Genomic DNA, 139,966 nt, shown 5'->3' with positions numbered 1-139,966 from the left:
GTTTGGTGTAGCGTATACGCCTGATGAGCCTATAATAAGGCTAAACACGTCATGTCGCAAAGCTTTTGTCTAAATGACTTATACTCATTGTACAAGAATGGATTATTTTTCTGGGATCCTGTATACACTCAAGGGATAACATAGGGACTGTATTATCCCAGGGTCAGATTCCAGTTGGGGACTCATCCGGTTAGGGGCGTGGCTCCAAGTTGAGGCTTTAGGTCAGTGGTGCGAACCTATGGCATGGGTGGCACTCAGACCCCTTTCTGTGGGCACTCAGACCATTGACCCCAGGACAGAGTTCACCAAACACTGAATCTTCCTGCAGTCCCAGGCAACTGAAGACATGCTTCTCTCAACGCTATATCGAAGCGACTCTTTATTGGCTGTTTGGAACTGCGGTAAAAGTTAGAAGTTGTTGACAGAACTGAATTATCTTTGGAGGTCGTTCTGCTGGACCCACTGTTCTTCCTGTACAGAGAGATCCTGGAGAGAAGCTACAATGATCGTCTGAATTTGCCCTCCTTCTTTCAACTGTATTGGTGGCCTCAGGCAGCAGATACGATTTACAGATGTGGAAGAACAGGTAGCAATAAGTTACTGCCATGGTGGCACTCATGGTAAATAAGTGGATTTTAGTTGCAGTTTGGGCGCTCTGTCTCTAAAAGGTTCGCCATCACAGCTTTAGGGTATTCTAGGGACACATCTTATTTAGGGTCAAATAAGGGTAAGACACTGTGATCTCTCCGTGACCCTTTCCATTAGGACCTATATATATTAGCCTCCCCTTACCTATTAGTTATACATACTTTGCACATATTTCTCGTTTAACCATTTACACATCAACGTCACTACTGACGGTTCCTCTGTGCCAATTCTGAACTCCAGGGCCTGAGATGTTATAAGGTAGGAAACCATTGTTGGGGCTACTTTGGTGAATTTTGTCATGGGCAGCCTTAGAATTTTGTGCATGGAATTAAGGGTTAAGCAAATTAGGAATAGTATTGTTCCTACCTACACTATATAAGAGTGGTGCTACTTAGGATAGACTTATCATTACTGTGTTGTGCCAAATATGCTTGGACACACGTGTGTCTATAATTCATCATATGTGTCTTTTCAAATACATGTGTTGGTTCTAGGCATCCATTTAAGAGTTTAAACCTGGTCAATTTAAAGAGATATTCCCACAAAGACAAGATTCTCAAATATACTCAGGATAACAAAATAACACATTCTCTAGTTCAGTTATTATCAAAAATGCAGCATTTCACAGATATAGGTCCAACCTGTCTCTCTGAGTCCTGGTGTATTGAAAATAGAGGCTTCCGAGCATGAAGCTCGAGTTTCAAAAAAATCCCATTCGGTGCCCGTTTCTGGAGTTTTTTACACTTTTTTATTTTTAGTGTTAAAAACAATTAAAATAAACTGTGATAAAATGACAATGAAATGGTTGTGGGAACTGCGTACGTCATCAGTCCTGGTATACACAATTTTGGTTGCCCCAGGATCCGACCATGACATTTTCTGACTTTGGGTCAAGCATAAAAGATTCTTCTCATAATTATCTTTGACTGTTTGCTTGTTGTAGAATCTCTGCCCCTCCCCCGGCCCCCTGCATTCCAAAACAAGCTCACACACAGACGCTCATAGGCACTTCCTGACGGCAAGCAGCAGTGTGAGAAGACTAAATCTACAAGCTACAGACAGATATGGTCTTTATAGCAGGCAATGGAGCTTACTTGTGTGTTATAGTTGTTGTAAATGTTGCAGTGCTAATAGTGTGTCATTGTGTGTTATATCCATCTCATCTTCTTCTATTTTTCAGATATTTGTAGAATGTTCAGAAGCTAAATAAAAGTGTAGATAAACCTGGACGCTGACAATCTAATCACATTATCAGCACATAACATCTCACAGCACAGAGGAATCATGAAGCGTCTCCTCAGCTAGTGCCCTCCCTCACTCTGGAATTTTACACTGATAATAGGAGCTAAATATATTAGAATATATCCCAATGGTGATTTGGGTGCCATTTCGTACTCAAACCTAACTGGTTGATATTTGGCTATATCCAAAGGCATTGTTCAAATGATAAACAAATGGTGAAACAGGGCCACCAGGTTGGCTACCTCCTGGTATGAGTAGAAGGTCAGGAGAAGTCAACGCAAAGCTTCAGCTTCAGGAAAAGAATGGTCATGAACAAGCGGAGCTCAAGGGAAGCAAAGTTCTTGAGAATTCAAGGATCAGGTCAAAGGTATGATGCGGGCCCCTCTCTGTCAATTACAAAAAATCTTTAGAATTTATTTAGATTCATTCTTAACCATATGCTAATCTGTAGGAAGATCACTAATGATCCTTACTTATGGCAACTCCAATATTCCCATGGAACGGACGGGTATGAAGAACAATCAATAAAGTCAAACCATTGGGTAACAATTTGCTTTATATAAGTAATAATACTAAGAAATTTGAAAGAGAATATGAAATTAGAGATGTTATGCGCAGTCCAAAATATTTTAATGGACACAGCCACGGATTGACAACTCTTCTGAAAAGTCATGGAAATCTTCACAGAGTTTAAAATATTCCGCACTCTGGCATTCCCGTTGTTTGGGCCACATCTCGATCCAAGTGTCACTGGTTATGATGTAGGAATATCTGTAGGGGAAGCCACAGAACAAATTATAATTATTAGAGTGACTAAAACACAGTTATTGGGGCACATTTACTAAGGGCCATGCGCCAGTTTTTGGTCGGACTTTGCAAACTGCTTGCACATGTATTTAGGAAGATTCTGCGCCACATTTGTGTCACAGTCAACTGTTTTGTGGAGCAGGTGCACTAGTCTTCATGCGACACAAATTTCTGCACTAAAGGGGGCGTTCCAGTGCTCAGTCGGACCGTGCTCCAGATTTAACATGCAAAGTCCGATAGAAATGTGTCGCACGAATTTGAATGTATTGTAATGTTTGTAACACCTGTGCTCAGGCTTCAACGCATCCACTGTCAATGAAGTCAGGCTGAGAATGCGCTCTTTAGTTGGATTTTGTTTCATTCTGTCCTTACGAGTCTGAAAACTGCTTTACTCCTTCCATGGCTTTCTTTTTTTTTTTTTTTTTTTGAATCAGGTATTTTTATTGAACATTTTTTATATAACAACACACCCAACGAGTACAACCTGGAGGAGAGTATGTACATATCATTACAATAAGCTCTGGTTTTATACAATAATACAAACTCAAATTATCCATGGCTTTCTTAATTGATTTCCACCACATCTGTCTGTCTCCTGAGGATTGTGTTCTGGGTCACAAACAGTTAAATCAGCAGTGATGGACAGAATCTTTCATCTTCATATTTCATCCTTTTTGCCCTGTCCTATTTGGATGCTGGTTGGGGTTCTGGCCCAATCATCTACTTGAGCATGACTAAATTTACAGATAAGTCTTATTTGGAGCTAGCTGGTATTTATCTTGAATTCTGTGTTTTGGATTCCATGACCCTTTGCCTGTTTTTTGATTATCCGTTAGCCTATTAATTCTGTACTACATTTGTGCTCTTTGTACGGACCCTTATTTTGTTGACTACTCTTCTATGTTTATAATATCCAGTATTGGAAATTGATCTCACAGTGACAGTATTTAATACTCCATTCCATGTACTGAGAAGTGGGAAAAAAAATTCCAAATACAGTGAAATTTTTGAAAAAGCGCACTTGCGCCGTTTTCTGGTGGGCATGGATTTTGCGGCTTTCACTGTACGCCCCAAATGACATGTCTACTTCATTCTTTGGATCAGTATGTTCACGGGAAACCAAATTTGTAAAGGTTTTATAATGTTTTCATATATTTACAAAAATTAAAACCTCCTGTACACATTTTTTTTATTTTTGTTTTTGTTTCATTCATCTTTATTAGGTTTTTCAATTTAAACCCATATATGAACAGTAATGCAATAAAGTCGGAATTACATGTTACAATAGTGTCAAGTAGCACTCTATTTATCCTCAATAAATGCTTTAGTAATACTTTGTCTTTGAGTCATTTCGTCTGTATGAAAACATGCTACTCTGAATATAATGGGGCAGATTTACTTACCCGGTCCATTCGCGATCCAGCAGCGCGTTCTCTGCGCTGGATTCGGGTCCGGCCGGGATTCATTAAGGCAGTTCCTCCGCTGTCCACCAGGTGGAGCTGCTGCACTGAAAAGCATCGGAACGCACTGGAGTTCACCGAGCCGGGCTGAGTTGAGGTAAGTGCAAGCTCCGCGACAGATTTTTTTTTTAAATGCGGCAGTTTTTCCGAATCCGTCGGGATTTTGTTCGGCCACGCCCCACGATTTCCGTCGCGTGCATGCCAGCGCCGATGCGCCACAATCCGATCGCGTGCAATTGGGGCAATTCAGGGGAAATCGGGAGTTAACATACAAATTCCCAATCCCTTATATACCTTACATTGTTATTGTCTCACAAGACGGGTGTGAAGTCCATGGCTCCCAAATGCATGATATTGGCTGGTGTTTTAATAAGCCATAAGCCAAACACTTCTCGTAATTGAATATAGTGTTGATTTCCCTTATGTACTCCGTTATTTTTGGAGGCTCCTCCTCTTTCCAGTGTCGGGTGATAATTATCCTTGCAATTGTAAATAGTTTACATAGTAGGATTCTTGCCGGAAAGGGGTATTCTGTTATCCCTGTGTGGAGAAGGGCTTGCGTTGCATTAGGTGTAGGCAGATGCGAGAACATTTGTGTTAGAACCTTATTTACCCCCTCCCAAAATCTTTGTATCTTAGGGCAACCCCACATTATATGGTAGAGAGAACCGTTCCCTCCGCATGATCTCCAGCAGTAGGAGGAGGAGCCAGAATTTTCTGTAATTGATCGGTTGTAAGCTACCAAAGTAATAATGTTTTAAGAAAATTTTCCACGTGTGATGTGCATTTGAGTGCTACATGAGATATCTAGATAGCCTTTTCCCATTCTAGATCTTCATATACTCTATTGAGATTAGATTCCCAATCCTGCATTGATCGTATTTTCTGGAAAATATTGCATTCAGATGCTAGGTTATAAATTGGTTTTAATCCCTTCGTTTCAGCGGATAATAATGTATGTATTTTGGGATTGTATCTCATCTCTTGTTTCAGTATATTCTCCACTGTGTGTTTTGCCCTGAGATAGAGAAATATATCTCTGCTTGGAAGTTCAAATTTCCTCTGTAAAGTTGGGAATGGTATCATTACTTGGTTATTTGTTAGCTGGGATAATACAAAGATACCCCTGTTCCTCCACTGTCTCATTGGGGCAGATTTACTTACCCGGTCCGTTCGCGATCCAGTGGTGGATTCGGGTCCGGCCGGGATTCACTAAGGTAATTCCTCCGCCGTCCACTAGGTTGCGCTGCTGCACTGAAGTTCCCCGGAGGCGCGCTGGAATGCCCTGAAATTCACCGGCCTATACCTGGTGAAGGTAAGTATAATTTTAATAATACATTTTTTTTCTTAAGTGCGGCGGTTTTTCCGAATCCGTCGGGTTTTAGTTCGGCCACGCCCCCCGATTTCCGTCGCTTGCATGCCAGCGCCGATGCGCCACAATCCGATCGCGTGCGCCAAAATCCCGGGGCAATTCAGGTACAATCGGCGCAAATCGGATATATTCGGGTAACACGTCGGGAAAACGTGAATCGGGCCCTTAGTAAATGACCCCCATTGTGTGTCTTCCAATGCTAATTTCTATCACATCAATGGGTAAGTTTACAGCTTCGGGAGAGACTTTTGATGGTGCTCTGGCATGCAGCTCCTTCCAACAGTCTGTTATTGCTTTAGTTGGGGGGGCAACCTGGTAAGTAGGGGCTATTTTCCATGTGAGGGCTAATAGTTGGCTTCTAAGAGTGAAATGTCCCGAGAGAGCCTGTTCTGCTTGAACCCATCTCTTCTTTCCACCATGCCCTGGCCCTAGATAGCACTGCGGCCTGGTAATATGCCCTAAGATCTGGTGTGCCTGTTCCTCCTGCTAATTTGTGTTTGTTTAGGGTTGTTCTGGCTATCCTTGGCTTATGGTCTTTCCATATGCACTGGAATAATATCTTGTGAGCTTGGTTGAAAAAGCTAGAGGGTATTGGGATGGGAAGAGTGTGGTACAGGTATAGCAACCTTGGAAGAAGCAACATCTTAAATGCCGCTCTTCTCCCTATCCAGGCAGTTTCTGTTTTTTGGATGCGGAGTGCTTCCGATCTGATCTGGGATAGGAGATGGATAGAATTATATTTAAATAGATGTCGTACCGAAGATGTGACTTGAAGACCTAGATATTGGATGCTATTTTCCTGCCAATCGAATATATATTCACCTTGCAATTTATTAACAAGCTTTTTGTCCATATTTAATGGTAATGCCTGCGTTTTCGCGGTATTTAATTTGTAGTATGAGATTTTACTGAATGAGTTAAAGATGGACATTACAGATTTAATTGAGGATATTGGGTCCGTCAAAGATAATATAATGTCGTCTGCATACATAGAAATGGTGTGGGTCTGTCCTCCTAGCACTATTCCTTTTATTTGTGGGGTGTTCTTAATTGGTATAGCCAAGGGCTCTAGTGATAGGATAAATATTAGCGGAGATAGCGAACACCATTGACGGGTGCCATTAGTTATATGGAAAGGGTCCAACAGATTTCCATTAACGAAAACCCTCGCTGAGGGGCTAGAATACAGAGCACGTATTCCCTGTAATATGGTACCCTTAAACCCCATTGCTTCTAGTGTCGAGAAGGCATACGACCAGTAAATTCGGTCGAACGCCTTCTCGGCGTCTAACGCCATCAGCAGGGAAGGCACTCTCTCCCTCTCTAAATGATGCACTATGTTCACAATGCGCCTTGTGTTATCCGCCCCTTGTCTTCCTTTTATGCATCCCGCTTGGTCGTGGTTGATCAGGCTAGGCAGAAAAGGCATCTACATTTAATAACGAGATGGAATGGAAATTTCGGGGCATATCTGGGGTTTCTCCCCGGCTTAGGAAGAGTCACAATCAACGCCTGTTGATTTTCCGCAGGGAGGGACCCACTAGACATGGCTTCTGATAGGAACTCTGTCATTAACTTAATTAAAGTATTTGCAAAGGCTTTATAACACTCCCCTGTTAGGCCGTCTGGACCAGGTGCCTTATTTGCGGGGGAAGTTCTGATGGCTCCGAGTACCTCACTTTCTGCTAGAGGAGAGTTTAGGATGTTCAATTGGGCTTGAGTTAAGTTTCCTAGTTTTATGCTTTGGAGGAAGTCTTGGATTTCTTGGACCTGAGGTTGGTACGTGGAGGGGTCATTCTTCAGATGCATAAAAATCTTTAAATTTGTTAGCTATATCTATTGGGTGAGTTATTTTCCCCCCTAGGTCTGGATTTTTTAGATATGCTATTTTGGATTTAGCATGCTTTGCTTTGAGCTGTGAGGCCAATAGTTTTCCTGCTTTGTGAATAGAACCACGCTTTGGTACCACGCTTTGGTTTTTTGTCATTTTTTCTCATATTCATGAAGAAGCAGAGAGCGCAGATGGTCTCTTTTTGTCCTAAGCTCCGATATCAGGGTTTCAGAGGGAGACTTTTTGTTTTGATCCTCTACTCTTTGTATGTCAGCAAGTATAGTGTTAATTTGGGACTCCCTTTTCTTTTTGGCGATATGCCCTAGTTTTATCCTTATGGCCCTAATAAACATTTTATGCGCATTCCACAATGTAGCCCTAGATTGATTTTCTGGTGGGTTTTGTATAAAGAATTTTTTTTTAATTCTGTTTCCAGGACCTTTTTGTTTTCAGGATTATTTAACAGTCTAGGACTGCAATGCAATAAGTAGGTTGTGGGGTATATTGAGTGCCCTTCCAGAGATAGAGTAATGGGGACGTGGTCCGACCACGTGATTGTTCCTATGCTCTAAATAGGGCTTCCCTATCTATAATAAACATATTGATGCGTGAATAAGTTATGGACAGTCGAGTGATATGTATAGTCGCGTTCTATACTGTGGTGTGCCCTCCACACGTCGAAGAGTTCGTTGGCTCCCCTTTCTTTCTCAAGACCTAAGTGTTGCTTTTGCTTGGGGGGGGGGGGGAGCAATCCAGAACCGGGTCACTAGTCGCATTCAAATCTCCTCCAATTATTAGTGTACCCTTTTTGTGTTTATTTACTATTCTCATTAGCTTACGTGCAAATCGGATTTGTTTGTTATTTGGTGTGTATGCCGATAAAAGGGTGTATGGGACATTATTAACTAGACAGTTGAGAATAATGGGGCAGATTTACTTACCCGGCCCATTCGCGATCCAGCGGCGCGTTCTCTGCGCTGGATTCGGGTCTTCCGGTGATTCACTAAGGTAGTTCCTCCGCCGTCCACCAGATGTTGCTGCTGCGCTGAAATTCCCCAAGGCCCGCCAGAATGCCCTGAAATTCACTGGCCTATACCTGGTGAAGGTAAGTGCAAGTTTCGCGACACATTTTTTTTTTTAATGCGGTGGTTTTTCCAAATCCGGCGGGTTTTCGTTCGGCCATGCCCCCCGATTTTCGTTGCGTGCATGCCAGCGCCGATGCGCCAAAATCCGATCGTTGTCAACTACAGCTTATGGTAGGCTGAGCAATTAGGCAGGGATAGCTAGAAAGGAGGTTTTAGACATAAGGCTCATTGTTCTTGTCTGTCCTTCCAGTTTATCCACTGCATTACAATTATAATTTTTCTATATAATACAATTTTTGAAAATGGAAATTTTATACTGCCAAATGATTGTATTTTTTTTGTGCTTATTTTTGTTAAACTATGAAAAAAATCTGTGGAAGAGTTAAATTTGTTTTAGTAGTTTTCATATTAATTTATTTTAATCTTCATTTAAAAAAGATTAAAAAAATAATTTTAATGTTTATCAAAATTTATTTGTAAATTTGTGTTTATTTTTTTTAATTTTTTTTACTAAAATCCCCTGGGAATAATTATATAACACCACAAAGTGCATTGCCTTGTCTGTGCAGTCTTCTGTGCAGTTGTTAAGGGCATATATATATATATATATATATATATATATATATATATATATATATATATATATATATTATTATTTTTATTTTTTTTTTTTCTTGGTCATGAATCCTAATTATCATATTCATAACTTATTATTTTTACAGCAACTTACCTAGACCCAGTCATCCATAGGTCTTTGATCACTCCCCAGATCAGATAGTCTTGGCCTATCTTCAGGTTTAAGGCTTTATTACATTTGGCGTGACTGATAAAATGGCGCTCCTGATCGAGAACATCTATATCCGTACCTGGGAAAGTTGGAAAATAATATATTATATATATATTATTATTTTGCATATAATATTAATTTCATAAAAGAAAATGAAAATACAAAATAATATATAAATATTTGTAAATATAAATCAAATGTAACTTACCGATTTTAATAACTGTGATAATTTTCATAACATAAATATAATAGTTATCTCCCTTCTGAATGGAGGTGAGTGTGGTCTTAAAAACTGTAATAAATGTTAAATAAATCAATAAGATTTGATGACCTTCTCGTGACATGCCGCAGCTGAATCTGAAATAAAACATCTATCAACTTTGAAAGCAGTTTTGTTAAAAGAAATCCTCTATTACTATTGGTAAGTAGCTTTTATGCAGAACTATTTGGGTTAGTTATCATTGGTTTTCCTGGGCTTTCTTGGCATAAAAAAGTCAAAGGTCATGGGCAAAAGTTTTGAGAATGACAGAAAGTCTCCTGCATCAGGTTTTATAATGGCAATTTGCATAAACTCCAGAATGTTATAAAGAGTGATCACCTTAATAGCAATTCATTGCAAAGTTAATATTTGTCTAGAAAATGAACTTTTTCCCCAAAAACACATTTCAACTTCATTGCAGGCGCCTTAAAAGGAGCAGCTAACATGGTGTCAGTGATGTCTATAGTAACACAGGTGTGGATGCTGATGAGGGCTGGAGATAAATCTGTCATGATTAAGTACAAATCACACCACTGGACACTTTACAAGGAGACTGGTGCTTGGCATCATTGTTTCTCTTCTGTTAACCATGGATATCTCTAAAGAAACGCGTGCAGTCATCATTGTACTGCACAAAACTGGCCGAACAGGGAAGAGTATCGCAGCGAGAAAGATTGCACCTCAGTCACCAATCTATCACATCATCAAGGAATTCAAGGAGAGAGATTCCATTGTTGCATAACAGGCTCCAGGGCTCCCAAGAAGGACCAGTAAGTGCCAGGACCATCTCTTAAAAGTGTTTCAGCTTGGGGAATCGGCTAACAGCAGGCAGCTGTGAGTGTATCTGCATGCACTGTGAGACTGCGGAGACTCTTGGAGCAAGGCCAGGTGTCCAGGAGGGCAGCAAAGAAGACACTTCTCTCCAGAAAAAACATCAGGGACAGACTGATATTCTGCAAAAGGTACAGGGAGTGGACTGCTGAGGACTGGGGAAAGTCATTTTCTCTGATGAATCCCCTTTCCGATTGTTTGGAACATCTGGAAATCAGCTTGTTGGGAGAAGACAAGGTGAGTGATACGACCAGTCTTGTCTCCTGCCACCTGTAAAGCCTCCTGCAACCATTCATGTGTGGGGCGGCTTGTCATCCAAGGGAATCGGCTTTCTCACAATCTTGCCTAAAAACACATCCATGTATAAAGAATGGGACCAGAATGTCCTCCAGGAGCAACTTCTCCCAACCGTCCAAAAGCAGTTTGGTGATCAACAATGCCTTTTCCAGCATGATGGAGCACCTTGCCATAAAGCAAAATGTGATAGCTAAATGGCTCAGGGAACAAGACATAGAGATTTTGGCCCATGGCCTGGAAACTTCCCAGATCTTAATCCCATTGAGAACTTGTGGTCAATCATCAAGAGACGGACAAACAAAAACCAACAAATTGCAGCATTGATTGTGCAAGAATGGACGGCTATCAGTCAGGATTTGGTCCAGAAGGTGAGTGAGAGCTGCCAGGGAGAATTGCAGAGGTCCTGAAGAAGAAGGGTCCACACTGCAAATACTGACTTGCTGCATTAACTCCTTCTAACTGCCAGTAAAAGGTTTTGTTACTCATAATATGACTGCACTTGTATTTCTGTATGTGATAAAAACATCTGACAAACCAGAGGGCAACAGATCATGTGACAATATAATATTTGTGTCATTCTCAAAACCTATGAGCATGACTGTATAAGTAGTCCTATTGAAGTTTCTGGATACTTTTCACTGCTAAAAAGTCTCACAGGACTATTTACACCTCTTCATTAATCTGGTGTAAACATAGAACTACTGGAGCACGACGCAAAGCCATATTCATGACTTGGGACTTTTGCAGAAAGTTTCATAAAAAGTCTCCTAGTCACTCCAGTCCACTGCTGGTCTATGTGATGAGACTTTTTATGCATTTTGAGACTTTTTTGGGACTTTTTGAAAAAAAATCCCAATTTTAAAGTAGACCATAAGAACATTTATTAAAGGGCCAAAGCTACTTGAATCTGATGGGCAGCAAAGCTCCAAAATAGACAAATAACTGTCCCAAGGATCTGTCTTATGTGTCTGTTGAAGAGAATTTCCGATGTGTGGAGTATACATGCAAAGCTCCAAAATAGACATAGAACAATCCCAAGGATCCGTCTAATGACAAATAACCCCATATGTGTCTGTTGAAGAGAATTTCCCATGTGTGGTCATGTGTGGTCTATTCATTCATACTGTCTTATAAATCAAGTCTAGGTAGAAGTTAAACCCAAGGCCCTGTATGTCTTAATGACTCAATGAGGGGAATTGATCTCCTCATTTTTTGGTTTATTGTACTACTTTTTGAGGCCGTCTTGTCAAAGTCTCAACTGAGACAAAAAAGTCTACAGAATTAGTAAAAGTAACCAGACAACCGGGTGATAAATCTCCAGAAATGGTCCTCAGCCATAGCAGATTGCAGCATCTATTTAAGATTTTGCACCGGGGCCGAGGACTTTTGAGTTCAAGAGGTTATCAAGGAATTTGTGGCCTATCCTCAGACTATTATTTATTATTAGGATAAAAGTTATCTCACCGTAATCCACACTGGTTTCACAAGCTTTCTGTAGACGAATAAGAGCAGTCACTTCATCCAGTTTTTGTTGCAATAAACAATTAGCTGAAAAAAAAGTTCAAAAGCGACCATAAAAAAACTCAATATGAATTTGAATTAATCAAAATCCAGATACGTCAGCTCTACCATATGGTAAAACCGTTAATTTCATACATTATTCCATCCAATTACCTTCTGCACAGCGACACACATCTCCGGTACAGATCTTCCCCAGGAGTTTGCTGTCCTCCGACACGTGGTAGAATTTGGTACAACGGTTTTCTGTTGGGTAGAAGAATCGTTACAAAAAGTGTCATAATCATCGTAGAGGTCGACTGATGATTACATGGGCTTAAAAAATTGTACCATATTAACGGGGTTTTGTCATCAGTCTCTTTTTGCAAGTAAAGATACCCCACCATTCAACTGCCCAACTCCAACAGGAAGTTGTGGGCGGCTGAAGAAGAGCAGAGTCTGTATTTTTTGGTTGCTTGTCTCTCTGATAATGGGAATATTTTAAATACCATAATACTTGTAAATCATTTTTTTTTGTCAGTAATGAGGTGAATCTGGATCTATTTATGAATCAAATCTAACAAAATACTCTTCCAAGTCTCTCATCGAAGTGACCATAAGATCACACCCTTAGGTAAAACATCCATGAAGTTAAGCCGTAGAATAAGAGCATAATTAAAAAAATTAAAAAAAAATGTATTATAAAAATCTTAACAAAAAGTTTCTTAAAATCTTTTAATTTTAATTTTGCAAGATTTTATAAAATTACTAAGATGAGGGACCAAAGAAGCCTTTTCCATGCTTTAACTACAGGATAAGTGGTAGCTAGAGAGGGTATTGTGAGTCGGCTCTTACCTGGGGTGTAATAGTCATACACTGTGACCGATCCAGGCTGGATAAGTCCTACTTCAAAGTACTGGTGAAGGTTGAATTTCACACAGTCCTCCTCCTTATGGGAAATCTATGAGGAATAACATGAGGGAATTTGTTTATGTACCCAGTGTATGTGGGTCCCATATTTTGGGCCTGAACTTACAGCAGTTTCCCAATGTAACAGCTTTGATATTCATTTAAAAAGACATAGGGAGACAAGAAAGGGTTGAGGTCATCCTTTTTCCTGCAATGCTGTGATTGCCAGTTATGGGACCGTTCCTTTCATACATTTGGGCCCTAACACCCATTAACTCTGCCCACTCCCACCACTGACTCCCCCCACTGCTACACTAGGCATTCAACTCTATCTGCATCATCACTGTTCCCCTACTGCAGCTATCATTCCATCCGCCGACACCACCGCACACAGCAGCAGCAGAGGAAGAAGAGAAGAGGAGATCTGCTAGTGAAAGGTGAAAGGTTTTTACCTGTTTTTTATTTTATTTTTTTTTTATTACCTAAAACAAGGAAAGGAGTAGGAGAGGGCCACAAGATGAGGGGGCACAATAGGAATGGCAGATGCGAGAGACACAATATGAGGGAGGTTGATGGAGTCAAAATATGAAGGGGAGATTGTGGTCCACAATATGAAGGAAAGATGGGGAACCACAATATGATAGGGAGGTTAGAGAGGGACACAATATGAGGGGGAGCATAGAGGGGGGCATAATATAAGGGGTGATGAGAGGCCACAAGATGTGGGGGAGAATAGAGTGGCCACTCAGTCCGACCCTGCATTTGCTGATGTCAGGTTCGCTAGGGAGATTGCTGGGACTTCTGGTTCTTCTGGTGGTGCCAGCAGCGTTCTCCGTACCCCGGCGCGTATCCGCGCAAACTCCACCTCTCGTCCTGGGCAGCGGCTGCTAAGATCTCGCGCTGTCTAGGAGGGGCTGGGACTTTGAACCTCTGCTTGGTGCCTGGTTATTCTGCACCGTGAGGGGTTAATTCCCAGGAACTGTCCAGCTCCTATCAGATTCTGGAGGTGGAGTTCTGGCTGCATAAATTGCAGCTTCACAAGTCTCCAGTGCCAGTGTTTGAAAATCCTTTCTCCACCTGGTTGCTGCTCGTTTGTATTGCTCAGTATCTGTATCTATATTGTTGTTAACTCGGCTAGTTTAGGACTTTGACTCTTGCTTACTGATTCTGCTTTTGACGTTCCCTCTAGTTGTGACTCCGGCTTGTTTACGATTCTTTTATGTTCTATGTTTGTCAGTCTGTTTGTATTTTCCCTTATCCACACTTACTCAGTATATTCCGAGTCTTCAAGTAGTCGCCCCACGGTTTAGCGTGGGGGGGCTATAGGAAGGGACAGAGGTTGGGGTAAGCTCAGGGCACACTATCCCCTGTCTTTTGTGTACCCTATCCTAACAGAAACACTGGCCTCACATAGGTCTGCATCCTGTATCCGACCTGCTACATTCTCTCCTTCCATGGAGCCTTTGTCAGCTGTGGTCGCTCAGGTCCAGACCCTAACTCAGCTTGTTCAGGATCTAGCTTCCCGTCTCCAAATTCAGGAATCTATGCAGGTTCCACGGCAGACATCACCGCAGGATCCACTGCCACCCACGCCTGAACCTAAGGTTCCTCTCCCTGACGTGTTTTTTGGTGACCGTAAGAAATTTTTTTCATTTCGGGAGGGCTGTAAACTTTACTTTTCTTTACGCCCTCGTTCATCGGGCACAGAGATTCAAAGGGTGGGCGTGGTAATTTCCCTGTTGCGTGGGGATCCGCAAAATTGGGCTTTTTCTCTCCCACCTGACTCTCCATCCCGTTCTTCTCTTGACGCTTTTTTTTCTGCTTTAGGCCAGATTTATGACGAACCTGACCGTCGAGCACTTGCAGTTTCCCACCTTAGATCTCTGTGTCAGGGAAAACGGACAGCAGAAGATTATTGTGCCCAGTTCAGACAGTATGTGACTGACTCGCAATGGAATGACTGCGCCCTAAAAGACCAATTTATGTCCGGACTGTCAGACCGAGTACAGGACTTAGTCTTAGCTTATGCCGAGCCTCAGACATTAGATGATGCTATGACTCTGGTCATCCGAGTTGATCGTCGCCTAAGATCCAGGCGATCACCTCGGGTGTCCTCGGACTGTCAGCCAGCGGCCAGTCCGTCTCCAGGTAGTCCAGAATTGGAATCCATGGAGCTGGATAGCATCTCTCCTGCACAGCGGAAGCAACATCGAATAAAACGCCATCTTTGTTTCTACTGTGGAAGTCCTGATCATCAGATCAACACCTGTTCCAAGAGGCAGCAGCAGGAAAACTTCCGCTCCTAAGCAGTAGTCGGGGGGACTGCTTAGGAGCTCAGGTACTCCCTATTGTGTCTAGAATGTATTTACCTTGTACGGTTAAGTTTCAGTCTGTTTCCTGCACTGGTCGCGCCTTTTTGGATTCAGGTGCTGCGACTAATTTAATCGATTATAATTTTGTCTCTCAGTTTTGCATGTCATTGATTCCATTGTCCACTCCTATCCAGATGTCGGGTGCGGATTTGACCCCTCTACAGGCAGGGTTGATCAAATTCCGAACCCCGCAGATAAAGCTTATGGTAGGAGCTATGCATGAAGAATGGTGTTCTTTCCTAGTTATGGAAAACCTGTCTGAAAATGTCATTCTTGGTCTACCCTGGCTCCGGATCCATAATCCGGTAATTAATTGGGAAACTCTGGAGCTGGTTCATTGGGGTCCTCTCTGTAAGGAACACCTGACCAGAGTTTCACTATGTACAGTAGTGACGGAAGATCAAAGTCTTCCAGGTTTTCTCTCTGACTACTCAGATGTGTTTTCAAAACCCTTGTCCCAAGTCCTTCCTCCTCACAGGGAGTTTGATTGTAAAATTGACCTTCTTCCTGATGCTAGATTGCCAAAGGGTCGTATATATAACTTGTCGGTGCCAGAACGGGAGGCACTGAAGAGTTATATTGAGGAGAGTTTGGCAATCGGACATATTCGTCCCTCTGAGTCGCCCACTGGGGCCGGGTTCTTTTTTGTTGAGAAAAAAGATGGTGGTTTACGGCCGTGTATTGATTATCGAGAATTAAATAAGATAACGGTAAAAAACTCAGGTCCCCTCCCCTTGATCCCGGATCTCTTAAATCAGGTTTCTGGGGCCCAAGTTTTCTCTAAATTAGATCTCAGAGGGGCTTATAACCTGATTCGGGTCCGAGAAGGGGATGAGTGGAAAACCGCATTTAATACACCTTTGGGGCACTTTGAATACCTGGTTATGCCCTTTGGTTTGAGTAATGCCCCAGCGGTTTTTCAAGGCTTTATGAACTCCATCTTTCATGATTACATCGGTGTGTTTATGGTGGTGTATCTAGACGATATTTTGATTTTTTCTCCTGATATGGTTTCTCACCAGCAACATCTCCGCCAAGTACTTACCAGGTTGCGCAAAAACCACCTCTTCGCTAAGCTGGAAAAGTGTGTTTTTTGCGTCCAGAAGGTTTCCTTCTTAGGTTATGTTGTGACTCCCTCTGATGTACAGATGGATCCGAGTAAGGTTCAGGCGCTCACGGACTGGGTTCGGCCTACCAATCTTAAGGCCCTACAACGATTTTTAGGTTTCGCTAACTATTATCGGAACTTTATAAAGAACTTTTCTGTGATCGCCAAACCCCTCACGGATCTAACCCGTAAGGGTGCTGATCCAAACAACTGGTCCCCTGCCGCTTGCTCAGCGTTTGAAACTTTAAAAGCGGCATTCTCGTCAGCCCCAGTTTTGGTTCAACCTGACCTCTCTCTACCGTTTGTTGTGGAGGTTGATGCCTCCGAGGTAGGAGTAGGTGCAGTGTTGTCTCAGGGGTCCTCCACTCTCACCAGACTGAGGCCCTGTGCATATTTCTCTAGAAAGTTTTCCTCTTGTGAGAGGAATTATGATATTGGTAATCGAGAGCTCCTTGCCATTAAGTGGGCATTTGAAGTCTGGCGACACTTTTTGGAAGGAGCTCTTCATCCGATAACTGCTCACAGATCATAAGAACTTAGTATATTTGGATACTGCTAAGCGTTTGAACTCACGTCAGGCTAGGTGGGCCTTGTTTTTCTCTCGCTTTAATTTTGTGGTCACCTACCGACCTGGGTCAAAAAATGTGAAGGCTGATGCCTTGTCCCGTAGCTTCGGGACTCCTGAGCTTCCAGCGACTACGGACAGTAATATTTTGTCTCCAGGTGTTGTGTTGGCAGCTGTCTCCTCCCACCTCTCCTCTCAAATTTTAGCAGGACAAAAATCTGCACCCAAAGACCTTCCGGAAGGCAAATTATTTGTTCCTCTTTCTTGTCGTTTGAGAGTGTTGGAGGAGACGCATTGCTCGGTATTGGCAGGTCATCCGGGAATGCGGAGTACCTTGGATCTCTTAAAGAGAAGTTACTGGTGGCCTCACATGACTAATAATGTGCACGCATTTGTCCAAGCCTGTCAGGTCTGTGCGCGAGGAAAGACTCCCAGGAGACGTCCTGAGGGGCCTCTTCTTCCGCTTCCAGTTCCCACCAGGCCATGGTCTAAAGTGTCAATGGATTTTGTCACTGATCTGCCAGCATCTCAAGGCTATACAGTGATTTGGGTGGTAGTGGACCGTTTCTCCAAGATGGGACACTTTGTTCCATTAAAAAAGTTACCTTCAGCTGAAGAATTGGCTGATTTGTTTATACAGAATATTGTACGCCTCCATGGTATACCAGATGATATTGTGTCTGATAGGGGCGTACAATTTGTTTCCAAATTTTGGCGAGCATTTTGTTCTAGACTGGAAGTTAATCTGTCGTTCTCCTCAGCGTTTCATCCTGAGTCTAATGGTCAGTCCGAGAGAATGAATCAGGAAATGATTCAATATCTGCGACTCTTTGTCTCGGACAGTCAGGACCAGTGGGTGAAATTCCTTCCGTTGGCAGAATTTGCTATTAATAACCACTGTAGTTCGTCCACACAGGTATCTCCGTTTTTCTGCAATTATGGTTTTCATCCTCGTTTCTCTTTTTCATCTGTGCCTGTCTCTAATATTCCTCGAGCGGAAGCTATTGCATCCAAGTTGCGCTCGCTCTGGTCACAAGTTCGGGAGAATATTCGGAGGGCACAAAATTCTATGGTCCAACAGACTGAAAGAAGGCGCACTAACTCTGATTCGTTTGTGGTGGGGGATAAAGTGTGGTTATCCACGAAAAACCTTAAATTGAAGGTCCCCTCTTTGAAGTTTGCGCCCAGGTTTGTGGGTCCGTTTGTTGTTACTCATATGGTTAACCCGGTTTCCTTTAAGATTACACTTCCAGCAGGGTGGCGGGTCCATAACACCTTCCATAAGAGTCTTTTGAAGCGGTATGTTGAGCCTGTTTTGCCTCTTCCTGACCCTCCTTCTCCATCTATTGTGGAGGGGAATCTGGAATTTGAAGTGGAAAAAGTGGTGAATTCCAGATGGGTAGGTAACTCCCTGCAGTACCTGGTCCATTGGAAGGGTTTTGGTCCTGAGGATAGGTCTTGGGTTCCGGCTAGAGATGTTCATGCTCCACGGTTGCTCAGGTTGTTTCATCAGGCCAACCCTCAGAAGCCATCTTTAAGATCTAGGGGTCCGAAGGCCCCCCGTCAGGGGGGGGTACTGTCAGGTTCGCTAGGGAGATTGCTGGGACTTCTGGTTCTTCTGGTGGTGCCAGCAGCGTTCTCCGTACCCCGGCGCGTATCCGCGCAAACTCCACCTCTCGTCCTGGGCAGCGGCTGCTAAGATCTCGCGCTGTCTAGGAGGGGCTGGGACTTTGAACCTCTGCTTGGTGCCTGGTTATTCTGCACCGTGAGGGGTTAATTCCCAGGAACTGTCCAGCTCCTATCAGATTCTGGAGGTGGAGTTCTGGCTGCATAAATTGCAGCTTCACAAGTCTCCAGTGCCAGTGTTTGAAAATCCTTTCTCCACCTGGTTGCTGCTCGTTTGTATTGCTCAGTATCTGTATCTATATTGTTGTTAACTCGGCTAGTTTTGGACTTTGACTCTTGCTTACTGATTCTGCTTTTGACGTTCCCTCTAGTTGTGACTCCGGCTTGTTTACGATTCTTTTATGTTCTATGTTTGTCAGTCTGTTTGTATTTTCCCTTATCCACACTTACTCAGTATATTCCGAGTCTTCAAGTAGTCGCCCCACGGTTTAGCGTGGGGGGGCTATAGGAAGGGACAGAGGTTGGGGTAAGCTCAGGGCACACTATCCCCTGTCTTTTGTGTACCCTATCCTAACAGCTGAATTCTCTTTCCATATGACCTCATGATCTAATGACTAATTCTTACCCGGTCAATGTACAGAATCAATGTCCCTTTATCAAATGCTCCTTTGTTGATCTCGAAGTTGGAGATATATCGGTCCACTCCTTTCTTAAGCTGTAAATAAAGGAAATGTTCTCTTCTTAATAATGTTAATCACCTTAATGTAATAGGTTTAACATTAAAGGGAACCTGTCACCAGGGACCTCATTTTCACTAAAGACAGGTTACAGAAGCTTTCTGCTTTCTCTAAGTATTTGCATTACAATTTAATTCTGTGTTATAACTTAACTTGCACCCTGACAGAATCATCTGTGAAGTCCCAGGGGTTGGGTTTTGGTTTGAATGCATCTCAAAAAACAACACATGACTTGACTTTGCTGCAGACTGCTCAGCTCTTGACCCCCACCTTTGTGCTCCTATATAGCTCCTCCCCCACTGATGTCAGGCTGTGAGCACTGTGAAGGAGCAGGAGGGAGGAGCTGTACAGGAGCACAAAGGTGGAGTTTTAAAGCTGAGGACTCTGCAGCACAGACAAGTCACGTGTTGTTTTTTGAGATTTATCCAAACCAAAGCCCAACCCCGGGGACTACACAGAGGATTCTGTCAGGAAGCAGGTAAGTTAAATCACACTATTATATTGTAATGCAAACAATTAGAGGGAGAATATTTTCACTGCAGGTGTCATGGGCTTCAAATCCTATCTTTAGTGAAAATGAGTTTCTTGGTGAAAGTTCTCTTTAATTTATGGATTAGGACATATGTGTTCATTGGGGGCTCACTACAGGACTTCCTACCATAGCGACTCTATTTGAACTCAAGAGTTATACATTTGTAGTCATCCATCTAACCCATTATTTGAAATAAGTCTGATCCAATCGAGTCCGAGGTCAGATTCCATTTATTCTAAATACAAAGTGTCTTGATTGGACTAAAAAGGTTAGATTGACACTTTGCGGTGATCTAGAACTGTGCAAACTGCATACAAATTATGTAAAAGAATAATCCATGAATAAGTAATGATTGCTCATCCTAAGAATAGGAAATTAATAGTTGATTGTGGGGGGGGGGATCAGCTACACACAACATGCACACATCAGCAGGACTTAGAGCCAGAAGTAGTTGTGTTCATGTAGCAGCCAGTCACTGTAACTATAGCAGCAGATGCCATTCTGGTCATCTTTCTGCTATTCTGACCTGGATGATGGTTTGAGTGATTGGTATGGTACGAGCATTATTTTCAAAAATCAAATTGAAAGTGAAGGGGTTAATCCTCACTGCACATAGCTGTGTAAACCAACACAAGGACATTAGATGTGAGCTCATAGGCCTACACTTTACAGGCTGGAATGTGGATCTCTGTAGGAGGTAGCTTTGCAGCCTGCTTCTTTACCAACTAATCAGAATTTCTTAATAAAGTATTCTTAAAAAATGTTTTTAAAACACACACGACCGTTACACTTTAATGTTTTTGACCTGATTGAACCTTACCCTATTAAGGTCATTTATATCTGGTGCAAAACCAGTCATCATAGAGATATCCAGGATGGACATGGTGGCGTCATGGTTCTGAAGAAATCTGCAAACGCATAAATGGAAAATGTTAATCCGGCCAATATGCAAATTACTTACACCTCAAATCAATGTATTCCATTGATCATCCACAGTGATCCAACCCTTTAAGTCAAGGTCCAATAAGCATTACGATAACTTTGCATCCAGGAAACCATAAACTTAAAATGTATTTCTTCTATAGACCTGATTATCTACTTGGTGGATCATTATTGTTGTCCAGGATTCCACCCCAATCCACCGGTGAAATGTAGCCTGATGAAGTCATCAAGACTAAGACACTATTGCTGTGGCTGATAGATGAGCGTCCTCGATATGGATTATTACTTGTATTCATTGTAATCCTGAGAGCCCTAACAAAATGATCAAAGGTTCAACCTTGAGGAAATTACTACGATAATCGATGGACGTCATTCCTCCATATTTGTAGTCCTTCAGTAGGGTACATACAGCACTGTAACATGTTGTCCATCTCTATCTTCACATGTACTGAGATAATATATAGTACCTTAGGTACAATTCATATATACTGATATAATATAGCAAGGCCCAGGTCTTTATCCATCCCGGAATAGTCCTGGCACCATGACCGGAGGGTCCTTGCCAAGACTCAAAGACCAATAAGGTAATGAGGTAAAGAGTCCAAACAGAACGGGACTTATTTACTAAGGGTCACAGATCGCACTTCTGTCCGACTGTTCATCTTTTTCGGGGATTGCACGGCTTGGACAAGTATGTAACATGGGTCTGCACTGGGATTCTGTCACATACAATCGGATTATGATGCGACTGCGCTGCTTCCATGCGACAGAAATCTGGGGGCGGCCATCGGATGATCCGACTGATTCGGACTGAGCGCAGGATTTAACTTTTAAATTGTGTCACAAGCCCAAGCACATACATGCACCAGGAAGAAGAAGGTGAACTCCATCGGACTTGAGCGGGGAAGCGACACATGCAGGATATCGGGCGCACAATCTCAGTGAATCGCGGAAGAGTGCATTATGGTCAGACAATGCACTTTTGGGAACTCCAGCGGCCGGGTAAGTAAATGTTCCCCAGTGTCTGATTTTTTGCTCTTCACAAAATCATTGCTAACCTTATCCATGTATGTAGCGGCACACACCAGACTGACACTCACATGACCAGTATTTGCAAATGATGACACATACCTTGTACAAATGGTGATGGAAACTGTAGACTTGGCCTCAGCAGGTTTTTTCACTGTGTATGAAATTGGGAATATGAATGATATCTTCTATCATTTCAGTCAATAACTGCTTAAAACGCGGAATCTGACAAGTTTCTAGGGATATAATATTTAAAGGGCATCGACCACAAGGATGAACGATTGTCAACCAAGCACACTGACATACAAAGTCAAAATATTAATGTTTACATAGTCTTAGGTACATTCACACCAACGTATGGGGGGCATATATACGGCCGATGTATATACAACGTATATACATCCCCCATACACTGTACAGGAGAGGTACAGAGCAGCACACATGCGGCACTGTACCATTCTGTAGTCCAGAAAAGATGGGACCTATCTCTGACGGAATACGGCGCCGTGCACCATATATTCCTATGAAGAGGGCTGGGGGTGAGCAGCGCGACCAGCGGCGACATCGTGTGAATGTAGACTGGTTTCTTCCCAAATACTGCCTTACATTTTATAGAAAAAACAGTGGTTGTTATAGATCATCCACCACCTGGATGAAGGATTGTAAACCCAGCACACTGACATACTGGTGTATGCCCTCGCTATTATTCTCAAAGGAATGGGAAGGATCCTAGCTTGGCAGGTTTTTACAAATTACTCAAGTTGGGGCTAACCTTACCTTGATTCATTTATACTTTTTATATGAAATTTAGGAATAAAAGTTAAATTTTATCTACTTGAATATGGTAAAATGGGCCGAAGGATAGCCCCCTGTTCAGTAATGCCTTCACTGATAGGATCTCTCTCTTATTTCATTGACATCTATGGAGCCCAAAGCTGCTCAGGCTCATTTACATCATCAGTGCCCAAACTTCAACCCAAAACCCCCCTTATTTATCGTGAGGTGCCAATCAAAAATTAAAGCAGTAACTTATTGCTCCCTGTTCAACAACCTTCAATCAGATTGGCCTCCTGAGGACACCAACACAGTAGAAAGACGGAAAATGTTCATCATTTTAGCTTCTTTCCATTGTCCCTCTGTACACAGACAATCGTGGGGCCAGCAGCAGTTCCTCCAAAGATAATTTGTCCCTGTCTATTCATTCTCCCTCTTCCTACAGTCCCAAGTAGCGAAGTAAGTATCAAAATACGACTGAAAGCAGCATCTTTTAAGTTGCTTGGAACTGCAGGAAGATTCTTTGAGTCCTGTCTGGTGTGCTGGGGCGATGGCCCGGGTGCCCACAGCAGGGGCTCTGAGTGCCACCTCTGGCACCAGTGCCATAGGTTTGCCACCACTGATCTATAACAACCACTGTTTTTTCTATAAAATATAAGGCAGTATTTGGAAAGAAACCAGTCTTAGGCTACATTCACACGATGTATGCCCGCCGTACCATAGTACGGCGTGTATACATCGGCGCCAGGGAGAGGAGCAGGGGATGAGAGCTGCTCACCCCCGCCCCTCTCCATAGGAATACACAGCACCTATCTACCCATCTATCCGGTCGAAAGATAGGACATTAAAAATTAGATAGACTATCTAAAAATTAGCAATTTGTCTTTGAGCAACATTATTCATCGTCTCTGACATAAAATGCTGGACACAATCAAGGCCCCGTACACATAAGCGAGTGTGATACATCCAAGCAGTGAGCCGGCTATAACGACCAGCTCCAACACAGCTGTAACTGATATGCTGAGGTCAGTTCCAGTTGCTCAATATTTAGTGTGACGAGTTGGACGTATATCTTTCCCTTCTGAACATCAGGGCTTCTAAATGTGTAACCAAAAAAGGCGATAATCTTACCCGAATGGTTTTCTGCTATTGTCACAGACAGATCAAAATTGTTGCATTCTTTCTCCTTTTCTGTCTCCACAACATGATACACAGAAAGTACCTAGGGATCAAATAAAATTAAAATTATTAAAAGGATTTTCCAAGATTTTTGATAGGTCGTCAAAAGAGCCAATGGACAGACGAGGCAGCACTTGGTACAGTGGTCATTCTTGTCATTACATTTCGATTCCATTGTCTTGAGGGGACTGAGAGAAAGACGAAGTGCTTAAAAGGAATCTGTCAGCAAAAATTTACCTAATCAACCACTACCAGTATGTTGTCAAGCAGCTGAATACCTTCCAAATCGTGTTTCTTTCACGATCCAGTGCAGTGGCATCACTGAAAAAATCTACTTTGTAGTGAGATGTAAATTGATTGTATAAAGTCAAGGAGGCAAAAATTTTAACACTGAAGTCAAGCTCTCTTTTCCTCAGAAAGTTCCTTCACTGTAATTGATGGTCCTGCATCCAGAGACATCACTAACCAGATCTCCTGAAGTCCGATGAAATAATGTCAAACACAGAGGAGGAGACATTCGGAACTCCCTACCTTGACTTCAGCGCTAAACTCTCCGCCTCCTTGACTTCACACAACATATTTAATCTCACTTCAAAGTTGATTTTCTGGATGATGCCACCACACTGGGACATGAAAGAAACTAGAAGGTGTTACACTGCTTGACAATATTCTGATTGTGGTTTTTAAGGTCAATTGCTGATGACAGGTTCTGTTTAATTAGTCTTCTGATATACAAATACGTTTTCTAGGATGAGATAAGGAAAGGCTGTTCTTTAAGGAATGCATATACTGGTTTGGCTTTAATCACACATCATGCCTTTAGGTTTTCTAAAAAAAATCACGCTTGGTGTTAAGGAGTCTGCCTAACAAGGTAGCTAAGAGACAATGTTTACCTTATTCTTATTTTGGAAAACATAAGGCTACCTCCACTTACATGCAGAGGCGGCCTTAATTGGCAAAGTCTCTGTAAGGAGAGCTCTTCCTACCCCACCCTCTTCTGATATAACCATGATACAGGGAATCTTTGTTTGCATTAAAAAGTTTTTGAACAGAGATGAATCAAGAATGTGGCAGCTTATAAGGGGCAAACCCTTTTAACATTAGGAAATACACTCCTCCCTTACCGTCAAAGTGCCCTGACCCTTTCCTTTTGCAGTGACTATAAATTCTCCAATTCCAGATGTCTGCAATGAAATAGATAGATACAATCATGAGAATGTAGAGGATATTTTCTTCCTGGCCTCAGTGATAATTCTGTGACTACTGAGCCCATCACATCCCTGGATCTTCACCTTCTCTGATCGGGCCAGCAAGGCATTATTCAGGCTGAGACGATGAGTTATGGACTGGGATCTCCCAGGAAGAGTGAAGGAGACATCCATGTCCAAGTCTTTGTATGTTGGAACATCAATCAGATACTGAGTAAGGGCTTCAAACTGCATCATCGTAGACTAGAATAGAAGAGTTAGACAATAATGAAAATGTGATTTCACAGAAATTAAGACAATAGAACAGAGAAGCAGCATGTTGTCTGAAGAAGGTTCATCATCCAAGGATGTTTTGGGACAGAGAGAAGACGCTGAACAACTTAAAAATATGTAAATAATAATAACTTTGGCATCAAAGTTTCTGCTGCAAAATACAGTATATATCTTCAAGTATCTCCACAAAGCAGTAGAATTATATATTCACTTTTTAATTTATTTCGACCAACCCTCCTGTTCATCTAGCTCCAAAATCCCCTGGTTGTTATTAGTACAATGTACATAAAATATCACACATCTCATATGAGAAGATTATAAAACTTATTGGTTTTCTCTCCTGAACAGTGTTTTTGCCTGTGCGCCACCGGCATTTACAGGGTTAGCACCCAATGGTGCCGATTCCTAGTGTTACTTCCAGGGGTGAGAGAAAACACCAAACTCATACTCGCACTTCTGTCCAAAGTCCATATTCAGGAGCCAGAATATTGTGGATCGGGTTTGCTCATCCCTATTAGGGACCTTTCTTTTGTGTATAAGTATGCTCGCCCTTGTAGCGTGTAGGATCTTATGAGCAGGGACCTGTCTTGTGTACATTGTGTAATTGTGCTGGTTGACAGACCTCTTCTTCCCTTTCTTTGGTTGCTCTTTTGATTTGATTGTAACTTTTATCTTACTTTTCATTACTTCCTCACTAAGTCTGCCAGAATTGGTATGTTTAACATGTTGTATATAAACTGTATAGATCCAAAAAGTTTACAGTACAATAAAGTGACCCATGGTATGGTAGATCAAGAATGGCTTCCATCATGGCTCGTAGTCCTCCAGTGGCAAGAAAAGAGAGGTACAGAATAGTTAGAAGATGACTTGGTCTACCATTATCTTAGCTTATGACAGTGAGGGACCCAAGCTAACATTGACTAGGTCAATCGAAGGACATACCTGTGTTGAGGCATACACTTCTCCATAGTATCTCTTTTCGGTTATCATTTTCACTATACGTGCTGCGCTCTCAAACTCCCTCAAATTAAGAAGGGTAAGAAGAACATAGGAGTAGGCCTCAAGTGCTAATAACCGGGAATAACTGAAACCTGAAAAAACATTAAAATCTATCATTATAATCTGTGATAGCATCTACAACAAATTAATATACTGTAAGTATAAAGAGCTTGTAATGAAATACATTGATATGATATGATCAATTGTAGATTTTAAAGGAAAAGTTAATTAAAAAGTTCCCTACCTGCAGATTCAGACATTAGTTTCTTGGAGTTCTCCAGTTTTCCAGCCTTAGCCAGTGCATAGGAAGTGATGGCTATGGAATAGGGATTCTTCAGGGATTGATATTTCTTATTCACATATTCTGTGGCTTTTTCTATGCTTCTTTTTAGATCCTGTATCCAATGAAATTGAAATCGTAAAATTTCTGTATAATACAGTATATGCAGGTTGTACAGATGGTACCTTTAGTTTGCTTAAAATATTTTTTTTTTTGCTCCCTGTTATTCATTGGGGCACATTTATCTTGTACGCCTGAAAATGAGCTTATTTCTCCACTTACACCACCTCTATGCTAAGTCGGGTGTGAAGGGGGTCGTGGTCGGCGTTGCAGACATTCCTGCGCCACACCTGAGTACTAATTATAGCCTACACATATTAAGGGGGAGGCGATGGCGCAATTCCATGCCAGACTTGGCCTTGAACTGTCCTGCTGGTGTGGAGCATTGCATTGGTGCATTATCAGGAGGCAAGGGGGCAACATCATTCTTGGCGCCAAGGTATGATAGATGGGCTTGTTACTATTAGACTTATGCATATGTGACTTGTGTACAATGTCAATTGTAGTTTTTCAGGTTCCTTGTGTTTTAGCAACTACATCTTGTCACGGGTTCCGTCTCCTAGGGCACACGCACCGTTGTTCGAAGATTTAAATGGGCCAGCGCACTGCTAATTGGTGCCAGCTATTTCCAGGAATTCTATAAAAGCCAGCCTCTCCCAGCATTCACCGCTGGATATTTGTGCTATATGCCTCAGAGATAGCTTGTTTCGTTGCCCAGTGCCTGTCTGCTGATTTACCATTGTGACCCTGTTTCCGTTCCTGACTTTAAATCACTGCTGCCCGTCCTGACCTCCTGCTTTTTTGATGACTCTGATCCTATGCTGCCTGTCTTGACCTCCTGTCTGTCCCCAACCAAGATTCTGCCTCACGACTTTGTACCATGCCTTGGCCACCACCGCTGGCAAAGTCGTGCCTGTGGAACGACCTGGTTGAACCCTGCTGCAGCATGTCCATCCCGCTCTGCTCAGGCTCTCATAAAAACCAGGTGCCACTTAGACTCCGCTCCCAGGTGTCAGCTTACGCCATTGCTCGCAGTTGTACAGAGGATCCACTACCACCAAACCTGACACATCTATTGTAGCAGTGCTAATATCTACCCATTCCACAAAACCAGCAGTGAGCAATATGGTCATATTGTAATACAGCCACGGTGTTACCCTAAAAAGTGGGTCAATGTCTTGTCACAAGCATATTGCTGCAGAAACATTCTCCATATAGATCGATATATGCTACTCGACCTTCCTTATTGAATAGTAATTGTTAATTAGACTTTTAGTTGATTACAAATTATGGAGTGAACATGGTCAAAAAGAATTCACATGACACATACGTGCTAGGGGTAACTGCTTCCTATCGTTACTGTAGACCTGAAGAAGATGTCAATTAGGGATGAGTTGACCCATTATGGTTTGGGTTCGGCAGCATTCTCACCCCCACTAGTAACACCAGTGCTAGAACCGATGCTAAGGAGACGGTGGCGCGGACAGTAGCATTAAAAGAATTAACAATACCGAGTTAATGGTGGGATGCGAGATGGTAACCGAACACCAAACCCAAACTCGTTTGGCACAAACCCAATCTGCTCGTTACTAATGTTAATTCTTCCTGAATAAAGAGTTCAATAATTGTTCATTTATTCTTGACTTTGGATCCTGACTGTTTAGATGGTGTCTCTCATGACCAAAATGTTTCTCTTTTTTTTTACTACACTTTTTGAAAAACTTTTTTAGAAGATACTACCTGCCGCATGCATTGCTTCCGTTCTCATACCCACAACTGATTAAAGCTAAAGTGGTTTTCCCACAAAAGAAAATTCTCAAATCTCAACCCATTAGTGATGTTTACACAATAAAGATCATTTTAACCCCTTACTTTACAATGTTACTCAGTTTTATTGCTGTTTTAGCTCCTATAACTGGGCATTATAATCCATCTAGTTCTGTGGGGCGACAATGTGGTTAGATTGCCAGGGTACAGGTGTATATACACTTTCATCTGGCTTCTGACATTGTACTAACATACATAGAAAGATGAGACAGATGAGAGATGATGAGATGCATGAGATTTCTATCACACAGAGGCATGACATGTGCCTGCCTCTCCCTTCCCCCGGATCTGCTTGTAGTTTGCATATTCTCTTTCCTCGCCATGTGCAGTTTGTTGGCAGGATGTCAGTGAGTGTCTGTGTATCAGTCTGAGCTCCGTGCATGGGGCGGGGCTAGAGGCACAGAGCAGAAAGAAAACAGAAACAGAAATCTCAGCTGCACAGAGTCCCACTGGAATTCAAAATGGGGGCCCGAGCTTAAGTCAAAAGTTACAGGGTCGGGTCTAGGGGCAACTGAAATTGTGTACAGTAGGACTGATAGAGAGAGGTTGGACTTACATCTGTGAAATGCTGTTATTTTTGTTAATAACAGGGACTTAGAGAATGTGTTATTTTGTTATCCTGAGGACATATAAGAAACTTGTCTTTGTGGGAGGAATACCCCTTTAAGGCTGTATTGAAGTGTAGAAGAGGTAAGTAGAGTTATTGTGAATGAAAATAACTTACAGTAACTTTTTTCTCACAATGTTCTTTACTTTCCAGCAGGGCAATGAGGACAAAGGAGGTGAGACTGGAATCCAGCTCCGCAGAACCTGTAGTTATACCACCCTATATACAAAAAGATAACATTCTTACTAAACATAAACCAAAAAACATTAAAAAATATCACTTCAATCCTGGACATGTGTTATGAGGTGGTATTATTAATAAAACTGAAGTCTTAAAAAATAATTCACATCAATTTTATCATAGTTGTAAAAATGGCGACATCTACTCCAATACAGATTTGTTGAATTAGCACTGGGCTCCCTTGTTGATCAGCAGGGGCGTAACATTAAGGGTTGCAGAGGTTGCGATCGCACCTGGGCCCAAGAGGTTTAGGGGGCCCTTATGATGTCACTTTCCCATATGAGAAGACTATTACTATAAACCATATATAATAGTCGGGGCCCGGCACAGACTTTGCACTGGGGCCCATCAGCTTCTAGTTACGCCACTGTTGATCAGCAGTGTCCATGGTTCCTTATGTTTCATAGATCCATATCACGTGCCTATAGTTTAATTATTACCGTCCATTTGTGAGGTTCTTGTACTTACCACCATCTCCTGGTGATAGACGGGTGCATCCTCTCTAAAATCACCGCCCGAATTTTGCTTATTTTTAATCAGCCACTTCACTGGATCACATATTAGATTTTGGTCAATGTGAATCAGACTTGAAGACATGGAAAATACTTTGACCACGTAAGCAGTGAACCTAAAAAGAAATATGATCCGTGTTGGTAGGTTTCCTTTAAATGCCGGTGGCAATTTTGCTGGTGGCATTTAAAGGGTAACACCTGCCATCGGTGCCAACTCCGATTGCCATTTTTACCACTAGGGGTGAACTTGGCTAAACCTGAACCTTAACAGTTTCACTTATCCTTATTCATGGGTTACAGCTCTGACATTTTATCAGTATGATCCAGACAGAGACAGGGCAGATCCAGCGAGACAGGGCAGATCCAGAGAGATAGGGCAGATCCAGCTCTTCACCAGCCATTGGCTGTAGACACAATGAATAAATCCAGGGGCCTGGAGCATTTCAGTGATGAGGGCTAAATCTAGTCCATATCCTTGGTATTGTTATCCATAAAAGAGACTGGTCTGTCCTTTTGGTTTATTAAATCTTTTGTCAACACTTTTAATATTGTAAGTTGGTAAATAGCCCTGATTGGAGCTTTTGCTCAAAAACAATCTTTCTTGTTGATTTTTTTTTTTTCCATTTTCCCTCGCCTTTTAATTGCTTTTATTTTTTTTTTTGCTGGTTTTGCTGCACATTTTTTCAAATTTTTTTGGAAATATTTAAAATATTCCCATAAAAGATACAGTACAAATGTTTATTTACAAAGCCCAAATTCTGTGAAAAAAAAAAATTAGAAATTCTCATGAAAAAATTATTTATCTAACTTCTTGTGGATGTTTTCAGTTTTGGCTATTTTATTGGACGTGTTTTTGGTTTAGCGGCCATGCAGCCAAACCAGCAAATTCACACCCTTCCCTAATAGCTATAGCTGTGATTGGCCAGGGGTTTCCCCATGGGTTCATACACATGGTTTGGGTTCCACGACCCTGTGCATGAGCAGACCATTTCTTCTGTCATTGGCACTCACACCCTCACACCCTAATGACACATGGCCTGTTGTGTGCATAGTCAAAATTACACATTGGGGGGGGGGGGGGGTGTTATCAAGGCATTTACTAAAGGCTTGGCGTAAAAGCCTTAAAATAGTAACAATTTCTCGTGAACGGCAAGGAATTACGACTATTTCCCCCCTTACGCCACTTTCACAACAAGGTTATAGTGAAATTCTACACCAGACAGGACCTGATGTAGAATTCACTGGCTGCACACTGACCACTGGATATTTCAGGACCCCTACGCCTCTAGAATTTCTGTATTTAGGAGATGCCTCTATAAAGGAAGGTGCTGTAGATGTATTGGGGGGACTGTATATTATGGGAACAACTGCATATGTGTTACAGAGATGCTCATGCTGTATAAATATTGGGGTGCTCTATTATACCTCTCATTATTTTCAGCCCCCCTAATAAGTCAATAGCACCCCTTTATTTACCACCTCCAAATAAATATACAGTATAAATCCTTATACACCATTATATTTAGAAATTGTACCCTTCAATTAATTGTTGAAATTCCCCCCTCCCACTTTTAAATTTATATATAGCCCCATGTGCAGTTCCCCACCCATACAGCGACTCCAGGCCATAATATAATGCTTCCTAAATACGTAAATCCATGTTCATCTACTACTGGTACGCTTCCGAGCTGCCTGCATCGGTAAGAGACCGCAGACAGAGGGCTCTCTGATGCACCTATCTATAAATTGATGGTATTTTAAAAGGTTGTTTGACCCCCCCCTAGGGTTTGTGACCCACAGGTTGAGAGCCACTACTCTACATACATACAATCTTTTGGAAGGGGCACGGGTTAGATCAAGTGCTTGCGCACCAGCGCGTAATAATCCTTTTTTTTGTGTTTTACTACATTGAATCAGAAGAAAGGTTCAGTAGTAACACGCAATCAGAAGGCTCTTAGGTGCCATAACACCGGATTAACTCCTTTGATTGCCTTAAAGAAGAGCCAATTTCTATCTTTTACTGGAAAATATGAAAATAAACCTTCTACATGGTAGGGTCACATAGTCAAAAACATTAGAAAATTAAAGCAATTAAAGCAAGAGTTAGAGGGTGAATCCAGTGCAATATCTTGTACTGTACCATGTGCTGGAAGGTCTGTGGAGCCAGGCAGCATACGAACCGTCATTTTTTGCAACTGCTAATGCTAGATTTACACCTGTTTAAAAAAGAACAAAAAACATCAACATAGGTCATCTTTCTGGAGGTTAACAAGGTAGCTCTGGGTTAACTTTTGACATTTTTGGTTTATAAAAAAAATGTAACAATCTAATGGATAACCAACAGAAACATAAAACAGGGAATATCTTACCATCTCTGATGTGCCCAATGGCCTGGTCCCTACGTTTTACTCCTATCCTTTCCCACTGGTGGCTTTGATCCAGGAAATGAACGGCTATCATAGTTGCTGTCATCCTCATCAAGATTTGCTCTCCACATCCATGAGGGGCATTGATCAAGTGGTTGAGATTGACACCATCAATCGATTTCTCCACCATTTCACTTACTGGACTTCCTGGTTACAAGGGGGAAGGAGTCAAAAGATCAAGCAAGGAACATCCTCATAATTTCATCACAAATGTTCTTCATGGTGAATAAATGTTGGGGATATAAAAGGAAGATTTCTGGAATCACCTTGGATGGTAACTATAGTGTTGATTGGTGCATCCGGGACCCTATTTTTGGCATCTACCGCTGTGACCCGTTCTTGTTGTACTCCTCCTGTTTAAGAAATAAAAATAAGTACGGATTCCATTTTATATATTCACATCTAGAAATCCCAAATAAAGGGTTTTCATCTATAAAAATTTTTTAAAAATTGTTTGATGAGTCTAATACAATATATTGACCTTTAGCTTCTGGATCCAAAACGACGGATGTGAGAGTCTGTACAAGACGTCTTCCTTCCGGCTGTTGATGAAAAACGGGAAAGTGGTGAGAAATTGATGGATACAACAAGTTGTGTGGATGCTGTGACTCGGACTGTGCCCCATTATGTGTTACTCAAAGCTTCATCCATGTGTCAGTCCATATGGAATCTGAGGAGGATGAATATTATTGGGCTTATTCTGCGCTGAGTAATATCTAGAGGACAAGATCTCAATGTAACATCTTTCACCAGCCATATGGCATGGACCATCATATCAAGGCCATACGCCAATTCTCACCTCAGTTTGATACTTACCACAACCCTCACTTTCTTCTTTATACCATCTGATACATATTCCCCAGCTGCCTTCACCTCAATGTCATATTCCCCCAATTTTAAGGGCACAATGACAAAGGGTACAGCCACTGATGAGGTAGGTTTCATAACTACTTCTTGACTATGCTTCTTCTTGGCCGTGGAGAGACTGCAGAACTCTTCATTGTAGGTCCAGTCTACACGAACCTGAATCAAAGACAACAATCACCTTGTGGTAAAAGTAAGAAGTGACAGTGTTTCAGGTTAGATGATCTGTTTTGACAAGTTCTAGAACTTACCTTAAACTCATTTTTGCCGTAGTTGTAGAGAATGGCTCGTATCTCTGCTTGCTCATTTCTCACCACAGAATATGGAAGCCTCAGATCAATGAAGAAGTCCTTCTTTACTTGAATATTGTGAGGTTTAGACACACAGATACCTGCCAGGAGAAGTCATGAGAGAATGTCAGATTATATATAATTGAACCAACTGCTTCAGGAACTCACAGAGGTGCAAGTCGGGAACACCCAGCATTGGCGCACTCCACAGCCGGGGCGGCCCTTTCACTTACTTGGTGTGGAGATGGTGTAAGAGAAGGAATAGTCACTATTCCTGGCTGTGCAGAAGGAAATCTGATTACTTCCCCCCACCCCAACCCATGAAATGTATTTTCTCATACTATAACACAACTTCACATACATAACTGCTTTGTAAATTAATTATCCTTCATATAAACTCATGGAATAAATTATAGTAACTAATTTTATCATATACACTGCACCTCTTTGACCTGATTTTGAGCCCCCTTTAAGGCCAGGTTCACACGCAGAGTTTATGTTTCAGTTCCGTTTTGAAATGCAATTTATATCCAAGATGGCCGCCATCTTCGACTACAAGTCCCACGATCCTTTAGTTCTCAGTAACTCCTCCTCCGTCTTTTGCTCTGCTCCCATTGATGATGTAACAGACGTTCCTGCTCTGTTGCCATAGTAATAATGTGTAACTCCCATCCCTGCATATTACATCACTGAGATGACGTCTCATTTCAACAACCAACTGATTACAGCCAAAAATAGTGATCATCACATGACCTGCGTGACCGGTGCCATCTTCTGCCCTGTGTCTGCTCCACAGGGACACGGTCACAGAACTGATTAAAGAGCCAGTAGCTTTTAATTCTCTATTGTGTATGCCCAAAAATTTTTTCTGCTAAAGGGAGCAAAATTTTAAATAACAACTTATTACATTTTCGCTTATATTTTAATGACTCATTTGAATATGAATTATGCTTACTGCTGGAATACCCCTTTAATGAAAGTCCAAACAGCACAAAAAGAAGTACATTGGTAGCTGCACACCTAATAGGGCCTGGCTCCAGGTCCTCAGTAATATAAAATTGGAAAAAGGCAGAACTCCAAAATGTTCAAGTGAAAAAAGTTAGTGGTCCTCTTTATACCCCAAGATAATGGGGCTCATTTACTAAGGGCCCGAATCGCAGATTTTCGTCGGGTTTCCCGAAAATTACCGTTTTGCGTCGAATTTCCCTGGGTTTTTGGTGCACGCAATCGGATTGTGTCGCATTGGCGCCAGGTTGCATCCCGACGGATTCAGAAAAACCATGATATTTTTTTTAAAAATGTGTCGCATGGAATAGGATGGTGAACTCCGGCGGACCTCGGCGCACCAGGACATCGGGCGCAGTGGATCGCCGGAAGACCCAAATCCTCGTCGGAGAACGTGCCCCTGGTTCGCGACAGGACCGGGTAAGTAAAAGAGCCCCAGTGTACAGTGACGTATTGTGCTCTGTGTGAGCCTTTTTCAATCCTTGTCCCTGTGCATTATGTTATGGAATAAAGAGGACCACTAACTTTTTTCGCTTGAACATTTTGGAGTGCTGCCTTTTTCCAATTTTATATATATTTATATTTATATATCCATATCTATATATCTATCTTTATATCTCTCTGTCCTCATCTGAATCTCTTTGTTTTATCTGACTCTCTCTTTGTATCTCTCTGTCTTTGTCTCTTCTTGTCTGTTTCTTTCTATATGTCTGTCTCTGTCTGTCTCTGTCTGTCTCTGTCTGTCTCTGTCCATCACTGTCTGTCTCTCTCCATCACTGTCTGTCTGTCTGTCTCTCTCTGTTTCTCTCTGTCTCTCTCTCCGCCCTTGTCTGTTTCTCACTGTCTCTCTCTCTGTCTCTTTGTCTTTCTCTGCTTTTATTTCTATCCATACTGCCTCATACACAACTTGCCTTATACTTATTGCCTATAATATCCAATCACAGCTCAGAGCTCATATTAATGACCTGTGGCAAAATAACAACCAATCATGGCTCAGCTTCCATCTGCTACAGCAGCAGCAGACAATGGCTCCTGTATATGTTGGTTAATAGGTGGATTTTGGAAAGTGCAGGGTAAAAATTTCATATCAAAACCGAGTCTATGACGTTCCCTGAGTCACAGAGAGCGGCTGTGCAAAATATGGCTACTAAACGCGATGGTGCAGATTCCTTTATTGGACACACACAAAAACATGCACACATACACTCAGATTTATATATTCATAGTATAATAGTTTATATGGTTGAAAAAAGACAAATGTCCATCAAGTTCAACCAAGGACCATATTAGATGTGCATAATCCTTTGATCATTTCTACTGTATAGTGTGTGTATGTCAATACATGTATATTCAAACATCCAGACACCAAACACGCTGCGCTACACATTTACACATCACACACATTTAAAACAAAGACATTTACATTTTTGCAGTCATCCTACAGTGCCTGATTAGTAACTTAGAGAACCTGCACCCCCCACCCTACTCCCAATGCTGAGCTGCTCCTTGTATCCAGAGAAGAAAGAGTGTGAGGGAAACTCAACTTCAGCAACTTCCCTGAAGATCCAGCGCTGGGAAACTGCCCCATTTTCCTCTACTCCAGCAGCAGCAGGTACATGATTGGCACAGACACTCTTTGGGGATAGGGGTCCCTGGAAAATTCCCCAGTCTGACCCCATTATGCCAGCTGACCCCAGGACTAGAGGGTAGGACCTACCTACTGCACACAGGAAGAAGTCTGAGGATCCTCCAAAACTGTCAACATCAAGGGAATGTTAGGATTTCAGAAAGAGCCCCTTCTCCTGAACTGGCCCATGACAAGAGTCCCATTATTATCCTCAATGGTGGCCCTGGTACAATCCTCAGAGTGGCCTTCAGTGCTGTCTGGTCAATCCCGACTTCCACCAATGAACCAGTTTCAAAACACTCCTAATGTAATAGTGGTCTCAAACTACAATATTGGTCAACACCAGACCCAACCTCATTCTTTGCCTGAAGGAGTTGAAGCCTTTCCAGATTAATGCAATTTAAATCAGTTGTGCCATGTAACCGAATAAAGGCATACATCGATTGACTTTCCATTCAATAGGTTGTGAAGCCTTGTCCTTCTAAATGGATAGATCAACCAGTGACTATACCTACAACTCCATCTTTGAGGGTTAGTAGGAGATGGATAAGAGAGTGGAAATCCTAGAGAACTAGAGAACAGCTCAACCTCAGGCTCCCTGGGGACAAGTAACAAGGTCCCTTCACAGGACTGACCTCCCTATTAGGCCTCATACTCATGACATGTGTGCAATACAAGCCACAAACAGGGGAAATTTTGTGGCCTGTATTGCACAGGAGAACATTGCAGGATGCACCGTCTCTTGGCACCTGGGACCATGTACAATAGACCTCTATGAAGCTATGAGCTAGTTGTGGGCTAGAAAAGATTCCCCAAGTATAGTCATATCTGTGAGGCCTTAGGTATATTGCTAGTCAACTAGTCCTTTCAGGAGGCGACCGATTCTGCTTGGCGCGGCTGATCTTTATCCAGGTGCCCACATGTCTGTTTTTTTTTTTTTTTTATAACCCATATACACTTTACATGAGGATAAAAGTAGTAATGTACCTTTATTGTCCGATAAGCTTACAGCCAAAACCTCCCACGTGGTGATCGAATCTTTTAGGAAAAAGGAAATAGACTTTGTCGAAATTCTGTGGAAAAGACAAAAGAGACTCATAGAGTAAAAGCCTAAACTTATCTTATAACACTAGGTAGTGAAATGCAAGTGAAGACTTAGGCTCCTAATACACTAGCGGGCGGCACACTCACAGCATGCGCTGTGCTGGAACGTCCGGCCCGAGCAAGGACAACCGGAAAGGAACTGACATGTTCAGATTTGGTTGCTCAGTGTTCAGGCTAAGAGAGAGATAATCCTAAACTTGTGGCTTGGCACAGACATGAATATTGCCATCCCTAATTCTTAAGATAGCCTATTAATATAGTAACTAATCTTGGCAGCCATTTAAATGACTCAACCATATGCTAATTACACTCACCCTTTATCATCTGGTCTTTCATTCATGGTCTCTATTTTCCAGAGCCAACTTTCCTGAAATTGTGTTCTGGATACAATTTCAGAATCCTCAATGTAATCAGAGTCATCATCAACTAAAAAAAATAAATAAAACATATAAATCCCATAAAAAAATTAAAACATGCTCAGGTTCTACATTATGCCTGAAGACCTTCAATCATATATTTGCATCAGCTGACACAGGCCTAGAAATATAAGGAGATGCTTAGATTTAAATAGATACTGTACCCAATTGTTCAGGAGTATTTGATAGCAGCAGTTCTGTGATAACGGGGCTCATTCACTAAGGGTCCGCAGAGGGCACTTTCGTCGGGTTTCCCGACAATCTCCGATTAGTGGCGCATTTAACAGAGGTTTTTGGTGCAAGCGATCGGATTTTGCCGCATCGGCGCCGGCTTTCACGCGACACAAATCGGGGGGCGGGCCATCGGATGATCCGACGGATTCGGACAATACGCAGGATTAAACATCGTAAATTGTGTCATAAGACACGCACTCACATACACCGGGAACAAGAAGGTGAACTCCGGGGACCTCAGCGGGGAAGCAACAGATGCATTTTTTACTTAACCTATATGAGCACTGTCTAGGGGCAAGTTAAAAAAAAAAAAATTGCTTAAAGAGGAGTCCAATGACTATGGAGGGTAATGGTACTTCTTCATTGCTTCATTTGATTAAGTGAACGTGAGGAAGAACATCTTGGCCTCACTGCTCTAGGCTGTAGGGGCTACCTATATACTGGGGATATGTGCAGGGGTTACTGATATACAGGGGGTATGTGCAGTGGCTACCTATATTTTGAAGACATGTGTAGGGGCTACTTATATACTGGGACTTGTGCGGGACATATACTGGGAATGTATGCAGGGGTTACCTATATAATGGGGACCTGTAGGGGCTCCCTTTACACTGCAGGCATGTGCAACAGTTTCCTATACAATGGAGACATGTGCAGGGGCTACAGATATACTGGAGCCTTGTGCAGAGTCTACCCATATATTGGGGACATGTTCAGGGGCTAAATATTTACTGGGAATATTCCAGGGGTTACTTATATACTGGGGGCATGTGCAGATGCCAGCTATATACTGGGGACATGTGAAGGGGCTTCTTATATACTGGGAATATGTGCAGGGGTACCTATATATTTGGGACATGTGTAGGGGCTCCCTTTATACTGGGGACATTTGCATTGGCTTTCTATATACTGGAGACATGTGTAGGGGCTACCGATATACTGGAGACATGTGCAGGGGCTACCTATATACTGGAGCCATGTTCAGGGGCTACCTAAATATGGGGACATTTACAGGGGCTACCTTTATACTGGAAATATGTGCAGGGGTTACTTATATACTGGGGGCATGTGCAGTAGCTATTTATATACTGGAGACATCTGCAGTAGCTATCTACATACTGTGGGCATGTGGTGAGAATGGGGCAGATTTACTTACCCGATCCATGCGCGATCCAGCGGCGCCTTCTCTACGGAGGATTCGGGTCCAGCCGGGATTCACTAAGGTAGTTCCTCCGACGTCCACCAAGTGGCGATGCTGCGCTGAAGTTCCCCGAGGCCCGCCAAAATGCACTCAAGTTCACCGGACTATTCCTGGTGAAGGTAAGCGCGAGTCTCGCAACACTTTTTTTTTTTAAATGCGGCGGTTTTTCAGAATCCATCGGGTTTTCGTTCGTCCACGCCCCCTGATTTCTGTCGCGTGCATGCCAGCGTCGATGCGCCACAATCCGATCGTGTGCGCCAAAATCCTGGGGCAATTCAGGGGAAATCGGCGCAAATTGGAAATATTCGGGTAACACGTCGGGAAAACGCGAATCAGGCCCTTAGTAAATGACCCCCAATATCTTTATACTGGTGGCAGGGCTGGAGTACCTGGCAAAGTGTAGGGGCCAAGAATTGCTGGCAGGGACCACACGGCTAAATCTCAGTCCCTGTGATTACCTATTTGCTGGGGGCATGTGCTGGGGCTATATATAGGAGAATGAATATATGAAGCACTTATATGTTAGGTGGCAAAATAAAATCTTGTCAGTCAGTGGCCCCAAAATTCCTAGTGGAAGCCCTGGTGCCAACACATGCAAACAAAGAATCACAGAGAGTTTGCACATAGCACAAATGTAAGTATCAACAATGCTGAATCCCTTGAACAACATTTAGGGATTATAAAGGTGGTTAGGGTACATGGGCAACATATGTTCTGTTCTTCACGAATGACCTTCCATACATATATAAGTTTCTCTTTCCTAATGAATACAGTGAACAGGGTCCTGATTCTGACATTTTCCATCTCCTTACATCTAGAATATTGTTGATTTTTTCTCCGAGCATGTGCAACTTCCCTTTGCATTGTAATGGTGTTGCAGCAGTCCAGGAAAGCATCAACACATTTCTGTCCATCCATAATATAGCGAGACCGACGTTCACAACTATAATCCACTGGGCTCTCCAGCATACCGTCCTCACAACATTTCTTCTCCGAACTGGTGTATTGTGATGCTGGAAGGATGAAGAAGAAAGACCATTGTGAAGTCTCTATTCCAAAACACATCCTAGAATTTAGGTAGACTTGTCAATTTCTTACCTTTTTTGGCCATTTCTTGATTCACTATGTTGAAGGAACGTCGTCTACGCTTTAGTTTTGGTTGACATAACGGCTCTGAAGGGAATTTTGAAGTTTTCATAAGAAAATTACATTTTTGATGATACTTGATGACCAATCTCCATCCAGGGCTTGTGCCATAGATGGACAACACTTTAACAATTACAATTGATCACCTGATCTCTCAGAAGTTGTTAAATCGAAGTTTGTCTGTAGGGCAAGGCCGGCATCATTAAACACCCCCGGTGTATCGGCACCACTTCCCGGTGTGCAGCCAATGTCGTATCTTTCCACCAATTCCCAGACCTTTACAGAAGGAGAAAACTCTGTGAAAACTGTAAATGAAACACATATTTTCCTTATAGATATATTTTTCTTCATGTCTATTCTTTCACCTTGCCCTGGGTGATCTTCAGTTTACTGTTGATCGCATAGACACCTCTATCCACAGCCACCAGTCCCACAGTAGCCTTATGATCTGCTTGTAGCTTCAGCCTCATGTTGGCTTCAGGTTGCTGAATTGTGTTGTCTTTGTCCTTTTCTCCTGATATCCGCAGCTGTATGAAACATCCGAGCATTAACATCATTTATCTCCAGAATGTATCCACCAAACTTAGCCAAAACTAGGAGACATCTTCTGAGATTCGCTTATTTTTGGGTAGAGTCTCTAAAACCTATAGTAATTGTGTATAACCAAAACTGATGTTGGCTTGGTGGGGACAGAATTACCATGAAGAAACAAAGTTGTAGTTTGGTTCTTATGCTCAGCAAAGGTGGCCATTGGATTCAAAATTTTTGCAATTTTGCATTAGCGCAGGCATGTGGGTTTATTTTTGCAACATAAGATTTTGTTATTAGAAACTGCCCTATAATTTTATTCAAGTTCAAGTTTTTTTAACAGACCATTTTTGTGTATATGTCATTTGCTATGAATATTTTTTTTTTTACTGTATTTTCTTGTCCTGGTTACAGCAATACCACATTTTTCTTTATTTTTTTGCTACAGAATTTGAATTCATTATATAAAATCTAACAAATGATATACTGTATTTAAAACATATGCACTTATAGAGCGATATCTTGGCTTTTAGAGATTTCTCCTAGCAACAGCAACAGTTAAGTGGTTCCCCATTAACTAGGATTGGAGATTGAATGCCATCACTGACAAGCTAAAATGCAATTTTAATAAATAATATGACTTATCTCTGAAGTAATCTTAACACAAGGTTTAATCACCAGAGGAGACAGGGCTTTTTTTTACAATGAACAAGATAAAAAATTGTTTTTCTTTTTTACTATGAGAAGTGTCAATCTGTGGAATAGCCTGCCTCAGGTGCTGGTCACAGTAGGAACAGCAGAGAGCTTCCTTTGTTGAACTTGATGGACATGTGTCTTGTTTCAACCATATTAACTATGTAACACAAAATAGAGGATCCCTCCTTAAAGGTAAAAAATTTCAATAAAAAATCTTAACAAGTTTTGTAATAGGTAGCTTATATGACTATAGATTTGGCTTTAGATGTAGAAAACATTAAAATAGTTAACGAATTACTGTAAATTCAAGCAGACTATTACATCAACTTAGACGTTTGTGATTGGTTACGTTGAATTGGTAAAAGCCTAATTTAGACAGATAAAATAATCTATAACAATTCCCTAGATAGATATCCTAACGATAACTATTCTTACCGTTCCCATACAAGTATCTTCCACATCAATCCAAAGTGAGTCAGCTATAATCGCCTGGCCTGATCCTGCTTTCACGCTGTAGTATGCCAAAATGCGGAATGACGGGATAAATTCCTCCGTTATATGCAAAGACATAGTCACCAGAGTCTGGCCTCTTGCCCTCTCCTGTGTCCCCACCTTCATTATTCGACCTTTGTTCATTATCTATAAAAAAAATGTATCAATACAGTACTCAAGGACAAAGATATAAATCTAGGACATTTCTTCATTACATTGTGGAAATGAAAAGTTGTGTGGTTAATACAAGTCACCAGTCATGCTATAATTACTCATTAGTAGTGATAAGTGGACCCGAACCACAATGTTCTGGTCCACACCAAACATTATGGGTTTGGGTCCATGAAACCAGACTTCAGACAGAAGCTTGGGTTCGGTTCCAGCATTTGGTTCACAGCCCCCATACACCATGGACACTCACACCTGTTAACTCTTTCAATGGGGTTTTGAGTGGGCATCCCGATTTGGTTCTCGGACCTGAACCCAGGCTGAACTTTCAGATCCGGGTTTGTCTGAAGGGGTCCACTCATCCCTACTCATTATTGATTTTCAGTAGTCTGCGTAATACAGCACATGGACCACAGTGACCTAAAAATATCAATGAGATCTAATTTTCCATGGTTGTCTATAACCAGAGAATCTTGATTTGTTTTCTTCTGGATCATACATAAGATGATAAAATACTGGCTTCTTCATTATTCTTTATAGTGCAAGCCAAAATCAATAGATTTTGAGATGTAGAACAATTTCTTTGCTATCCTCTTCAGTATCAGCCCATTCATCCTAGGTCTTGATTATGCAGAACTTTCTCTGTCTCTCCTTGCACCTCAAACTGTGTCATACAATCCTCTGCAACGCCCTCCCCCACATTCTGCTCTACCAGCACTTGTTGCTCATCAGAAAAGCTATTAACCACTAGTACTCACATACCACGAACTGTAAACTTTATGTAATCGTCTCACTACTGGTTTCTACTACTTATTACATGCTGCATTCTTCTCCATGTGATGAAAGTTGCCTTACTAATCACTGTAAAGTTTCTGTATATACCTTGTGCAGTAAATCAGTGGATTTACTTGTAGGAATTTCAATGGATTTACTGCTAAATTGCTTACTGGTAAAACAAAAGGCATCATGGAAACTATGGGCAGCTTTTATTTGACTCATCCTCAGGGCAGATACAGTAAGAGTTTATTCTCCTCCCACTTCACTGCAGCTGAGGAACATTTTTGACAAGTGGCTTCAGAACATAACAGAACATATTCTCTTGAAAGACAAGGGTGAGCAGCACAAGAACATATTAAAACAGGTAATCACATGAGACAATTTGGTTAAAATCCTTATAACATCATAGTTACGCTTTAAGGAGTTGACATATTTCGAGAATAGAGGATATATAGGTTTCAACTGATTTAGAAAATTCACTTTCAATCATTTTATCATTACATTTCATGTTAATAGCCCAAATGAAGCATCTTCTCTCGGGAGGACCCTGCATGTCCATTCATTATGTGGACATCATATTGGATTTCAGCTGTAGAGATTTTCATTTTGCCTGTGACCTTGAAGAGGAGCAGCCCCCATCATGTCCCAGATTTCAACCAATGCTAGTTGATTTCAACACAGGAATACCATGTCGTCATGGGTGCCCTTGTGACCTATGTCTGCCTCACTCACCTCAATAGGTTCCAGCGGTGTCTCCTGCAGCTCGGTGCGCCCGTCCCCACCTCCTAGGGCATGCCTGCCGGCTCTGTAAAATTTAGAGGGCCAGTACGCTGCTAAATGGTACTTGCCAGTCTCTGACCTACTAAATGGCCAGCCTCTTCCTAAGACCCCTGCGGGATCTTTGTGACTTGTGCATTTGAGAAAGCTTTGTTCCTGATGCCCTGTGCTCGTGTTCTGAATTCCCGTTGTGTCCCTGGTTCCATTCCTAACTACGATACTTTGCTGCCTGCTCTGACCTTCCGCTTCATCCCCGAATCTGATCCTGTGCTGCCCGTCCTGACCTCCTGCCAGTCCCATGTAACAACAAGTCCATCCTGATTTGCGTCGGCCTCTGGTGAAAACCAGCTTCCACTAAGACTTCGCTCCCAGGTGTCGGTTTACGTCATTGTCCGTGGCGGTCCAGTGGGTCCACTACCCCACACATGTGTTTATCTTATACAAATACTATGACTACTGCCCATAACAGGGAACCTCTTGACAAATGTTTCTCTTGACATGAACTAAGTGATGTCATGTGATGTCATGTGATCCCAAGTGATCCCATACATTTATCTCAAGTAAAATAGATAACTTCTGATATTATAAAATGAACAATGTTTAGGTTAAGATCTGAAAAAAACACCAGTTACCACATAGTTGAAGTGATCGATTTGATTTTGGACACTGGAGTCGGTGTTCCTGATATTAAAGTTGATAACTGTATTGTCTCCTATTTTTAACTCCGCTCCACTGGCACTGAGATGAAGGTAGTTGCCACCAACAGATACATAGGCAGAGGCCACCATGGTGGCAGAAGCTTGTTGGTCCCTGGTTAATGCATCTTCTTTCGTTGAAACCTGGAAGTAAAGAGGAGGCAATAGATGAGTGAAGTAGTTAAATAAGGGTAACAGTCTAACATTCAGTATTCATTCAGATTTTTCATTCATTCAGTGTTTAAACCTATGCTATACAAAAGCATGACCCTAATCAACCATTGACTCAAAATGGCATCTGATCATGGTCTGGCACCATTCAGTGTAATGGAAAACTCAATAGAAGTGTCGGACGCAGGTGGAAAAAGCTCCTAAATGAACGTAAATATACATTATAGCCTAAAAGTACTTCCAATACCATCTACAATTTCCTCTGTAAACATATGTTGTACAAAAGAAAAAACGTCATTTTTTCGGGAGGTCACCTTTGTCTCCAGGCGATTTATCCCTGAGGCAGTATTGAGTGTCAGCTGAATAGTTCCATCTTCCTGAGTTACTCCTTTTACATCTCCCGGTTCTGCCACAACATGGATCCCATGAGCGGGAGTCCCATCAGGATTACTGACAAATACCTAAAATGGATTAAAACAAAATAAAGATTTTTATACCTTTCTAACCAGGGGTTATCCTCGATACTTGTGTGAGATCAAGGGGTACAAAGTCTTCAGTCTTTCTCAAGCCTTAGTGTCAGCTTCTTTCCCTATCACTTGTACCTCTATTTCTTTAAAAGGAATATTATATTTTTAGATTAGATTTTTGATGTAGGACTATTGAAACATAAAAAAGCTTGAATTTGTCAGATATGATGGATGTATCATTATTATATATTATGACTGGGGCTGGGCAGACCCAATTGGGCTTGGTGGGTTTGAGGAGCCCTGAAAGAAGGTGCGACTGGCATTTGGAAGCCCAATGGGGGTTAGCCCAAGCCCAAACTTCATGATGGGTTATTATTAATCCTCTGAATTCCTTCCATAGAACTAAAGAGGGCTCTTGTGACCAGTTTTAAGAACGATTCGGTTCGAAACACTTGTATTGGGTATAAATCCCCATAGAGTGGGCTTATCTACCCATCGCATTAGGCTGTGCTACGCTCTATCACTATATGGGGCTTTTCTTTGGAAATTACAATATTAATAAGTTATGCATTAATTTCCCATTGTTTTAAGCAAAAGAATAACCTGATAATAATAGAGAAATTCCGGCACTTACCATAAGGTTAAAGGGCAAACCTGGCTTGAAGTACTGGGATGTTTTTGTTAAGTGGATTTTGTATGGAGAGGTCACAATAAAAATGTTATCCAGCTCAGATTCCACCAAGTCACTGCCTGGAGAAGAGATCAGCAATGATAGAATGTTAAGATGTAATAGCAGTCCTACATATAACATTAGTCCTACATGTAACATCAGTCCTACATATGTATACAGTCCTACATGTAACATTAGTCCTACATATAACATCAGTCCTACATGTAACTACTTACTTACCTATGTCTTTGCCGATACTGCATAGGTCACCACGGAGGTCAGCGATCTGGTTCAGCAGTGATCCGCTCTTGGATGGTATGTCACATGACAACACCGGAAATGTTACTGTTGCACTGCTTGACCTCAGAGATCTGACACGTTCTTTTTACTTTTTTAACTAAGTTTTCACATTGTTTTAGTTGGTCAGTCCTAGAAATGTCAGTATTTGGGTCGATTGGGTAAGAGGAGCATTTGTGGACTTGGGTTCTTTTAGATTGGAGAATTTATTAGACACAATACTGTAGATGGGATGAGCAGCATGTAACTTTCCATGAAGGCGGAGGTGGTACTGGGTGGGATCGGTAGAGCGTTATCATTCATGACACTAGGTCATGATGAAGGTGGATGAGTCGGGTTATTTGAACCATACATGGTGATGTTAATAGGATAAGATGAACTAACACAGATTTTTTTCTAGAAATGTTAGTCCTTGGTGACACAGTATGACTATCACCTACCTGAATCTGTAATGACAGTGACAGACACATACAGGCTCCATTGTAACATGTCCTTCTCCTCCTGGAAATACTTCACCAAGTCTTGTCTTTTCAATACAGCAAAACCTTCACCATTGGCGATCTGGCTCAGAATAGAGAGTGGTCAGTGGTCATACATGGGTGCCCACTGGATGTCAGGGGTGAACCTACTAAATTGAGAACTACTCCACACCTTCCACTCTGACAGACCTCATCCTTTAACCCATTCATATACGAGACGGTTGTGCAATAATTTATAGATCGTAAGTCTATGACCGGTAGTGGATGTGACCCCTCTCCATAATCTCCATTAGAGATCTGCTCTGTGTGATGGGCACTTCCCCCGGGTAAACTGTACAACCAGTATACAACTAGGATGACTGAATGGCTGCCATAGAGTTGTACATATTGTCCTGGATTGGTATCTTCTAGTTGGTTTTACTAATGTACGTGACCCTCTATGGCAGTGGTTCTCAACCTTTCTAATGCTGTGACCCCGCAATACAGTTCCTCATGTTACGGCGACCCCAAACCATGCGATTTGCAGTAAAAACGCTATAAAATTGAGGCTCCGATGGCTTTAGGCGACCCCCGGTTTTGGTTGAGAACCACTGCTCTATGGGTTGCTGATCTGTAACCCTGTAAGAGTAACCATATGTAGCATTACACCGATGCATCAACAGTTTTTCACCCGAAGGACCACCATAGACCATTTTACATACTATATCTTCCTGTCCTTGACCTTACCAAGGCTCTGACCACTCCTAAACTGGATGAGACAAAGCCTTCAAAGGAAATCTACCATCAAAATCCAAGACAATAAACCAGGGACACGCACTCATAGTCTTCTTATATGTGCTATCCATGGCCCCCTTGCTTCTAAAATCAAAATTATGCTAATAAACCAGAAGGCTTCTGAGGGCTTTTCCAGAGCCCCTGTGTGCAACAGCTTCACAGGTTGTTACCCTGTCTTCCCCTCCCCCTCATCCCCCTCAGCATAGGGGAGGGAAGTGCTCCTGTACAGTATAATAGCCTGTAAAGCTACAAAATGGAGGGACGCTGGAGTCCACAGTCCTCCAGGCTCCTAAGTATAATTTTAAAAGTTGATTTTGAAAAAGGAGGAGGCCATGGATGACAAATATAAGAAGATCCAGGTGCCATGACTGTAATCTACTTATATTTCTTATTCATGGCCTCTTTCCTTCTAAAATCCATTTTTTAATTGTGCTAATAAGCCAGAAAGGCTCTGGGTGTGTTATCAGCAGTTTTCTGTGTTGCAGATTTAAAGGCTGTTACATTGTGCAGGAGCACTTTCCTCTTCCACTCTGTAGAGATTAGAAAAAGTGCAGAGGGAGGATGAGACTGAGATGTGCTGCTGCACTGTGTAACAACCAGTGAAGCCAGAGGATAGAGAGCTTCTGTGACATGCTCATTAGCATAATTGTAAAAGTTGATTTTAGAAGGAAGGAGGCCATGGACAACAAATATTAGACAATTACCACAGTCCCGGTGCCTGTATCTATGTGTAATGTCCCTGGTTCATCAGGATGGTTTTTGATGGTGGATTTCCATTAAGGATAATGGCAAATATCAAAATAACAGATTGATCCAGCACCAAAACGCTCCAGTTATTTCAAAGGTTTTGTCTTCAGACACTTTATTAGAGAAATTCCAATCAATCCATAAAACATATCCAGCACAAGTACAGGGTCGAGATAACATCATCTTCCATGGCTATGATTAGGAGCGCGGTTGTGCTTGAAACGCGTAGGTGATATGATGTTACCTGACCCTGTACCTCCGCTGGATATATTTTATGGATTTATTGGAATATCTCTAATAAAGTCTCTGAAGACAAAATTTTTGAAATAACCGGAGCGTGTTGGTGCTGGATAAGTCTGTTATTATGGGTCCGAGGAGGGATCTACAGCTCACACTGCGACAGTAACTGCCCCCGAAATCCTGGTGAGCGGCTAAATATTTGTGATGGGAAACCTATTCATACAGCACATTATACTCTGATAATAAAATATCCTTACGTCTCTTCTACTTAAAGTATCCGGGAGACTTTTCTTCTCATCATCTCTCTTGATTCCAAAGAGCGCGAAGGCCTTGCCATTAACCGGCTCACCATAGAGATAACTAGGGAGAGGTGTGATACTGCTTTACCACCAGTCCCATTAGAATAGTCTCCATAGCTGCTCTCCATAGCTGCCACTTACTTTGCCTCTATGTCCACCCTTAGTTCTTCATCTTTAATGTGGAAAAATTTCTTAGCTGCAGTTAGTTTTATTTCAAAGCTCGGTAGAACTGCAAATAAATGTAAAAGGTGGAATTAGATCAGAACAATTTGCAATGGCTAAGCTGAAGCTTCCTATACAGTAGTGGATTATAATAGAGGCGGATTGGGCAGCAGCCTGGGGCCCAAGCCTTTGAGGGGGCCCATGGCCACTCAAACTACCCACCAAATTTTAGACTGAGAAGGATCTTCACCCATGAAATCCTTGTACATCTCTTTAGTCTCTCAGTACACATGTACCATAGAGCCACTTCAGGACATTTGAAGGCCCTCCAAAGGTCCTGAAACTGCAGATTGAAAGCAGCAGAAGGATGAACACATCCTCCATTTCCCCAAAAAACTGATTCTAGTACCAGATGTAGGAAGTGTATCCAGACTTGTAGGGTCTATAATATTCATACAGCCCCGGGCCCATGGTAGTCTTAACCCGCCATTGTTGCTATACCATGTCTAACCACATGGTGCACCATTTAGGGCTGACTCCTCTATAAAAGCAGAAAGAAAAAAAAGAACTTTTCCCATGAAGACTATTATGTTAAATTATAACAGAACAGGTTTTTACAGGGTATTTTTTGCACTTTATTGCTCTTGAATGAGAAATTAAGAAAAATTAAAACATGTAAAAAAACATTTTCAATCATTTTTTTGTGATTTTATCTTTTATAATAACACCTGGTTTACAGAGTCTGGAAGTAAGAAGGCCTTCAGAATGCCCTCAAATGTTTGTGAAATTGCCTTAACAGGCCCTTATAGGACGCAAGCCACTTTTCGACGCCTCCTGTTTTTTTTTCACTATTTTTGTGAGGTTTTTGTGAGCTCTATAATTGAATAATAGCAAATGTAAGTTGGAGCGAATACAATCTTAAAATTTGCTTCACTTTTATCTCATTAATTAAAACTAGAACATACAGAGATGGTGACAAAACCAACATGTTTCCACCGGTGTCAACACCAGTTTTAAATAATGAAATAAAAGTGAAGTAAGTTTCATGATTATATTTTCTCCCACAGCAGTGGATCGATTTTACACTGAATCAGACTCTCGCCATTGGCACAAAAAGGTCACTGCAAACCCCTTCTAAACTTTTGCCTACAGTTGCTGTGGAATGAAGTTTATTTGCACCTAAGTTGCACTAAAACTGTGAATTTTTTATACAAATACAACTGGATTTTGAAAATATATCATACAGAACCCCGAAAAGTTATGCTGCAGCTAGCTATGCTAAGCAAGTAAAAAAGTCACAAATTATGTGGCAAATATGCAAATGCAACCAGAAAAGTTGCAAATATTATAGAAAATCAAATGAAAAGCCTAAGATAAATGACCCCTGAGTTCACATACACTGAGTTCCTGCCGGCAGCAGCGTGAGGAGTGTAAAGCTACTGGCAGATAAGTTCTTTATCTGGGGAGGGAGATGGAGGTACAGCAGATCTAGCAGTTTGTTATGTCATTGGGGGTCATTTACTAAGGGCCCGATTCGCGTTTTCCCGACGTTTTACCCGAATATTTCCGATTTGCGCCGATTGTGCCTGAATTTCCCCGGGATTTTGGCGCAAGCGATTGGTTTGTGGCGCATCGGCGCCCACATGCGCGCGACGGAAATCGGGCGGCGTGGCCGAACGAAAACCCGACGGATTCGGAAAAACCGCCACATTTAAAAACCGAAAATGTGTCGCTTGGGAAGCGCTTACCTTAACCTGGTCCAGCTCGGTGTATTCCGGCACGTTCAGATGATTTTCAGCGCAGCAGCGCCACCTGGTGGACGGCGGAGGAACTACCTTCATAAATCCCGCCCGAACCCGAATCCTGTGCAGAGAACGCGCCGCTGGATCGCGAATGGGCCGGGTAAGTAAATCTGCCCTATTGTGTGTTATATGCATCTCATGGATCTCATCATTTGTCTCATCTCTCTTTCTATGTTTCAGATACTAGTACAATGTTCAGAAAGTAAATAAAAAGTGTATATAAACCTTGCACACTCATAATCTAACCACATTTTCAGCTCAAGGAATCATGAAGTGTCCACTTAGAGAGTCCCCACCCACCCTTTGGAATTTTGCACTGATCAGCCTAGAGAGTCATAGGAACTAAAACAGCAATAAAACTTAGTAAAATGATATATTAACGGGTTAATAATGATCTTAAAATCACTAGGGGGTTGAAATTTGAGAATTTTATTTCATAGGAAAACCCCTTTAATGGGGTAACTTACCACGAACATTTAGACACTAACATGTGGATACAGATTTTTGAAGTATTGGATGGCTATTGGTTAGGAGAAATTGACTCAAAATTCTCTCAAAATTAAGGGCTGGTTCTTCATCCCACCTCCATGGGGCTTCTAGAGAACATGGACATCGCTTTTTCAAAAAAATGTTGATTGCTCTAACAGTTTCTAGAAGAAAGTGAGCTAGACCCTATCATCTCGTTTGTTCTGTTCTTACCATATTCCTTTACTTCGAATTGTGTGGTATAATTCTGGATCAAAGCATCTTCAAACTTTGCTGATATGGTCCATACTCCAAAACTGTAAAGTAGAGGCCAGAACTAGTGACAATCCTCATTATCAATATTATCATCATTTGCCCCATGGTAATAATATGATGCCCATCAGATGCCCCCCCCCCCCCCTATATAAGTTGTTTCTCACCTTACAAGGTCGGGCAGTGTATACGTTAAGGAAATGATTCCAGATTGCTGAATGATATCCTTTTTGACCATGACTTTGTCGGGAGTCTTTGAAGAAATGAGAAGATTTTTATTACTTCTGTGGTCTACTATGGTCTACTATGGTCAACTATGGTGACTATGAAGAGCGGTCAGAATAATAATGTAGAATTAAAAGATACTTTAAGGAGAAAACCAAACGAATACTCAGATATCTCGATTGGATATATCTAAGAAGTTGAGAAGCTTCAGATCTTTCACCACCACTGGCTTCCAAGCTCATGGAGAACATGGTCTGGACATCATCCTCTCACATATGCAGGTCTTCTAGCTACATCACTTGAGCATCCAGGTCTACATATAGACTAATCCTACTTTGGTGGACCCAACGGTATTAATCCAAATCAGCATGGGTGAGAATGGGTCTCCAAGTTATGACCATGGCTAGTCTAGAACGCCATAATCATCCTTGACCTTCATTGTATAGTTAATTGTAATAGACAATACAATATTAGAGGTCTGCTCCATTTAACTTTTTGAAAATTCCAAAACCAACCAATATGTAAGACCTCCATTTATTAAATATTTATACGATATCCTGTTACTGTGCTAGAGACATCTTTGATGAAGATGCTCCTCAAACCCATAAGGAGGCAGTCAGAAAGCTGGGATGTTTTTTGCTGCCTTTTCTTCTCGAGCCCTTATATTTTTTTGCTTCTTTCGACATAGACAGTAGGAGGCTGACTTTTTATTTAACCAATATCCAAAGTACAAAGGCGCCTATGAGTAGACAAGTCAACAAGCAGTTGCTGCTGGTGTTTGGTGTATTCTGCCCTTAAATACGCTAAAAATAGAGTAAATAAGTTAAAATTTAGAATATTGCCAGCACAAACTGTTCAGACAATTACTTCTGTGTCCTGAACAGAATATTCTATATACTGTAATGGACAATTATACTGTAAGTAGCTTTTATCTTAGATATAAAGCTGAGTGTATGTGTGTATGTATGTCCACTAATGGAATCTGCACCATCATGTTTATAATCACCAAATTTTGCACAGACCCTCTCTGGACTCAGGGAACAAAATTTTTTGAAAGTACACTTATTAGCCACCATATACAAGAGACATAGGGGCAGATTTACTTACCCAGACCGAGGCCGGCTGAGTGAAGGTAAGTACAAGCTCCGCGACACATTTTCCGCTTTTAAATGTGGCGGTTTTTCCGAATACGTCGTGTTTTCGTTCGGCCACGCCCCCCCCCCTCCATTTCCGTCGCGTGCATGCCGGTGCCGATGCGCCACAATCTGATCGCATGCGCCAAAATCCTGGGGCAATTCAGGGGAAATCGGCGCAAATCGGAAATATTCAGGTAACACGTCGGGAAAACGCGAATCGGGCCCTTAGTAAATGACCCCCTATTGTCTGCTGCTGCTGTGGCAGTTGGAAGCTGAGACGTGATTGGTTGCTGTTTTGCCACAGGTCAGTAATATGAGCTCTGAGCTTTGATTGGTCACTATAGGCAATGAGTAGAAGACAACTTATGAGTGAGGTAAAATAGATAGAGGCAGGGATACGGAATAGAGAGAGACAGTCATTGACAGACCCTGACATTCAATGACAGAGACCAACAGAAACTGACAGAGACAGTCAGTTACAGAGACTGACAGTGAAAGAGACAGTTAGTGACAGATAACTGTAAAATATTTTTTGTTAATCCATTCTATTTTGTTACAGCGAAGAGCAGTTAGCTATGCCAGGGGCTAATTTCAAAAGAAAAATCCTGTCTTACCCAGAATTCGATGATCACCGACCTGGTCTGTGGTTTTAGATCTAGACTTGTAGTAAAAAGTCTGTAAAAAACTTAAACAAAGTAAAAAAAAAATTATACCAAAGACATGAATTTTGGTTTATGAAAAAGTCAATCTTTGATTAATTCCTTGACATTTACAGAAACACCCAACATTTGTTAACCCCTCCTCTTCTTTCTCCATATATACTTTCATGTGGTTATATGAATACAGTTGTATCTGAAGGTTAGACCATGATTTAAAGCTACATAGACATAGCTCAAAATGCTTAGGTGTGTCTATCCCCCCTCCCTTTGGAAATAAATAAAGCAACATTTTTATCTACTTACTGGAGAGCTGGAGAACTTTTCATGGGATTTAATGCCTATGATCAGTCATTGCTGATGTGGTCAACCTCTCCTCTCCTTTCTCCCCTTCTCTGTGTACCCTTAACTTACCAAGAGGATGTGGCTACATGTGTTGAGCTGTTCACTATAATTTTTCTTTTTGTGTGTAGATAATATTAACCTCAGGTCAGCTCATCTTTTAACAATTTTGCTAAAATTTGTAGTCTTGTATAGAGTTCTTGAGAAGCAATAGCATTTCTGGTCCTTGTGTCACTTGTAATTTTAATGTTCTAGCAGATTTACCCTCAGCAGATCTGTGAACACCTAGCTGCTGTGACTCTTTGCTCCTGCTGACCCAATGTACAGAACGTTTCAGTGAGATTTTGTCTGTCTAGAGAAGTTAGCTGTGACAGTCCCTCACCTTTCACATTATATTTATAATACAGATATCCTCTAGTTCTACAGAAGATCTACAGGCCCCGTAAGGCACCGGACCGTTGTAGTCATCCATGCATCAATATAGCTACATACCAGGCCGATCCAGGTTTAATCTTCTTTTTAACTTCTACAGTACTGTGCTGCCTTTGTAAATGTATAATAAATACTCATTTTGATGCCCCCCCCCCTTACCCCTGTGTTTCTTACGCCTAACATATGACTAATGACTATGAATTGGTGCATGGACTAGACCAGCTTTTAGCTGCTCTTTTTTTTACGCCACAAAACGAGTCAGAAAATGGAAGCGCCATAAAACTGTTGGATTCATAAGTGGCGCCACAATTTTGCACCCAAAAATAGTCGAGACTGAAGGAAAACATCAATATTGTGGTCGCCGTCACTTCTTAATTTCAGGAGCAAGAGGCACAGAAAGGGAAAAAAACGCTGCCAGTTTTTTGTTTGAAAGGCAATAATAAGTGACCACCCCCCTTATGTGCAATTTGAAAAATCCGGCAAGTGTCCCACGCCCACCACACCTTTCCCTTTCTGGGAACTCAGAGGGTAGCAAAAACTCCATTTGTGAAGCTGTGTACCTCTGAAAAGTCTTTAAAAAAATGGCCCTCATTAGTTGTATTAAATGGCACTCGTAGTGCAGGATGTCAATGTACCTAAAGATCCCGGGGTGTAGACGGGTTTGTCGGTCTGTATGAAGATGTGTCCACTTTGATAAGACACCAGGACAACTTTCTCCAGGGTGCAAACTGAAGACTTTACAGAGACGTATACAAACTGCTTCTTATTTGGGTCTTTTTCCAAATTTTTTGAGGAAATCTGAAGGAAACAAAAACATTATCATACAAAACGTTGCATTGATTTGGTCACACTGGTGCAGATGATAAGGAAGTTGTTCATTATGGACTCTAAAGGACAAAGCAGGAATTCACTGATTTCAAAGAGAAGTAATATTTCGTTTTTTTCCTAATATGGTATTTTGGTGCAGTTTCTTTGTCAGCAGAAAAATGCACATCATCAAACTTTTCAAAAAGTTGATTGTATTAGGTCAATAACCATCATAGGACTGAATACTCTGGCGTGCAGTGAGACTCACACCCCATATTCCACCAGCGATCGGCCACTCTCCTGCCTCACTACAGTGGCGCAGCCCTTCTAACCGGCTCAACCAATACTTAAGGCATTTTTTCCAAGACCACAGGACTAGGTCTATTAGATCCCACCCCAGCCGAGCATATGTGAGTCTCTACATTGCATCCAGTGTATGTTGCCTTTTGGACCTGAGGAAGGGGACAATTCGTCCTCGAAACGTGTCGTCCATAAAAATAAAGCCCTCGTCCGACAAGCCGGCTACTGCGCATGCGCAGTAGCTTCGGCCTCGGAGCTGGGGCTGCTCAGCCGTGGGCTTGCGTTCTGCGCATGTGCAGAACGCCATCATGACGGACGCGGGCGCGCAGCTACGAGGAGCTGCGCGCCGCACACAACAGGGTAGGAGGAGTAATGTGGCTACTGGGGCGTGGAGTAGCCACGCCGTGTAGCCTCGTGCCCGGCTACTCCACGCCCCAGTAGCTACATAACTAAATTTACATATTAGTTCAATAAAGTTTCCCAAAAGTTAGCGGGGACGTGAGGATTAGCTCTAAAAAGAGCTATCCTCACGTCCCTTACATCCACCTACCACCCGATCTACCTTTATAGGTAGAATCGTGGTGGTAGGTTCCCTTTAACACACATCTTGGACTTTACTGTTACATTTTAGCTCTAGGGGCAGCGCGCACCTATATACCTGTGTTTTTTGCACCTACTTTTCAATTGTTCCTTACACCGCCAGTGTCCCACTGCGGTTCACGGGAGACGCTGCAGCCCGCCAGATTCACTACTAACCTATTCCACCAGTTCATCTGAACACCATCAATTTTCCCATAATCTCTAGCATCAGGCGCCACGTGTTCAATCCTTTAAACTACATCATGGGATTGGTCATCCACTTCCCTAAGTGGAGCTCCTCACATTTCTTTACATATTAAAATCATTATTGAGATACTTTTGACCAGTTAATAAATGTTGGATCATGGGGTCATCGCCTCAGACTAGATCGCTGTTCAGTATCTAAGGCCTTAGCTTTGACAATAACTCAAGAAAGGTGGTAACTCCACTACCAAAGAAGGATTTCTTACGTGACATCTATGAGATTGATATCTAAGAGGAGGGAACTTCTAGGACACATTGACAGAGAAATGAGAGATGAAGTCACGTAAAAAGAGCGGAAGTCACAAAGGTCCACATTAATCACTCAGGTAAGGATATGTAGGCCATAGAGAACCTAAAAAACTGTGTATTTTAAGATTTAAATCAAACTATCTCACCTAGAAGAGAAACAAAGGAAGAACCAGAGAGTCATTATTGGTCAAAAGTAAAGTGTCCAGTTAGTAGAGTAAATTATACTGTATATCCTTTTATGGTAAAGATGACACATAAGCAAAGTTATTTGTTGGTTCATAGATACTAAAAATCTGGTATTTTTCAGGAACCAAATCTAATCCAAAACTTTTTTGATTAGGTAGCTACTGTTGTCTTACAGGGGGTGGGGTTATCAGCCTATTTCCAGGACAATTGTAACAACATGAATTTGGGCTGATTTCATTTCGACAATTTGACAAAGCTTCTTGGATATGAATCTTGTATGATTTACTCTTTTCTAGTAAAGATAACTCATGGCTGGTGGTCTCCATCTGGAACCACAAGTTACTTTTGTACAATGGCAGGATGAGTTTATGGCACTCCCACACAGAGACTGGATCTTACCGTAATCTTAACATCTCCAAAGAACTTGTTATTTCGATTCACAGAAACTTTGCTGGAAGCTAAAAGATATGTCCTCCTCGGAAAGTCCTGGACTGTGATGGCAGCATCAAACTCAGCCTTCCGTCCATCTACTATTATGGTCTCTTCAGTTTCTACACGGAGCACATTGGGTGTTATCAGGAGGCATCTGGGGGAAGTAAAATAGGTCCGCAGAGAAGAAGAAAGTTTATTTGTTGTATAAGATAAGATATAAGCCACTTAGCTTATACATGAGTACATTAAAACATTCATATGGAACAAAAGGAGTGAGATCCCTGCTCGCAAGAGCTTACAGTCTATGAGGAAGAGTGGGGTGACACAAGAGGTAAAAAGCTTATATAATGGTCCAGCCATTCTTCAAAAGGGAATATAACAAAATGTAATATAATAAATAGAAGTGCTGTCGCTTGACCCAGTCATCAGCCGTCATCTTATATACAAAGTCCAGGGTGAAAGGGACTCCAGAGAAGCCTGGTGCCTGCTGGTTGCTGGATAACAGATGAGAGGAGGACACAGGATGGGTTAGTAAAAAAAAAAAGAGAGTTGAAAGTTCATGCAGTTAAAGAGTGTTATAGGCTTGCCTAAAGAGATGGATAGGTGTTAGTCTGATAGTCCGGAGCAGAGCATTCCATAGAATGGGTGCAGCTCGAGAGAGGGAGGTTTGAACTAGGGTAGCGGTTAATCTAAGATCACTGGTGGATCTAAAAGCATGGGTTGGGCAATAGACTGAGATGAGAGAAGACATATAGGGAGGTGCAGCACTATGCAGAGCTTTGTGGATGAGGGTTATTATTTTAAACTGTATTTGAAAGGAGACTGGCAGCCATTGCAGTGACTGGCATGTACTGGAGACATCCGTGAAGCATTAAATTTGAAAGATGAGCCTGGCTGCTGCATTAAGAATATATTTGAGAGGAGAGAGTTTGGCAAGTGGAAGACCGGTTAGCAGAGAGTTACAGTAGGCTAGATGAGATCGAATAAGAGCAACAGTTAGCATTTTACAGGTTTCAAATGTGAGAAATGGGCGGATTCTAGAGTTGTTTGTGAGATGCATGCAGCAAGAGCGAGCAAGAGATTGAATGTGTGGCTCAAAGGAGAGGTCGGAGTCCAGCACAACCCCAAGACAATGGGCCTGCTGTTTCGAGGTTCTGGTGACCCCACAGACTGATATGGAGAGGTTAGGAAAGGCTCTGTTAGTGGATGGTGGAAAGACAAGAAGTTCGGTCTTAGAAAGATTAAGTTTCAGGAAGAGAGAGGACATGATAGTAGAGACAGCAGACAGACAATCACTAGTGTTCTGGATTAGGCCACGGCTGAGGTTATGTGCCGAACCCCAACAGAGAGAGGAATAGAAGAGAAATATCCAGAAAAGGAGACACTGAAAGTGCGGTCAGAGACCAAGAGAGTGCAGTGTCCTTCAGTCCAATGGAGCGAAGCATCCTGAGGAGGAGCTGGTGGTCCACACGCTGCCGATAGATCCAGGAGAATAAGAAGGGAATAGTCACCTTTGGATTTTGCAGTGAGGAGATCGTTGGAGACTTTAGAATGAGCAGTTTCAGTGGAGTGCATAGAGCAGAAAACAGATTGTAGGGGGTTAAGGAGCGAGTTAGCTGAGAAAAAATGGGAAAGTCCAGAATAGTCCAGGCATTCCAGGAGTTTGGAGATGAAAGGGAGGTTAGAAACTGGTCGGTAGTTAGCAGCACTAAATGGGTCCAGAGAAGGGGTGACAACAGCATGCTTGAAAGAAGAGGGGTAGACACCAGAAGAAAGAGAGAGGTTGAAGATTTTAGTGAGGTGACTGCTGGGGAGAGGGACTGTACCAGATGTGAGGGGATAGGGTCACTTATGCAGGTGGTGGGGCGAGCAGAGGAAAGGAGCCTGGACAGTTCTTCCTCTGTGACTGGCTCAACCCAGCTCTCCTAGAGAGCACATCTTTTCGGCCCAGCTCCTGACACAGGAGCAACTCTACACTAAGTGACCAGAGACAGCGTGTGACTCACACCTCTAGTGAGTTCACACAGAACACCAAGGATTAAAGCTGCAGCTTCCAGCATTGGACACAGCTACATCCCAGCCTGCATCTACAACCAGGCTGATGACCAAACTCCTGAGGTTCACTCTCCAAGATCACTCCCATTAATCCGGCATCTGTACAGAATCGTTTGGCACGTTGCCTGCTGTTGGTTCGAATAAAGAACTGTAAGTTATTTTTGCACAACGTTGCCTCCGTCTGGTCCCTGTTACAGCTGTCAACATCAAGGGCGCCCTCATCTATCATCCAGGGACTCATACTACAGACACTAAGGGGTTGCCCCAGGGAGAACCAGTACATCAGCCTCTCCCTCCATATTTCTTGCACAAACCACCTGCTGGAGACCTGCCAGGCCGTAGGACAGCCCTCCAGTCCCCATACCAAGCACCATGACAACAATGTGCCTAGGCCGCAACCGCCAGCCACTCCGGTATTCTGAGCCCCGGCTGCCTCCACGCCCCAAGAAAAGGCTAGGCCCCGGTGGGGGGTGTTGCACATGTTTCGGTGATAGCCTGCAGGAAGGACTTAGAAAGAATCAGCTCGTGAGTGGACTCAAGTTTATTGCACACAGAGCGGGCATTCCAGGGGGCACATTTGAAAGGAGTTGTAAGATGAGAAGGGGAGAAAGTAGTGGGGATGCATTGGATATTGAGGAGGTTAGTAGGGTTCCTATGAGGGGTGGAAAATTTTGAGCTAAAAGAAGGAGGACCAGGGTCTGGAGAGATACAACCTACTGCAAGCAGGAAGAGAATAGACAAAGAGAGAAGATGATCAAGCGATTTGTGAGGTGATCTCGGCTTCACAGCAGAACCAGATGGAGTATGGGGTTAGATAAAGGATAGAGAACATGAGAGGAGTACAGTGATGAAGGAAGTATTGGACGAAAGGAAAGGAGAAAAACAGGTAGCATTAGTACAACGCCATTAAAGGATCTAACTACTGGAAAAGTAAACCTGATCCAACTCACCATGGAAAGGTCCCAAGCATATATGAAGTAAAAGTTTCTTTACTTAACAAAGTATAGCAAACAATCATGTTCTGACTGCTTGCAGATTTATTTATATAGTGTCTGCGCCAGTTGTGTGCCGTTGCTGCACTGTGTCCGACAAGACAGAAAAAAATGTGCACCTAAAAGGGCATTCCAGTACACAGTTGAATTGTGCACCACAATACTGTCCGACGTGCACCACAATTCTATAGCATGAAGAAAGTGCACCAGAAAAAAATGGGGCATCTGCCGGAGTAGAGCAGGGGACACCAGATTTATGAAGGCATACATACATTTCATGACTCTGTCGCACACTGCACCCTCTACAGGCAAATTGCATGTAGTACAGTTTGCACTGGTTTTGATAAATCTGGGCCATAGATTATTTGCTGTGCTATTGACGGGGCGATTAAATAAAGAAGCTTTTACTTCCATATATTTTCTTAGGACCCTTCCATTGTTAGCTGAGTCAAGTTTAATTTGCAGATACAGTATGCCATAGAGATAACAGAGACATGTAGCACACCATAAAAGCATCACTACCAAAAAATTGCAGAAAAGTAAATCAATTTACCAGACCCATTGGGGCTCATTTCCTAAGGGTCCAAACGCCCGAATATTTCCGATTTGCACTGAATTGCCCCAGGATTTTGGCGAATGCGAACGGATTGTGTCGCATTGGCGCCGGCTTTCACGTGACAGAAATTGGGGGGCATGGCCATTGGACAACCCGACGGATTCGGAAAAAACACGAAATTTAAAAAAGAATTTGTGTCACAAGATCAGCAATTACATGCACCGGGACGAAGAAGGTGAACTCCAGCGGACCTCGGCGCAGCAGCGACACCTGCTGGATATTGGGCGCAAGACCTTAGTGAATCCCGGCAGACCCGAATCAGCATCGGACAACGCGTCGCGGGATCGCGACTGGACCGGGTAAGTAAATGTGCTCCATAATGGTCCAGATTTATTAAAACGAGTGCAGTTCTGTACTATGTGCAGTTCGCCTCTCTAATGTACAGGGAGCATCAGATTAGTAAATCCTGGTGCACGTTTTTCATTAATCTGGTGCCCCCTGCTAAGTGTGCACCATCTTTTTTTGTTGCACCATTAACATACAGCATCCAACACAATTCTGTTTTAAATGCGTCACAAACTCCAACTAAGCAGTAACAGCCCTTTTAGGGGCACATTTTTTTGTGTTGCCAGACACAGTTCACAAAACTGGCGCAGGCACTTTACAAATACATGTACAAGCAGCTTTCATGTTCTTTTCAGTGCAAAGTCAGACAGAAAACTGACGCATGTAGATTTTGGGTTTACATAGTAATTAACATTCAAAATATCTGTAAATGCAGTAGATATATACACAGGGATATCAGGTTCTACTCACGGTGGTTGTGCGTAAGATCCAACAAGTCCATAGATGAGAATAAAACACAGAGCATGGATCCTCATGGTGCTGGCTGGGTTATCTTCTGCCTGACAGATATTGAAGGGTAATATATAAATATATATATCGGGTCAGACTCCAATGTAAATGCCTCTGTAATCATTAGCAGGAGAGATTTAGGGGCTGAGATATGAAGGTTATTGGCTGTCGGACAGGGACACAAATACCAATTGCACAATCAACACTGACTCCAAATTACACAGTTTCAGCATCAACGATGATTGCATAAATGAGAGTAAAAGAGAACACAACAGTACATAATAAATACAAAAAAAAAATTGTAAAAATATGACATGCAAAATAAAAACTACGACGAATACAAGATCTCTAGTGCCTCACGTCCAGGTCCTCCTCCAGTGGTCTTTCCAATCGTTGACCTGCTGGTGATCTTTCTATAACAGGGGTGCACAAACTTTATTGGTCCAGAGGCCACATTGTCATTCAAGGGGTAAAACTAGAAATTAGCACCATAGAAGTACACAAACACTGAATGCCACCCCAGAAACAAAGTACGGCATGCAAACTATAACTAACACAGATCCTAGACCCTATCGAGAGCAGATAATAACAACACTGGAGACCCCAGAGGAGACAATAATAATGGAGACATCAGAGAAGATATTTATAATAGAGGAGACCCCAGAACAGGCAATAATAATTGGAGACCGCGGAGCAGACAAATACCAATAACACTCCAGAGCAATCAGATAAAAAGTAAAACTTTTGAAGATAAAATGATAACAGAGACCCTAGAAAATGGAGACCACAGAGCAGACAATAATACTAGAGACACCAGAGCAGACAAAAAAAGGAGAACAAAATAATCACCTTTGTTGCTCCTTTTCTACTTCAAGTTCCTCTTTCTGGCTCCTGACATTGTATGCGCTAGGGTCAGGAGCAGAGCTGTGCATGGAGCAGGACAGGGGTGCCCCCTGCACACTACACAGGCAAACTGCATCTAGTACAAAGTGCACAGTTTTTGATAAACGTGAGCCAGCACATACACACCATATAGACATACATAAAGCATACAAAGCTATGCATCATGTACACAGAAATACAGCATATACACAGCCAAAACCCCAGATTCTGGGGCCCCCTGACACTGCTGGCCCTAAAGCAGCTTCTATGGCTGCTACCTATGTAGTTACGCCCCTGGTGCAGGAGATGACCAAGGAGGGGTGACTACAGTACACCTGACCAGTTTGGAAGGGTCATCTCTTGCGTTGCATGGATGGACCGGGTAACACTGATACTCAGATGGATTCATAGCTGTCAGGCCTTCTACACCAATGACCACAGTGAATAACAGTCATGGAAGAGCTTGGTTTCTAATGCTGTCTGTATATATTGGGGGTCATTTACTAAGGGCCCGATTTGCGTTTTCCCGTCGTGTTACCCGATTATTTCCAATTTGCGGCGATTTCCCCTGAATTGCCCGGGATTTTGGCGCACGCGATTGGATTGTGGCGCATCGGCGCCGGCATGCACGCAACAGAAATCGGGGGCGTGGCCGAACGAAAACCCGACGGATTAGGAAAAACCGCCGCATTTAAAAAAAAAATCTGTCGCGGAGCTTGCACTTACCTTCACTCAGCCCGGCTCGGTGAACTCCAGTGTGTTCCGATGCTTTTCAGCGCAGCAGCGCCACCTGGTGGACGGCGGAGGAACTACCTTAATGAATCTCGGCCGGACCCGAATCCAGCGCAGAGAACGAGCCGCTGGATCGCGAATGGACCGGGTAAGTAAATCTGCCCCATTGTCTCTGGGGGTGAGACCCTGTCCGTGTATACTGTCTCTGGAGGTGAGTCCCGGTCTGTATATACTGGGGCTCTTTTACTAAGGGCTCCGCGGCCACTTTTTCGGCGGGTTTCCCGAATTTTTCCATTTTGTGCCGAATTCAAACGAGTTTTTGGTGCACGCGATCGGATTTTGGCAGATTGCGCCAGCTTTAGAAATCGGGGGCATGGCCACCGGACAACCCGACGGATTCGGAAAAACCGCAGAATTTAAAAAACAAAATGTGTCGCAAGATCAAGCACTTACATGCACAGGGAAGAAGAAGGTGAACTCCGGTGGACCTCAGCGCAGCAGTGACACCTACTGGATATCACATGTATGACCTTAGTGAATCCCGGCAGAACCCGAATCAGTGTCGGAGAATGCAGCACGGGATCGCAACTGGACCAGGTAAGTAAATGAGCCCCATTGTGTCTGCGGGTGGGTCTCTGCCTGTAATTGCTATCTATGGGGGTCTAGCTGTATAGAATATTTATATATTAATTAGGGTGGGTCCGTTATATATCATAAATTTTGGGTGCTGTACACACTTTCATCTATTCTGGGTTGTCTATATAGGATGTTTTATTTGGCGGTTGTGTTGCTAGTTGTATACCTAATTGCATGGAGCTGAAGACATCTGTCGGTGAATTCAGCAGTGATAGGTCCCGGCAGGGAGAAGTCATAATGAAGTCCTCTAGATGCCACCAATGTTGGTGTCACTGACTGATATTAGTGTGTGAGACAGCGTCATCCTGTGTATTGTCGGTCAGGACAGGTGTCGGACAGGTGGCACTGGGTGGGGATGTTCTCGAATATTAGTTTTGTTGTCAGCATTTTCTGATCAGTTGGTAGATGTGCCGTTCTCCTCAGTTATATATATTGTTATTCCACTGTTCATATTACTGCATTGTGTTCTGCCTCCATTCTTGTTATATGTGACATATATTGGTGCTATGTTGCCACCTGTTGGACAGGGTGTACATGCGCCCTCTGCTTATGTTGATAAAGTTTTTTCTAAGTGGGTGTGTTTTTGGAGCCCTATTTCCTGGTTACTTCCTGTGGTAGCCATTTTAGGTTGTCTGTAACTGGGAACAGATATGTTTTTGCAACTGAAGCAACAATTTCAACAGCAGCAAAAGGTGTCATCAACTAAATCAAGAGCAGCTACTACATCATCAACAATCTCAGAGTGAGCACAATACTGTATCGGTGACTACATCTGTATCAGAGGTAAATAAACCAGGTCTTACTGCATCTTATCTCCTGCATCTGAGTTCTGGTCCTGTCTGCTCCATTCTGGATCCAAAGATAGAAAAGTTTCCCAGTCACTATCTACCAGTCAGTTACACCTTCATTTGCCTCGTGTGGGGACAGAACAGTAGATGCTTTTTATAGATACTCCTGCAGTTTTGGTGGACCTAATATAGCAGGGGATTTGGAGTAGTCTGTTGGGTGGGGGTGGGGTATTGTTTAAATTTCCGCCTCAGGCAACAAAAAGGCAAGATTCTGCCCTGAAAGCATGTGTGCCATGCTCTTTGATTGCTCTACAAATATGGAAACCTAAGTAAGGTAACAACTAAAATTTAAAAAAAAATTAAGTTAAAAAAAAACTGAATAAAACCTAAAAATATTTAGTAAAAGTTTCAAAGAAACTAAAGATACATGTATACAACCTCTTGTAGCTGAGGAACTGTGCCAAATCCTGAGATCTTCAGAGCCTTCGGAGGTTTCCAATAAAGATCTTCCGACAAAAATTCTTCAAGTCTTTTAGCTTCCTGGAACTTATATTATGGAACAGTCTCACGCTTACAGGCTACCTGCATACAAGCGTTAAAAAAAAATGGTGCAAAAACTGTTCCCGAGTGTTAACCTTTAAAATGCTGATGGCATAGTCAATGGTGGCTTGAAACCGGCAATGTGTGCACGCCACCATTATCCCTGGGATCATCGCTACATGTGACATGCCAGCATTGTTGTGGTTAATACTAAATGCCAAACCCAAAGTTTGGCTAAAGTTTGGGATCGAGGACCTGAACCCTCAATGCTCACCACACACCCGAAAATTGGAGTTCGGGTCTGCTCAGGACTAGGGCATGCTCTACATTTTAACTGATTCTTCCACCAGTCACTTTAAATAATGGTTACGGGATGATCATCTGCCTCTAGGTCCGTGGTGAAGTGTTTCTAAAACAATCTAAGGAGACTGTAACACTACGGATCCAATTCAGCCAAAGTAGAAGTCACAGGACAGTTATAACACAAACCAGGCGCCAAATCATACAAAACAAGCGAAACTTCAGCAATTCTCACACACGATGAAAGCAGAATACAGCTATCAGGCATACAGCGTTATTCCCACAAAGCACTGCACCGGGGGCCAATCAATATTCTCTCCTGATGAAGAAATATAGGGTCTGTTACGGTGGTTTGAGGACACAGTCCATTGGCCTGAGCTGATCTGGCAGAAAGTAGAAATGAAATAGAAATGTAAATAAACCCAAACAAACAAATGCAGCGAGCAAATCCAATGGTGACCTTGTAAACTTAGTAACCTTTCTGGGGTCTTCCACTTTAACAAAGAAATACGGTTTCAGTAAAATTTTACGATGAGATTTTATGATGAGGAACTTGTACAAATTTGTGTTTATTGGGGCAGATTTACTTACCCGGTCCATTCGCGATCAAGCAGCGCGTTCTCTGCGCTGGATTTGGGTCCGGCCGGGATTCATTAAGGTAGTTCCTCCGCCGTCCACCAGGTGGCGCTGCTGCGCTAAAAAGCATCGGAACGCACTGGAGTTCACCGGGCCGGGCTGAGTGAAGGTAAGTGCGAGCTCCACGACAGAATTTTGGTTTTAAATGCGCCGGTTTTTCCGAATCCGTCGGGTTTTCGTTCGGCCACGCCCCCCGATTTCCGTCGCGTGCATGCCGGCGCCGAAACGCCACAATCCAAAAACCCGGGGCAGTTCAGGGGAAATCGACGCAAATCGGAAATATTCGGGTAACACGTCAGGAAAACGTGAATCGCGAATGACCCCCAATGTGTCTCCTAACATCATTTTACGTATTGCAAATAATTTCCACCGATGTAATGAGGACAAGGTCGGCTGATTTTACCATCTTCTACATCTCATATAATACACACATGTATAAACATCACACAAAAAAAAAAAATGTGTCTTTCCCAAAAGAAAAATGGTAAAACGCTACACTCTGCAGTTTTACTAAATTTTCAATGTGAGGCATTAGTAATAATATTGTGAACACAGACCAAGACAACCAGAACAAAAAAGCAGGCAACTGCGTCCCCTGTGCACACAACACACCTCAGGCAGGTATTGGGACCGTGACGATGATATGAGCATACTTCAAAATTTAGTTTGTGACTCTCTCAATTTTTTGTTATCCCATAACGCGTTTGAGTTTAATGGTAAGTGGTTCCTATAGGGTAGTAGGAACGGCTATGGGGACTCCCGTTGCCTGCACCCTAGCAGCTGTTTTTGAGGAGAAATACGTCTTTATGGTTGACAACCCATATACCAGATCCATCAAATCTTTTTTTAGGTATGTGGATGATGTCTTCTTAATATGGGCCAGTTCTGAACCAGAATTTGATAGTTTTGTCGCATAATTTAATAGATATAATATGAATATGAAATTTACATCTAAATTTAGTCAGACGTTATGGTGGTGATTGGGAAGGATGGGTTGTCAACCGAGGGCTATAGGAAACAGGCAGCTACTAATTCGATTCTGCAGTACAAAAGTTTCCATCCCTCCCACACGAAAGAGGGCATCCCCTACGGTCAGATGTTGCGATTACGAAGAATAAATAGTGAAGAGGGGACCTTTCACTCTCAGGCTGATGACTTGGAGGTCCGGTTGAGAGCTAAAGGTTATCCCTTCCCCCCCCACATGTTTTACAAAAAGCTTGTTCAAAAGTAATCAAAATAAAATGATCCGACCTGTTGCACAGACAAAAAAAAACAACTAATCTCGAGTGGATATGAAAAAAAAAAAAGGAGGTTTACATTTAGATTTACCGTATATACTCGAGTATTAGCCGACCTGAGTATAAGCCAAGGCCCCTAATTTTACCACAAAATACTGGGAAAACCTATTGACTCGAGTATAAGCCGAGGGTGGGAAATGCATTGGTCACAGCCTCCCCAGTATATAGCCAGCCCCTGCCCCAGTGTATATAGCCAGCCAGCCCCTGCCCCAGTGTATATAGCCTGCCAGCCCCTGCCCCTGTGTATATAGCCTGCCAGCCCCTGCCCCAGTGTATATAGCCAGCCCCTGCCCCAGTGTATATAGCCAGCCAGCCCCTGCCCCAGTGTATATAGCCTGCCAGCCCCTGCCCCAGTGTATATAGCCAGCAGCCCCTGCCCCAGTGTATATAGCCTGCCAGCCCCTGCCCCAGTGTATATAGCCAGCAGCCCCCCCAGTGTATATAGCCTGCCGCCGCTGCCGGACAGATCGCACAAAAGATATACAGGGGTCGCCGGAAAGGTGAGTCTAGATATATTTATTTTTTTGACTCGAGTATAAGCCGAGTTTGGGTTTTTCAGCACATTTTTTGTGCTGAAAAACTAGGCTTATACTCAAGTATATAAGGTAGGTATAGTCCTCAAGAAAACGCTATTCGCTCTGTAATATTAAATAATTGGCATCTACTAACTATGGATCCTGAGTTGTAGAATGTAGTGGATACCAGACCATTAATTTCATTTAGACGTAGGAAAACGTAGCAAAAAATTAGTACATAGCAGGTTTGGGGCAAAGTACATGGCTGGATTGTTACATTCCCTATGGTAATTTTAAATGCGTACAGAGTAATAATTTCAGCTTCAATCTTGGTACTTGGTAAGATAATTACTATGGGTAAAGTGGGCCACACGGTTAAGCAGTTTATTAATTGCAAGTCACAATGGGGCACATTTACTTACCCGGCCCATTCGCGATCCAGCGGCGCATTCTCTGCACAGGATTCGGGTCCGGCTGGGATTTAAGATGGTAGTTCCTCCGCCGTCCACCAGGTGGCGCTGCAACGCCGAAAATAATCTTAACGCCCCGGAATGCACCATCCCATAGAAGGTGAAGGTGAGCGCTCCCCAAGCGACACATTTTCGGTTTTTAAATGCGGCGGTTTTTCCGAATACGTCGGGTTTTCGTTCGGCCACGCCCCCCCCCGATTTCTGTCGCGCGCATGCCGGCCCCGATGCGCCATAATCAGATCGCGTGCGCCAAAAACCCGGGGCAATTCATGTACAAGCGGCGCAAATCGGAAATATTCGGGTAACACGTCGGGAAAACGCGAATCGGGCCCTTAGTAAATGACCCCCAATATGTTCAATGTCCGTGTCCTAGATTTTATATAGGGAAAGCGATCTGCCATCTTCATACCCGCTTTCAGGAACATCTCAATTCCATTAGAACTGGCTACGGCTCTCTACGTCTCATTGAACATGTTAGAATGGCACATTCCGGCCGTATGGATGCCTTGCGGTTTGCAGGCATTGAAAGGGTTGATGTTAACTAGAGATGAGCGAGCACTAAAATGCTCGAGTGCTCGTTATTCGAGACGAACTTTTCCAGATGCTCGAGTGCTCGTCTCGAATAACGAGCCCCATTGAAGTCAATGGGAGACTCGAGCATTTTTCAAAGGGACCATGGTTCGGGAATAAAATGTGTTAATTTATTGAAAAAGAATGTCTTCTGATAAGTTAGCAGATGTATGCAAACATCTGCAATCTATTCTTCACTGTTCCGCGCGTATATTATCTCCCTACAAGTTAGCAGATGTGAAGAACAGTGAAGAATAGATTGCAGATGTTCGGCACATCTGCTTACTTGTCGGGAGATACGCTGTCTCCGTGCCACGCTGTCTCCATGCCCCGCTGTCTCCGTGCCACGCTGTCTCCATGCCCCGCTGTCTCCGTGCCCCGCTGTCTCCGTGCCCCGCTGTCTCCGTGCCCCGCTGTCTCTGTGCCCCGCTGTCTCCGTGCCCCGATGTCTCCGTGCCCCGATGTCTCCGTGCCCCGATGTCTCCGTGCCGCTCCGTGCCGCTCCCCGATGTCTCCGTGCCCCGCTGTCTCCGTGCCCCGCTGTCTCCGTGCCCCGCTGTCTCCGTGCCCCGCTGTCTCTGTGCCCTGATGTCTCCATGCCCCACTGTCTCCGTGCCCTGATGTCTCCGTGCCGCTCCGTGCCGCTCCCCGATGTCTCCGTGCAACGATGTCTCCGTGCGGCTCCCCGCCGCTCCCCGATGTCTCCGTGCCCCGATGTCTCCGTGCCCCGATGTCTCCGTGCCGCTCCGTGCCGCTGCCTGATGTCTCCATGCTGCCGCTGCCCCATGTCTCCGTGCTGCCGCTGCCCCATGTCTTCGTGCTGCTCCCCGGTGTCTCTGTGCTGCTCCCCGGTGTCTCTGTGCTGGTCCTCGTTGTCTCTGTCCTGCTCACCGTGTTCTGCAATGTATTCTTCACACATATATATTGTTCTTCACATACTATTTTGTTCGCACCGTTCCGCGCGTATCTTCCGACAAGTAAGCAGATGTGCCGAACATCTGTAATCTATTCTTCACTGTGTTTTTCACTGTGTTTTTCACTTAAATGATCCTGTGTTCACTGTGTTCACTGTTTTTATTCTATTCTTCATTGTTCTTCACTGTGTTTTTTTAATTAAATGCTCGATCTCGAGCAGGGGAAATACTCGTCCGAGCAACGAGCAGTTTCGAGTACCTTAATACTCGAACGAGCATCAAGCTCGGACGAGTATACTCGCTCATCTCTAATGTTAACCCATCAGGCGGAGATAGAAATAAAGAGCTACTCAGTTGTGAGGCTAGATGGATCATGAGCACTAAGGCAATGGATCCAGTAGGACTGAATGACTGAATGACTGCAATGAATTAAATGTGTTTTTGTAAAATTGTTTCAAAGTAATGTTACAACTCTAATGTCTCTTCCAGAAAGAATTGTAAAAATAACGACTTGCAGTGTTACATTGTTTTTATACATGTGTTGAAGGTTTGTTTATAGTATCCATGGTTGCTGAGCCGGAACACGCTTAAAGCGTGGTTCCAGCCTACTGCATGATGTCACAAACCTGAGAAAGCCCTTGTAGCATGAAACGGTCCGTCGTTCGTGGCGTGACCGTCTCTGCCTGTCTTTGTCGGCTACAATAAAAGTCTGCATTTTTCGGTGAGTGACCCGTTTCACTTCTCTTTTTGCCTTGGATTAGTAATAATATTACTTTTTTCTCTCACATCACCCACAAAGTTTCCGGGATCTCCCACTTCCGTCTTCAAAACATGTCAAGTATGGCAGATTATTTGCACCAATGTATAACAACACTAGTGAGCGGACCTGTACCGCAGTGTTTTGGTTTGTACCGAAAATTGCAGGTTTGGGTCCACAGAACATAAACCTTGACTTCCATCAGAAGTGCTGGTTGTTGTTATTGTTGCTTCCGGTCATGTCACGGGGTGCGACAAAAGCCACCCACAGCATGTAAAGGATAACACCCGCAATCGTTGGCAACACCAATCACGCTTGTTATCTGTGGGTGAACAGACCGATTTAAAGAGTTTACATCCAGAGTTGGTGCAAGCACCAATCACATGTGTTCAGATTCCGGTTTGAGTCCACGAACCAAGACTGTGTGACTATGTTATGTGTGCCTGAACTGGAACCCAGAACTTCTGCTTGATCCAGAAGCCTGCAGCTGAGACTGTATCTTGTACCAGACGAAAGCACTGCATTTGCTGAAAGTTTTTGGGACATTATGTGTTGGTAATAGAAAATGGATATATATGCAGCTTTCATACATTGGCTATAACTGAACATATATTGCACAGAACTGTGATAATACATACTTAGTCCACCATTGTTTAGTCCAGTATAATTTCAGAATATAAATACATTTATCTATAATATGTATCAGTTGTCCTCTGTATGTGTTTTTCCATACATGTTGTCAGTACCTGTCCAGCAAACCGCGCAACCACAACCAGGCTTGGCGCTAGCTGTCAGACTAGGTAAGTGGTGGCGAACTCACCTTGCGGGCTAAGGCCCTGCCTTAAGCAGATAAATCGCCCTGATAAGGGTAACCCCACTATCAGGAACCTAACTGACGCTCCCCAAGCGACCCTACAAGGAAAACCTACTACGTCTGGCAGCTGCTGGATGGTGGAGCGGACAGGTAACAGGAATACTGAGATAGACCAGTGTTTACACTAGTGCACAGAATACTAACACAGGTGGTTTGTCCCTCAGTATCGTTTACCTCATTGTGTTATTCTGCTTTCCCTGTCTCAGACCTGTGTTAGTATTCTGTGCACCAGTGTAAACACTGGTCTATCTCAGTATTCCTGTTACCTGTCCACTCCACCATCCAGCAGCTGCCAGACGTAGTAGGTTTTCCTTGTAGGGTCGCTTGGGGAGCGTCAGTTAGGTTCCTGATAGTGGGGTTACCCTTATCAGGGCGGTTTATCTGCTTAAGGCAGGGCCTTAGCCCGCAGGGTGAGTTCGCCACCACTGTGTCTGTTGTTTGTCCCTCAGTATCGTTTACCTCATTGTGTTATTCTGCTTTCCCTGTCTCAGACCTGTGTTAGTATTCTAACAGGTGGGTTATACACAGGTCAGATCAAGATCAGGCGGGTATATACAGGTCAGGTCCAGATACAGGGAGACAAGTGGAGATCAAGATCAAGATGGCTGTAAAGGTACAGAATTGGATATAAAACACAGAATACCAAACAAGATAGCAAGAGCAAGGAAGCTATCTTGGATATAAGAGACAACATGGCAACATTTATGAGAAATTATCTTCACACAGGAATGTTATTTTTAATAATATCCAATTGAAGAAATGTTTACATATGGCAGATGAATTAAATTAAATGTGATCACCCAGATGGGAATACTCCTTTAAAGCTGGGCCTGAATATAGCCTAAACCCCATTCCTGATCCTTTTCCCCTTTTCTATGGTGTCTGTATATTTATCGGTCTTTCACACTGTTCATTTTACTTCTGGTCTCAGAGTAGGGATTGTCGATCAGTAGTCCGTTACCACTAGGGTTCTGCAAAGTTATAGGGTAGGGAATTGGTTTTGTCTGTGAGTTCAGGGCCTTCACCCCTCTCGTCATCTCGTCCATTGATGTTTTTTTGAATAATTTTTTCATTTGTAATTTTATCCTGTTAACTAATTGGTTTAAAGCAGATCCAATAGGAATATCCCCAGTAATCCTATTTGAAGCCATTAAGATATCTACCAGGTACGAAGAAATGAGGAATGATACATAACATGAGACAGTTTTCTTTATTTAGTAATAGCAAGTACATTCAAAGAGAACATGAAAGTAAAGATGGAAACCTGCAATAATTTAGCTGACACAACCACGAATCTCCAACTCTACTGCAAACATGGAGAAATCTTCACAGAGCTGGAAATGTTCATCATCCTGGCATTCCCGTTCTGTTGGCCACATCTCAATCCAAGTGTCCCGGGAGATGATGTAGGAATATCTGTGGAGGAATAAACAGGTTAAATGATCAAGATTGCATAATATCTAAGCATAGACAGTACTCTTGTATTCTTATATTTTACTATAAACATGTTGAGTTATTCCAGTGCAATGAGCACGAGAGAAGATTGTGATAAAAATGTCCTTTCAGTTCACCTTGAAGAAATTAAGAAAAGTTTAACTTTGCCTGTTAACAGTCTGACTTTGTATGCATTTTACACAAGTTAAAAAAGTTATAAAATACAAAAAATTGTCAATAAATAAACAATATCATAAACAGATTGGAGGTTATTTAGCATTAGGAAGTCTTCTCGGGGCAGTTCTATGAGCTCTGATGTTGTGGCTTTCCCAAAAGTTCACAAAAGCCTGGGAGGGACTAGAGGGATTTTGCAACCTGACATAAACTAAAGCCTTCTCAACCCTTTCATTTATAGGGACACCTTGATATCTTTTTACCCAAATCTCCACCTGTCCTTTCCCCCTTTGACTTTTATATACCGAATGTTCTTACAATTGAACTTTGGAAATTGGTTGACAATTAAATATATCCCCTAAACAAAGTCAGCACTTCTTACTTTATTTTACATTAAGAGTTTACTTGCAATAACCCATAGTGTTTTGAAACGTAGATTCTGTTTATTAGTATTGTATTGGTATAGACCTGTAGGAAGGGTTAATGAGCACGGAGAGACATTTCTGACTGTATATCTCTAACTAAACAGAAGATAGAAGCTAATTTTCCACAGCGATAGTATAAATTGTTTTGGAGGAGAAAAAGCCTGACTGCTCTCTGGAAAGTTGTTTACCTCTTTAGAAACTTGCTGCAATAGAACATTATGGGGACTCAATGTAAGTCTTTGGATCAATGCTTTGTCATTGTTTGTGCTGCAATGTATCTACTCCTCCCCTAATTAAAGTTATATAAAGAGAACTGTCCCAGTTCCCAGTGTCTTGCAGTTGGGGAACAGAGCTTGGAGAAGAAGACTGCCAGAACACCCACAAGAAGAAAATGAGACTGGGATACTCTGCCATTGATGCTGGGCTCCTAGTCTGTGACCAAGGTACCAGCCGCCTTCTGTGAAAGAGAGGCACATCTATCGCAGGCCTTTCCTCAGCATTAACCCTTCTTTTGCCAGGGAGGAGATTGGAAAAGTCAGCCCTATGCTTTGCTTGTATTGTTTTGTACCTGATTTTTTTTTTTGGAAAGAAGGAAACTGTCCAATGCACACCCTAACCCACTGAATTTATTTCCCATTGGAAGGCACCATGCCTTACCATCCCATCTAGAGAGTTGCAACACATGGGGACAAGTGGACCATGCATAGCGATGGGGCCACCAATAACCCGAGCACTGCATTTAAATATGCCTTTAGACATATAAAGCCTCTCAATGTGGGCAGAGCTTTGTTTTTCCATAATGCCTCTAGTTTGTCCTTTTTAGCTTGGAATAGTTGATGATTGGTGGTATCTTCACCTATTGTTTGATGATTGCTTATGCAATTAAATTTCAATAAAACTTTTCAATTCGTGAAAGCCGTCCTGACACAACAAGACACCTTAATAAAGATAGAATCCCACAAAAAGGCCAAGGTCTAACGAGACATGGCACTCTTAGGTTTAATCCTATATTGGTGGACAGCTATTGGACAGTGCAAGGAGTGCACATCCAAAATGGAAGCAGCGGTATTTCCAGCAAATAAAAAGCAGACTATTATATTTTAATTTAAATCAACAATTTGCAGACATAAATATGTGTTTTACATTGTTAAAACTTATTTTAGTTCCCTACGGTTACTTATTTCAACATTTATCTGTATTACCAACAATTGTAGGGCCACTTACCCAGACCCAGTGAGCCACAGATCCTTGACTACACCCCAGATCACATAGTCTCGGCCTATCTCCAGATTTAAGGCTTTATTGCATTTGGCGTGACTGATAAAATGACGTTCCTGATCGAGAACATTTAAATCCGTACCTGGGAATGAGGGAAGGAAAATTATAGCAATCTAAAAGTAATATAAACATACAAGTCATTAACCCCTAACATCACAGATGGGAGAAACGTATCTACAAATATAAAGTATATCTTGTACTTTATTATGTATTTTCCTTTGTAATACAATTAGGAATATTGTGAGACAATTAAGATATGTTGGCGCATCATTCGCCAGTGTATGAAATAAGCCCCCCCCCCCATCCACCATGCAGAAAGCATCCAAAGGCTCGGGGAACCAGATATATCCTTGCATGCTTGGTGTAGAATTACAATATTAGCTGCACTATAACAAGTGCGCAGGGCCCCATCCCCACTTAATTTGGAGGTGGCGTAAAGGAGAAAGAATTGCATTTCCTACCAGTTCACAAGAAATTGCAAGAATTTCGGGCCTTGTACACCAAAAACCTGGGTTAAGAGGCCCCTTGGGGCTCATATACTACGGGTCCGTGGATTGCACTTTCGTCATATTTTCAAAATTTTCGAGGATTAGCGACACTGGGACAGGTATTTAACTGGGGATTGTGTCACACGCAATCAGATTTTGCCACAGCTTTCCAGGCTTTCATGCAACAGAAAGGAGGAACCAGTCCCCCAAGGCCAAGGAAAGGCTCCAGTTCGGTGGCTACCTTTGAGAGGCTTCCTTTCATAACAAATTCTGCTGTGAGTGGAACAAAGAGACAGACCATGCAGAAAAGGACTCCAAGAGGTCAGTCATGTGTTCCACAAATTATTAAGAAATTTGGATTTGCTCTTCTCTAGATATAATGAAAGAGTCTAGGAGTTGTTAAGCTCCACATTATGGCTCTTAAAGGGAACCCGTCACCACATTTTTCACAAATACAGGTAGTGACAGGTTCCCATAGAGCCTTAGAAACTAACTGACACCTTTCTTTTAGCTAAAAATTGTTCCCCTGAGATTCCCATATATTCAACTTTATAGTTTTACCTGGTATCTAAGCATGGCTACAGCGAGTCGAGGTGGGCGTGGCCTCCTCAGGCTGAATCCAGCAGCTCCTCCCCATCATATCTCTGTATGCAGCTGTAATGTCATGTGACCAGGGTGACATCATCGCAGGTCCTCATGAAATCACAGCAGACTGCATAGAGAGGGGCAGAAGTCCATGGAGGCTGCTGTGATTGTTTTATGTGGTCAGATATGTACATGGGATACAGTTTGCTAATGTTAAGTAGCTTAAGGAACTGTGATGTCACCCTGGTCACATGATATTAGGCCACGCCCTCTAGATGCATAGATGCCCTCCAAAGATGCATAGATACCAGAGTTTATAACTCTAATTTTATGGGGATCTATTTTTTAATCTAAAAGCAGGGTGTCAGATAGTTACTAGGGCTCCATAGGAACCTACCACTAGCTGTATTTGAGGAAAACGTGGTGACAGGTTCCCTTTAAAAAAACAACTTTATTAAAATGTTTTTCTATATCTGCATTATCTATATTACATGTCAAAAAATGTTAGTATAACTGTACAAGGTGTCACTTACCCATTTTAATGACTGTGATAATTTTCATGACATAGACATCGTAGTTATCCCCCTTTTCAATGCCGGTCACTGTTGTTTTATAGACTGGAAATAAAATGTTTCATCAATTACTAGAGTTTCCTGGCCTGCTCATGACATACTGGAGGTGCATCTAAAATACATCTATTAACTTTGTTGTTTTGGTTTAAAATCTTTTGTTGGGGCCCTCAGGGTTTTAAGCCGCATTTATGATTGAATATGATCAGTGATGAACGGACCCGGACTCCAACCAGTAACACCCATAATCGGTGCTGGCACAGAATGTAGGTGTTAATTGTACCAATGGCATTTAAAGTGCTGTGGCTGCACACACCAGCACTAACATTAGGTCATGGGGGAGCAATGATACTCCCCAAAATGGCGATGGTCTGCACCACGTGGCTGCAGTGATTTAAGTGTCGCTTTGCTAGTTGCATTTAAAGAGTTAATGTCAGTGTGGACGTTAACAATATGAGGATAAGTAGGATGAGCTGAGCCAAAGTCGAAACTTCTAAAGAAGGTCAGGGTCAGGTCTGGGGACTTGAACCTGCAAAGTGCGATACAAACCCAAACTTTGCGGTTCGGGTCCGTTCAACACAATGAATGATGATGCAGTCAACTTGTATGTGTTCATTTGATTATGATAAGCTTAAACATAACCCCAAACCAAACCCATTGGGGCTCATTTACTAAGGGTCTGAACGCCGCACTTTTGTCAGGTTTCCCGAATATTTCCGTTTTGCGATGAAATTCCCCCGGGATTTTGGAGCACGTGATCAGATTGTGGCGCATCGGCGCCGTTTTTCACGCAACAGAAATCGGGAGGCGTGGCTATCAGAGAACCTGACGGATTCGGGAAACCCGCAGAATTTAAAAAACTATTTGTGTCGCAAGATCAGCACTTACATGCACCAGGAAGAGGAAAGTGAACTCCGGCGGTCCTCGGCTCAGCAGCGACACCTGCTGGATATTGGGCGCACGACCTAAGTGAATCCCGGCAGACTAGAATCCTCGTTGAACAACGAGCCGCGGGATCGCGGCTGGTCAGGGTAAGTAAATGTGCCCCATTATGTTTTAAAGCCCAAATAAATAATAATAAAAATATTTTGGCCCAACTTCCACTATGCATTTAGTTGTAAAGTGCATATCTGATGTGTAGTTATCTGATCCCAGTGTCACCAGAACACAAGGTACGTAGGGAGAAGTGGAAACGTGATCCTAGGCCTGAAGTGGCTTACTGCCCCCTACCATAATAGGTTGGAATTGGCATAACAGACTTTGCATGAGGGCCTAAAACATTGAGTAAAGCCCTTCAGGAGCAGGTCCTTTTTAGTTTTTGCATTTCCCACATTCTAAAGAGCCATAGCTTTTATTACTCTTTTTTGTTTATGGAGTATTATAATTGTACATATTGTTCTTCTTAGTTTCAACATTTAAAAAACATTCAATGTAAAGTCAAATTGCACCTTTGTTTTCTGGATTTCACTGTGTGGTCAAAATGACTCTTCCTCTATTTTTCTAGATCAGCACAATCTCAGAGGTACCAAGTGTATGGGATTTTGCAAGGTCTTTTAGCTCCACCCAACAACATCACGTGGCTACTAGAGATGAGCGAGTATACTAGTCTGAGCTTGATGCTCAGCACGCGTGTCTTCAGATAAGTTAGCAGAGGTACGAAACATCTGCAATGTGTTCTTCTTTAGTGTTCTTTCAATGTGTTCAGTGAAAAATGCTCGAGTCTCCCTTTGACTTCAATGGGGCTCGTTATTCAATACAAGCACTCGAGCATCGGGAAAAGTTCAACCTGAGTAACGAGCACTCAAGCATTTTAGTGCTCGCTCATCTCTAGTGGCTACCGATTGTTAACAATATGATGGTGCACTCATTTCTAAGCTGCTATAGTCCTTAGAATATACAACATTACAACGATTTTACCGTAATCTACACCGGCTTCACAAGCTTTATTCAGCCGAACAGAAGTATCCACCTCCTCAAGCTGTTGCTGCATAAAGCAATTCGCTGAAAAATTAAAAATCCAGAGGTAAAAGGGAATAAACTCTCATAAAATGAAGCAAAAGCATCAATTCCTGAAAATAATTCTGTATTATTACATCCTATCACCTTCTGCACAGCGACAGACTTTGTCCACGCAGATCTTTCCCAGAAGTTTGCTGTCTTCCGACACATGGTAGAACTTGGTACAACGGTTTTCTGTTTGGTAGCAGATAAAAATAATATAAAATAATAAAAGTTAATATATAAATAAATACAAACATTATAAATGAAATTATAAATACTGTATATACTGGCGTATAAGACTACTTTTTAACCCCTTAAAATAATGGCTACAGTGGGGGGTCGTCTTATACGCCGGATATACGGGGGCCGCACTGTGTGAGGTTTTTTTTTCCCCGCCAGCGCGCAGAGAGCCGCCTCCTGGGACCGCCGCGCATGCGCGGCTGTCCGCCTCTCACAGTCATTAGAAGAGGCTTAGTACGCGCTGACGGGGCGGCGCGCTGTATGCTAATGCAGCCGCCCTGTCACAGCGGTCGGCGTCACAGAGCTGGGGGTCACAGGCGGCACTTACAGAAGCATGTCGGATCTTCATTAAAATCGCAGCTTACAGTTATGATCACCAGGCACTTGGTCTCTTGTTTGTTTTGCAAAGTTTTAAGCAGACTTTTTTTCATTTGGGAGAGGGGTAGTCTTATACAGTGAGTATATACCAAATTCTATATTTTTAGGGCAGAAGTTGGGGGTCGTCTTATACGCCCAGTCGTCTTATACGCCGGCATATACGGTAATAAATAAAAATTATTTCGAAAATGGTACTTTTATATACTCAAGAATAAGCCCACCTGAGTATAAGCCGAGGCACCTAAAAATGGAAAAACCCATTTACTCGAGTATAAGTCGAGGGTGGAAAATGCATTGGTCACAGCCCCTCCCCCCCTAGTATAAGGACTTCAGTATAAGCCAATGTGAGGTTTTTCAGCACATTTCTTGTGCTGAAAAACTCGGCTTATTCTCGAGTATATACAGTAGCTAAAAATATTCTCCTATGTTAAAGGGGTTACTGTAACGGCCTGCTTTCTTTATTGGGTGATCCCACCATTAAAATGAGCACCTGTGGTTGAAGATGTTGACAGAGACACAAAGATATAATCAACCAGGACATTAATGTTGGGTCTGAGTCCAGTAAAGCAAAAATGGGTCTTTCTTCGTTACTTGTCTCTCTGACAATGAGGAATCTATAATTTTTTGCTGATAATTGGGTAAGTCAAGATCTCTTTTTCATGTTTCACGATATGACTCCTTAGCAGAACTGGGACTTTGATCACCCACTAAGATGAGAAGTGAAAAGCTTCATCCAGCAGCTAAGTATTAGGGCAAATTATCTCACATTGTAAAGGAATTCAAAGAAATGTAAACAAAAAGTTTCAAAAATATTTCCACATTTCATCTTTGTAGGATATTAACAAAGTAGTCTACTAAAGGTGTGACCGAGGAATCCTTTTCACAGTTTTAGTACAAGTATTAGTTATTGTCATACCGGGAGAGTAGTAGTCATACACTGTGACCGATCCAGGCTGGATAAGTCCTACTTCAAAGAACTGGTGAAGGTTGAATTTCAGGCAGTCCTCCTCCGCATGGGAAATCTAATGTGGTATTCAAAAAATGTGCATACATTAGTATGAATCTTAATTATATGACTTTCATCTATCATAGGTTTATAAAATAGTGTCTGGAGATGCCCTAAACTTAACCCTTTGGCGCTCTGCACTGTACTATTACCACGCAGGCTCCAGCGATTCACATTCGGCACCAGCACACCAGTTCTTATTCTTACCCGGTCAATGTACAGAATCAATGTCCCCTTATCAAATGCTCCTTTGTTGATCTCAAAGTTGGAGATGTATCGGTCCACTCCTTTCTTGAGCTGTAAAAAGAGGAAAGGGATTTTTTCACTTTTTTAAGAATGTTAACATTACATCACATAAAAGTTTTACCCATCTGTGTGCACTGGGGTTTTACTGTAGGACTCCTCCCTGTAGTATATGGATAGTAAGGCTGGAGATCTGTCTTTCCTAATACAGAATATAGAAAAAAATCTACATGGTGATTCCTTTATGGGAGAAAACTAAAAATAAGCATGGACCAACTATTCCTGATAAACCCGTACTGTTGAAAATAAAGTGATAAATGTAGTAACTGTTAGTGAAATCCTCGGTACGAGCCGCCATTAGTAGGTCACACCAGGTCATGGAATGGGAAATATTTTACACTTTGTCTGAACTACAACTACGGCTCCCATTCATTTTTGACAGGGGTAGTGGCTGAACATACTACTCACTACAGGGACAAGAAGCTAACTGCTTCTAGCTTTGAGTTCCTATGTCTATATAGTGCCAATCAGCAATGATTTTCTAACAAATTATCCAAAAATTATCCCTATTTTTGTGGGGGGTGCCATTAAGGGCACCTGAAGAAGAAATGGCCACCACCCAAGGCCACATGACCCTTTTTCTCTGTCTTATCCCAATCTTTATAATAGCAGCTGCCATTATGAGTGATTGGTGTTGGATGAGTTTTGCTAAATTTTAAGTTTTATCTTAAATGTTTACTTATGGCAACATCAATAAAAACTCCTCTTGTGTACAATCTATACTTATCAACATTTTCACATCTGTTTCCATCTGTATTTTTTTTCAATCAACTCAATAAACAATTCAATAAACTTTATTAAAGGGATCGGTGAGAGACAAAACATGCTACAAAAGAGGTAGATACAGGCAGAATTTCTTAAGGTTTTCCATCCCCATCATCCATAGAAATATCTTTTCACTGCTAAGTGTGATCTTTGACTGTTTTTAAAATCTCATAGAACTCACCCGATTGAGGTCAATTAAATCTGGTGCAAAACCAGTCATCATAGAAATATCCAGGATGGACATGGTGGCATCATGGTTCTTAAGAAATCTGTAAAAATATCATAGCAGATTCTTAGTTATCATATAAACAGGCGAAACTATCAGTGAGATGTATCATTAGGCATCATCTTACTCTTACTAATATAGTATGTACTGTAGGTGCTAGGTTACTATATAGATGCTCAAGTCTTCAATGCTGGATCATAACGCCCCTTCACCACACATTCACTTAACCAGTTCCTTGGAAAATATCAATTATCAAGGCTCAAAGGCAGTGCCAGAACTCGTTGATGGGTCCTTGCTGCAGAGTTTTGAGCTTGTGAACCACACCCAGGGCTACTCTTCTGGGAGCTGTGACAGCTTTCCTTTCAGATTGTAGATCAACTTGGGTGTATGTTCTGTGGAAAGCTGGTGGTGTCTTCTTGGAGCTTGTGTGTGTCAGGTCTGAGATGAGTGATGGACAGCTGAGCCAGCTGCAGGGGCAGCATCTTAGTTGCTGGATCTATAGTCTCCTGACATTTATTGTTTTAATTCTGCTTTGCCAATCGCTTTGTATTCTGACCTTTGCTACATTTTTTGACTACTCATTTGCTTTACAATTCTGTACCTCACTATCATCTTGGTTTGACACAGTTTTCCTGACTTCCCTTGTGTCTATGTCTGTCTTTTTGTCCTTTTTAAGCACTTACTCAGAAAAGGGACTGTTGACCAGTTGTCCTATGTGGCTAGCACAGTTACAATTAAGTAGGGTCAGGCAGGGGTCGTGGGCTTGTACCGCTTTAATAACAGGCATATTGTCAGTGATTGCCTCTCATGAAATTTGCTCATTTAATCCATCCAATACGCATTGGAATAAACTAGATTAAATCATCTAATAACAATTTCAGCAAATGATGGCACTTACCTAGCACATACAGTCATGGAAACAGTGGACTTTGCTCCCTCTGGTCTCTTCACTGTTTGGGAAATGATAAATATATATAAAATTTATATGATTTGCATACCAATCTGGATGTGAGGGATATGCTATTTATCAACCAAAGTTGTCTAATCACAGATCACCTAATCCATTAACTGCTTCTATCTCTGGTTCTGTAGCTCCCAGAGCCAAAACCCTGATGTCATCTGAAAGATGAGATTCTTATCATTAATATGAAATCATGTTTCTAGGAGCTATAGAAGCAAAGATAGGGGCATCTGCAGTGATACACCCTCTGTAGACTCTAAATAGCGTGGGGTCTCCCTGTGATGTCATATGGGATCTCTGTATTGAACATGGGCCACAATCCTCATTAAATTTTCTTTTTCTTCATAATCAAAGAACATATTTCCAAGATGCAAATATCTTACCGTCAGGTTCATCCTTTATCGTGACAGACAAATCAAAATTATTGCACTTATTCTCCTTCTCTGTCTCCAGGGCATGATAAATGGACAGCACCTAGTGGCCAGATAAAAGTCAAGATGTTAAGAGATTGTCCATGATTTTTTGCCGGTTCGCAATAATTCCCATTGACTGGTGCCTTGGGAAACTGGACTGTGCCTTGTATAATGTAAAGTGTATAGTGTATAACATATAGTTTATAATGTATAGTGTATAATGTATAGTATATAATGTACAGTCTATCATTTATAGTGTATAATGTGTAGTGTTTGGTATTGCAGTTCACACTTGCCGCATGGGGTATTCATTTCTGTTACAATCAATCCTAACAGAGAGGGATCCTTATGGGGGTAACTTTCTCTATTACATCTATAAGAGATATGAAAAAGGACGACCACTTTAATCCAAAGATTAATTTTTTTTTCACTTACCGTTAATGTTCCTTGGCCCTTTCCTTTTGCAGTGACTATAAAGTCTCCAATCCCAGATGTCTTGAGAGATAAAGATGAATTCAGTAACAAGATAATTGAATATTATTTTCTGGTGTCACTACTGAATAGGGGTGAGCGCACCTGTTGAGGTTCAGGTTCACTGAATTTGACCAAAACTTGAACAAAAATTTTGTGCTGGGTCCCTGAGCAGGAACACCCACTGGTTACACCTGTGATGCGTATTGGTACCAATCACCTGAGCCCTTTTAAAGCCACCAGGATATAAATGTCAGAGGTGCATCTTCCCTAGGATTGTCGCTCCTGATAACGTCCTAAGAAGCCACAAACCAAGGGAAAAAAGCGGGTATCCGGTACATTTCAATGCCAGCACTGATCACCAGTGGGGGTGAGCCCAAATGCTGAATTTTGACTGAAGTTTAGGTCCGGGTACCCAAACCTCCAATGTTTAATATGGACCAGAACATCGCATTTTCGGTGCGCTCAACCCTTCTACTGAACCAGTTACATCCCTGGATCCTTACCTGTTCTGATCGGGCCAGCAAAGCATTCTCTATATCGAGACGATGAGTTACAGCCTGGGATCTTCCAGGAAGCGTGAAAGAAACATCCAAAGCTAAGTCTTTGAAAGTTGGAACATCTATCTGATACTGAGCAAGGGCTTCGAACTGGATCATGGTAGACTAGAATACAAGAGTTATGGATGTGGTCAACACTCCAACCATGACATGCTAAGTCCATGCTTACAAATATATTTGTAAGCTCTTATGGTTAGAGCTCATTCTCCTGCACAGTACATGCTGGTACTATCAAGGTCTCCTATCGTATTGTAAAATCTTATCGACAAGGACCCCTGGGTTAGCTTCTTCTTCTATGTACAAGTTTTATTAACTGTGACCTCTTGTCTGAAAAAGGAAAAGGTCTCATGACAAGGACTTCTCTCCTGTAGAGCGTAAACTCTTATTGCAGGGACCTCCCTCCTGTAAAGTGTAAGCTCCTATGGTTGGGGGCTAAGAGCATGAGCTCTTAGAATTAGAGACTGAGCTCTACCAAACTATGGGGCACATTTTAAAGGGTCGTCACCAGTTGTCTGTCAAACTTTGTACGTTCTTTTCAGTGCACTATACTCCAAGCAACTCAAACTTCTGCACTAAAGGGGTCGTTCCGGTGCTCAGTCGAACCGCACGCTGCATTTATCAAGCAAAGTCTGACAGAAGTGTGTCACACGCCCCATGGTAAAGGTGTACCAAAAAAAAGTGGTGCACTGTGTGCAAGGGACACCAGATTCATGAAGAACGTGCACCAGAAATTCAGAATCTAGCACTCCCTGCACTTTACACAAAACACTGCGTGTACTACAGACTGCACTGCTCTTAGTACATGTGGGCCTATGTCTTCTTCCTTCCAAATGAGTGTGGTAGAATGTTTCTTTGGACAGGGCCTTTCTTCTGCAAAATGGAATTTTTTATATAAAGGGATCACTGAAAATTGCAAATTTGTGATGACAGGTTCCCTTTAAACTAAAGCTCCATTTAGTTGATTGACAAACCTGTGTTGATCCCCAAACCTCCCCGTAGTATCTCTGCTCAGTGATCCATTTCACCAAGGGTCCAGCTTTCTGAAAGTTTTTCAACTTCAACAGAGTAAGAAGAGCGTAGGAAGTGGCCTCGAGGGACAATAAGTGGGATCCTGGCTCATTCCAGTGGGTGTTACCTGGAGAAATATTTGACATGGAAAATCCATAACATCCTCTACAATAAATAAACTATACGTAAATTATCAAAAGATTTCAATGTGATATTGATTCAATGGTGATTTTGTAAGTTAAACATAATTAATCGTCTGTAAATTAATGGAAAACAAATGTATTATAAAGTAAAAAGAAATCACATAAGTCTTAATAAGTTGTGCTATTTCTGGTCGCCACCTGTAGATGCAGACATCAGGATCTCGGAGTCCTGCAGCTTGCCGGCCTTAGCCAATGCGTAGGAAGTGATGGCTATGGAGTAGGGTTTTTTCAAGGATCTGTAGTTGTCATTCAAGTAGCGTGTGGCTTTTTGTATTCCTGTAGGTAGAATCTGGATGCACAAAAATATAAAAAAAATATTTTAAGATGTGGGAGTTACATATAGGGTCAAGAAGTAAAAGTTCTCCTTATGGAGCCAATTGAAGCCCAAACCAGTTGCCTAGACTGTACTGAAGAGACCCAATCAGGTCAAAACAGCTCTGTCTACAGTTGGGTGTCTGTTCCTTCTGGAATAGATATCCTGGTTTGGTTTAATCCCGCATCATGTCATTAGGCTTCCTGAAGGTCATGCTTGATGTCAAGGGAGCTGTCTTACAAGGTAACCAAAAGAGGTGTGGTTTTCCTTATCCCATCCTGGAAAACTTTGCATATTTTCCCAAAGTTACATATAGTAATACATATGTATAATAAGTATAATACAGTATAACAGACGCTGCTTAAGCCATAAGCTACATTGGGAGAAGGGAGATTGGATACTGTATGGTCACTTTAACCCCATATTCTATGAAAACCATCTGCAGAGACCACAGACATCCTAGAATTCAAGGTATGACTTTAGCTTTGGTATATTGGATAGGCAGAAACAGACTTGGGGGGATAGAATGTTCTGAAAAGACTTGGAAGAAACACACATCAGCCAAGTGAGGAGTCGTTGACCTCTAGCACGACACCCCAAGACTTATAGAATTGTTAGGGATGAGCTGATCGAGTTGGGTTCAGCAAGTTCAGCTGAACCTGGAACAAAAGTCCAGTCTGGGTACACAAACCCAAACACACTGCTAATGCTGAACACACCGATTTCAGCTGTTAACCCTTTCAATGCTCCAGCAAGACCATTTTCCTTTTGATTGTTGCTCCCCATGCCTTTGCGATCGGTGGCAGCACCCATGGTGGGTGTCAAATGCTGGTTGATGGGTGTATCTGGGTGATCAGAAATGACAAAGCTGAACTTGTGGCAGAAGTCCAGGTTCAATAGAGTAAGTAGAAATATCTGGTGTCTTACCCCAGTCCTTATAATCCTATAGATGCACCTGGTGGAACGTATGTAGAGTTGGACTATGCAAGTGGCACATCACATTTCCCTTAGGTGTCATTTCCAGGAGCTCTCAGTCTTTGGTTATAAGATAGAAAAGTGTTCATATTTATTTTTATTTCTTATCAATATTTAGTGATTTGTTCTTATCTTGTTCATGTTTTAGTTGGTATCTGGCTGTTTATTTACATATGTTTATCCGGCTGCTTATAAATTATATACCATCTGCTATTTTGGCTTTTCATATTTTATATAACAGATATTTACCGTCTTTTGGTATTTCCGAATTGGTTGTCATACAATGATGGGGCTTATTTACTAAGGGTCCACGGAGGCACTTTTGTCGGATTTTCCGACGAGGATTGCGCGGCTGTTACAGGTATTTAACAGGGGATTGTGTCGCACCGATCGTATTTTGGTGCAGCTGCACTGATTATCGGGGGGGGGAGCGTGGCCGTCCGACTGATTTGGACTGAGCGGGGGAATTAGCATTCAAATTGTGGTGCAAGATCAAGCACTTACATGCAGCAGGAAGAAGAAGGTGAACTCCGGGGACCTGAGCGGGGAAGCGACACCTGCAGGATATTGGGCGCACGATCTTAATGAATCGCAGCACAGGGCATTATACACGGAGAATGCGCTGGACTGACGTAAAGGGGGATAAAGCGGGGGGGGGGGCAGCCGTGGGAGGGGGGGGGAAATGAGTGAGGAGAAGACGACGTGTGCCATTTGAACTGCTCTCCCCTGGAACTCACTACATAGTGTTGGCAGGGAGCCAGGTAAGGTTAAAGACATAATTAAAGATCAGATAAATTATCAGGTGCATCACAAAGGCATTTTTGACATCAACATGCCGCAGGCTATGGGAACCTGTCATCATGGTAAAATGACCTTCATGATGTCAGGTGCCCTTTAATTTTGCTTCTGTTGCCTCACATAAGCACAAAAGACTGGTGGTAGATATATTAGCGCCAGTCAGAATTTCTCCCTCCACTGGCCGGACCCTGGCACAGGGTGAGACTCGTCTAAAGGGTAGAAGAGGGGACTACTAATGTCCAATGAAAACTTACATTGAGTCGGTCCTTACAGTGAGGTTCACTTTCCAGCAGGGCAATGAGGACGAAGGCGGTGAGACTGGAATCCAGCTCTGCAGAACCTGTAGTAACACCACCCTACGTACAAGAGAGAGGACTGTTATAAATAATATTGACCCAGTGCCATCCCGTGGGGTTTAGAAATGTTCATGGTTTATTGGCTTGGAGAACCAAGTGAATTATGTGGTTTATCTGTTGGTATATTGCCATTTACTTTGCTTGTGAGGTTCTCGTACGGTACGTACCACCATCTCCTGGTGATAGACGGGTGCATCCTCTCTGAACTCTCCATCTGGATTTTGCTTATTTAGAATCAGCCACTTCACCGAATTGCATATCAAATTTTTATCAACATTTATCAGACTTGAGGCCAAGGAAAATATTTTGACCACGTAAGCAGTGAGCCTGAAAAGAAAGAAGGGTGGTAAGTATAGAGAGAAATAGAATGACCAGGAGTAAAATCTGAGTAATAGTAAGCAGGGGAGGAGCGTAACATAGAGTGGGAGGAGATTAAACTAACAGAGGAGTCAGAGTGAAGAGCAAGAATCCAAAATAAGGCAGAAATAGAAAACAATTTTATAAACTTTGGTTAGTCCTGTCGCGATCCCGCGGTGCGTTGGCTGATGAGGATTCGGGTCTGTTGCGATTCACTAAGATCTTCTTCCTGGTGCATGTGAGTGTTGATCTTGTGACACAATTCTGTTTTTAAATTCCGTTGTTTGTCCGAATCCGTCGGGTTGTCTGACGGCCATGCCCCCCCCCCCCTCCATTTCTGATGCATGCAACCCGGTGACGATGCTCCACAATCCGATCACGTGCGACGAAAAACCAGGGCAATTCGGCGCAAAACGGAAATAATCGCAAAACCCGATGAAAGTGTGGCGTTCAGACCCTTAGTAGATGTGCCCCAATATGTTACACGCATTACACTGAAAAGCACTGTATCATGCGCTGAGTTAGGGTTATGGGGGGGGGGGCGTGGCTGGCCACCTCATCTGACCCGAAGCTCCCTGAGCACTGCTTCCACACCCCTGTAAACAAACAGGGGTACGGATCATACGGACCATGGTGCGGGTCATCAGGAGTGACGGAGGAGGTGAGTGCATATTTATTTTTTAAAAAGCCCGTCCCAGTCCGGCTCCTAATTTTTTGAAACTTTTGGACTTCTTTAGTTATAGCTAATAGAAGCTGTCAGGCCCCATTCATGCCTATTTAAAGGGGTTGTCCAATAAAAAAAAAAATCGAGAGGTGGCCTGGGGGTGGCAGTAAAAGTAAATAAACTTGAACTTACCTTCTCCTCCATCAATTGGTGCTGTGTCCCTGTTAGCTTACAGGAGCAAGCAGCTCGACTCTGAAAACTTCCATCCACCTGGCACGCCCAACTGTCCTCTGTCTGATACACATTGAAACTAATGCTGTATCAGGCACCAAAACAGGGGACGGGTGGGCGTCCCAGGTGGGTGGAAGTTGTTGAAGCCGAGTGTGCCTTCCCCTTTAAACATAGAACTGTCGGGGCATCCTTGACACCTTTAGGATGCAGTTATTTTGTAACTTAAGGCTCAGCCCCATTTTTTGTAATCTGACATGCGTCACTTTATATGGTAATAACTTTTGAACACTTTAACCCTCCAAAAAAATTTCGAGATGGTTATTTTGTTACATGTTGTACTTCACATTTGTGGTAAATTTTGTTTGATGCGTTTTGGGTTTATTCATTAAAAAAAAAAATTACCAAAGTTTCTGAAAAAATTTGCCATTTTCAAAGTTGTAAATTATCTTGTTTTGGGACAGATAGTTTTATAACCCAAACAAGTTACTAACTAACATTTCCTTATGTCTGCTTAATGTTTTTACAATATTTGAAATGTCTGGATATTTTATTTTTCTATGTCATGTCATGATTTTTATGTCAAGCTACTTAAAAATCAAACATTGGTGTTCTGTGTTTCCCAGGAGATTTTAGAATTGACCTTTGGGGGTCATCTTGTTTAATGAACTCTGAAATATATAATATTAGAACCCCCATTATCACCCTATTTTCAAATCTGCACTACACAAACTATTAGAAACAGCTTTTAGGAAGATTGTTATTAGAAACAAAATGGAGGAAAGATTTAGAATGGTTAAATGTTGTCCTTAATACATTTATTTAGCCCTAAAATTTACACATTCATTGAAAGATTAAAAAAACATCGTAAAATTAATAACACAATTTCTCCCGTGCATGGAGACACCTGTGGGTGTTGTATGGGCGCACCACGAGGTGCAGAAGGGAAGGAGTGCCCTGCATTACCAAGTTTTGTCCTGTAGAATTTTGTGTTTTTTTAGTTGGTTCATGGGAGCACTAATGTAAGCTATAAAATATTTGTTTTTCCTTTAATGTTGCCATGTGAGGGCTTCTTTTTTGCGATATTAGATACGTTTTTCGGTTATACTATTTTGGGGTGGCTATACCATATTAATGACAATTTATTAACATTTTTTGAGGGAGTATTGTAGAAAAACCATCAATTCTGTAATTTATTTTTTACTTTGTTGTTTTTTAATAGGGTGTTTAGCTTGTTTATATTTGGTATTTGCCTTAGTAACATGTTACCTTCATTCAACAGGTCAATATGATTACAGTGATACCAAATTTCTATATGTTTGCGTTTTACTAATTTTGGAGAATTAAACCCTATGTGGGGAAAAAAATTTATAATTTTTTTCATCACCATTTTCCAAGTGGCGATTTCTGTCAGCTCCGCAGAGATTAATGGAGCAGAACAGTCATGCTCGTCTGTCTGCTCCATTACGATGATGGAGCAATGAGGGGTCCAACGGAGGTAAGTGGGACCCTATCTGACCCCTTGTTTTCATAATCTGTGGGTGCCTCATCACTGAGACCCCCACTGATCAGCAAGTTAGGCCCTATCCTGTGGATAGGATCTAAATTGTGTTAGTGAGGAGAACCCCTTTATCCGGACCGGCTCCATGATATACTATAACTGCATGGAGCGCTAAGTTACAACTCTCTATGCAGTAATAGTATCATGGTATCATGGAGCGCTAAGAGGTTAAAGGGGTCATATGTTAATGCAGTTATAATAAAAAGCAACAAAGTCCTTGCTAATGAATATGTTACTATCATAATGTCAATAATGGCAAGATATTACTGGTAAAATTTCTTCGTCTACCATACCACGTGCTGGAAGGCGTCTCAATCCAGGCTCCGAACGAGGCATCCGCCTTTGCAAATGCTAATTGCAGAATTACACCTGTAATAAAAAATATGAAAATTATCTCAATTTACAGTTGCAAAAATCCCCTAAAAAACATAAAAGGACAAAAATAAAAAAAAATTACAAGTTTGATATGATCATAACAGATGATATAGATTTACCGATGTAGAGAGATAGAAGATCACAGTTTAAAGATGCAGAACCTTTTTTTGTTTGAAAAAATGATGATGTCTAATGAACAGCTCATCGAAACAAAATGTATTGGAGACCGTCTTACCATCTTTGATGTACTGGATGGCCTGGTCCCTACGATGGACTCCTACTCTTTCCCACTGGTTGGTGTTATCCAAGAAATGTGTGGCTATGAGAGGGGCCGTCATGCTCATCATGATCTGCTCTCCACATCCATGAGGGGCATCGATCAAGTGGCTGAGAAGAACACCATCTAGAGATTTCTCCACCATTTCACTTACCGGAGTTCCTGGGAATTATGGGAAATGAGTCATAAAATCAGGAGAGGAACAACCTAAATTATTCATAAAGATTATTCTTCATGTATTTTACAGTTTGTATAAAACAAGAGGGTTTTCTAACCAGGACTCACCTTGGACAGTAACTATAGTGTTCATTGCTGTATTAGGGACCATATTTTTGGCATCTACTGCCGTTACCCGTTCTTCTTGCACACCTCCTGCATGTCACATGGTAAAAAATTCAAAGATTCAATACCATGAATAAAAAAGAAAGCCTGAAAGTTGGGTTTTTATCTACCTAACTGGTGGATGGAGTTGTTCATGAGTCCAAAACAATATACAGACCTTTCACTTCTGGGTCCAAAACAACTGACGTGAGTGTCTGTATCATTTTCCTTCCTTCTGGCTGGAGAGAAAAGAGGTTGTTCAGAAAAGGATCGATGAAGGATGATTGAGCTGAAATGATCAGAATGAGATTGTGAAATCTTTCCAATGGATTCTGTTGAACCTCCGAAACTCCATATCAACCTTTGTAAACAACCAAATGCCTTCTTGGTAGACAATGGCACATGGAGTCTCATATGGTTACATTTTAACATGCTGAGTCATATGTCGAAGCGGCAGTAGAGGATAACAAGGTCAAAATGTAACATAATAGATTGTCCATAAGGCGTGGAATCATCATGTGGCCTCCTGCGTGATTACGGAGGTACTAAGACTGATAGATGACCCTTATTAAATCTAGGCTTGAGACCTATAGTCCCATCCTGCTTTGTTACGTACCACAACCTTCAGTTTTTTCTTCACACCATCAGATACATATTGTCCAGCTGCCTTCACCTCAATGTCATGTTCTCCCAATTTTAAGGGTACAATGACAAATGGGACCGACACTGATGATGACGGTTTTATGGTTACTTCTTGGCGATGCTTCTTCTTGGCCGTGGAGAGACTGCATAAGTCTTCATTGTAGGTCCAGTCTACACGAACCTGGACCAACGACAGCAAGGCGGCCATTACTGATGTGTGAGAAGTAAAAGAGTTTACAATACAAGAAAACTTCTTTTATGCAGCACAGCTGAAGGAGTTGTGGGGCCACACAGTCCCGTGGCTCAGTTGATGGTAGTGTACATGACTGGCAAGATAATGGAATGCATGGGATAGGAGTTATTATTTATGATAGGCTTGAATTAACGGAGGCTTCTATCACAACATATCGTGATTGTTCTCTGATTGTGCTTTGCTTTTTTGGAATATGTTTTTTTAAGCTTAATCGATGCATATTTTCCAGGGCTATAATTATAATCTGGATAACTTGCCTTAAATTGACTGTTGCCGTAGTTGTAGAGAATGGCCCGGATCTCGACTTGTTCATTTCTCACCACAGAATATGGAAGCCTCAGATCAATGAAGAAGTCCATCATCACCTGAATATTATGAGGTTCAGACACACAGATACCTGTCAGGAAAAGAGAAAATGGCAGATCCTAAATGAGTGACTTCAGAACTATATGCGTAAAATTCTGAACAACTGTGTATATACACAACATTACTCACTCACTATTCTGCTGCTGATGCAGTCACTGTGTACATACATGACATTACTTATCCTGCACTGATCCTGAGTTACATCCTGTATTATACCCCAGAGCTGCACTCACTATTCTGCTGCTGGTGCAGTCACTGTGTACATACATGACATTACTTATCCTGTACTGATCCTGAGTTACATCCTGTATTATACTGCATAGCTGCACTCACTATTCTTCTGCTGGTACAGTCACTGTGTACATACATAACATTACTTATCCTGTACTGATCCTGAGTTACATCCTGTATTATACCCCAGAGCTGCACTCACTATTCTGCTGGTGCAGTCACTGTGTACATACATGACATTACTTATCCTGTACTGATCCTGAGTTACATCCTGTATTATACTCCAGAGCTGCACTCACTATTCTGCTGCTGGTGCAGTCACTGTATACATACATGACATTACTTATCCTGTACTGACCCTGAGACACTAATCACATATAAAGCTTGCCTAAGGGAGCTAAGGAGATGTTTCTCGCTGTTTGGGTGACATTTATCAGGACTTCTACGCAAGAATACGGGTGAATAAGCCTTGAAATAATGTAATTGTCTACGAAATACCAGTAATTGCTATTATTTTCCCCTTCACATGTGTATTTGAAGGGGTGTGAAGGGGGCGTGGCTCCTCTTGAGGTATCCAATGATGCTTGTGGGGTTGGGCTTCAATCATACGCTGGTAGTCATTGCTCAGCCTTTGTCTCTCTCTCATTTTAGATGCATTGGATTATTATAAGGTAGTTGCTATCAGCAGGGGGCATCCTCCAACATATCTTTTGGACCTGTCCTCGCCTGCAACCTTTTTGGCAAGAGGTCAGGGCTCTCCTCAAGCTGTTATAACGGTAGACATACCACTCTCTCCCTTATTCTACTTGCTGAATGTCTCCCCCCAGCCCCTGGCCAAGACAACCACCAAGATGAGTCTACACATTCTAACAGCCGCGAGGTGTTTAATCTCACAGTTTTGGAAGATGCAAGTCCCGCCCTCCCGACTGGACCTTCTCTCTAGGGCAGTGATGGTGAACCTTTTAGTGGCCCAGTGCCCAAACTGCAACCCAAAACCCCAACCAAAAGCAGTAACTTATTGCTCCCTCTTCTTCAACAACCTTCAATCATATTGGCCTCCAGAGGACAAGATGGAAAATTTGCAACATTTTAGCTTCTTTCCAGTGTTCCTCTGAACACAGAGATACGTGGGGCCAGCAGGAGGTCCACCAAAGATAATTCGGCCCAGTCTACTCATTCTCCCTCTTCCTACAGTCACAAGTAACAAAGTAAATATCACTTTAATATATGACTGAAAGCCGCATCTTTTAAATTGCTTGAAACGTCAGGAAGATTCTTCGAGTCCTGTCTGGTGTGATGGGGCGATGACCCGGGTGCCCACAGAAAGGGCTCTGAGTGCCGCCTCTGGCACCCGTGCCATAGGTTCACCACCACTGCTCTAGGGTAAGGGAAACCCGAAGCATGGAGTCCATGACTGCCTCTCTGAACAATGTCGTCCTAAAATTCAACAAAACTTGGGAGCTTTGGGATCGCTATTGGGCAGAGGAGCTAGGACAGGGTGGAGATTGATTCCCTTCCCCTTTTCTCTCCTTCCTTTTGTCTTGTCCTAATGTTATGTGTTGGGATGTCTCTCTGTGTGATTTCCTCTGTTGATACTAGCATCTTCTTATTTACTTTTTACTGGTTTATTCTGAGGTATGATGAAAATTTGGTATTTTTTATCTAGCATAAGGTATTTGGATTGGGGCTTATGGCACTTAACCACCCCAAGGGGCATTTATCTACAGACTGAACTGACATCGCAAGTGACTATTAGCTCACTTCTTTTATTAATGGTTTATCCTGGAAAAATTTTGATGCATGACCTGCACGTGCTAACTTTTGATCTGTTATTGAAAATATTTTAATAAAATTACAATTATAAAAAAATAAATAAATAAGGAAGTTGCTATTACATCTCAGTTTGCCGTTCATCTAATACATGGACTTTTCATAAAAATATAAGAAGTAACTTACCTTTATTCTCAGACAGACTTACAGCCAGAACCTCCCAAGTGGTGATCGACTCTTTTAAGAAAACATTAAGAGACTTTGTGGAAATTCTGTTAAAAAGGAAATAGAGGAAAAATGTAAAAATCCCAAGATATTTCATAAAACTATAGAAAGTGATCATTGAAACAGATACAGGAAGAATTCAGATTTTTTTTCCCCCAAAGCAGCAGCATTCTGTTCAAAATATCAGTCCTTTTTACTTGAAAGAGAGAATTTTGTTGGAGAATGAATTCTAGATGTAGTGTCTTTAAGTTATGTCATCAATATATCAGCATAGGTCTGATAGCCTCTACCCCATCGATTGGTTATTAGAAGCCACATAATGTTCACACAAATTTTTGGTCTCCTCATAGCACATCAAGCACAGCGCCATACAGTATACAGTGGCTGTCACTGGTATTGCAGCTCATTTTCATTCTTAAATAGAAGCATCTGATCAGTGTGGGGGGGGGGGGTCATATACTTGACCCGCAGTTTTATACTAATGACCCATTCTAATAATAGGTTTTCTGCATCCAAGCAAACCCCTTTAATGAATACATCGTGCTCACATATTTCTTTCTTACCCTTTAGGATCTGGTCTTTCATTCATGATCTCTATTCTCCATAACCAGCTCTCTGGAAATTCTGATCTGCATACAATATCAGCATCATCAATATAATTACTGTCCTCATCACCTGACGGAAAAAAAATGTTGGTATTAAAAAGAAAATTATATATATATATATATATTTCTATGTATTTGTATTTTCAGAAATAATGATTTTTTTTCTGAAATAATGCAATCTCCATTGATCAACAAAATTATATTATATTGCAAAAATGTGAGGATGATAATTAGAGAACAGCAATAACTGGAGCACAGAGAAGTATTATATTGAAGTCCCCAATCAGTACGGAGCACACAGGACCCCAGCACCAGCCACAGAAAGTCAGCACCGGTCACAGGACCTCAGCCCCAGCCACAGGACCCACTGGTCTCTCACTCAGCCCTGCTAGGATCTGCTCCGCTCTTCCAGGATCTTCCACAGTTCTGTGACTGTTGTGGGTTTCTTGGCCTTAACTTTGTCACCAAGAATTTTCCAGAGGTTTTCTATTGGGTTTAAATCAGGGCTCTGGGCTGTGGCCATTTCATTCTTTCGATGTCTTCTGTTTCCAGGAATTGCTTTACCCGTTTTGCTGTGTAACGAACCCCGTGTTGTTGAAGACGGTTCCGATACTTGCTTTGATTCTGCCCTGTAGCTGCATGAGAGGTCCAACTCCTGCTACAGAAAACATTCCCCAAACCATGACACTTCCTCCACCACCTTTCAATTACTTCCTTACACACTTTGGGTTCAGTCTTTCCCAAGTTCGTTGAAGAACATAAGGTTTACCATCAGATTGAAAAAATTAAACTTCATCACGAAAATGAACTTTGGACCACTTCTCCTTTGACCACACAGCATGCTCCTCAGTAAAGGTTATTGTAGCCTTTTGATTCTTTCAACTAATAAAAGGTTTGGTCACTGCAGAGTAGGATGTCAGTCCAACTGCTTTTAAACTTCGAGACAATGTATGACGAGACAGATCTTTCCCATCTTCAGTGCTGAACTGATGAGCGATTCCAGCTCCAGTGGAAATTCCAGTGTTGAAATGATTCCCCATGGAGATTCTTTGCATTATACTGTCCTCTCTTGTCTTGTTTCTTTGGGGCACCAGCCTTCTTAGGGGACTTGAATGAGTTTATGAAGTGGTAAAGATGCAATGTTCTAGAAATCACTGACTTGGAACTTCTCTTTCTATGGTGGATAGTGTCACCCCTTTGGCTTTCATCTGGACAACCTGCTGCCGGAGGGTTTCAGTCACTTTGGAATGGCACAACAATTTTAGCAAATTCAGTGAAATCACATAGGTTTTGTCAGACAAATAAAGAAATTAGCACCAGCTTCCAGATTAACGCCAAAAACTTCTTCTCTAATTGTGATCCCTGTTCTTTTTCCTTTAAATTTTTATTCTTGACTTTAGAATATATAAAATTTATGAAATAAGCATAAAATACTGATATAATACTTATATTAGGATACAATCATATGGGACACACAAAGGCATATAGGACATTGGGGCACATTTACTAAGGGTCCGAATCGCGTTTTTTCCACCGGGTTTTCTGAATTTTACCATTTTGCGCCAAATTGCCCCTTTTTTTTGGCGCACGTGATCGGATTGTGCCACATTGGCGCCGGCTTGCACGCGATGAAAAAAGGGAGCGTGGCCATCAAAAAACCCAACGGATTCGGAAAAATCATGCTATTTAAGAAAAAAACAGTGTCGCTTAACACGCCCTTACATGTACCAGAAAGAGGATGGTGGACTCCGGGGGACCTCGGCGCAGCAGCGACACCTAGTGGATATCGGGCGCACGGACCTTAGTGAATCCCAGCAAGCTCCGAATCCTCGTCGGAGAACGCACCGCTGGATCGTGACAGGACCGGGTAAGTAAATGAGCCCCATTGTGTGTTCTGTCATTTTGAGTGTATATAAAGAAATGATAGGCTCACATAGTGTTATCTTTGCCCCAGCTGAAATACCATAGGCCATCAATTGTACCCAAATTTTTTCTAACATTTAGGTTAATTAAAGCAAAAGCTGTATGAAGCAGAAAAGGGGATGTACCATAATAAGATAATGTATTGAGAAATGACAATCTCACTGATTGGGGGACAATTATCAGGGATTATATGCCAGAAAACTGGTGTATAAGCCCTGAAATAATCGCAATTGCTAGCAAACCATCTTCACATCAAGGGGGCATGGAGGGGTGAAAAGGGAGGCACAGGTGGTTCATAGAGGTAACACAACCTGCAAGGTTTTAGAGTGAAAAAAAAAGTTTTAGATTTACGCTTAGCATTCAGCTACATTTTGATGGTAAGAGGCACCAAGCTTGGTTTTTCTCCAGATGAAGGAAAGCGAAGTGACACCTTTAACAACCTTTGGTTGACCAGCCTAGCATAGAGATATAGGGGCTTATTTATTAAGGGTCCACGGACCGCACTTTCGTTGGATATTCCGACATATTTGGGTTTTGCACGGCTAGGACAGGTATTTAAAAGGGGATTGTGTCGCACGCAATTCTGCCGGCTTTCATGCGACAGAAATTGGGGGGCGGCCCGTCGGATGATCCAACAGATTTGGACTGAGCGCGGGATTTAACTTTAAAATTGTGTCGCAAGACAATGCACTTACATGCACCAGGAAGAAGAAGGTGAACTCTGGGGGACCTGAGCGGGGAAGCGACACATGCAGGATATTGGGCGCACAATCTAAGTGAATCGTGGCAGAGTGCATTATCATCGGACATTCCAGATCAGGGATCGCGCCAGGGAATTGACATATTCATACTATCTATTATTCTATAGATTGCAACTTCATGCGACAATAGAGAGACCAATTGCCTTGTGTCTCCTTCCTAGTTAGAATCGGGCCCTGATGATCGCGTATCCCATCTCCTTACTTCTTGCAGTATCATCCGTTCTGTGCAGACTCTTTTCAGTTTCCCTTTGCTTTGTGATGTGTTTGCAGCAATCCAGAAAAGCGCCCACACATTTTGCTCCATCCATAATATGGCGTGCCCGACGCTCACAGTCATGACCCATTGGGTTGTCCAGCATACCGTCCTCACAGCATTTCTTCTCTGGCCCTGTGTATTCTGATGCTGGAAGGATGAAGAAGATCATTGTCAACATAGAACACAGAAAAATAGCAAATGTGGCGCACAAATTCAAGATGTGGGTCCAGATACTCCAGACCTGGCAGTAGCCTTTGTACTCTACGAAGGGCTTGTTAGAAATGTTATCCTAGAATATCTCACTGCAAATAATAAGTAAAATGGACCATGGGGAAGCTGTGGTTGTTGTGTATGTAGAATTTTACGAGGCATTTGATATTGTACATACAATGTGACTGCTGGGACTGGGGATAAATCGTTTTCATTTGGTTAGTGATAGCGAAGAGATGGTCGCCAATAATTCCACATTTTCAGATTGGGATGCATTTACAAGTTATGTTTGACTGAGATCAGTATTGGGCCCTCTTTCTTTTGAATATTTTTTATTAATGACCTAAGAGTGTTTACAGAGTATAATTTTGATATTAACAAATGATACTAAGCTCTGTAATTAACACAAAGGAGGATAGTATAACATTGCAGAGGAGAATAGTACAATATGACAGAGGAGGATAGTAAAATATTACAGAGGAGGATAGTAAAATATTACAGAAGAGGACAGTATAATATATGAGAGGAGAATAATATAACATTGGAATTATATGGTATTACATAACAGAGGAGGATAGTGTCATATTACAGGAGAGGATTGTATAATATTACTGGGGGGGAGGAGAATAGTATAGTATTACGGATAGTATAATATTACAGAGGAGGATAGTATAATATATGAGAAGAGAATAATATAACATTGGTATTATATGGTATTACATTACAGAGGAGGATAGTGTCATATTACTGGAGAGGATTGTATAATATTACTGGGGGGGGGATAATATCGTTTTACAGGATAGGATAGTATAATATTACAGAGGAGGATAGTATAAAATCATAGTAGAGGATGGCATAATATTACAGAGGAGAATAGTATAATATTAGACAGGATAGTGTAATATCACAGAGGAGAATAGTATACTTCACATAAGGAGATAGTAAACATTACAGAGAAAGATAGTATAACAATACAGAAAAGGATAGTAGAGTATTACAGAGCAGGATAGGATAATATGATAGAAGGATAATATCATATTATAGATTTATGATTGCTGGTAGTATGAAGAGAGAAATTGTTACAGAATAGTGATGGGCACATTCATCAAAGTTCGGGTTTTGACAGCTGAAAATTATGGGGTAATAAAGGGCAATTACCTTGCTAACTATTAGCTAGGTAAAGTACTTACAATAATAAAATAAGATTACAAAATAAATAATTTAAAAAAATTAATTAAAACAAACAAAATACTGTTGTCACTATCCAATAAGATGCTGTGGGTACCTAGACTGTGCTTTTAGAAGCTCTGGGTATCTAGATACAGAGCAATGATAATACCACAAGCCCTTCCTCTCCCTACAGTTAAAGACACTGGTTGGTTGGGGGCCAAATGCTAGTTTATTGGCAGATCAGCTTCCCAGTTTCTGGTACAAGTCCGGTTCCAGGGACCCGAATCCACAATGTTTGACATGGACCTGAATATTAGACTATGGTTCCGCTCATCACTACTAATGTAGGTAAATGTAAGGATGTAAGCATTTGAGCCACGGAAACAGATGACTCAATTATGTTTTAGGCATAAATTAGTTGGCAAAACCAAAGTAGAAAAAACTTGGGGAGATTGTTGGGCAGTGAACTAAAATTAAATTATGAGATGTAACATGAGATGTAACATGAGATAGGCATGTATGCTCATAAAAAGTACATACATTGAGTTTAGAAAAAAAAATGTTCACGAGACTATGCAATAACAATGTACAGGTACAGAATCTTAATGATATTCTATGATATAGGTTTGTACTTATAGTAAAGGGGTAGAAAAAATAGAAAATCAGATTCGCTCACCCAATCACCCGAATTGTATCCTCCTCCAATCCGTCCTTGTGGTGGTGCCCGCCACCGAATCCTTGACTGAAAAAACTCTGAATTTGGCAACAACAAATATAGCAAATGGCAGCACTCCAAATCCCACGTAGGTATGTTGTTTCAATGGCAAAAAATTCTTTATTCAGTAAAACATGCGCACATATGGAATGACACACAAGCGTCTTAGATCGACGCGTTTCGACGCTATCGCATCTTAGTCATGATCTAAGACGCGATAGCATCGAAACGCGTCGATCTTAGGCGCTTGTGTGTCATTCCATATGTGCACATGTTCTACTGAATAAAGGATTTTTTGCCATTGAAACGACGTACCTACGTGGGATTTGGAGTGCTGCCGTTTGCTATATTTATTGTTGCCAAATATAGTAAAGGTGTATTATCTATACCCAGACTGTTTTCCCATCTTCAGGGTTCTTTACTGTAAAAGCATGTCGAATCTCTGCCACATGATCTTGTGATAGTGAGACACTGGACGGGTCCAGCAGGGGCAAAAATTACATCAAATGTTGATTCAGAAACTTTTTCTGATGGCATTTTTTGGAGTAAGGAGGGAATTTTCTCCCACTATGGGCTACATGGTATTGGCCTCATGGGGTATTTTGTCTACCTCTGAATCAACACTCTAGGTGAGTAGACCTGATAAACCCGTGTCTTATTCAATCTAATCTACTATGAAAGAAAGAAATACATAATACATACAATAATATATACATCAGGTGATTTTAGCAGGTGACCACTTATTGTCCTATCTTTACCTTTCTTGTCCCTTTCTTGAATCAGTATGGCTGAGGAACGTCGTCTACGCTTTAGCTTTTGGGGACATAAAGGCTCTGAGAAGAAAGGTAAAATGTAAAATCCCTCATAATAGGTAAATTTGTGGATATTGTGGAATTTTTCAGGGTCTCCATCATGATTAATAATGGTACTAGTTGAACAATCCTCGAACAGTCCATGAACCACTAATGGGAAGACTAAAACATTTAGAATTGATCACCTGATCTCTGAGGAGTTGTTATCTGGAAGTTTGTCTGTAGTGCAAGGCCGGCATCATAAAACACCCCTGGTGTATCGGCACCACTTCCCGGTGTGCAGCCAATGTCGTATCTTTCCACCGATTCCCAGACCTTTACAGAAGGAGATAATACTCAGTGAAAATTGCATTCTAGTCACATAATAACTTTAGAGATACATTGCATATGATTCCTATTTTCGACCTTTTTCTGGGTGATCTTTAGTTTACTGTTGATCACGTAGACACCTCTATCCACAGCCACCAGTCCCACAGTAGCCTTATGATCTGCTTGTAGCTTCAGCTTCATGGAGTTTGAAGGCCTCTGAATTGCATTGTCTCTGTCTCTTTCTCCTGTTATCTTTAGCTGTATAAAACATTCAATCATTAAAAAAGAACATAAGAAAAAATTAATTTCTACACTTAGAATCCATTCACCAAACCCAACCAAGACTTGGAGTCATCTTCTTTTTGTGTGGAGGACACGCTAACCTCGAATTATTACTGCTTGTGACAACAACAGTTATGAGTTGTGACCCAGGGTGATAGTAAAGACTCACCGGCCCCAGGACCGAATTTTTTCTTACACACAACTTTTCCTAAACTTTTAGCAGCTCACATTGAAAAAGAAATTGCAGCCGAGTTAATTTCTATGGTTAGAATTTGTAATTATTGTGAGAATGAAGTAGAAGGAGACCTCCATTACTATACATAGTCTATATATAGACTTACTGATGACCTAATAATCTCTTGAAGGGAAATGGGAAAACATCTAGCGGCATGTGTCATAAATCACAGTGCACAGGGTAAGGCTGAAGGATTTACGATGATTAAATTATAGATGTCAAACAAGGATTAAAGTATTTTACAGGGGCTTGTGGATTTGATTATATCTGTGACCACTGCGACCGTTGCGGTGTACAAATTCTATGGTCACTGAGACAGGCGGTCATGCCACCTGCTTGACATTTAAAACTGATGAGGACAGTCATTTACTGTTGCACTTGTATTACATGGCATCAGGAAGACAGATCTTTTATGCTCTTTGCTCATGGTTCCAGTGCAGTGGGCAGCTCAACGTACCAGTGGCCTCAACAACTCCATCGAGTGAGGAGTGTGATTTAGAAATAGCAGAGATTGGGAAAAAAGGAATAAAACTAAAGACGACGGAAGAAAAAGAAAATATATAGAAATTAAGACCAAATAAAGGGTCAACTGGAATTAAAGGCGATTTTTTTGATGGTTGAAGCCATAAAATGGGTCAGGAAACGCCTCAATGTATATAATACCTTAGTAGAACAGGTTTTTTTTAATATAAATGGCTTATTTTACCATAGATGACGCTATAAATGTAGAAGATTTTTAGAAAGTGTTCACAGAAAATGTGAATTCAGGTAGATTTTACAATTCCCATAAGCTACTAAAGAGCATTGCGTGGTACCAACATTTCACAGATCTGGTTATCTACTAGAATTATTAGGGCAGAAGGATCATCAGACTGGCATCATCTCTAATGCAAAATGTTCTCACCGTTCCCATACAGGTATCTGCCACATCAATCCATATCGAGTCGGCTACAATCGCCCGGCCCGATCCGGTTGTCACAGTATAGTATGCCAAAATGCGGAATGACGGGATAAATTCTTCTGTTATAGGCAATAACATAGTCACAAAATTCTGGCCTTTGTCCCTCTTCTGTGACCCCACCTTCATTATTCGACCTTTGTTCATTATCTTTATGTAAAAAAAAATATATATACATGATATTATATAAGAAAACAAAACCATATATACATTGAGACCCATCTGATATAAAACAGAAACCATAAAAGTCTACTACATGTTATGTTGTACAGAGACTCCACAAGGTTTGGGGCACGTCTTAAAGCACCTAAAAAATTGTGGTCTATGTAATACATGAACCACAGCAATCTTACAGAATGGGGTAGATTTACTTACTCGCTCCCGTCGCGATCCCGCGTTGCTTTGTCCGACGAAGATTAGGGTCCAGCGCGATTGACTAAGGTCGTGTGCCCGAGTTCCTGCATGTGTCGCTGCTGCGCCGAGATCCACCGAAGTTCACCTTCTTCTTCCTGGTGCATGTGAGTGCTTGATCTTGCGACACATTTCCTTGTCTGAATCCATTGGGTTGTCCGACGGCCCGCCCCCTGATTTCTGACGTGTGCAAGCCGGCGAAAGTGCGGCGTTCGGACCCTTAGTAAATGAGCCCCCATGTGTCTAATAACCGAAAGAAACTTGATCAGTTAACTGTTCTGTATTTCTTCAGTATTATACAGTTTATCAGATGATAAAATATGAGACTTCTTTGTTGTCCTTTTAGGGGATGAATTAATTTGAGATAATCAGCGACTCTCTGAGAACAGACTATGAAAATTCACTTTGGAACACACCAATCCAAAATGATAGGTGGCTGTGATGGATGAATGGACCCATTCATTTAGTGTTCAGGTTACCATACCGCACCCCAATGCTCACCCCCACTGGTGACACCGGTAACGGTTTTGGCACTGATCACAGGTGTTATCAATTATGTGCCACCAGCATTTTCCCAAGTATCGGCACTCTCATCATCGGAAAACACAGATCCTACCAGAGTAAATGGAAGTGCTCACGTGACGCCATTTAAAGAGTTAAATATTTAACACCAGTGATCAGTGTCAAGACCGATTATAGGCTTTACTAGTGGGGGTTAGCTAAAATGCCAAACTTCTGGCTGAGTTCTTGTTTTTTGGACCCGAATATTGTGGTTTAGCGCCGCTCATCAAAAGTGTCTGCGTGTCCATCAATCATGTGGACTTTAAAGTGAAACGTGACGCAAATTTACACAATGAAAAAGTTTAGACTAAAATAATAAAAACTGCATACCACATAGTTGAAGCGGTTGATCTGATCTTGGACATTGGGGTCGGTGTTCCTGATATTAAAGTGGACAGCTGCATTTGCTCCTATTTCCAGTTCCCCTCCGGTGACACTGAGATGAAGGTAGTTGCCACCAGTGGGTTTGTAGGCAGAGGCCACCATGGTGGCAGAAGCTTGTTGGTCCTTGGTTAATTGGTCATCTGTTGTAGACACCTAGAAGCAAAAATAAAATACACATTTGTAACAAGATAAGAGTGAAGCAATAATAATAAATAATAATTAATAATTCCTTTAATTATATAGGGCGCACAGATTACAAAGGGCTGCACAGAGCTTGTCAAATCGGTTCCTGTCCCCAATGGGGCTCACAATCTAATCACCCTACCAGTATGTTTTGGAGTGTGGGAGGAAACCGGAGGACCAGGAGGATGTCCCCTTGACTCGGCAGCTGATGATGCTTTGTTGCAAATTCTACTTTTGCCTTTAAAGGATTGCCCAGTCACAACAAGTTAGCCCCTATCCATTGCTGATCTTTGGGGTCTCATGAGAATGGGGAGCTATTGTACCCTTTCAAACCCCAAATGAGCAGAGCACTGCCTCTCCATTCTCTGTCTATGGAACTGATTGAGATAGCCGAGTTTACCACATGGCTATCTCTCTCTGCCCTATATAAATGAATAGAGCAGCTGGACGACCAGATGTGCGACTGGCTGCTCTGTTTGTAATCCATGGGGAAACCGACACTGGAACCACCACCAATCAGGAAAGTATTGACTGGACAACCCCTATAAAATAAAGGTCGGGAAGGGTTTCCCATCAACTCCACTAATTCCTCTAATAAGAAAAAACAATGATGTCCACCTAAACATCAGCAGCTTTATTAGTCTATTTTAAACTGACAAATTACCGTGATCTGTAGCACATTTATATCTGAGGCAGTATTTATGCTCAGCCGAACAGTTCCGTCTTTCTGGGTAGCTCCTCTCACTTTTCCTGGCTCTGCTACAACAGGGACACGTTGAGCTGGAGACCCATCAGGATTAGTGACAAATACCTAAAATGCATTAAAATAAAATTTTTAGATGATGTCCTTTTTACATACCATAGACTATTAACAAAACACGTGTGTTCTCATGGCAGAGGGACCTTCTGTCTTCCTCAAGGTCTAATTACATTTGTTACCTCTACATTCAACACAGCTTTGCTTGTACCACGTGTCACTCATTTGGGCCATTTCTTAGAGGGAATATTATACATAATAATAAAAATAAACACTAAAATTTTATTCCGAAAAAGGTCCAGTGAAAGAAAAGGGAAAAAGCACAATAAAAACTAAAAAAAACAATGTGGTCAACTAATAAAACAATGAGCAATAAATGCAAAAGATAAAACATGTAAGCTACTAAAACAATAAGGTAGTGTTGATGTGGCGTTACAAGATCATAAAGGGAAAAATAAACTTTTCAAAAACATAAAAAGGCAGTAAAAATAGAGACTGAAAAAAAATATAGTATAGTACTATAGTATAATACTAAAAACTGAAAGTGGAGAGGGATAAGGAATATCCTGGGGTTCATTGTGGAGGGAGATGATAAATAACCTGGGGTCTTGTTAGAGGGAGATGAGGAATAATAAGGGGATCATGATTGAGTGGGATGAGAAAGAACCTGGGGGTCATAGTGGAGGGATATGAAAAATAAGCTGGGGGTCATTGTGGAGGGAGATGAGAAATAATCTGGGGGTCATGATGGAGGGAGATGAGAATAACCTCCTCTCGGGTTGCGGGTGCACCCGTGTGTCTCCCTGTGCTCCCTCAGCTGTGCGGCAGGCTCACTCACCTGTCCACATTCCAGCCCTGTCTCCCACGATCCTGCGTACGCGTACCCACCACCAAAGGCACGCGCTTGACGGCTTCTCGAGATTTAAAGGGCCAGCGCGCTTCTAATTGCGCGCGCTAGCCACCTGGAAATCCAATAAATAGGCAGCCTCTTCCCTTATGCCCCCCCCCCCCCGGATCTTTGTACCTTGTGCTTGAGAGAAAGCTTGTTCCTTATGGCTAATGACCCTGGTTCTGATCCTGACTACACTCCTCTGCTGCCTGCCATGACCTTCTGCTCCGCTATTGACTATACTCCTCTGCTGCCATGCCTGACCTTCTGCTACGCTACTGACTACACTCCTCTGCTGCCTGCCATGACCTTCTGCTCCGCTATTGACTACACTCCTCTGCTGCAATGCCTGACCTTCTGCTACGCTACTGACTACACTCCTCTGCTGCCTGTCCTGACCTTCTGCTCCGCTATTGACTACACTCCTCTGCTGCCATGCCTGACCTTCTGATACGCTACTGACTATGATCCTATGCTGCCTGTCCTGACCTTCTGCCTGTCCCTGACTATGATTCTGCTCTACAACTTTGTTCTCCGCCACCAAGGACAAAGTCACGCCTGTGGAGCAACCTATTGGTACCACGGCGCTGCAAGTCCAACCTGCTTTGTGGCAGGCTCTGGTGGAAACTGGGTACCACTTTGCCTCCACTCCCAGGTGTCAGCTTATGTTATCGTCCACTGTGGTACAGTGGGTCCACTTCCCATGAATCCTGACAATGATTTACCAAATTTTCCCCAAAATTTGATTTTTTTATTTTGGAAATATTTTATTTGTTACTAATTGAGTGTAACAAACATTATTCTGAAGCACTGGGAGTAAGTTTGGCATTCTAATCAATGTACATTGCTGCACCATGCAGATCATAGTCCTTATTGATTATGAAATGGTCACAGAGCTCCAGGTAGACAAGTCACATTGCCACCAGTAGCCATTAATCATGTTTCCCCCATCAAATACAAGACTTAAAATGTATAAGAATTCTTTAAAAATCTAAGAATTTTCCTAAACTAAAAAAAAATATTGGAAAGTGCCAGGCATCCTCTCCCTCCACCACGATCACACAGGAGTGCATCGATTACTAAACAACCAATCACACAAGCTGCAAAAATCCATATAAAAAACATGAAAGTGCAAAATGATGTCAAAAGTCTGAATAAAAATAAGTGAGAATGAATAAACCAGATTTGTGTATATGACATTCATAGTGATATAAAAAGAGCCAGCTTGTAGCATCTGTCTCAACAACTGCAGGAAACAGACTTTACAGTGTATTTCGGACTAACTGAACGGGACCTGCATATGGATGGGCTATGAAGAACATAGACAGCCACCAACTCCCTGCAGAGAATGTATTGGTAAAAAAAAATATTTCTCCTTATCTAGAGGTGGAAAAAAGGCCCCCATTTTACTGCGGTAGTGAGGGTCTGGTGGCAATCCTAGTGGCAATCCAGTAGTCTGACAAATTATTAATTATGTGTTGTGACAAAATGCAATGTTTTCCGGACCCCTGAGGGATACACAAGGCAATCATCGTTTTTATAGACAATCCCTGAACACATGCACCCTGGGAGGTGCAGGAAGTGAGTGAGTGTTGTCCAGACAACAAACCTGACCTGACACTCGCTCTCATTTCATGTAACGAGATTTTATCGGGTGAGAGCCAACCCACTAGCTCCTGACGTCATAGTGTGCAACGGAGGGCACAGGGCATGGAGGCGTCTCTGCCCCCTCTGTTACAAGGGACAAGAAGAAGAAGAGGAGCCGTGGGGAGCATTGGAGAGCACCGGAAGGTAAGTTTGTAATTTTTTTTTTTTATACACTTGTGTATAAGTCGGGGTGGAGGTGTGAGGCCACATTTTGCCCTTGTGTAATGGACAACATCATGACAATGTAAAAATGTCTGGTTGCCACTTTTACTGCTCAGTCTGCCGGCACTGTGTCTCATTGCCTGGTCACACAGGCCTAGATGGTGGTCTGTCCACTGTCCTCAATCAGCTCATCCTCAATGTAAAGCAGATAGGAATCTGCGTAATTCCCTGCCAGAAAGAGCATCATAATTAAGAGGCAGATTAAGGACAGATGAAGCCTTTCCCTGCTCTATGAAAACAACCTGGACCAGAAGGTGTTTAGCTGTTTAGAATTTTTATGCACAACAACTATTCTGCCCCGTTTGCCCCTTTCAAACTTGTAGTGGTCAAAAAACCTCTCGACGTGGCCGCATCTTCTCATTGTATTGTATAGAATATTGATTTAACATAATTAGTTTACTGTGAGTGTCTTTTTAATCTTAAACTTTTATAAGGTTTATTAAATGACCCTAAAATTACTAAAAGGATAGCAAAATCCTAAACTAAATGAAGATAATTCTAGCCCATTCGGTTTTATGTCCAGTTAAACTGTTTATAGGGTTTGTGGGCAGTTGGATAGTTGTTATTTTCAATTATTTTTTTATTTATTTTTTCTTTATATGTATGTTGTTTAAGATAAAGATGGTGGTTTTGCAAGTCTATAACATATTAATATAGGAATACAATACAGTAATATTAAGAGACAGGGCAGAAAATCCATGCCACTTACCATAAGATCAAATGGCATGCCAGGCTTAAAATACTTTGATGTTTTTGTGTAAAGGATTTTGTATGGAGACGTCACAATAAAAATATTCTCCAGCTCAGATTCCACCAAGTCACTGCCTGGAAGAGAAACCATTACATGATTGGAGATAAAGCTTCAGTAATATACTAATAGCTTTCTGCACAGAATGTTGCAAAAATCTCTGAACCTCTGGAATCTGCACTAGGGATGAGCCAACACTTTAAGGTCCCTGATTAGACTAAAAGTTCAATCACCCCCACTGGTAAGGCCCGAGATCAGTGCTAGCACCGATCACAGGTGTTACCCTTTAAATGCCACCAGTAATATGCACTGCCATGACTTTGCTGGCAGCATTTTAAGAGTTAAAGGAAATCTACCAATCACAAAAAGTAAAAATAAATAAACTACAGATACTCAGCTGACCTCCTCTTCATCCCAATTCCGGTGCTTGTCTTGACCTGCCTGGATCACCTAGAATTGAGACTTATAAAAAGCAAGCCAGAGTGTGGGGACGCGATATCCGGTGTTCCGAGCTACTAATTATGCACGCCCCTGCACAACCCTCTACCATGGGGGCGTGAATAATTAGCAGCCCGAGCACCAGACATCGCATTCCCACACTCTGGCTTGCTTTTTATAAGTCTTTTTTCTAGGTGATTCAGGCGATGATTATGGTCATGATTAGAGGAGACAAGCACCAGGATGAAGAGAAGGACAGGGGAGCATCTGAAGGTATTTTTACTTTAACTGAATGGTAGATTTTCTTTAATCGTGAGGTGTGGTTTTGTGAGCTGAACTTCGAACCCCAACTTCTGGTTGAAGTGCATTTCGGGTTTGGGTCCACAAATTACTAATGTGCACCTATCCTAAGAATTGAGGTCTTATAACCTCCATTTCATTATCTGCTTGAGCGGAGTTGTTTTTTAGAACTGACGGACAGTAAGAACCCAAAAAAGAAAGCCAGCTCCCTTTCATTTGTGTGTTGCATGGCAGTGTGTATATTTGCTATTTGGCAATATATGGTGGCAAGTTACAGAGTATACAAGGCATTGTTATCCTAGTTGAAATGCAATGTAATGGAGACTGAGTTTTCCTAGGAATTGCTGATATTTTAAAGTACCGCTGATGCTGCCTAATAGGAATCTTACTAGATATACTGGATATAGTCTGTATGAAGATTATGATGATTACTATCACCTACCTGAATCAGTAATGACAGTGACGGACACATATAAGGTCCATTGTAACATGTCCAATTCTTCTTGAAAATACTTCACCAAGTCTTTTCTTTCCAATACAGTAAAACCTTCACCATCGGAAATCTGGTTTTAAGGTTGAATTGAGAAAATAAGAGTGTGTACACATGGAAATCTACTGGTCAATACGTTGACAATGTGTCCTGTAAGGACATATGTTGACCCTACTCAGTTGAATGCTGCTTTGTACGTGGGGGGTGTCCTGCTGAAGACCCCTCATTAACCTCATCCAATCCTTCCCCTTCCTTGGTTGAACTTGATGGACATGTGTCTTTTTTTCAACCGTATAAACAATGTAACTATGGTTAAATTGTGGATGGAGTCTACAGATTCTGATGGGCTTGGCCTCATTTTCTGAGGAACTAGATCATACCACTCATTTAAGGACCAAAGAAAGTCCACCATGGTTTTAGAAAACATGGGTTTGCTTTTCTAATTGGGCCATGTTTTCCATGAACCATTTCATGTAAAGCAATTTAAACATATTAATATTATTAACCCCTCCATAACATGGAGGGTAATGGTAACTGTAATTTCAAGTCTTTAAAATAAACTTTTAAGATATAAAAATTATAATCGTTACCTCTATTCTCCTTAAGGTATCTGGTAGACTTCTCTTCTCGTTGTCTCTCTTGACTCCAAACAACACAAAGGCCTTGCCATTCACAGGCTTCCCATAGAGATAACTAGAGAGAAATATAATAATGTTTTACCACCAGTCACAATAAGTAATATCTCTATAGATGTTATTGATAGCTGCATCACCAAGTAACTTCCCACAAACATCTTCATGAAAACTTAACATAGCCAAATCTTTCCACTTACGTTGCCTCTATGTCCACCCTAAGTTCTTTGTCTTTAATGTAGAAAAAATTCTTAGATGTAGTAATTTTTATTTCAAAGCTTGGTAGAACTGAAATGAATTAAAATAATTGTGAAATAAAATTACAAACATTCTTAATGGCTGTTAAAACTTGCAATACTTCTTCTCACCACATGGAGTGCTGTTTGGGGCTGATACATCTATAAAACACACAAGAAAGAAGGACTTCTGCCAATGGGACAAACGCTCATTGATGTTATTGCTCTGAATTTTCTTTAAATGTAATGTTCAGGATGGAAAATTCCAAATAATTTTTTACTAAATTCTATTCTATCATGGCAAAATTTTGTTGAGATCTTCTATCTACGAGCAGGATTTATTCTGTGCTAATTGAAATTTTCGAGCCAGTTTTTAAAATAACGGCTGGTAACTGTTGGAAGAAGTAAGATGCCAACATGGATTTCCCTTATCTGAATTCAAATATCTATCATCTCTTAGATGAACAACACAAATTTCCTAAAGGACCCCGTGATGTGCAATGAAAGCAAAGACCTTAGTCTGTGATACATTTAAGAGTTAACTTTCAGTGTTTTTTGTAAGGTTGGCCCTTTCTACAATATTTTGGAAGGCCGTGTATATCCTAATAAGTTTAGGAGCACCTACCCCCGATTTAGGAGATATAGATAAGTGCTGGGAAACAGGGAATTTGGCAGTGGGATCAGGAGGATGGGTGATATCCATCGTCTTTCTGCTCTTGTGTGACTAAGCCTTCATCTACTGCACGAGGCTGCTGGATATCAAGGTTTGGATAATTTAATTTTTACTAGAACTGGAAGAAGAAGTCAGACAGGTTCTATACAAATCCTTTGCTCCACCGGATGGCTTCAGTTCCACTCTTACCGTATTCCTTCACTTCGAATTGTGTGGTGTAATTCTGAATGGAGGTGTCCTCAAACTTTGCTGATATGGTCCACAAGCCCAAGCTTTAAAACAGAGGACAAAACTATTAACAATCATCTTAATCAACAGTATCAACAACCACATGCAAAATATTTGATCCTCTATGCCCATGGATTGTCTCTCACCTTACAAGGTCAGTCAGTGTATGAGACAAGGAAATGATCCCAGTTTTGGAAGGTTGATGAACGAGATCTCTTTTGACCATGACATTCCCGGGAGTCTGTGAAGAATTCAGAGGAACCAAATCAGTAAGAAATTGTCTACGATGGTGACCAAACATGGTGGTTAAACTACTTTACACTTTAAAGGTAAGTGCAATACCCTTATAGGACCAACCATATTGTACTTACCCTGGGGTCCAAGAGGACCACCCATTGGCAGCAGGACTTCTATGTCCTGAGGACGTCCGGTGGATTATATATGTTTATATTATTTTCATTTGTGGTTTGAGGTTCCAACAAGAATTACCACGCAAAGCACCTTGTCTGTACAAGGCCAACCCAGATTCTAGATACGTCATGGTTTACCCTGGTGCTAAGATTGACCAATCTAACATTGTGCCCTACAAAGTACCCAGCAATGTCCTGTACATCTCTTGAACATGACATATACTGAAGAATATTTTAGTCTTACCAGGAATTCGATGATTACCGGCCTGCTCAGTGGCTTCAGATTAGGGGTCATGGTAAAAAGCCTGTATAAAACTTCATAACAAAGAAATAGAAATATCCATATCAGTGAAATCATCATGAGCTTAGTTATATAGAGATCAGCAGTATGTTATATTCTTTTCTTTGCAGTTGTAGAATACCTTAGCTCATACACTGTAGGATTAGTAACTTGAGCTCATATTCCCTTGCTTCCAGTATTTCATTCACAATAGTAACGTCCTCTCACAAGATCAAAGGATTATATGGAGCCCCACCTATTAGTGCCTGCAAGACTGTAATAGCCTCTTGTGAGAGCGACTTTTGGCATTACATCTCCTCTTCCCTCATGTTGGGAGCACCATTGGAATCGCTTTGCAGTTCTGTGGGGTTGGTATGACAAACTTTACTGCCACCAAGTTTTCAGAGACACAGCTCGTGACAGGTTCCCACACAGCCATATTAACTAAATGCCACCCTTGTTTTAGCAACCAAATTGTTTGCCTCACAAACCCATAAAATCAACTTTGTTCTATTACCTGGCATCAAAGGTGGGTTTTCTGCTCAACCGACTCCTTCCATTCACTCCTCCCCATGCCTAAAGCCTCCTCACTAAGGTGCTTTACAAAGTAACATTAACATCTACGACATGTATGCATCTGATCACATGAAATCATAGCAGCCTCCATGGACTTCTACTCCTCCCCATCCTCCATGGGGGCTGCTGTGATCAGATATATACATGGGGTATATTTTTCAAATGTATAGGACAAAGGACTTTAGATTACATCACCCTCACATGACATAAATGTAACACAAGGCACTGTGTAAAAAATTTCACACCATATTTCTTATAACTAAACAGAGCTTTATATGTCTGTAGCTGAATATTGGGAGACAATACCTAATCACTAATTGCATACAGCAGCATGGAAATAGAGTGAGACCTGTCCAAATCAAAGAGGCAGGTCAGTGCCAGACAACTGGAAAGACACAAAGCTGTCAGTCAAAATAAGAAGGCGTGGTACACTGGTAGCCTGGGAAAAACCAAGAGTCAAGTATGCTAATTTGCAAAAAATTGGCTGTAATTAAGGTACAGGGCCTCACTGGCAGATCATTTTAGGTGATATGGGGAGGACTTGTAACCCTTTACCTGCAGGCACTGTTGGTTTGAGGGGTAAAATTGTGGTGACAAGTCTTCTCTACCCTTCCATTCACTGTGCCTTAAAAAGTATTGGAAATGTAGATATAAATCTAAAGGTCACTTTGCTTTTTTTGATAGGAAAAGGACAACTGTGCCTCAAGCTACACCCATTGGGAGGTAATTCAGGGACAAACATTATGGAACTTATGGAATTATGGCTATTTGCATGGGAATTGGAGGTGGCAGCTCATAATAATTTACAGTGCCAACATAGTGGGTGGGGTGGTTACTCCACGACAATAACTCATAACGATTCTAGGTGTGTGATCGTGATCCAAGCAGATCCCCACAAGCACAGAGTCGGGAGGAGGAGGTGGGAGGGGTGAGTGTTCTTCACCCCTCCTCCATCCATAGGCAAACGAGTGACAAATCCGCAAATCTGCCCAAATATTGGACAAGTGCTATATTTTGCGGCACGGCTGCCTGACTCGATGACTGTGCAGAGGCATACTGTGGGCTCACCACATAGTCCCCAAGAGCCATAGAAGTCTATGAGGGTCTTGATCTGGTCGTTACTAATGGGAGCAGATCACGGCCCCCATAACGGCGGTATGAATGAGAATGTGGAGGTAGCTGAGAGTGTAATATATAGTGTCTCTTTGTTCATCTTCTTGGTTCTGTTTTGTGGCCTCCAACAACCACAGATGTGGAAAATATGACATTTATATTGTAAACTATAGTTTTAGGTGGATTCCCAGCATCCCCTGTCATTCCTTCTCAATGTACCTAAAGATCCCGGGGTGTAGACGGGTTTGTCGGTCTGTATGAAGATGTGTCCACTTTGATAAGACACCAGGACAACTTTCTCCAGGGAGCAAACTGGTGACTTCATAGAGACATACACAAACTGCTTCTGTGTTCGGTGAATTTCCAAATTAGTTGAGGGAATCTGAAAGACACAAAAACATTATTATGAAAAGACAAACTTAGGAAAAAATTCTCTTTACTTTGTTGTAATAGAAAATGGGACTGTTCCTTATCTACCTGGAGAGTCCATGATAAGTCGCTGCTGCATGAAGGATACAGTAGAGGGCGCTGCGGCACTTCCAATAAAATCATCCCAAGCTTTATTTAAACATCTATTAAAACAGCTTGTACAGACGTATCGGTCTTACATGGCCGGACCTACGTGTTTCCCACTATGTGGATCTTCATGGTATGAACTAACATGTACAAGCTAAGCATAATGAGGACCAATCACAGAGCACTGCATCGTCACAAAAATTAGGAACATGGATACACTTAAATAAAATGAGATAAAATAATCCTTCATTATGATTCTTAAAAATCCTTAAAATAAAAAAATACATATAGGGAGTGATGCAGAGGGGCTATACAGGCAAGTGACGGCTATTTCGCATGTACCACAAGCCAGAAGAAGCGTGGTATGTGAAATGCTGTTGCTTGCCAGTATAGCCCCTCTGCATCACTCCCTATCCCTAAGCCAACACGATGGAATAAAGATCTAATGAGATACCAGGAAGGGTGAGTGCCATTCCATGTCTCCCTATTCTCCCTGGACATCCCTACAAAACTGAACTCTGTGAATAGAGTACCAACCGTTGGTGGTTTTATGGCGTATGTTCATTACATGTAGTAAGCTCGAGAAAGGTTCTGAACCCTCAATATCCACTATATCAGCAGCAGTTACCATCTATATTTCTTTGAGGTATATGATATTATAACTTTGTGATATGCTTTATTAAAGAAAAATGTTTTTATAAGTCAAATTCCGCTCCTATACTCACACTGACTATAGATAAGGAGAGGCTGGTGAAGTTTCTTATGCCTTATCTCCTTACAGACAGTTAATCTCCCTACAGAACTGAATCAGGTAAAATATTCCCTGGGTATGGAATGAGCCTTCTTTAGCCTTCTCTCTTTATCTGCTATTTACAGACTTGAGAAGATGGTCAGATACACTGCTCACTGCAGGAAAAGTAAGTGGCAAAACATTGGACATATTTTCTTTTCAGAACAGAATATGTTGCAAATTTTAGTGTTACAATTCTGGGAAAGATACAGCTTCAATGGTTTAGTCGTGCTTTGAAGATTTGGTGTGATTTCTCAATATTTCTCGGGGTGGTTCCGTTGCTGCATTACCGTTAATTGATTGAGTTAGAATGTGGAGGTCTTTGAAGATTTTGCACATAAGGACTCAGAGACTATAGGGAACCTGTCATCTAAAAATCTCAATAAACCCCCCAGAGTTCCTAGGACTGCAAATATATCTTGATGCGTCTACTGCAAGTCCTGGACGTTGCACCATTCTTCAAAAAAGTCAAGGAGGCGGGAGAGATCTTGGACACTTCTCCCAGCTCTAAGGCGCTGTGTAGGGGACTCGCAGGCTGACCCCACACTGAATATCAAAAAGTTACTACTGTGCCTCGGAGCTGGGGGCAGTGTGAAGGGGTGGGTTTATGATGAGGAGGCAGGGGAACCTGACTGTATCCAACAGCTCTCCCGCCTCATTGACTGGGCAGAGAAGTGGGGTAATAAAAGCCATTTTTTAAATGGTGCAAGGCCCAAGATATATTTGCAGTCTTGTGTAAGGTATTCTGGAGGGTTTATTGAGTCAGTTTTAGATGACAGGTTTCAGGACCCGTGACGTAATAGCACTTCAAGGGTCGGCTGCGGGTGCATGGAGAGGGCTCACGGGCTGAGCCCTCTCCATATCCGGTAAGTCATAGCGTAGCAAAGACTTACCGGTAACACGCGCGATCAGTGCTTGCACATCGCCGCCGGCAAAGGTTATCTTATTGGAGATTGACGCTCCCCGTGACGTCATTGGGGAGCGGCGATCGGTTGCCTGGATTTAACCCATTCATTACTATTGCACATTGTAATGAATGAGGAGGAAAAATCCCCATATACTACCAAACTGTAGTATGGCAGTATATGATAGGATCAATCAGACAACCAAGGGTTAAAGTACCATAGGGAGCCTGAAAAATAGTAAAAGTAAAAATAAAAAAAGATTTAAAAAAAAATTATCATATAAAAAACAAAAAATTCTATTCACCCTAGAACTGATATAAATATAAATAAGCAGTAAAAATCATAAACACATTAGGTATCACGGGGCTTGATCTATCAAAATATAAAAACGGTTTTTCACTGTTTTAAAAAATATAAAAAAATTCTATAAAAAGTGATCAGAAGGTCGTACAGCCCTAAAAATGATAGCATTGAAAACTTCATCAGAAGTCACAAAAAATGACACCACCCACAGCTCTGTACACCAAAGTATGAAAAAGTTATAAGCGCCAGAAACTGGCAAAATCTGAAGAAAAAAAAAATTTGTACAGGAGGTTTTAGTTTTTGTAAATGTATGAAAACATTATAAAACCTATACAAATTTTGTGTCCCCGTAATCGCTACAACCCAAAGAATAAAGTAGACATGTCATTTGGGGCGCACAGTGAAAGCCGTAATATCCAAGCCCACAAGAAAAAGTTGCAAATGCATTTTTTCACCAATTTCACTCCAATTTTTTTCCTGCTTCCCAGTACACGGGATGGAAGAATAAAAACCATCCCTATGAAGTGCAGTTTGTTAGGCAGAAAACAAGCCCTCACACAGCTCTGTACATGGAAAAATTATAAAAGTTATAGATTTTTGATTGCGGGGATTGAAAAAATAAAAAAACAAAAAAGGGCCAGGTCCTTAAAGGGTTAAGATAATTTACGTTGTCACACATCTATAAGGAATACAAAGCAGTAACCAGAGGGATCAATGGTGAAGTATCCAGCTCAGACAATCAATAATACATCATTACATGGTAGAGATAATCATGACTGGTGCCCATCATAAGGACCCACAGGTGCCCATTGTCCCAGGATACGGAGAGGTAAACAATCTACAAGAGATTGGGATCTTACCGTCAACGTAACATTTCCCAAGAACTTGTTATTGTGATTCACAGAGACTTTGCTGGTAGCTAAAATGTAAGTCCTCCGGGGATAGTCCTGGACTGTGATGTCCGCATCAAACGCCGCTCCCTGTCCATCTACTATAATGGTCTCTTCACTGTCTACACGGAGCACGTTGGGTGTTATCAGGAGGCATCTGGGGGGAGAAAAAATTGTACAAGAAGAAGAAGAAGAAAGTGTTTTTATTTTTCCAGAATATTAGCCCAATTATATAGGTGCCTACATAGGTTATGTCTGATATAGCATCTAAGATTTACCATACATACTCGAGTATAAGCCTAGTTTTTCAGCACCAAAACGGCTTATACTTGAGTTAAAAAAGATATATCAAAACTCACCTTTCTGGCTTCCCCCGATGCTGGCTATATACTGGGGCAGGGGGCTGGCTATATCCTGGGACAGGGGGCTGGCTATATACTGGGGGATATGGGCTGGCAGGCTATATACTGAGGGGCAGGTGCTGGCTATATACTATGGTGCAGGGTACGGCAGGCTACATACTGGGGAGGCTGTGACTAATGCATTTCCCACCCTCGGCTTATACTCGAGTCAATAGGTTTTCCCAGGGTTTTGTGGTAAAATTAGAGGTCTCGGCTTATACTTGGGTCCGCTTATACTCGAGTATATACGGTAGTTATCTTAGTTGATACGTTACCTCATACCGGTGATCCCCTATTTAAGAACACCCGACTTACAGATGACCCCTAGTTACAAACAGACCTCTGGATGTTGGTAATTTACTGTCTTTTAGTCCCAGGCTACAATGATCAGCTGTAACAGTTATTAAAGGTGTCTGCAATTAAAATTTATTGTTAATCCTGGTTCTTATAACAATCCAAAAGTTTAAAAATCCAAAAAAGACCAAAAAATTATACAGTTCCGACTTACATACAAATTCAACTTATGAACAAACCTGCAGAATTTATCTGGTACGTAACCCAGAGACTGCCTGTACATTATCCCCTATGATCACAGGAATGTACCTTATGTCATTGTTCCTGGGTCAGTTCTAACTACTTTTATATAGACACTTACAACTTTACCATTTCTAACTTCAAAAAGTTCACTTACCCAATACACTATTAGCAGCCAGTGGCATTTTACTAGCATTGCACCCAGTTACTACAATTTCAGACCCTCCTATACACAATATACACTTAGGGGGTGGGGGGGGGGTCATCAATCTTCCATTGGGTTATGTATTTAAAGAAATAGAGATCTTTATCATCTCTGGAATTATGTTGTATATTTTCTTGATGAAGGGAAAGGTCGTCCAATCTTTTTACCCAATAAACGTCTAATTGTGATCTCAACCAAATGCCTCACGAGCAGCGCGTCTATTTCTCCACCAGTTTCTTCTCTATTCTGTTTGGAAAAGTCATCTATCCAAAAAGACTTTGGAAATTCAGAGAAGCTGCAGCTCAACAACACGGACAAAGAGCCGAACACCTTCACTATCCTGGAGAACAGCTCCGAATACTGAGAATAGTTTATGAATCCGGGCATCTTGCAGAGCGCTTCGTATCCTGCCTCACCTTACAACCCTGATTATAATCAGTTCCATACATTGGGCCACATTTATCACTTTTGTGCGCCTAAGTGTAGTAGTTGCGCCTAAATTCTGGCGCACTGTTGTGCCTGAATTATCACAAGCTACAACCATCTGTGATGAGTTAATTTCCTGCCTCACTTTACTTTAACACAGTTTAGGCACAATTTTGGCGCAGTTTCGGCGCAATGTTAGATTCAGGCAGTTACATGTGATCCTGCTACAAGCTCCTCTCTGCTTCTCCCACAGCCCAGAATGAAGATAACACTCACAGCACCCAGGTGTGTGACACCCTGCACCCAGTGACCTCCTCAGCAGGGGCTTCTCCTGGAGGGGATCCCCCAGTGCTGGTCTCCTGCTGCACCCCTGTAATTCAATCAGTATCCTTCTCAGACACCAGTGTGATCATCCTGCTACACATGGGACACTTATCTGTACGTACTGCAACATTCTGCAAAGTTCTCTCCTCTCTTGCTCTGAGCTGAGGATTCTGCAGATTGTTTTGTAAATAGAAGGTGATGAACAGTAAATAGAGTCTGCAGCTCCTGTCTGCAGAGTATCTCATGTCTGTATTATCTGTACTAGTGTCTGCAGTATATGTAATGTCTGTATTATCTGTACTAGTGTCCGCAGTGTATGTAGTGTCTGTATTATCTGTACTAGTGTCTGCAGTTTATGTAGTGTCTGTATTATCTGTACTAGTGTCTGTAGTGTATCTAATGTCTATAGTATCTGTACTAGTGTATGTAGTGTCTGTATTATCTGTACCATACCTCCCAACATTTGTGAAAGGGAAAGAGGGACAAAATCGATCCCCCTAAGCCACACCCCCAATCACTCCCTGGCCACGCCCCAAATTTTAGCCATATTATAATAATAAAAATGATCTCAATTAAAAAAATATATATATATATATATATATTATCCTCATTGGGATTAGAACCCAGAACCTGCAGTGTCCATGTATAATAATGACACAGTGCCCCAACCAACTGAGCTATAACCTCTGTGATTATCTAGGTGTAGAATTTTGGTAACTAAGAACTATGACTACTGTTACACTGTGACACAGATTTAATGCCTCGGTATATAGGGAGGGATCTTCTCAGAGATTATTGTAATTATTGAGACTATTATTATTATTATGGAGATGATTATTATTATTATTATTATTATTATTATTATTATTATTATTATTATTATTGAGATGATTATTATTATTTTTACTATTATTAATAATCATCTCCATAATAATAAAAATATTAAAAATTATAATAATAATAATAATAATAGTCTCAATAATTACAATAATAACCTCTGAGAAGATCCCTCTCTATATATCAGTGCATTAAGTCTGTGTCACAGTGTAAGTGGCAGATAACACTTCTTAGTTACCAGAAATACTCAGCTCTGTATGTATGTAGTGTTTGTATTATCTGTACTAGTGTCTGTAGTGTATCTAATGTCTGTATTATCTGTATTAGTGTCTGCAGTGTATGTTATGTCTGTATTATCTGTACTAGTGTCTGCAGAGTATGTAATGTCTGTATTATCTGTACTAGTGTCTGTAGTGTCTGTACTAGTGTCTGTAGTGTATCTAATGTCTGTATTATCTGTACTAGTGTCTGCAGTGTATGTTATGTCTGTATTATCTGTACTACTGTCTGTAGTGTATCTAATGCCTGTATTATCTGTACTAGTGTCTGTAGTGTATCTAATGTCTGTATTATCTGTACTAGTGTCTGCAATGTTTGTAATGTCTGTATTATCTGTTCTAGTGTCTGCAGAGTATGTAGTGTCTGTATTATCTGTACTAGTGTCTGCAGTGTATGTAATGTCTGTATTATCTGTACTAGTGTCTGCAGTGTATGTAGTGTCTGTATTATCTGTACTAGTGTCTGCAGTGTATGTAATGTCTGTATTATCTGTACTAGCGTCTGCAGTGTATGTAGCATCTGTACTAGTGTCTGTAGTGTATGTAGTGTGTGTATTATCTGTACTAGTGTCTGCAGTGTATGTAATGTCTGTACTAGTGTCTGCAGAGTATGTAATGTCTGTATTATCTGTACTAGTGTCTGCAGTGTATGTAATGTCTGTACTAGTGTCTGCAGAGTATGTAATGTCTGTATTATCTGTACTAGTGTCTGCAGTGTATGTAATGTCTGTATTATCTGTACTAGTGTCTGTAATGTCTGTACTAGTGTCTGCAGTGTATGTAATGTCTGTATTATCTGTACTAGTGTCTGTACTAGTGTCTGCAGTGTATGTTATGTCTGTATTATCTGTACTAGTGTCTGCAGTGTACATAATGTCTGTATTATCTGTACTAGTGTCTGCAGTGTATGTAATGTCTGTATTATCTGTACTAGTGTCTGCAGTGTACATAATGTCTGTATTATCTGTACTAGTGTCTGCAGTGTATGTAATGTCTGTATTATCTGTACTAGTGTCTGCAGTGTATGTAATGTCTGTATTATGTGTACTAGTGTCTGCAGTGTATGTAATGTCTGTATTATCTGTACTAGTGTCTGTACTAGTGTCTGCAGTGTATGTAATGTCTGTATTATCTGTACTAGTGTCTGCAGTGTACATAATGTCTGTATTATCTGTACTAGTGTCTGTACTAGTGTCTGCAGTGTATGTAATGTCTGTATTATCTGTACTAGTGTCTGTAGTGTCTTGCTGAGCTCTTCTGCTGGGGATGAGCTGCTCTGCAAAGGGGCTCAGTGTTACTTCTCAGTTTGCGCCACCTTCGGGCTGGAGTGTTCTTGCACCCCCAACAAAACATCTGGATTGGAAAGATAGATGAGGGAAACCTGGTTATTTTTGCTGAGCGGCTAGTTTGGCGTTTAATCGCAAAAATGGCGCAAAAGCAGTGTGCCAGTATGAAAAGGCGCAAAAACAACAGAAAAAAACGAGTGATACATATATTATAATGAATTCTAGAGACACTGTAAATAATTAATTCATGGAGCTCCTGGTAATATTCAGGTAAATGTGAGAGCAGGCTTTATGTATATTGTTTTATTCTACACGTTTTCTAGATAGATAGGAGATAGATAGATATGCGATAGATAGATATGAAATGGATATGAGATAGATAGATAGATAGATAGATAGATAGATAGATAGATAGATAGATTGTCTGGAACATATAGGGATAGATGTATCACTAGTTTTTCTGTTGTTTTTGCGCCTTTTCACACTGGTGCACCGTTTTTGCGCCATTTTTGTGACTAAACGCCAAACTAGCCTCGCAGCAAAAATAACCATGTTTCCCTCATTTATCCTAGCAATCCAGATGTTTTGCTGCACCATGATATTCATCACTTGCAACTTATTCATTTAGGCACAAAAACAGACACAAAAACACTCCAGCCCAGAAGTTGGTGTCAACTGAGAAGCAAAACTGAGCCCCCGTGCAGAGCAGCTCATCCCCAGCAGCAGAGCTCAGAAGACACTTGTACAGATACTGCAGATAATACAGACACTACAGACATTAATACAGATAATACAGACACTTGGAAAGATAATACAGACACTACAGACACTAGTACAGACATTACATACACTGCAGACACTAGTACAGATAATACAGACGGGACCTGCAGCCTCTATATACAGATCACAAGCTTCTATTTACTGAACATTCTGCTGAATCCACAGCTCAGAGCAGGATGGAAGAGAAGTTTGCAGAATTTTGCAGATACAACAGAAAAGTGTCCCCGTGTACCAGGATGACCACACTGGTGTCTGAGGAGGATACTGGGCAGCATCTGCTTAGGAGATCTCTGGGCGCAGGTTGTCACACACCTGGGTGCTGCTGTGAGTGTTATCTTCATGCCGGGATGTGGGGGAGAAGCAGAGAGGAGCTTGTAGCAGGATCACATGTAACTGCCCGAATCTAACATTGCGCCTAAACTGTGTTAATGTAAAGTGATTAATAGGAGGCAGGAAATGACCTTATCACAGATGGTTGTAGCTTGTGATAATTCTGGCGCAACAGTGCGCCAGAATTTAGGCGCATCTACTACTTAGGCGCAAAAAAGTGATACATCTGGCCCATAGTTATATATGTATATCTAAACGCTGCGGGTATTACTCACGGTGGCTGTGCGTATGATCCAATGAGTCCATATAGAAGAATGAGACCCAGGGCTCCGGACGCCATGGTTGTGCCCTGAGAATGTGCTTCCTTGTAGACAGCGAAGAGTAATATAAAGCCAGTAACAGAATGATTGTCATGGTTGAAGTATACAGACAACTGGCTGGTGGTTACTAATCTCTATTGCAAAGATCGAAACTGGCTCCAAAATACACAGTCCCAATGAAAAGGTGATTGCATAATTCAGCGTGAAAGGGGAGATCATATAAGATATAAGAAAACAAAAGCACCTCACCGAGTTATTTCATATAAGTGTAAATACAACCATGGCTCCCATTGACAGTAAGCTACACAGCCGGGGTGGAGGCTTTCTTACTGCTCCAAAGCTGCTTGAATATCCATAGCTACCCCTATAACCCAGAACAGAAGTGGGTGACAATGTGCACATTGGAATTATAGAAATTTATAGCTTTGTGGACAACCAATCTTGCCTAAGGAGTTGGCTTCATCATCAATGTCCCCTTATTTACAACAGTTGTCCTGTTCCCCTGAAGTAGCTGAAGACTAGCTGCCATCATGACTAGGGTCAACATAACTCCAGCCCACCTCCTTGTCACCGCTTGTGTCTCAATCTCCATCTTCTGGGCTGTTCTGTTGCATGATTTGACATGGACACTACCACCAGCTGTCTTCCTTCTAAGTTATCAACTGATAGAGTCTAAGAAACACCAGTTGGTAGCAATATCGCACAGCTGAACTCAAAAATCTGATCAGAAAGACAGTTTCTAGAGCTGGAGGAAAGACATGGTGACTAGAAGCAAGTTACACAAGTGAGGAGTGAAAAGCCGATGGCTAGAGAAGTGAACAACTATTAGCATTGATGAGCAAACCAATTGAAATTTGGAAAAAAATTTGGTTTGGAGACCAGGTTTTTAACTGAATCCGAAACCGAATCTTGAAATCGCTGGGTAACTAAACTTTGTGAGGGAGGATGTGATGCCACCAGCAATACTACCAGAGGTTGATTAAGTGTCCCATGGGCTCCGGGCTGTTCACATGACTAGGGCCCCCCAGCATCCAAACCAACCCTAATGTTAGGACCTTAACTACCACTCTATACCCACTATATCCTCAATATTGTGCCGTTCATAAAAGTAATTTAATAGTGAACTTCCACTGTGCTCTTATAACCCATCTATTTTGGAAAGCCAATCACATTCCCTAACTGCATGAAACCCTCCACCCCGACTACCGTCCAGATCAGATCTCCCAGACAGTGCAGGAGATGTGGATCCTGCCCCTGGCCCGGCCTCTGTGCTCTGCAACTGAACTCTCGCACCCTTGACACTGTTAAAAAGAAGAATTTTCATACAGTAAATACTCACATAAATTGTAAAATCTGTTGACTAGAGTCTAAGTCCTAGGGGGGAAATGCAGCTGCATCTCATCAATACAAAGTCCACAGCAGAGCCCCCCAATTAATAAAATGTCCACATCAGAGGCCACCTTTACAGAAATGTCCACAGCAGGGATAATGCCACCCCCCCCCCCCATAAATGTTATGTCTACAGCAGCGATTTCCCACTCCTCCATTAGTGAAATATGAGCCCCCTTGAAAATAAAAACTGTCTACTCACCTACGGCTTCTTCCTCCTGGCCCTCCCTGAGGCTCTGTCTTCTCCTCTTCTGGCCAACACTATGACGGGTCATGCGGCCAGACAGAAAGAGGAGCAGACAGAACCACAGAACTGGAGAGAAGAAGACAGAGGTAAGTAGGTAAGTATACTATTTTACTACTTAAAGGAAACCTACCACTTGAAGGGTGAGCTGGTGCCGGAGCTTAGTTTTGTTAGTGTTTTAAACCGCAGTATCGCGGTTTAAAACACTTTTTAAACTTTATAGGCGGCGCAGGGAGGTACGCGCTCGGCGCACCATGCGCGCGACTGTGCCCGCGGCTCTCCTTCACTTCCTATGTAGCCGCGGGCACGGTCGCGCACATGGTGCGCCGAGCGCGTACCTCCCTGCGCCGCCTATAAAGTTTAAAAAGTGTTTTAAACCGAGATACTGCGGTTTAAAACACTAACAAAACTAAGCTCCGGCACCAGCTCACCCTGAGCTGGTGCTCGGTAGTTCCCCCTTATACCTGCCACTACAAGTGGTAGGTTTCCTTTAAGTAACTATAACTGTTATATGGGTGACCTCTTTAAATGCCACCACCATTTGTCCACGGATCGTTGCTGCCTGATGACGTCACAGGGAGCAGCGATCCTCAAAATAATGGCCACACGCACATGCTTGATGCCTATACTGTAAATGCTACCAATGGACACCCTTGATCATTGGGTCCGCTTATCTCTAGTCCTGTGGTCTTGTCTCGTCTATGGTCAGCTATTCCATACACAGTGTATAAGGTCAGTGACCTGTTTATATGGTAAATAGTCTTTACTTTCGGGAACAGTTCCAGGGGAGGATTAGAGGCCATAATCTATCAGGCATGTGTTGCCTAATGTTTACTCGTAGAGATAAGGGAGAGCAGAGGTAAACACACAGCGGCCACGCTTATATACACCTGATAAGATATTTACGGAAATAGAAAGTTTTTATTCCAATGAAATTCACTGGAGCTTATTATTTCCTTCATGCTGTTTTTTTCATCAGGCCATTTACCTCTTCTACGAGTTCACTGAACGTACCTACCCTTACCCACTGCACAGGAAGGTGGCGCCATACCCTCTGGCAATCACAGCTACATGTACTGTACAGCATCGCTGTGTGTGGAACAATTCAAACTTAAAGGAAACCTACCACTTGTAGTGGCAGGTTTCCGATGGCAATACCGAGCACCAGCTCAGGGTGAGCTGGTGCCGGAGCTTATTTTAGTTAGTGTTTTAAACCGCGGTATCGCGGTTTAAAACACTTTTTAAACTTTATAGCCGGCGCAGGCAGGTACGCGCTCGGCGCTTACCGTGTACGCGGCTACATAGGAAGTGAATGAGAGCCGCACGCACGGTAAGCGCCGAGCGCGTACCTGCCTGCGCCGGCTATAACGTTTAAAAAGTGTTTTAAACCGCAATACCGCGGTTTAAAACACTAACTAAAATAAGCTCCGGCACCAGCTCACCCTGAGCTGGTGCCCGGTATTTCCATCGGAAACCTGCCACTACAAGTGGTAGGTTTCCTTTAAACCTTATTACTTATTCCCCATGGTGAACACCCAAACAAAAAGGATCAATACCGCAATCTGTTGTATTTTGGTCACCTTGGGGCATATTTATCAGGACCTCTGCGCACCCCCAGTGGCGCAGAGGCCCTGAAATAACTGCAAATGCTAGCTTATTGCTAGCTTTTGCGATTATTTTTCACTATCCGCCACCTTCACGCCAGTGGGGCGTGAAGGGGCGTGAAGGGGGGGCACGGCCGGCCGAGCGGGGGGCGCGGCCGGACTGGAGTGGGCCGGCGCGGGGCATTACTGTCCCCGCGCCTGCGCACTCGCTGCTGCCGGCGACTTTTCATACGTGAAAAGTCGTCGGTTGCGTTTTTTTCTAAGAAAGATGCTGCGCAGCTGGCAGCCCGATACTTGAAGAGGCAGAAGCCTCATCATGAATCGGGCTGCGAATTTGCAGCGGCGGGGCTATCATACGCTGGCGCACGAGCGCCAGCCTATGATAAATATCCCCCCTTGTCTTTAAAAAAAAGGAATTTTTAGTTGCACATTTGTAAATTTACGTTGCACATTTTCTAGATAACAGTTAAAAAATAAAGATCCTTCCACATAAAAGCAAGCTCCCACATAATCTCATTTTATGAACTTTTTGAGAAAAAGCAGTGAAATATATTGTAGATCAACCCCGTCACAGGTTCAGCTACAGATGCCGAGTGTGCATGTACTTCTGGAATGATTTATCTAGGCTTGTATGGTAGAAAATTGCATACAACCCCTGAAATAGTGCCAGGTATTCCAGGAATGTTTGGAATTTCCCAGCCTTAGAAGACAGTTAAGATTCCAGCAGAGCCGCAGTCTTCTAAAAGTTTGAAAAGTTGAACTTTTAGAAGACTGACGGTCTGCTGGAATCTTCCTTGTCTTCATCGGTCCGGTGTCTCTCCTGCAGTGAGGATTTGGGGCTACATTGTGGAGTTAAAGTCTAAACAGGATTCTTGCTACATTCTCCATTTATTTCCCCCCTTATGTCATCTCCATGCCAAGTGGGCATGGTGGGACATGAAGATTGGCATACTCAGTGATGGAGTAGGCCTACACACTAGCCATAGCCTGCGCCTGTTCCAAGACAAGGGCTTGTTAAAGGGTTAAACACTCCAAAGCATCCCAAACCAGCAAACAAGTTTTCTTTTCTCAATCCAACTTTATTATGAATTTTGTTTAAAAGTTTACAATTTTACATTGGATTGTACTACGATAACATATCCCAAAGGAGACATTTACGAAGGAGATGGAATAAGGTTCAGATTGATTTGGATTGAGATTCTGGTATCCACAGGGAATGGGAAAAAAAGAGGGAAAAAATGCAAAATGAAAAACTGGCGATTGGGTGTCCCAGTGTCAGGATCAGAGGTAGTGGATCCTCTGTACCACCATGGACGATTACATAAGCCAACACCTGGGATCGTAGTCTAAGTAATACCCGGTTTTCACCAGAGCCCACCCCAAAGCAGGTTGGACTTGTTGCTGTGTGGTAACACCAACTCGATCCACAGGCACGACTTTGTCCGAGGTGGCAGCCAAGGCATAGTACAGAATTGGCAGGCAAACTCGTGGTCAGGGACAGGCAGGAGGTCAAGACGGGCAGCACAGGATCAGAGTTGGGGATGTAGCAATAAGTCAGGATAGGCAGCACGGGATCAGAGTCAGGAACGGAATCGAGGTCACAATGGGAAATCAAGATAATCGCACAGGGCTTGGAATACAGCTTTCTCTTAGGCATAGAAACACAAAGATCCGGCAGGGGTCACAGGAAGAGGTTGAGCATTTATAGGTTGTCAGATGGCCAGTGCCAATCAGCAGTGCCGCTGGCTCTTTAAATTGCAGTTGGCTGAAGCGAGGAGACCGTCACTGTAACGCGGCTATGTAAGTGAGGCTTCCGGCGAGAAGGGAGAACACTCAGGAGCACACATCCCAGCTGTGGATTGGGGATAAATTGCATTATCACCCTTTAAGATGCTAATGTGGAGGAAAAACCTGCTTTGTTTCAAAGACAACACAGAACATGTCCAGAGGTTGAGTGTGCACAGGATACACAGTAAAACTCAATGGGAATGAGCTTTCGAAAAAAAAAAAAAAAATGCAGGGTCATTGGCTTACAGTGGAGCCAAGGCGATTTTGTTACCAACACACATAGCCCTGCCACCCCTCTTCCATAGTAAAGGACCTTGGTTGCGACCTTGCACTCCCCATAACTGGTCTTGGGTTCCTTGTAAATGAGGAAATAATAAATAAACCAATATATGTGTATGAAGAAAATAATTTATTATAATTTCCAAGTAATTACCTAATTAAGCCCATTAAATTATAACATTTAGGAGGGACGTGATGTTTAATATATTTCTAGAGGGGGTTCATTAAATATTATTTATATTGTTGTATTTAGTGGGCGTAGTATATATTAATTTATATTTAGGGTGTCATAGTGTGTGTCTAATAAGCAAATGGCACAGCACGGTCACTTGTATTTTAAGCGATATATATTTATATTTAGGAACACAATGGGGCTCATTTACTAAGGGCTCCGCGGCCGCACTTTCGTCGGGTTTCCCGACTTTCTCAGTTTTGCACCGAATTCCGCCGGTATTTTTCGGATTTCGGCCTTTCGCCGGCTTTCGTGGGACAGAAATCGGGGGGCGTGTCTGTCGGAAAACCGACGGATTCGGAAAAACCACGGAATTTAAAAAACAAACTGTGACACAAAAACAAGCACTTACATGCAGCGGGGAGAAGATGGTGAACTCCGGCGGACCTCAGCGCAGCAGTGACACCTGCTGGAAGTTAGACCCATGAGCTTGCTGATTTGCCGGAAGACCCAAATCCTCGTCGGAGAATGCGCAGCTGGATGGCGAAAGGACCGGGTAAGTAAATGAGCCCCAGTGTGGAATAAAGTTCATATCTCAGGGACACTATACTGTAAGTGACTTTGGTATTTTTCAAAGGCCTTGTGTGGAGATGTGCTGAAAAACCCAAAATGATCTGTTAGCAACTCGCTTGATGTCATGTAATGAAGTTCTGCTCCTGATTTGGCAACCTGAATTCTGTACAAATAGATTGCGGCTTTTGATGATTGTTTCAGTATTTTTCACTTATTTTTTTCAAATTTCATTATCTGTTATTATTATATATACACAAAAGTAATAGAGAGGTAGTTCAGAAAAAAGGGTAAGATTAGAGAAGAGGGATAAGATACAACCTCTCCCAGGTAATGATGAAAAGAACAAAAGTCATATATAATATTTTCGGAAGTAGGAAATGTTTAGACCATTAAGTATTTTAAAGGAAATTGATTGCAGTCACAATGATCACATTATTCATAATTGCCTTGGACCTTGTATAAAGGATGTAGCTGGTGACTGGTTCAAGCAGCAGAATTTGTATTTCTTCAATTATTTTATACTATTCCCTTATAAACAATGACTGGACCATTATACAAGCTCTTATGTCACCCCCCCCCCCCCCCACTCATCTAAGCTCTTGTGGTCAGGGCCTTCCCTCCTATTGTTCCATATGACTGTTTGTACTCTGTAATGTAATATTATATTTGTATACGTCCCCTATGATGTGTATAGCTACGGAATATGATGTCGCTATAGAAATAAACATTATTATTATTACTTATTCTTATTCTTCCGGTGTCATATGGATGTGTTGCTTCTGAGGTGGATCTTGGTGACTATAAGGATGACGCAGCTTTCCACAAGAGGACAGGTATGTAGTGATGAGAGTGGACCCATTCAGGTTCAGGTTTGCAGATTTCAGATAACTGAACCCGAATCCACACCTGAACACCTGCCGGTAATATCCATCATCAGTGCTGGGCCAGACATTTGCCCTTGGATCACCAGTCCCCTATCGCAGGTGTTACTGGTGGGGGTGAGTCCAAATGCTGAAGCAGAACCTCTCTGCAGAGACCAATCCACACCCCAGGTAGCCTATGAAGGTAATTAGCTTAAAAGTTAAATAAAATGGTAAAACTGAAAGGCACATTGTAGAAGATAATAAAAACAGCAACAAAGTTCTACACTTCTGCCCATTCAGTCCAAGTGAAGGAGCAGCGTCCAATCCAATCACCTCTCGGTTCAAATCGTATAACAGAGACCAAGCTACCACCTCAGATCCGTTTCCTCCACCAGATCGAGGATCGAGTGTCCACAGCACCTTCTTACGTTACAAATAGTTGAAAGAAGAGATTTACTTTTGCATCTGTACTCTATGTTTTCATAAAAAACTTTTTTATAGCTTTATCGTGTTATTGTTTCCACCAAAACTGTTTTGCTGAAAATGGCAACATCAGCCAACATTTGGAGAGAGAAAGACCTGGGCCGCACTTCCACACAATGGGGCTCACAATGGGTCCGAACGCTGCACTTTCGTCTGGTTTCCCGAATATTTCTGTTTTGCGCTGAATTGCCCCGGGATTTGCGCCAGTTTTCACGCAACAGAAATTGGGGGGGCGTGGCCGTCGGACAACACAACGGATTTGGAAAAACTGTGGAATTTGTGTCGCAAGATCAGCACTCACATGCACCAGGAAGAAGATGGTGAAGTCCGGCGTACCTCGGCGCAGCAGCGACATCTACTGGATATCAGGGAGTGGTGGGAACGTGGCACCAAGTAACTAAATATAAGGAGCTACACACATGGCAAAGCAACCAATTAGAAAATACACAAGAACATGTGTGTAATAGCCAAAAGGAGCAATCTTTATTAACAAATGAAACAATATATCCAAAAATGACACACAGGCCGGACACAAATGATTAAAAACATCTAAAAGGGGAGGGGGATGCAGCCCAGCTGTACCCCTCACTCAAGTATGGACAGAGGGGGGACAGTGGCACCTGTTACCATCGGGTCCGGACAGTGCAGGGAGAGACAGGGTCGGAAAAAGAAGCGTCTTTTTCCGACCCTGTCTCTCCCTGCACTGTCCGGACCCGATGGTAACTTTCATCATTTTCACAGCAGGGTATTCATTGCCAGGAGCTATTCGCTCCCTCTGCTTGGGTGTTTATGCAGAGTTTCATCTCTTATGCATGTTAGGGGTGCAGATTATTCCTGGACATTCATTAGCAGGCTCTCATCTTGTGCCGATTTGTTGCACACTTCATCCAGCCTGACAGGTTGCCTGTTATTTGAGTGCCCAGCATAGCCCTTACTTACCAGCTGCTTTTTGTGTAGTATTCACATTATCCATTGCACTTGCATGGGTTCCTGACAGTTCCTTGAGCAGGGTCGCCTTGGGGCGACAGTTTGTTGGTATTATCAGGTGCCACTGTTCCCCCTCTGTCCATACTTGTGTGAGGGGTACAGCTGGGCTGTATCCCCTTCCCCTTTTAGATGTTTTTAATCATTTGTGTCCGACCTGTGTGTCGTTTTTGTATATATTGTTTCATTTGTTAATAAAGATTACTCCTTTCGGCTATTACACACACCTACTGGATATTGGGTGCACGACCTTAGTGAATCGCGGCAGACCCAAATCCTCGTCGGACAACGCATCACCGGATCGCGACGGGACCGGGTAAGTAAATGTGCCCCATTATACAAAGATCTATGATCGCTCAGTTTTTTTTAACAAAATAAACTCGAGGTTCTTAGTTACATTTTGATCAAATTGCATAAGTCCCATAACCACTTCACGTTGACCTCATATTAGTGGGTGCAGAATCACACTGTCACCACAACACAGCACCAGAAAAGACCAAGGCCCAGTAGCCCCCCAGGGTCCCGGGTCACCACCAGCACTGCACCACAGAGATATTACCCTGCAGTACTGCACCATGGAGATACTCCATGTGGTTCCATGTGGTGTCAGAAACTGGCTGAAAGAAAAACACCTGTACAAATGGATCGAGGTGCTGGTGCCAGGAAAGAATAAATAAATGACTGAACAGAATTCATCTGAAACCAACAAAAAGATCTGGACCAAGTTTGTTTATGTAATGTAACCATAGATGTAATGTAACAATAGATCATTGCGCAATGTGTAGATGTAGGTCCAGATCTTTTCATCTCCAAATGTTTGTGAAGTGTATGAGGCCGAGCATCATATAATGGAGAGAGATATCTGCTGCCAGCTCAAACCAATCCGTAGAGAACATCCATGAGTAGCTCAAAACTGCTACGACAAATCAGTAAGTTATAATCTAATAGATGGAGTAACCCAATAATAAAGCGCAGAACAATCAGGTGCTCAAAGGTCCTTAATCTGAGTCAACAACAATAGGAATTCCACCATCTATTCTTCTCCTGAATACAATAAGAAGCTGTAATCCTGTAAGCCGTACAACGCCACTGGTTCACCTCGTCTGAGCTCAGTGCAATGAACACCTCTCAGCTGAAGACAAATACAATCCTCACTGTCAAGAGACGGTCAAGGAAGGTGCATTATACTCGCAAAGCAAACACTTCAAGAAAACCCCATTATGGAGCTGCCCAACCTAAAATTTCACAACTCCAACCCCTCCAAGGTCAAGCAAGCGAGTGCGTCCTGAAACCACAAAATATCCTCTGCAGCTCAATGACTGAACCAAAATAAATCCAGGCGACCCGTTCATTATTAACGAAGAGCAATGACATCCAATGCCGAAAAATGATTCAAATGATTTCGGTCAATTTTATATTTCAGTTTCCACTTAAGAAAATTATTTGAAATTATTGAAATGTTCTGATTTTAAATAATGAATTTATAGAAGTAATTTCAAATAATTTTATGTAACAATTTGAAAAAGTTTTAATAAATTTAACTAATGACTAATAATTAAAGAGAGGAGAACTCATACCACATTCTGATACGATTATGTAGAAAAGCACTTTATGCTTATGTCTAACGTCACGTGATTAAATTAGACCTAAAGACTCCCAAGTGTAATAATTTAGGGGAGCAGTGTTTTGGACCAAAGTTGTACAAAATAATCCTCCAGTTGGCTCTGAGCCAATACTGAACCACAGAGGTAAAGCAGAAGACAACCCAGTTTGGAGGCCACTAGGGTCTAGGGTGGATGATACAGATTGGACCTACGAGAGTCACGTGTTTTCATTGCTTCAGCTCCCTGAATTGCTTTCTAATGACTAGAAATAACCTTAAATAGAGTAAACTCAGCACTCGTAACTTAGATGCAAAAACCGAAGAATTTATTTAGAATGAATTGAGCAGCAATCCAAATCGGATCGGTCTCTGGATAGACACGGATTGCAGGGTGGGAAAAGAGAAGTAAAAATGGCATAAAGCCGTAAGAGCAAAGAGGTCTAGCGGTGTGCACGGCTGTAGAAGAAAGTCTTTTTGGTCATATGGCTATATGCCATTTCTACTCCTCCTTTAACAACCTGAAATCCGTGTCTGAAGAAGGTCTATGTTGAGACCGAAACGTTACACATTGGATTGCTGCTCAATTCATTCAATATAAATTCTTAGATTTTTGCCGAGTTTCCTGTACATTAGATTGAAGGATTGCTGATCCTACTCGAGCATCGTTGAAATTTGCTTACAACTGAGTGGAGTGACGTACAGCCCTGATACTTGAAATAACCTCAACCTTATTATCATTTTTAAACAATGGTGAATGGACAGGAGGCAGCGGCACTGAGGCTGTTTGTTCGTTAGTGGATAACAAGGCCCGGGGCTAGAGCGCAGTTTTTTCTAGAAGTTTGCCAGATTAATTTTAGGCTCTGGGAAAATGGCAGATTTTTTGTATGATTTTTGGGTACATTCATTTATATCTATGTTCCGGTACAATGGGTATGATTTACATTTTTTTAAAATGCTTTTTAACATTTTTTTAGGTCCACTGAGGTGCTAGAATCAATAAAACTGCAAATATGCTCCTTTTTCATAGGGATTATTGAATGACAGGCCTATGAATTTACCAGCCGTCATACCTGACACTGCCCCAATGATGTCGCAGCAATCAAATCAAATTGTGTGTGTTTACGGAGGCCGCTATCTCTATTATACACTCTGTATGGAGGGGACTCAGCTGATGCTGTGATGTTCAACTATGGCATTTGTTGTTGAATGGTTTAAGGGTTGTCCAAGTTAGGATGGGAGTTCAGCACCCCAAATCATAAGCTATTTAGTTGAATGGTAGTCGGCTGCATCAATTTGAGCTTAAATTGGGTCATAAAAATTAACTTGACAAATATCATGCAGATAGGGTATTTTCTATTCTCAATTGAGACACAGCAATCCACAGTAGATTGTGACAATCCAGTCAAACACAACCTTTTTCAGACACTTTGGAATATAAAGAAGGATTAGGGATTTGGGTCCGGCGCGATTCACTAAGGTCGTGCGTCCAATTTTTCTGCAGTTCCGCCGGAGTTCACCTTCTTCTTCCCGGTGCATGTGAGTGCTTGATCTTGCAACACATTTCGTTTTTTAAATTCTGCGGTATTTCCGAATCCTTTGGGTTGTCCAATGGCCATGACCCCTATTTCTGTCACGTGCAAGCCGGTGTAAAATGGAAATATTCGGGAAAACCCGGCGGAATAGCGGTCCGTGGACCCTTCGTAAATGTGCCCTATTAATTCATTAAATCCGTATGAAAAATGGCCTTACATATAAGTGTAGAGCATCAATTTAATAAACATATCAGTTGATTATGTTATATAATTTAAAGCGATAAACATTGTGAGGATCTGCAATAGATGTGCCACCAGATGAGAGAACGCCGTAGTGCTCATGGAGACCTCCGAGTATAGATATAAGGGCTTATTTGCTAAAGGGTCCGCAGATCGCACTTTCGGATTTTCAAAGTTTTCGAGATTTGCGCTGCTGAGACAGGTATTTAACTAGGGATTGTGTCACATGTGATCGGATTGTGGCGCCGAAGAGCCGGCTTTCATGCAACAGAAATTAGGGGGGGGGGCAGGTCATCGGACGATCCGAATGATTTGGACTGAGTGCGGGATTTACAATTCAATTTACACTTGCACTTACATACACCGGGAAGAAGAAGGTAAACTCCGGCGGACCTGAACGGGGAAGTGACAGATGCAGGATATCAGGCTCATGATCTTCATGAATCACAGCAGAGTCCATTCCGGTCTGACAATGCACTTTTGGGGATCGCGACAGGACAGATAAGTAAATGTGCCCTATAGAGTATAGAGAGTAAGGAAGGTGGGAGCCGGTCAGGAGGACATAGCCGAATTCCAACATACCGGGAAAAAGAAATATGTGTAAAACTAATTTCAGCTCATCGCAAGCGAACAACATTGTTGACAATAGGTCTAGACCGTCATTGCTTAATATGGAAAGTGGAAAAAAGGAAAATACATGGACGTCTACAAAACTTACCTTTAGCACTGGATACAGCTTACAATTGTTGCTAATAGTACAAACAATTAAAACATTTTTGCCCATTCTCTATCATGATACTAATTAAGGAACATTTTGAAAGATGGCATAACCTTTGTATCCACCAGGGGTACATCTTTGAGCAATATAGGGACCCACATTTATTAAAGCCCCTGCACCAGGTGTTTATAAAGTGTCAGTGACACATATGTTTCATAGCTGCATTATGCACTATGCTCAACGTGACACAAAATTCTACACTGAAATAGGTGTTCCGGTGCACAGTTGTACCGTGTGCCACATCGTGCGGTATCCAACAGAATTGTGTTGCGCACCCTATATTAAAGGTGCACAGTAAAAAAAATTGGTGCACTGCCGGATTCCAGATTCATGAAGAACAAGCGCCACAATTCTTGAATCTGTTGCACACTGAACCCTCCACAGGCAAACGGAACCATTTTTGATAAATGTGGGCCATTATTTCATTAGGTATTCACAGATAGAGTACAACGACAAATGGCTTCAATGTGAGGGTAGTTACTGTTGTGGGGGCAATCGCTGCAATGGATGTCAATATGTGGAGAGAAAAACCTCTTTTACATTTGCAGTGACCAAGAAGTCCTATAACATCAGAACTTACATGAATGTGAGTCCACACATGTAGTATATTTAAATCATGGTACTAAATGTCCCCAGCAGTAGGTAGGTTGTACAGTAAGTAAATTGAAAAATTGCATCAGCGAACACATTGCTGCTGCAAATCCAAACAATCTATCTATCTAGCTCCCAAAATCTGTCGGGTGCGTCTAAACATTTTAAGGAAACACATTCTAGTTCTATTTTGGGTATGACCGTGACTGCAATTGATTGATGAAAGGGGATTGGAGAAAGGTCTTGCTCACTCGCGGGGCATTTTGCTTTCCTCTAGGCTTGAACTTTAGACACAAACGTATGTATCTTTATTAACTGTAAGTGGTCACCGCTTGGAACCGATCACAGAAATCTCTCAGGTGTTTGTGTAATGAATTTTTAGGTGACTGACACGCCTTGTGTGCTGTCGTGGTTTCCATCCAGCGTTGGCTCCATCCATTGTGTGTATGATACTTTTTAATTAGTAGTTACTAAGGAACTAGGTCTGAGTAAGGACTAACATTTGGTTAAATCCGAAACGCGTCACCTTTTTCTATCCCCCTCCTTTTGTGCCCTGCGTAGTGTGTGTTTTGTGTCCACTTAGTTCCCTTCATTATTTTTTGGGAAACCTACTTTACCGTATTTTCTTTATTAAAGATGTCGTTTTTATTGTGGATTTACGAATTTGAGTGCTGGATTCCAAATTTTTTTTTCTAGTTTTTTTTCAAGTTTGGGAAGCGATGGCCGCACCATCCAACCCAGGAAGTGATGTCATGCCAACCATGATGCACTTCTGGCAGAAATCACAGGAACAAAGAGAAGACTAGCTCCACTGGAACCTGGAAGGTAAGTATCAGAAGGAATGTAAAAAGATAAATCGCTGTGTACGTATGCACCAAGGAGACTACGTATTCACTGATTTGTCGCTTTACATTCCTTATCAGAGGGAATTCCTTCAAGTTCCGAGTTAATTTCTAAGGATTATTTCGAATTGGTATTCTACTATGGCACCAGAGGTTCATACAGGAGTGACATGTATAAATTCTAAATTTAAATCAGGTCACAGACCTGACCCAAGTTTCCACATCAAACCCCTAAATTCATTAGACCCCAGACCCATTATTAACTCTGAACCATTTATCCTGCCCCAGAGCAGGAAATAAACTCCCAATAAAAAATAAAAAAATAACATCAGACTACTAGAAAGTGTTTTCTATAAACCTAAGACCTTCTGGAGATCATCTAACATTTTTTACAGAGAGGTTTCTGTGTCGTAACAGCAGGAGACCAGATTGTAAGGAGTCAAGAAGACACTAAGTATTGAGATACCTACAGAAAAGAGGCCGGCCGGTAGTTGGCAGTGGAGGACTATCTATTTGTTTTTCCTTTGTTAGCAGTCATTACATCATGCTTAACAAGCGGAGCCACAGATAAAAGATGAAAGAAATGTTTAGGTTTTTTCTTAATTTTTACATTTCTAAAGGAATGTAGTTGCCACGGAGGTTCCAATGTCCATATGATGAAAGCCTTGACCTCAAGTCAAATGAAAGGAGGTAGAGGCTCAACCCCAAGTATCACAGATAGGTTTTTTTCATTTTTTTGTTAAAAAATTGTGCAAACATTCATATTTTTGGGCAACATTCAAAGACTTAGGATAAATTCACACAAACGTTTGTTGCCCCTGGGTCGGAACCCTGATGAGAGGTGACAAGGTGAGAAAAAAATCTACTTGGACATCAGAGACCACATGGACATGTCCAGTCATTCCTGCGGTTAAATGTGTAGAGTATAACGCGCCACGGATCTGTTTTAGTTACCGTGGTGATACGTCTATCGCGTTGATCTGTCTAAGCCTTTTGGACATAAGGCAAAGGTCTGTTTACAAAGTCTCCAGGTTTGTAGGACAAAGCTCAAGGTGCATTGAGAGAAGTTTCCAATGTTACGTTCACATAAATGTTCTGCTCAAAGACTGAACCCAGCAACATATTAATCATCTTGATGCAACACATGTGGTTCCTGGAAGCCGATATCTAGTACATTGTTTGAAAATTTGTTAAAAACTATCATAGTATTTCATCCCTTCAATCTACCAATTAACCCCTTTCTGACAAGGCCATAAAAAGCATTTTGAGCTATTTTTATGCGGATTGCTAAATTTTGATGAGTTTTTTTTTAGGTGACACATAAAAATAAATGAAAAAATGTTTTTTTAACAATTTTTATTTTTGTTTTTAAGTCACAAAAGGTGGAAAATTTGCTTAGTATGTATTTATTTTCAGCTTCTATAATTAACTCAAAAGCCCCATATAAATTAATAACACATAATAATTGAATTTTCTAGTGTTCAAGAGATGTTTTGATATATAATGGGGCACATTTACTTAGCCGTCCTGACGTGTTCCCCTAAAGTGCATTGTCCAAATGGAATGCACTGTGCTGCGAGTCACTAAGATCTTGCGCCCGATATCCTGCATGTGTCGCTTCCCCGCTCAGGTCCCCGGTGTTCACCATCTTCTTCCTGGTGCATGTAAGTGCATTGTCCGTGTATAATGCGCTGTGCGGGGAGTCACTAAGATCCTGCGTCCGATATCCTGCATGTGTCGCTTCCCCGCTCAGGTCCCCGGAGTTCACCTTCTTCTTCCTGGTGCATGTAAGTGCATTGTCCGTGTATAATGCGCTGTGCAGGGAGTCACTAAGATCCTGCGCCCGATATCCTGCATGTGTCGCTTCCCCGCTCAGGTCCCCGGAGTTCACCATCTTCTTCCTGGTGCATGTAAGTGCATTGTCCGTGTATAATGCGCTGTGCGGGGAGTCACTAAGATCCTGCGTCCGATATCCTGCATGTGTCGCTTCCCCGCTCAGGTCCCCGGAGTTCACCTTCTTCTTCCTGGTGCATGTAAGTGCATTGTCCGTGTATAATGCACTGTGCGGGGAGTCACTAAGATCGTGTGCCCGATATCCTGCATGTGTTGCTTCCCCCGCTCAGGTCCCCGGAGTTCACCTTCCTCTTCTTGGTGCATGTGAGTGCTTGGGCTTGTGACACAATTCGAAAGTTAAATCCCGCACTCAGTCCGAATCAGTCGGATCGCTCGGCGGCACACCCCCTGGTTTCTGTCGCATGAAAGCCAGCACAGCCGCGCCACAATCCAATCACGACCGACACAATCCCCAATTAAATACCTGTCCCAGCGGTGCGAATCCCAAAAATGTCGGACAAAAGTACGGCCGTAGGCCCTTAGTAAATAAGTCCCAATATGTATAGCATCTATAAGAGCCCCAGTAACAGGGAAAAATGGCTCCGTGTGTGTCCCAGCAGTCAGAACCACCCCCCATTATGGGATCAGTCAGTTATGAGTGTTATTTATGGGTAAACAGACAACAATATCGATCAAGGGTTTTATTTTAAGCAGGAAGACTCCAGTCAATTCTGCAGTCTTTAAAGATAATTTTTTTCATGGTCACTGCATAAGAAAAATGATCAATAAAGACACCTATAGATCAGGAGTTTTAGGAACAAGAAACTGTTGGCACATTGGGGGTTATTTACCATTAGGCGGCTCCTTGGGGCAGTTCTATGTCTAATTTTGGAGCTCCGGTGCCCATCAGATTCATTAAAGTGGCTATGGCCCTTCAATAAATGTTCTCATGGTCTATTTTCTGTCTGGGATTTTTTTTTAAGTCCCAAAAAGTCTCAAAAGGCAAAAAAAAAAGTCTCAGCAGTGGACTGGTGTGACGATGAGACTTTTTATGAGACTTTTTGCATGAATGTTGCTTTGCACGGTGATGCACTAGCAGTAGTTCCATGTTTAGGCCGGATTAATGAAGAGGTGTATATAGTCCTGTGAGACTTTTTAGCTGTGAAAAGTCTCAAAATACCTCAATATGACAACTTTGAGACTTTTTATGCAAAAAGAGCCCATGAAAACAAATGATAAATAATCCCCAATGTATTTATAAAGG

The 139,966-nt window shown here is 42.0% G+C and overlaps 2 protein-coding genes across 2 annotated transcripts; both read right to left on the bottom strand.

The window, feature by feature from the left end:
• Positions 1-2,428: 2,428 nt before the first annotated feature.
• Positions 2,429-61,390, bottom strand: LOC140128228 (complement C3-like). Its single transcript, XM_072149779.1, has 41 exons — positions 61,215-61,390; positions 56,763-56,949; positions 54,614-54,776; positions 53,163-53,233; positions 51,355-51,440; positions 51,149-51,231; positions 48,627-48,714; positions 48,444-48,546; positions 46,387-46,507; positions 45,614-45,729; positions 44,827-44,973; positions 44,279-44,485; positions 41,868-42,071; positions 40,574-40,735; positions 40,355-40,484; positions 40,161-40,235; positions 39,875-40,075; positions 37,526-37,637; positions 37,095-37,180; positions 33,437-33,576; positions 33,138-33,344; positions 32,803-32,863; positions 32,588-32,674; positions 32,265-32,468; positions 32,036-32,111; positions 29,852-30,011; positions 29,261-29,362; positions 26,614-26,764; positions 26,313-26,461; positions 25,182-25,340; positions 25,014-25,073; positions 23,842-23,932; positions 22,039-22,090; positions 20,786-20,873; positions 19,322-19,411; positions 12,972-13,077; positions 12,294-12,383; positions 12,084-12,167; positions 9,441-9,524; positions 9,176-9,311; positions 2,429-2,661 (listed from the first exon to the last, which is right to left on the bottom strand). The coding sequence occupies exons 1-41, from the start codon at positions 61,277-61,279 to the stop codon at positions 2,520-2,522; spliced, it is 4,926 nt and encodes a 1,641-aa protein (XP_072005880.1). The 5' UTR covers positions 61,280-61,390; the 3' UTR covers positions 2,429-2,519.
• Positions 61,391-72,356: 10,966 nt separating this feature from the next.
• LOC140128227 (venom factor-like) lies at positions 72,357-123,010 on the bottom strand. Its single transcript, XM_072149778.1, has 41 exons — positions 122,860-123,010; positions 117,154-117,340; positions 113,999-114,161; positions 112,055-112,125; positions 111,547-111,641; positions 111,362-111,444; positions 110,464-110,551; positions 110,222-110,324; positions 109,584-109,704; positions 108,365-108,480; positions 104,805-104,951; positions 103,904-104,110; positions 102,548-102,751; positions 101,223-101,384; positions 101,003-101,132; positions 100,764-100,838; positions 97,857-98,057; positions 94,929-95,040; positions 94,327-94,412; positions 92,031-92,170; positions 91,495-91,701; positions 91,057-91,117; positions 90,843-90,929; positions 90,516-90,719; positions 90,199-90,274; positions 87,263-87,422; positions 86,994-87,095; positions 84,792-84,942; positions 84,414-84,577; positions 83,389-83,547; positions 82,847-82,906; positions 82,382-82,472; positions 81,936-81,987; positions 80,993-81,080; positions 79,951-80,040; positions 79,654-79,759; positions 78,222-78,311; positions 78,036-78,119; positions 76,083-76,166; positions 74,423-74,558; positions 72,357-72,581 (listed from the first exon to the last, which is right to left on the bottom strand). Exons 1-41 carry the CDS (start codon positions 122,922-122,924, stop codon positions 72,440-72,442), a joined length of 4,950 nt encoding a protein of 1,649 aa, XP_072005879.1. The 5' UTR covers positions 122,925-123,010; the 3' UTR covers positions 72,357-72,439.
• Positions 123,011-139,966: the final 16,956 nt, after the last annotated feature.

Source organism: Engystomops pustulosus, chromosome 4, assembly GCF_040894005.1.
Source record: "Engystomops pustulosus chromosome 4, aEngPut4.maternal, whole genome shotgun sequence".
Lineage (NCBI taxonomy): Eukaryota > Metazoa > Chordata > Amphibia > Anura > Leptodactylidae > Engystomops > Engystomops pustulosus.
The sequence above is the reverse complement of the archived record's forward strand: the minus strand, read 5'-3'. Positions and strand labels throughout refer to the sequence as shown.

What these genes read in the sequence shown, in the direction of transcription:
- LOC140128228 (XM_072149779.1), bottom strand. Translation starts at nt 61,279, where the DNA reads ATGAGGATCCATGCTCTGTGTTTTATTCTCATCTATGGACTTGTTGGA. An exon ending in ATACTTTAAGTAGAAGAGAC is followed by an intron (nt 46,508 to 48,443) that starts GTAAGGATATTT and finishes ATTCTGAGCCAG; the next exon opens with ATCGCCAATGGTGAAGGTTT. An exon ending in CTATGGATGACTGGGTCTAG is followed by an intron (nt 2,662 to 9,175) that starts GTAAGTTGCTGT and finishes CTTCCCCTACAG; the next exon opens with ATATTCCTACATCATAACCA.
- LOC140128227 (XM_072149778.1), bottom strand. Translation starts at nt 122,924, where the DNA reads ATGGCGTCCGGAGCCCTGGGTCTCATTCTTCTATATGGACTCATTGGA. An exon ending in TTTGGACCCAGAAGTGAAAG is followed by an intron (nt 90,930 to 91,056) that starts GTCTGTATATTG and finishes TGTGACATGCAG; the next exon opens with GAGGTGTGCAAGAAGAACGG. An exon ending in TATCACAGTCATTAAAATGG is followed by an intron (nt 74,559 to 76,082) that starts GTAAGTGACACC and finishes CCTCATTCCCAG; the next exon opens with GTACGGATTTAAATGTTCTC.